The sequence below is a fragment of the Procambarus clarkii genome, chromosome 75, assembly GCF_040958095.1.
Source record: "Procambarus clarkii isolate CNS0578487 chromosome 75, FALCON_Pclarkii_2.0, whole genome shotgun sequence".
Lineage (NCBI taxonomy): Eukaryota > Metazoa > Arthropoda > Malacostraca > Decapoda > Cambaridae > Procambarus > Procambarus clarkii.
In genome coordinates, this window is record NC_091224.1 from 23,191,958 (window position 1) to 23,336,136 (window position 144,179).

General features: G+C 39.0%; 3 protein-coding genes and 2 long non-coding RNA genes across 20 annotated transcripts in view; 2 read left to right on the top strand and 3 right to left on the bottom strand.

The window, feature by feature from the left end:
• Positions 1–3,479: 3,479 nt before the first annotated feature.
• Set2 (SET domain containing 2) lies at positions 3,480–89,844 on the top strand. 7 transcript variants are annotated; one of them, XM_045764368.2, is made up of 16 exons: positions 3,480–3,609; positions 8,607–16,430; positions 42,396–42,524; positions 65,750–65,951; positions 67,301–67,398; positions 68,062–68,224; positions 68,372–68,614; positions 70,533–70,732; positions 71,284–71,787; positions 72,870–73,074; positions 81,679–81,856; positions 82,112–82,713; positions 82,901–83,044; positions 84,959–85,429; positions 87,800–87,979; positions 88,114–89,844. In XM_045764368.2, the coding sequence occupies exons 2-16, from the start codon at positions 8,671–8,673 to the stop codon at positions 88,276–88,278; spliced, it is 11,244 nt and encodes a 3,747-aa protein (XP_045620324.2). In that variant the 5' UTR covers positions 3,480–3,609; positions 8,607–8,670; the 3' UTR covers positions 88,279–89,844. The 7 variants fall into 7 exon arrangements, with proteins under 7 accessions (XP_045620324.2, XP_045620327.2, XP_045620328.2 ...); XM_045764371.2 differs by having other exon boundaries at positions 84,959–85,423; XM_045764372.2 differs by having other exon boundaries at positions 72,894–73,074.
• Positions 89,845–92,565: 2,721 nt separating this feature from the next.
• Positions 92,566–96,608, top strand: LOC138356897 (uncharacterized). 4 transcript variants are annotated; one of them, XR_011224696.1, is made up of 4 exons: positions 92,566–92,580; positions 93,562–93,725; positions 95,200–95,375; positions 96,176–96,608. It is a non-coding gene; the product is annotated as an uncharacterized lncRNA (long non-coding RNA). The 4 variants fall into 4 exon arrangements; XR_011224695.1 differs by having other exon boundaries at positions 93,567–93,725; XR_011224697.1 differs by lacking the exon at positions 92,566–92,580 and adding an exon at positions 94,414–94,488 and having other exon boundaries at positions 93,446–93,725.
• Positions 96,609–101,989: 5,381 nt separating this feature from the next.
• LOC123771701 (uncharacterized) lies at positions 101,990–107,282 on the bottom strand. The gene is made up of 3 exons (XR_006774551.2): positions 105,143–107,282; positions 104,293–104,442; positions 101,990–103,664 (listed from the first exon to the last, which is right to left on the bottom strand). It is a non-coding gene; the product is annotated as an uncharacterized lncRNA (long non-coding RNA).
• Positions 107,283–112,521: 5,239 nt separating this feature from the next.
• Positions 112,522–122,071, bottom strand: LOC123771700 (ras suppressor protein 1). Of its 2 annotated transcripts, XR_011224698.1 has the most exons (8): positions 121,852–122,071; positions 119,204–119,375; positions 118,181–118,302; positions 117,586–117,668; positions 115,029–115,143; positions 114,689–114,821; positions 113,354–114,052; positions 112,522–113,080 (listed from the first exon to the last, which is right to left on the bottom strand). XR_011224698.1 is itself a non-coding variant. In XM_045764367.2 (7 exons), exons 1-7 carry the CDS (start codon positions 121,958–121,960, stop codon positions 113,956–113,958), a joined length of 831 nt encoding a protein of 276 aa, XP_045620323.1. In that variant the 5' UTR covers positions 121,961–122,071; the 3' UTR covers positions 112,522–113,955. The 2 variants fall into 2 exon arrangements, 1 of the variants encoding a protein (XP_045620323.1); XM_045764367.2 differs by having other exon boundaries at positions 112,522–114,052.
• A 988-nt stretch (positions 122,072–123,059) lies between these two features.
• The window catches only part of LOC123771698 (platelet-activating factor acetylhydrolase), a 21,196-nt gene continuing 76 nt past the window's right edge, over positions 123,060–144,179 (bottom strand). Inside the window, exons 1-11 of one of the 6 annotated variants that reach the window (XM_045764366.2) lie at positions 144,087–144,179; positions 139,242–139,257; positions 136,018–136,152; positions 134,934–135,031; positions 134,648–134,765; positions 133,968–134,127; positions 132,591–132,702; positions 131,286–131,488; positions 130,808–130,981; positions 130,295–130,443; positions 123,060–129,167 (exon numbers count right to left, since the gene is read on the bottom strand). The exon at positions 144,087–144,179 is cut by the window's right edge and continues 45 nt beyond it. In XM_045764366.2, coding sequence (XP_045620322.1) covers positions 129,040–129,167; positions 130,295–130,443; positions 130,808–130,981; positions 131,286–131,488; positions 132,591–132,702; positions 133,968–134,127; positions 134,648–134,765; positions 134,934–135,031; positions 136,018–136,078 — 1,203 coding nt within the window. In that variant the 5' untranslated portion in view covers positions 136,079–136,152; positions 139,242–139,257; positions 144,087–144,179 and the 3' untranslated portion in view covers positions 123,060–129,039. Of the gene's footprint in view, positions 129,168–130,294; positions 130,444–130,807; positions 130,982–131,285; positions 131,489–132,590; positions 132,703–133,967; positions 134,128–134,647; positions 134,766–134,933; positions 135,032–136,017; positions 136,153–137,886; positions 138,145–139,220; positions 139,258–144,086 lie in introns of those variants that run through there. The other 5 variants (XM_045764365.2, XM_045764363.2, XM_045764362.2 and 2 more) reach the window with 5 other exon arrangements.

Consider the following 144,179-nt stretch of genomic DNA (forward strand, 5'->3'; position numbering starts at 1 on the left):
GATGTTTTCTTTGCACAAGCAGAACAATTTGACAAACATATCATTGAAAATAAACAGCATTGTGGAATGAATTTTGGTAACATATCAGTAACCAAAGCATAGTGTCACCTCAGCCATTCAAACATCTTGTAAGTGAATGGCGGATACAAAATACAAAAATGGCGGATACAGTAATACAAAATGGTATTCAGTAAAATTTGAATATACTGTACATGTATTCCAATAACTATACAGATGAACTGTAGTTCTAGCGTGCAAAACCTAAAATAAACAAGTGATATGCAAATAATAATAATTTTGAAATACTATACAATAATAATAGTGCTATTAAAATACTATACAATAATAATACAGTACTATTAAAGTACTATACAGGTACAATAATAATACTACTGTATTGAAATGCTATACAATAATAATACTATTGAAATATTATACAATAATAATATTGAAATACTATACAATAATAATACTATTGAAATACTATACAATAATAATAATACTGTTGAAATACTGTACATACTATACAATAATAATACTGTTGAAATACGTATCATACAATAATAATACTTTTGAAATACAGTACATACTATACAATAATAATACTACAGAAATACGTACTATACAATAATAATAATACTGAAATATGTACTGTATGATAATAAAACTATTGAAATACTATACAATGATAATACTACTTAAATACGTACTACACAATAATAATACTATTGGAATATGTACTATACAATAATAATACTATTGAAATACGTACTATACAATAATAATACTATTGAAATACTATACAATAATAATACTATTGAAATATGTACTAAGCAATAATAATAATACTGTTGAAATACTGTACGTACTATACAATAATAATACTGTTGAAATACGTACCATACAATAATAATACTTTTGAAATACAGTACTGTACATACTATACAATAATAATACTACTGAAGTATGTACAGTACTATACAATATTAATACTATTGAACTACTATACAATAACAAATACTGTATCAATTGTGATACTAGCTCTCCATATATGTCAGTTGCTTCATTTAGAAACTGTACATGTGGTCGATCTCGAACCCATTTATGATGTGAAGACATATATGGAATTTTGTAGCTAGCTCAAGATTGTAACTTGCTTAGATCAATGAATTTTGGGGGTTCAATCCCTGAGCCCATTATATGCCTCTGTAACCCTTTCATTTACTGCCCACAGGATGGGTATGGGGTGCATAATAAATGAACTGAACTAAACTAAACTAAACTAAACAATTATAATACTATTGAAATATAATACAATAATAATACTATCGAAATGCTATACAATATCAATACTATTGAAACACAGTATTATACAATAATAATTTTATTGAAATGCTATGCATTAATAATACTATTGAAATACTATACAATAATAATACTATTGAAATACAATAATACTGTAAGTATTTTTTTACAATAATATATATGCAATTAGCAAACAATAATGTATGCAATATATGATAGTCAGATTGATGTTCACATCACACAAAATATGCAAAATGCTAAAATACATTTTGGCAACAATGGTATTTAATCTAACATATGAGGTAAGATGAAAGGTACAATGTGGCAATGTTTTATATCAACAAATAACTACAATATAAATTGACATTGATGATTACATTGGTAAATATATATCTCTTAAGTACTAATATTGGGGAAGTGGAGTAGTACAAGATACAGTGGGAGTTTGAAGCACACGGTAGGAAACTATGAGGATGAAATTAGTTACTTTTTAATTTTACCTTTGAATAGGAGATGGGTTGAAATTTTGCTTAATTCATCAGGGAGTGAGTGCCAATGACTGTTCCCTTTTATTTGCATGGAGTGTTTGCACAGATTTAGCCTGTCTCTGGGGATATCAAAGAGATGTTTATTTCTGGTGTGGTGCTCATGAGTTCTATTACACCTATCAATGAAAAGTTTCAGATCAAGATTAGAATTTAGGAACAAGGCTTTGTACATGTAGATAGCACATGAGAATGTGTGGAGTGCTATCTCCGTGCGTGTATGTTTAGCATGTTAAGGGAATTTAACAGAGGGACTGTGTGTTGTCTGAAGACAGAGTTTCTTAAAGTTCTGATAGCAGATTTTTGCCGAGTGATGATGGGCTGGAGGTAATGTGCCGTGGTTGAACCCCATGCTAAGATACCATATGTAAAATAAAGATAGATTAGCATGTACTATAATGAGTGAGAAACAGAAAACAACTATAAACTAGTAGCTCTGCTGTCAATTACTAGTAGTTTTTTAAGATAATAATTACTCAACAATTAAATGACAGCATTCTTTGATCATCATAAGTTACTGTGTAGTTGACAGTATGGATCCAGGAAATGTAATTCTAAGGTTGAGCTTATTTAGTATAACAGACCTTTAGCTTTTAGACCTTTAGTTTTATTTAGAGCATCAGCAACTTTTCTTATGAGATCTTTGTTAAAAAAAAAGTCTTTATTAGCCTTTGTCTAGGCTTTGTTAAAAAAAAGAGGAGAGGTAGATGAGAAGAAAAAGAAAAGGAAAGTAAGAAAGAAAATGATTGAGAAAGAGAAAAAGAAAGGTGGAGAGATAGAAATTGAGGGAGAGAGAAAGATCGAAGGAAAGGTAGATAATAAATATGAAGAAAAAGCACTGTGTCAGTTGAGATACAATATGTGGACAGCATGAAGGAATTGTGTCTAATTATGCTTGGACTCTGCAAAGGAGAGAGAGAGTTACTTACATTCTAAGTAATAATGTAAGTAATAATCAAATAATAATCTCATGAAATAAATGAGTATCTAGGGGGCAGGCTTCACCTGAGCTGAGGAAGGTTAATAGCTCATGCTTGCAATTTCACTAAGTACCTCAACTGACAGCCCCAAATGAACCTTAGTCTTAGTTAAGAAAAAAACTGAGAAGGAGACAAAGAAAGAGACAGGTTCAGACTGACAGATACAGATAAACACAGACAATCGAGAAAGAGATATCGTGTGTTTGTGTTCTTTATGGTCTCGTGTTCACACTGGTGTTTGTCTGCACACACACACATGGTCCTCACCAGTTGCAACATTGACTAAATCAATAAAAACCTTTGGTAGTTTCAATTAACATCCTTAGTATCTACTAGGCCTTGGCAGAACGTATGCACAAAGTTATAAGAAATATCTGCTCTTCACCTGTGATCATGACATATTTTCCTTATTCAATCATTATATTTAAATTGAAAAAATTGCACTATATATATATATATATATATATATAGTGTCAAAAAAATCGTAAATCTCAATGTAAGTTTAACAAGGAAGGGAGCTCTCTTTAATGATGTTTAGCATTAAAGGAGGATGTTTGTAAGTGGTTTGTAAGTGAGTGAGTTTATTTGACATTATTGCATGAGTGGGCAGCGTGGGAACTAAAGGACATTTAAAGTTGGCGGGGTGTGGCGGCTGGTCACGTGACCAGCCGCCATATTGCATGTGTACAGATGAGCAAGAGCTGCGGAGCGACCTGCTGCGCGCCCTTCCTTCACCCATTTTCCTCCTGTCTTATGATGTAAAGGCCGCTAGCCTACAGGTAAGGCCGCCCTCGTGCTTGTCAGGACTTGCTGCTCTTGTGTAATAGGACGAGACGTCGGGAGGGAGAGGGAGAGTAAGGCGAGGAGGGCGGCAGGAGTCTGCAGGGGTTAGCTGCCTCTTGCGCCCTGGCTGCCTCAGCCATTGACAAGAATCGTTCGCGCGCCTCTCACAATTTCTCCTGGGGATTTACGGGTGCGGTGGAGGTGGGAGCGTGGCGGGGAGCAGCGTGGAGCCCCCGCCGTGGGTGGAGGTGAAGAGTGTGGGTGGTGGGAGAGGTGGGAGAGAAGGCCGGAGTGTGACCCGGGGGCGCTGCCACCCGCCGCCAACCCTCCCACCATTTGCTGTCTTGTCACCGCCACACGCCTCCACCCCACGCCCTCCACACTCCCCACACCCGCTCTCCACACTCCCCACACCTTCCACACCTGCTCTCCACACTCCCCACACCTTCCACACCTGCTCTCCACACTCCCCACACCTTCCACACCTGCTCTCCACACCCTCCACACCCGCTCTCGCCAGGGCTTCGTGGCCCGTGGGGGGCAGGTAGCCTCGGGTCCTAGCGTGTAATCCTGCAGTGTTGCAGCTCGCATGCTCCTACAACACACCAGGTACCGCCGGGGTGTGTGACTCCACCACTAGGTGTTGCGAGGAGGTGCAGTGTTGACAGTGTTGCTGATTGGTGTTAACCTGATGATCATTTCAGGGAATATTGCATGTGTTGCAGCAGTTACATTTGTGGCCACTTCAGCAGTTAAATGGGACACAGCTCAAGTTATTCCCAATTTGTGTTAAATCAGTTGAGTAAGAGTGTTAATTTTTGTCCTGTTGCAAGCAAATATTTTTTGACAGGTTGGGTGCTGAGGAATTCATATGGGTCAGGTGTTTTTTCTGGCTTTAGACAATGACAGTATCTTTACAGGTGTTGCTGGAACAGTGTCTTGGCACAAGATCATCCTGCAGGCCCACTTTTTTTGTTTTTATTTTAATTTCAATATTTTTTAGGGTTAGCAAGGCAATGAGCATTTATTTTTCAGGGTTCTTAAGGGAATGTGTCAGTTCAGAAACTTGAATAATTAATTGAACAATTGCTTGCCAATTAATGACACCTAATAGATTTATTATTTCAAGACTGAAATGTATTCCATTAAAAGATAGCTAATAGCAGCTATTAAATTTTTTTTTAAGGGAGTTGATCTGTACCCTATTTGATACTTTTTAATTTGTTCCTTTATCTTTACAGCCTCCTGTTTAAAAACAAATGGAACCCCTTAGATGATGTATATTGTACAGTTGTTGGCATATAGAACCTAGAGAGTTGTCCTCCAGAAGTGGGGTTATGGCTCGGTGCTTTCTTTTAATAGTTACTTGCTCTTCCTTTATCTTCAGACTGGTGCTACATAGCCTTCCCGGCTTGGTGCCTTCTTTGATAATTACTGACTTATCTTCAGACATTTCAGCTTCAGAATATTTCAAGCACTTGAAAATTCTGTCAAGGTTCTGTTTTAAAACCCTGAGGATTTAAGGGAAATCCACATTGATCATTTCCATGCACTGGTTTAGTCATTGGACACAAAGAATGTTTGGAAACAATGACACAAAGTGAGTCACGTAACTCGTACTTGCTGAGTAACTTACAATGACTGGTGGATCCAACTCCTAGACACTTTATTTTAATCAGCTTTCGGGTTGTGTTGTTATTGTGTGTTACAAGAGACTATATGTCCACCACATGAGTTTTTCCCTTAAGATCATATACTCTAGTTACAATGTGAAGAGCACCCATTGATAATGTATAAAATAATCCATATTTTAGAAAAGCAGTTTTCAATAGTCTTAACTTTGAAGATGCAATACAGGTATTGGGTTCACTGTATATCATTGTTTCTTATACTATTCTATCATTAACATCTGAATCACTTTTCACTCATTTGGCAAAACTGAAAAAATTGGTGTCTTTTTTTTTTTTTTTTTTTTTTTTTCCATTCTTAAATCTGCATGGGAATCTGTATATGTTCATAACCTAAGACTGTGATTGGGCAAAATTACCAAGTAGTAATAACCAATATGTTTTGCTTCCATGCATGCTTAGGTTAACCCTTTGGCATTCATAGAAGCATTACACGAGACAAAGAAATAAGACAGTAAATGCAAGCCAAGTGAATTTCAGATGGGGTCTTGATTATCTTGATTATCTTGAGATTATCTTGAGATTCTTGGGGTGTACATACCTACCTATCTTCCTACCTTGTACTCGCCTAGTTGTGGTTGCGGGGGTTGAGCTTTGGCTCTTTGGTCTTGTGTCTCAACTGTCAACTGGTGTACAGATTTTGGAGCCTATTGGCCTCGTATCAAATTACTGTGTATGGCATCTGCCTCTACCACATCACTGCCTAGGTAGTAGTGGGTAGGTAGTTAGGGGTCAGATCAAAGTAAACCAAGCTTGCAAAAAAAAAAAGTGTATGCTTAGTGATGTTGAATGTTAATATCCCCCCCCCCCACCTAGATAATTCTCTACATTCATTTAGGATTGCTCTGGGTAGATTTGTTAGTGATAAGTTTGTTTGTAGTCCTCATTTGTTTGTCAACAGTGCCTTGTCATTCACTGTCATGATGTCTTAATGACTAATTAAAGCAAGAAATTTAATGCTTGGTTTTTGAGAACACGATCACAGGATTTTGAACATAATTTTGGTGCCTGTGTAAGTTTGGCAGGCTTTGTCTCTGACATTGGCATACCATGACATATCTGGACCGATTACTACTCTACACGAATTATATGTCTTCATTTCTCTAAAACCTTTATTATTAAATTAGTAATATAGTATATAAAGACATGATAATCTGTAAGTAGAAAGTGGAGTGCAGTGAAATGTCTCTTTATAGGAGGGTTCTCAGTTGCTTCCTAGAGTTTATGCACACATGCTCCAGGGGTCTTACCACTTCAAAAGGCATGAAAGACGTGTGAGGATCATAACTCAACATGCAACTTAGGAAAACTATCTATAAATCCTAAAGGAAATCACATAAATTCCAAACCCTTATAGAGGAATGTGTTAGCAATCCACTACCAAGCTAAACTAAAAAAAAAAGCACCTTGCTGCCAGTTACCACAGACTACCACTAGGCGGCAGCAGCATGGGAATCACGTGACAAGAACTATATGGTGCACATATAGTCCTTTTCACGAGTCTTATGTTTGCAAGACATGAAGAAATTTACCCTATAGAGGAGCCCAAATATCTCTCAGAGAAGGTAACTTGCATTAATGGTCTTTTCTAATGGTTCTTGGGAAGATGCCTCTGAAACAGATTAGTCACACACACTAAAGGCAACTAATGCACATTTTCATGAATTGCATTCAAGGCATGGAATCCCCACACTAGACTGAAGTTGTGTGGACCGTTACTTACTTAAATTTGATATTTTCTAGTCAGCAGATTGGTCTTCTTGGTGAAGCACCAGGAGAGAGTGCCTTGCCAGACTCCTCCCTGGGTGGCCGACATTGCCAGACTCCTCCCTGGGTGGCCGACATTGCCAGACTCCTCCCTGGGTGGCCGACATTGCCAGACTCCTCCCTGGGTGGCCGACATTGCCAGACTCCTCCCTGGGTGGCCGACATTGCCAGACTCCTCCCTGGGTGGCTGTCATTGCCAGACTCCTCCCTGGGTGGCCGTCATTGCCAGACTCCTCCCTCGGTGGCCGTCATTGCCAGACTCCTCCCTGGGTGGCCGTCACTGCCAGACTCCTCCCTGGGTGGCCGTCATTGCCAGACTCCTCCCTGGGTGGCCGTCATTGCCAGACTCCTCCCTGGGTGGCCGTCATTGCCAGACTCCTCCCTGGGTGGCCGTCATTGCCAGACTCCTCCCTGGGTGGCTGTCATTGCCAGACTCCTCCCTGGGTGGCTGTCATTGCCAGACTCCTCCCTGGGTGGCTGTCATTGCCAGACTCCTCCCTGGGTGGCTGTCATTGCCAGACTCCTCCCTGGGTGGCCGTCATTGCCAGACTCCTCCCTGGGTGGCCGACATTGCCAGACTCCTCCCTGGGTGGCTGTCATTGCCAGACTCCTCCCTGGGTGGCCGACATTGCCAGACTCCTCCCTGGGTGGCTGTCATTGCCAGACTCCTCCCTGGGTGGCCGTCATTGCCAGACTCCTCCCTGGGTGGCCGTCATTGCCAGACTCCTCCCTGGGTGGCCGTCATTGCCAGACTCCTCCCTGGGTGGCCGTCATTGCCAGACTCCTCCCTGGGTGGCTGTCATTGCCAGATCCCCCGGGTTTATCTCATTGCCATCTAGTGACTTGGAGATTAGGAAGTATTTTGGTTGTTTTGATACTGGGTTGTTACCAAACATTTTCCCCAAGTTTTTTATAGTTTTTGGATTTTAGGGTGGTATTCTTGCTTTGTGAGTTGATCTCTGAGCCCCACATGCTTTCCTATCTCTCTCTGAGGGGCAAGATTCTAGTCGTTGCTCACTGTATGCCAAGGATGTGGTCACAGATGACTGGTTGGTCAGTATTGAGTAGAGTTGAACCAGAATGTATACCTGTTTAAAGAAATGGTGTTGCAGTTTACAGAACAGTAACTTATTTGCCGTTAAGCAGCAGTTAGGCATATCCTGTTTGCAGCCTTAGTTCAAAACAAATGGTGCAAATTACAGTATCTCCATGCAGCAGTAGTTCCCTGTTTATGAATTACAATAAATGTGTCATTCTCCAGCAGAAGTTTTAGTATTTCTGTTGCTATTTCAGCAGCATTGCAATATTTGTTCGTACGAGTTTAGCTTTATATTTGCAATTAAATTTGTGTTATTCTAACAGCAAATTGCAATTGTAACTAAAAATAACTGCAAATTTTTTCCTTATTAACAGAGTATTCTTTTACAGCATTGTTAATGGACAAGGGATAGCATGCCAATAATTTTGAATATAGATGAGACATTGATTGTTGTTTTTAATACAATTTTAAGCTAAATAATGTTTTTCCTCATTTGCAGGGATGACAAGTGGACCAACACAGTATAACTGTGTCATTTGAATGGCAGACTCTTTGCAAGCACGATGAATGGGGAGTCAGGGGAAGCAAATACCCCTGTACGACGATCGTCTCGGGCAAGAAAGCCAAACTCTCGATTTGCAGACGATGAGCTGGATGGCCGCTTTAAAAAGATAGTCACTGGTTTGGCTTCTCCCGAGAATCCCGCTCCCAGTCCTCTGGGCTCCCCCACTGGTCGGCCTAGAAAGGCCAGCCGGAGAAAGGACAGTCGTAGTAGTGAAGACGGAAGTGAAGTGAGGGCTGAAGACAATGATGGTGAAAAAATTGCCATAATCAAACTAGACACATTAGTGGACCAGTCACAAAGTGAGCAAAATGATGTGAAAATTTCTGAACCAGCAGCAGATGAAAATGAGCTGCAAGAAAAGTATGAAATTGGTGTGCCCTCTGCTGAACCTAGTGCTCAATTGGAAGTTCTAGTAAATGGCCTCGAGAGTGGAAGTGAGAATGAGAAAAGTGCTGATAGTGTTATTAAAGTGCAGTCTGATTGTGAAAAAACTGGTGAGATGGGAAGGAGAACAAGGAGCAGTGCTAAGAAGGATGAGGTGGAAGGGCCTCCAAAAGAAAGCAAGAAACGAGGTAGGAAAAAAGGGAAGGGTAAGAAGAGTGGAGAGGGAGAAGAAACCGGTGAATGTGGCATCATAAGCGAGGATGGAAGTTCAGGCTCTGTAATGGGAGATAAACTTGGTGATAGTGCAGAGCAAACCGGAAGCAGCGACACAAGTGAGCCCTGCGATGAAGGGAAACAAGATCTCGATCAGTGTGGCAAAAGTGTAGGGTCTAAAACTAGTTTTGAGAGTGACAGTAATAGTTGGGAACCTGTGAGAGAGAACAAAAATACAAGTGAGTCTGATCAAAGGGATAGTGAAACTGAAATTCATGTGAAGGACCAAATGAGTAGTGAAACTATTGCTTATGGCCAGAAGTGTAGTGATAATGATGTAATGGATAAAGTTGTTTGTGAAAGTGATATAGGTAATAAAATTGATAGTGAATCTGGCATTTATAACAAAAGTAGCAGCAACTCTGCTGAAAGTGTTCAAAGTGACCGTTTAAGTGGTGGTGAAATACTGGTAGGAAATAGTGGAGTGAGTGAATGCGTCCCTGAGAGAGAAATTTTTGACAAAGAAAAGTACATAAAGTCACCCCAGAAGGATAAGAGTGTTTGTAGAAGAGGCGAGATGGACTCTGATAAAGAACTTGGTGTGTTAGTTGAAGATAAAGAAGCAGGTCTTACAAACGGTGATATTTATCTTGAAGACAGTAGTTTACCTACCTCCCCCAAAAGTAGCTCAAGTGTCTATTCTGTGACTGTAGGTTATTGTGAAGGTAGAGCTCCAGAACCCTTGGTGATTGGCTGTCACAAGAAAGAAATGGGGTCCAAGGATGTGATCCACCTCAGCACATCTCAAACTGACTCTTTGGATGAAGAAAGTGGGGAGTCTGTTATTGCCAAACTGGAAAAAGTGAAAACTATTAAGAATTTAAAGTCACCCAGAGGAAAGAAAAGGCTGTTAAATGAAGACAGTACGGACTCCACAGACAGTGATGGTCCTGCTCCCTCCAGACGTAGGGGACGCAGCTCCTCATCTGTCTTGAGTAAGGGATTTGAGGAAGGAACTACAAATTACCATGAGCCTCTTAATAAATTGGAAGTCTTAGACCCTGCTGTTATAAAAGCATCTACCTTGAAAGATGAATATGTAGCACAAGAACCTAGTACTGCTACTAAAGTTGGTGATAAATTATGCAAAAGATCTAGTAAAAGATTTCCAGCTTGCCAGAGAGAATTGCAGAGCTCATCTGATGAATCTAGAATTAGATTTGATCAAGTTGTGGAAACGGAAAATAAACCCACAAAAGTAGAATCAACAACCATGGCCATGGAAGCAAAGCTGGTAAATAAAACTATAGAAACTGAATTTAAAAAGGGAACTGCAGAAACTGATTCAGGAAACAAAACTATGGAAATAGAATCAGAAACCAAAAATGTTAATGTAGAATCAGAAAAGAAAACTGTATTAACAGGTCTGAAAAAGAAAACAGCGGAAGTAAAATGTGGAAACAAGACTGTCGGTTCTGAATTGGGAAACAAATCTGTGGAGATGAAATTAGAAAGCAAATCTGTAGATCCTGAAGTAGGAACGATATCAATAGAATCAGAATTGGGAAAGAAAACACTGGGGAGAGAATCAGTTAAGAAGGCACTTGGAACCAAACCAGTAAAGAAGGCACTGGGAATAGAACCAGTGAAGAAGGCACTAGGAACAGAACCAGAAAAGAAGGCACTGGGAACAGAACCAGAAAATAAGTCGTTGGGAATAGAACCAGTAAAGAAGGCACCGGCAACAGAACCCGTAAAGACGGCACCGGCAACAGAAACCGTAAAGACGGCACCGGCAACAGAACCAGTAAAGATGGCACCAGCAACAGAGCCAGTAAAGAAGGCATCGGCAACAGAGCCAGTGAAAAAGGCATCGGCAACAGAGCCAGTAAAGAAGGCACCAGCAACAGAGCCAGTGAAAAAGGCACTGGCAACAGAGCCAGTAAAGAAGGCACCGGCAACAGAACCAGTAAAGAAGGCACCGGCAACAGAACCAGTGAAGAAGGCACCGGCAACAGAACCAGTAAAGAAGGCACCGGCAACAGAGCCAGTGAAAAAGGCACTGGCAACAGAGCCAGTAAAGAAGGCACCGGCAACAGAACCAGTAAAGAAGGCACCGGCAACAGAACCAGTGAAGAAGGCACCGGCAACAGAGCCAGTAAAGAAGGCACCAGCAACAGAGCCAGTGAAAAAGGCACTGGCAACAGAGCCAGTAAAGAAGGCATCGGCAACAGAACCAGTAGAGAAGGCACCGGCAACAGAGCCAGGGAAGAAGGCACCAGCAACAGAGCCAGTAAAGAAGGCACCGGCAACAGAACCAGTAAAGAAGGCAACGGAACCAGTAAAGAAGGCACTGGCAACAGAACCAGTAAAGAAGGCACTGGCAACAGAGCCAGTAGAGAAGGCACCAGCAACAGAGCCAGTAGAGAAGGTAACGGAACCAGTAAAGAAGGCAACAGCAACAGAGCCAGTAGAGAAGGTAACGGAACCAGTAAAGAAGGCACCAGCAACGGAACCAGTAAAGAAGGCACCGGCAACAAAGCCAATAAAGAAGACTCCGGCAACAAAGCCAGTAAAGAAGGCACCGGCAACAGAGCCAGTAGAGAAGGTAACGGAACCAGTAAAGAAGGCACCAGCAACGGAACCAGTAAAGAAGGCACCGGCAACAAAGCCAATAAAGAAGACTCTGGCAACAGAGCCAGTAAAGAAGGCACCGGCAACAGAGCCAATAGAGAAGGCACCGGCAACAGAGCCAATAGAGAAGGCACCGGCAACAGAGCCAGTAAAGAAGGCACCGGCAACAGAGCCAGTAAAGAAGGCACCGGCAACAGAGCCAATAGAGAAGGCACCGGCAACAGAGCCAATAGAGAAGGCACCGGCAACAGAGCCAGTAAAGAAGACACCGGCAACAGAGCCAGTAAAGAAGGCACCGGCAACAGAGCCAGTAAAGAAGGCACCGGCAACAGAGCCAGTAAAGAAGGCACCGGCAACAGAGCCAGTAAAGAAGGCACCGGCAACAGAGCCAGTAAAGAAGGCACCGGGAACAGAGCCAGTAGAGAAGGCACCGGCAACAGAGCCAGTAGAGAAGGCACCGACAACAGAGCCAGTAAAGAAGGCACCAGCAACAGAGCCAGTAAAGAAGGCACTGGTAACAGAGCCAGTAAAGAAGGCACCGGCAACTGAGCCAGTAAAGAAGGCACCGGCAACTGAGCCAGTAGAGAAGGCACCGGCAACAGAACCAATAAAGAAGGCACCGGCAACAGAACCAGTAAAGAAGGCACCGGCAACAGAACCAGTAAAGAAGGCACCGGCAACAGAACCAGTAAAGAAGGCACCGGCAACAGAGCCAGTAAAGAAGGTGCCAGCAACAGGACCAGTAAAGAAGGCACCAGCAGCAGGACCAGTAAAGAAGGCACCAGCAACAGGACCGGTAAAGAAGGCACCGGCAACAAAGCCAATAGAGAAGGCACCGGCAACAGAGCCAATAGAGAAGGCACCGGCAACAGAACCAGTAAAGAAGGCACCAGCAACAGAACCAGTAAAGAAGGCACCGGCAACAGAGCCAATAGAGAAGACACCGGCAACAGAGCCAATAGAGAAGGCACCGGCAACTGAGCCAGTAAAGAAGGCACCGGCAACAGAACCAGTAAAGAAGGCACCAGCAACAGAACCAGTAAAGAAGGCACCAGCAACAGAACCAGTAAAGAAGGCACCGGCAACAGAACCAGTAAAGAAGGCACCGCCAACAGAGCCAATAGAGAAGGCACCGGCAACAGAACCAGTAAAGAAGGCACCGGCAACAGAACCAGTAAAGAAGGCACCGGCAGCAGAGCCAATAGAGAAGGCACCGGCAACAGAACCAGTAAAGAAGGCACCGGCAACAGAACCAGTAAAGAAGGCACCGGCAACAGAACCAGTAGAGAAGGCACCGGCAACAGAACCAGTAAAGAAGGCACCGGCAATAGAGCCAATAGAGAAGGCACCGGCAACAGAACCAGTAAAGAAGGCACTGGGAACACCAGTAAAGAAGGCACTGGGAACACCAGTAAAGAAGGCACTGGGAACACCAGTGAAGAAGGCACTGGGAACACCAGTGAAGAAGGCACTGGGAACACCAGTAAAGAAAGTACTGGTAACGGAACCAGTAAAGATGACACAGGAAACAGATCCAGCAAAGAAGGCAGTAGAAACAGAACCAGTAAAGAAGGCACTAGGAACACCGGTAAAGAAGGCACTGGAAACAGAATCAGTAAAGAAGGCACAAGGAACACCAGTAAAGAAGTCACTGGGAACACCAGTAAAGAAGGCACTGGCAACATTACCAGTAAAGAAGGCACTGGAAACGGAGCCAGTAAAGAAGGCACTGGAAACGGAGCCAGTAAAGAAGGCACTGGAAACGGAGCCAGTAAAGAAGGCACTGGAAACGGAGCCAGTAAAGAAGGCACTGGAAACGGAGCCAGTAAAGAAGGCACTGGAAACGGAGCCAGTAAAGAAGGCACTGGAAACGGAGCCAGTAAAGAAGGCACTGGAAACGGAGCCAGTAAAGAAGGCACTGGAAACGGAGCCAGTAAAGAAGGCACTGGAAACGGAGCCAGTAAAGAAGGCACTGGAAACGGAGCCAGTAAAGAAGGCACTGGAAACGGAACCAGTACAGAAGGCACTGGAAACGGAACCAATGAAGAAGGCACTGGAAACGGAACCAGGAAAGAAGGCTCCAGCAAAAGAACCAGTAAAGAAGGCACCACCAAAAGAACCAGTAAAAAAGACTCCAGCAAAAGTACTAGTAAAGAAGACACTGGTGACTGAACCAGAAAAGAAGGCACTGGGAACAGAACCCGAAAAGAAGGCACTGGGAACAGACCCAGAAAAGAAGGCACTGGAAACAGAACTCGAAAAGAAGGCACTGGGAACAGACCCAGAAAAGAAGGCACTGGGAACAGAACCTGAAAAGAAGGCACTGGGAACAGACCCAGAAAAGAAGGCACTGGGAACACAGCCAGAAAAGAAGGCACTGGGAACAGAACCGGAAAAGAAGGCACTGGGAACAGAACCGGAAAAGAAGGCACTGGGAACAGAACCGGAAAAGAAGGCACTGGGAACAGAACCCGAAAAGAAGGCACTGGGAACAGAATCCGAAAAGAAAGCACTGGGAACAGACCCAGAAAAGAAGGCACTGGGAACAGAACCCGAAAAGAAGGCACTGGGAACACAGCCAGAAAAGAAGGCACTGGGAACAGAACCCGAAAAGAAGGCACTGGGAACTGAACCTGAAAAGGTGCTGGAAACAGAACCTGAAAAGGTGGTGGTGGAAACCAAACCAAAAAAGAAGGCACTGGGAGCAGAACTCGGGAAGATGGTGCTTGGAACAGAACCAGAAAAGAAAGCACTAGGAGCAGAACCAGGTACCCAAACTTTTGAAGCAGGATCAGGCAACAAATGTCTGCAAGCAGAGTCGGAAAATAAACCATTAGAAACAGAATCAGGAAGGAAGACACTAGAGTCTGTGTTTGGAAAGAAAGCCTTGGAAATAGAAACTGGGAGCAAAGCATTGGAAATAGATTTCAGAGACACAAAAGTGGAAGCAGTTTCAGGAAAGAAATCTGGGGAGGCAGTTTCAGAAAGTCAAACTATTAAGACAGAAATGGAAAACAAAACTAAAGGTAAGAGATTGCGAGAGAGTATCGAGACGCACAAGAGCGAAGACAATGTTGATATGTTGAGCTCATTGCCTGACTGTCTTCTATCTCCCAAGACAAAAAAGAGACGAGAGTGTGACTCAAAAACTGAATCAGATAACACAGTCTCTGATTCTGAAGATGGTCAGAAGAGAAAATGGCCCTTTGAAGTCAAATATGATGATGATGATTTAAGAAAAAGAAGAAAAACTGATGAATACCAAGGAGATAGAGGGAATGTGTTGAAAGAAGGCAAAAGTGTGTGTAATGTTTATAAAGGCTCACAGACTGTGGATTATATCCATACTTTAGATATACCTCTTCCCCCCGATGAATATCCCAAAAAGAAAGGAAAGTCATCTGTTCCCTCTAAAAAGGGGGCAAGTCTTGTACCAGAATGTCCCAAATCTGACACTGGGCCAAACACATCAAAAAGTGCTAATCTCATTTTATCTCCAAAGATTCATGAAAGTACTTTTATGGCTCCTGGGGATGAACAACATCTTCATTTTTCATCTCCAGAGAAGACGAAGGGCTTTTCAAAAGAAACTAGCGAGTCGAGTTTGCTTAAATATGATTTCAGTACCAAAGTCTCTTCTAAAGATGAATTCAGCGATAACAATTTTGATTCAAATATTGCAAACATTTTTATGCAGACCTCTTCAATGGATTCATCAACAATTCCATTGCTAGGTGATGGAACTGATCTTAATATTTCATCCTCAGAAATACCAGCTTTGACAGCAAGATCTGACCATATTGAAGGACTTATAAACTTTTCTGCAAATCTCAGCACAACGAGGTATGAGGAGATTCTCTGTGAGGACAGCCCAAGAACTTCATCAGGCAGGCTGGACTCTAACCTGCGAAGTGCCAAGTCAAAAATTTGTTATTCTGACATTGAAATGTCTGGCTTAGGTGAACCTGACAAAAGTCGAAGTGCTGATGGCAGTAGTTTAATGAAGGAGGAAGGAGTTGAAGATGTGACAACATATCTAGGTGTAAGCTTGGTGGCAGAAGCTCTTGACAATAAGGAGAATCTTGAACCAAAGCATGTAGCTGGTAGTAGTGGAAGCAAGGTTGAAGAAGTCCATCTTACAGGTGAAGAATCAAAAATGGAAGTTATTTCTCCTGAAAGCAAAGTTCAAGTCAGTATCACCAATGATAATCTTGACCTGAGAGAGAACATTATTGGAAGCAAGGTTGAAGAAATACATCCAACTAGTGAGGAAATGGTGGAACTTGCAAAGAAACAACAATTTGATCTTATCGAGAGAGAAATGAGGAACAAGCTAGTTGTAGAAGAGCGGATGAAAAGCTTCCAGCACCTCAGAGAGAATCTGTACATTGGAGAAAGGAGGAAGACTAAACGAAGCAAGGAGGTGCGCCGCATGGTTTGCGATTGCTCCCTTACCAAGGAGGAGCTTGAGCGGGGAGAAGTTGGCTGCGGAGAAGACTGCCTCAACAGGTTGCTCATGATTGAATGGTAAGGACATTTTTTATTTTTTGTTTTTGCATGTCACAAATTGTATGCATTTATGAATCTATAGTAACATGACACCTTGCCTTTCATATTTTATCATATTCCCATAGATGATTTTCTTTTTTCCTAACATTTTTGGGCACTATATGTTCTTGTCTCCTTATCATTTAGTTTACAAAAGTTTCTAGAGGTTCTGTTTAACTTTTGGGAAACAATTCACTTAATAATCAATTTTTTTTTTATCTAGGCCAAAAGTTTAATAATTTAACCTCAATAACGGCAGGGCCTCATTAACATACAGTGGTCACCCATCTTCTATAAACTTGGAATAGTTAAATAAAGATGATGTGGTTTAAGATGATGTGCTTCTTCTAGGTTAAAATATAACATGGAATTAGTCAACGTTGTCTTATGCCAGTGATAGTGATGGGTGTATATTGGATACAGAACTACACAATGAAATCATAATAGCATTGTGATCAATAGGTAAATTGATGACCTATGAAATTTTTTTTGGAATATGGTGTTTGAATTGAACTTACACTCTAGGTCACCCCAGATGCATGCATTAGCCATTGGCCTACAATGTGCTTAAAAGTAACATAACCTGAAGTTCACCTGAACTCATAAGAAAGTTTGTAGGCAAATTATGGACCAATGGGAAATGCGTATCTCTAGGGTGACCTAAGGCACTGGTTTGATTCAACCACCCTGCTCCAAAGATTTTCTCGCAAACACTGTGTTGGCTGAGCCAGGGAAATGGCTAGAAAAGGAAAGTTACTATGATGACTTAGGAAAATGGGAAGGGGGGTGCAGCCTAGTTTGTGTTTTTTAGACATTTAGAGAAGTTGATTCTCAGTGTGTTGTAAGGGTTTTACAAGCTGTTCCCATTAATACGGCTACAAACTGAGAGCAACACTGATTCTTAATTTGTATAATACAGACTGAAGACATAGGAAGGAAAGGTGCAGTGGAGGTTTCATTGGGGTGGTTAATAAGGAGGAAGGTGTCTAAAGTGTTTTAGTGTAGGAGAAAGTGAAGTACTGAGTGTTAGGAGTTTATGGGGAAATACTGTAGGGCCAGAAATCATCCGTTTTGAGATTTTGGAACGGTTCCTAATTAGTCTGAATGGCTTGGAATTTACCATGTAGTTTCTAATTTAAACTGGCCATTTTGGTATTGTTGGGACAGCTTCTTAATTTAGGCTGGGGCACTTGGAGCATACCTAGAGAGGGTTCCGTGAGTTCTACTCTCTGAGCCCAGCCAGGGTTTGACCAATAACCAGGGGCCAGTAATCGTTTATTTTTCCTGTGGTTTCTAATGTAGACTAGGTGTTTTAGGATTGTTCTGGGGTTTCTAATTTTAGAGGTGCCTTTTTGCAGGTGGGAGGTACCTTTTTGGCTGAGTGATATTTAATTTTAAATCAGGCTAGTGTGGGTGGTGGGTTCTCTGAAAACGGCCAGCTTGCCAATACTGGGACATTTGGGTGAGGCTGCTAACTACTGCATGACAATAATTAGATCAAGTGTGGCAGGTTTTATGGGTGTCCCTAGACCTCAAGGACGCATACTGGCACATCCGTATACATCCCAGGTTCAGGGACTGGTTTGGTTTTGTGGTGGGCATCAGGCTGACCACTTCAAGGTTCTCCCTTTTGGTTTGAATCTTGCTTCCTGTGTATTTACTACCAGATTGGCATGAGTGATTGCTGTCCAGCTGCACCTTCTAGGGGTTTGTGTTGGTCTACATCAATGATTAGCTGGTTTGTGTTCCTAGTCAGTCCATGTGTCAACTAACTAGGGGTCTGGTTCTTTCCCTGCTCACCAGGTTCAGGTTCCTGGTGAACTGGTTGAAGTCCCAGTTGGTTCCATGCCAGGTTTGGACATGGGCTAACTTAGCTGGGCCTCGTTTGAGGCTCTCAGTCGGCTTCTCTTTCTATGTCTCTGGCGGTTTAGTCCTGTCTGCAACTTCAACGCCGGCTGGTGTTGGATCAACCCCAGGTGGCTTGCTGGTTAGTCGATTGGTTGTTTGGGAGCCTCAACTTTACCTGCATTGTCCTTTTCTTGGGCAGGATTTAGCTCTGGGCATTTTCCAGTTTCTCCAGTTCTGTCCATTTCAATGCTCCCAGGACCAGAAAGTTTGGAACCTACCTGCCCTCTGTTGGCTCCTGTCTTGCCTGCTTCCTCTTCTGTGGTGGATATGTGGGCCTGCGGGGCTGCTCCAAGCAACAAACATCCTGGTGGACCAAGCACTCACAAGTCAAGCCTGGCCTTGCGCCAGGCTTGGGGAGTAGAGCAACTCCCTGAACTCCATCAAGCAGGTATCATCCTCCCGTCGCTTGATGTGCTCACGTATGCTTTGGCTCTGTAGGGGTTTCGTGACCAGTGCTCACCAGGCACCCAGGGTTAGTGGTCAGGCCTGTTCCTTCAGGTGTATAATACGGTACATGAATTTGCTGCTGTGTGGCATTCCCTTAGGAGGATTTGGGTCACTCAGGGCTCCAGGTACTGGTTCCATTCCGACTGCTTCCAAGGTGATTCATTGCTTGAATCGTGTGGAGTCGCCTCAGTCTATTGCCCTGTAAACTGAATACACAATAATTCAGCTTTTTGTTTCTCAGGATTTTTTTCTTTGCACAGTTCACTTGTAAGGTGTATTCAACATTCTCATGGATGGGTATTTCACTTCTGTCCCATTTCTACAAAGTAGACCATTGACGATGTGTCCTTCCTTTTGGATCTGCAACACATTCGGTTGCCTTGAGGTGGACCTCTTCATGTAAGTGTGGAACCAGCACCTTTTATCTTGTGTGGCTCCATTTCTCGATCACGGGGATCTTACAGTGGATGCTTTCGACTGAACTGGTTGAGGTGGAGATGCATTTACATTTTCTCCTGGTACAGTTGTTGCTCCAGGTTGTCCATTCGGGAGTTGTATTCAGGAAGGGTGATCCTTCTGGCTCCTTGGTGGCCAGCCCAGCCTTGATTTCTGGTGCTTCTAGCCCAATGTCTGATGTTAGTTTTTCTGCGTCTCGGCCTCTTTCAGTGTTTGGTCCAACGATGACCTCTACTGGTTTGACCTCTGCTCTACGCGTCTAGAGTTCTTGATGTGTGTTTTGCCATTTGTATGGCGAGCAGGTGGCTAGCTTGTTGGTGTTCCATCTGTGTCTTTCCTTATGTTGGCAGTATGAGATTGCCTGGCACTCATTTTCACACTATCTGTCTCTTCATCTTTCTTTGGTTTCGGTCAAAGTTGTCCTGATTGTTTCTAGAGTGGCATCTCATACCTAATACAGTACTGTCTCCTCTTATCCCTCGCTCCTGCTTGCATTTGGCATCGACACTGCTTGACACCTTTCTGTATGTTGCCTGAGGAAATGGAACAAAATGCTTACTCCAGAGGCAGGGATTTTTGTTTCTGTGGCCCGGTCCCCCGACCAGGAGACCTGGTAGGGGACTAGGCCGCTGGGACGTTGAGCCCCGAAATCATCGCAAGGTAACATGTTGGGCAGTTCATTAATTTGCAGCCTTCTTCCTCTTCTGGTGTGAATGAGTCAACTAGCTTTTGGAGTGATCCATTGATGATTGATACTTTGTTGATCTGGCCGTGGGTGCATCACTTCCATGTCTCAAAAAGTACATTAATAAATTAGAAAATGTGTGTACACATGCCTCTAAATGGCTTCTTAACCTAAACACATGATCTGTGTATAGGGGCTGGAGGTGGTAAACATGCCAACTTACCATTTGTCTACCTTTTAGTGGTTGTGGGAATTAATGTCCCCAACCTGGTCTCTTGACTTGGTCTCCTGGTTAGTGGTCTGGTCAATCAGGCTGTTAAATACTGCTGCTTGCAGTCTGATGCACGGATCACAGCCCGGTTGATCAGGTATCCTTTGTAGATGTTCATCAAGTTTTTTTTTACTTTGGGAGAGGTTAGCTAATTATGCCCTTTATGTTCAGAGGGAGATTGTTTAAAAGTTCTGGTTACTTAATATACACGATTGGCACTAGGTAATATACATAAGTGGCACTAGTGCCGAGCTTTGTGGTACCGTATATCGCTTGTGACGTTTTTCCAGTCCAATATATTTTCTTTAATTAACGCTGCTCTCATCTTACTATTGGTTAAACACTTTCAGCCATGTTATTAGTCTACCTGACTTCCCTCCTTATGTGCTATCTTCCACAACAGCCTCTTGTGTAAGACTCTGTCAATCAAAGGCTTCTTAAAACCAGGTAGATGCAGTCTGCTCACCCTTTGTGCTTCTATTATAATAGCAAAGTTGATTTGTTACACAGGTTCTTCTCATTTGAAAGCCGTATTGTCTGTCCAGTATTATGGCATTTCTTTCCAGGAGTTCTATGAATTTGGTTTTAATTTTTTCTAGTACTGTAATTTGAAAAACCACAGTTTTTAATGCTGGAGGTCTATAATTTAGAGGGTTTTCTCTACAGTATTACCATTATTATAGACTGAAACTATGACTGCCTTTTTTTCTGTCTGCCAGGTTCTGTGTTTATAAGGAGTTGAAAAATGTTTTAGAGAGGTGCTATGCTCAGGTGAACATTCCTTTAGAATGGTTCCCATGTCTCCATCTAGCTTTTTGAGCAGTTTTTCTACCTGGTCTCTTGTTAGATACAGTACTCTGTTGCTCTCAAAAGTTTGTCTTGTATCTGGTTCTCTGAAAACCTCATTTTTGCACAATCACACACACACACTGATTTTGAACCTGTGCATTTAGGTTTACACATTTCTGATTCACTCTTTGTGAATCTGTCTCCCATTTTTAATCTTAGGATTTTGTCTTCTACTTAGAATGTGTTGTTCATGAATTTATAGAATAGGCCTGGTTCTGTTTTGTATTTGTCCACTATCCCTTTCTCTGAGCTTCTTTCTACCTCTTGTCTCACTGCCGTGTAGTTGTTTTGTGCTTGTTTGTATTGCTGGTATGTTTGAGGGCCATTTTGTTTGGCCATTTCCTATATTGATCCCATTGTCTTGTTCTCTGGCTCTCTGTTTCTGTTGAACCATTTCTGCTTCCTATATTTGCATCTTTGATTTGGTGTGTTAAAAGTACATCAAACTTGAAACAAAAACCAGCCATAGAATTTTGTTTTAATTATTATTATGCTTAATGGCTTCTCATTGCACCAACTTATTTTCCAAAGACTGTACTCTTTACAAAAATAATTAAAAATTCACTTGGGGCAATGTAGTTTGCCTTTTCACTGGTACTGGTGCATCACCAACACACTTACTCTTCTTGTCAGATGTTATTGACAGTATTTTCCTTGATAAACATCTGAAATAGTTCACAGAATAGATACATGGCACCCTTCAGTTAATTTTGTCTCATCTCACTCAGCCACTTGGCCATGCAGATGCAAAAGTAGCACTGTTTGTGCTACTTTTGTATAGGAATGGCATAGCTAGTTTGTTTAGCATATCTAGATGCAAAAATTGGGACTTAACAAATTAAAACATAATACTGCAGTTTCATTTGTTGTTGCCAACATGCAGTACCTAAACACAGCCTCCCCAAAAAACAGATACTCTCATAAACAGCTTCTTCATAGAGGCAAATGCAATGTTTGGAGCCTTCACAGAAACCCATACTGAAGCTGATATGGTAATTGAGGTTGGATGCCAAAATTAAACATTATAAATGTGGTAAGAGTTGAAAGAATACATGAATAGGTTGAGCTTTATGATACGTGTACTCTCTTGCACAGAGTTCTTAAAGTCCTCAAGTGATGTGGCTGAGACTAAGAGAACAAATGCCTAGTAAATATCCTTGTATATAAACTCCCAGATACAGTAGCCAAACAATTTGCTGAGCAGATAAGAAATACAGGTTTCAAGAAAGTACAGTATAGTACTGTACTGAATATTATCCTTCCAAGAGGCTTCAACTTTCTAAATTTAAGTTAGAAGATGATAGATAATAATTTACTAGTAAAACAGTTGGGGAGTAGTCTTGATAATAAGCACACACCCAGACAGGTAACGAGCTTAGCAAGTTTGCAATAAACCAACATACGGTAGAAACAACTTGATGTTCGTGAATAAAGAAACTAATCGGGGGCTTCCCAAGCTTGAATACAACTTACTCGGATCACAGTCTCATTGAACTAAAAACAAATGCATGTGTCATAAAACATATTCAAAAACACGTGTACAACGTCATTGGCGTTTAATAAATTTAATTTTGACAAATATAGAAGCAAGTTCCTGACTCAGATTTCTACTGTCACTCATAATGCAATCCACAACTGTTGGAAATAGAGATGGTTAGCAGTGATGAGTTATAACTTACTGTATATACTGTACTGTCAAATGTGAATTATTCCTGAGGTTTTTCTCCTGCCACTTAAACAGAAAGTAAGAAATGTATCTAGCCAGGTTACCTACCTAGGAAAATAGTAGAGGGGCTGGTCCCAAACCTGCACACAGAAATAACACCACATGGGACCAGAAGGCATAGCAGGATGTGCAGAATACCCCCGTTGAGCAGAGGTGCAATAGGTACTCTGAGAGAAAACTCTTATCAACATCAGAGACCCGAGGCTGTTCAACACGCTTCCACTACACATAAGTGGCATAACTGGCCGACCCCTAAGTGTTCAAGAGAGAACTTGATAAGCACTTCCAAAGGATACCTGATCAAACAGGCTGTGATTCATACGTCAGGCTGCAAGCAGCAGTGTCCAACAGTCTAGTTGACCAGTCCAGCAACCAGGAGGCCTTGTCGAGGACTGGGCCACGAGGGCGCTAAACCCCAAAATATCTCAATGTAATCTCAAAGTAAGGTCGAGTTAACCTTCTGGCCACAAATTATTAACTGTGGAACAAAGGGCCTGCACCTTATTGACAGGACTGCATTGTTCTACTAATAGCTGTGCATCTTGTAGACTATGCAGAGTTTCCAGATCAGAAAATAGGCTTTCTCACTGCTCCATTGAGTCGTATGTCCTTCAATAATGTCCTCGGTGAGCCCGATTCCTTTGACATAGATCGCCTTATGTTTTCCTGCTATCGTATTGGCATCCTGCTGATATCTAGGTTCCTCTGAATATTCTGTGACACTCATTGTGCTGTTTAACTCTTCAGACTTCACACTTTTTGATAATTCAACAATTGGGGCATTGACTGGGGTCAAATAAACTGTGATTCATCAAGCATTTCCCAGGGAACTCTAACAAAAGGCATAATTTATTAAATGTTGAAACATTCAAAATTTGTATATAAATTTGTGTGGTTCTGTCTGTGAAAGATAAGAAAAAGTTAAAAAAAAAACACGTACAAAAATTATCTTCTTGTAATCAGTGATAAGACTGATAGAATAAATTAAGTGATGGGGGGTTGTTCATGTTAAAGCCATCAGAATCTTCAAAACATATAACAATAATTACTGTATAGGAAAAAGTAGACACCACTCTTTCCTTTGCAAATTTTTTTTTAATAACTAAGACACAGGTTTATTAGAAATGATGCTGATGTTCCTAATGAAACTGCAAGCTAAGAGCTATTATCTTACATCGGCTCATCTGAGGCCTGACCCTAGAAATGCATTTATTTTATGAGTATTATTATTTTCATATGGAATAAGCTTCATTTATTAGTAGGTTAGTTATGTTAGTTACTTTATGAAGCTGGAGCTAACTGCGGCAGAACCTTACCTAAATATGGTCGCTTGACTGGATTTCATGTCCATAAATGCGAGTCATCCTAGGAATGAATGCTCACTGATAGTGATGTTCTAGAGAAAGGCATATATATAAATACATATAGATACTATATAAATACATATAGTCCACCGCCAGCAGGAAGCTGTAGATGTCCAAGTCTCTGGTGTTGCACTTGCAAACTTCTGATTGTCCACAGTTTTGCTAGGGGAGGGGGGCAGGGGGAATCTTGAGAACATTTGTCATATATGTGACAGTAAAGTTATCAATATCTCTCTATGTATTAAGGTTTTGATGTATGTACTTGACAAGTCAAACCAAAATGAGTCAAGGCTGAAGTCGAGTCTTCACACTGTTCGGAATTTGTATTAAAGTCCTGCTGCCCAAAAGACTTGAAATGTGTCTTAAGGCAGTAAGTTTCTTGAATACCTTGTTTATTAGGTTCAACCTGTAGCTCCTCATGGTTTCTGTAGTGTATCTGTACTTGGTTCTGTGAGTTCGTCTCCTAATGCACAGCATGGGGCCAAGCTTGTCTTATCATACCAATCAAGCTTGTAACTTGATTGGTATGGCTGTTACTTGGAGTGGCCCACAGGCCTACATATTCATTACAACCTGTTTGGGCCATCAATTCCTGCAGAAAATTATACAATTGTCTCTTGAACACCTGGAGAGGGTTCTGAGAGCTGTTCTACTCCCTGAGCCAGACTTGGGCCAGGCTCAACTTGTGATAACTTGGTCCAACGGGCTGTTGCTTGGAGCGTTCCGCAGGCCCACATATTCGCTACAACCCTGTTGGTCTGGCACTTCTTGCAAAAACTTAACTAATTGTTTTTTGAAAAGTGCACTTTTTCTGGCAATATTTATATAGAATAGTTGTGGACCCCTGATGTTTGTGCAGTACTCTTCAATTGTGCTTATGACACCTCTACTCCTCACTGGTACTATTCTGCATTCCTTCCAAATCCTTTACTCCAGTATGTTGTTATGCAGGTTGACCTTCCTTAACCTCATCTCGTATGGGAGATCCTGAACAACCAGACATTGATTTGGTCATCATATACTGGATTTTCTTGACGGAATCGATGTCCACTCTAATCCAGGAACCAGAGATTGACAACATATTATAAATGGGGCCTCACCAGAACTAAATGTAATAGAGGGATGAGTGTCAGTTGCTGCTGCTTTTGGTTATTAACTCTAGCATGTTATTAACTTTGTAATAAGCAATTACTTTTTTCTAGAAAGTGATAGAAGTAGGCAAACCAGTAAAGTGGTACATAAAGGCAAACCAACAAAATCATTAGAGAGAGGGGGAGTGAAGAACAAGGAGAGGGGGAACAAGTTCCTGAAAATTGCATACACCAACATAGAGTGAGATCAATGATACTGGAATTAAGTGATGTAATACAGCTGCAGACACCAGACATTGTTGCACTCACGGAGACAAAACTTGAAAATTATATTTTAAATGAGGTCATATTTCCAAGGGGTTACTCAGTTTGGAGACAGGACAGAAAAATTAGGAAAGACGGTGGCGTTGCTGTGCTGGTGAAAGAACACCTAAAGGTAAACAAAAGAATGATTACCAATTCACGAGAAGTTGACATAATAGCACTAGATATCTGCAATCAAGATGATAAATTAACTATCATAAATACATATAGTCCACCGCCAAGCAACACGTGGACAAAGGAGGAGCTAGATAATAAACGAGAGGGTCTTATAACAATAATGAGAGAAATTATAGCGAGAGCCGATAGATCTTGACTGTTGGTAGTCGGCGACTTCAACTTGAAATCCATAGACTGGGAGTCATATGAAGCTAGTCCAGAGGATTTTTGGACTTGTAGATTTGTAAACCTCATCTTGGAAACATTCATGTTTCAACATGTTAAACAAGCTAGAAGGATGAGGGAAGGGGATGTTCCCTCCATGCTGGATTTGATATTTACCAGAAAAGAGGAAAAGACATTTGACATTCAGTACCTCCCTCTCTTGGGTAAAAGTGACCATGTCTTTTTGGGGAATAAAGAATGCAATGTGTTATAATCTGGAAGAAAATGAGGTTGAAGCAGTTGAAAAGCCTGATTTCAGGAGAGGTCATTATGGGGAACTCCGACATTTCTTTAAAGAATTTAACTGGAAAAACTTGCTGTTAGGTCATGAAGTAAGTGAGATGTATGTCAAGTTTTGTGAAATATATGATAAAGGCACTAAAAATTTATAAGAAAGCAGAGATGCAGAACTAGGAAACAGGATTGGTTCAACAGAAATTGCGAGAGGGCCAGAGCCTAAAAGACACAAAAATGAAATCAATATAGGAAGAGGCCAAACCCCCAAACATACCAGAGATACAAAGATGCGAGAAACAACTACACGGCAGTGAGGAGAGAGGCAGAAAGAAATTTGGAAAAGGGATTGCGGACAAATGTAAAACAGAACCAGGTCTATTCTATAAATTCATAAACAACAAATTGCAGGTAAAGGATAATATTCAGAGGTTGAAAATGGGGAGATAGATTCACGGAAAATGAAAATGAAATGTGTGAAACATTAAATGAAAAGTCCCAAAGTGTGTTTGTAAAAACATTCAATTCCATTTGTCAGGTGTTGCTCCATACACTTATTTTGTCCAGGGTCCGTTAGAAGGTTATGACAATCATCTAAGTTTCTTCATCTTCCCTAGTACATACGTCAAACGATTGACAGATGCAATTTAATGCTGATAAACATAAGGTTATGAAGCTAGGTAATGATGATAGTTACAAGATACGAGCTAGATTGTGTTGAGATTTGTGAAGTTGGATTGCGAAAGGGATCTGGGAGTTATGATTAGTAAGAATTTAAAACCAAAAAATCAGTGCATAATTGATCGTAATAAGGCAAATAGGATACTGGGATTTATTAATCGAAGCGTTACTAATAAGACACCAACACTGTGGTGTTGTTCAGCTATATCTTGCTTTGGTTAGGCTCCATTTAGATTATGCAGTTCAGTTTTGGTCGCCACACTATAGAATGGATATACTGGTACATAAATTCACTAGAATGCATCCAGTGTGGAATGACAAAGTTAATCCCTCAAATCAGAAACGTGTCATATGAAGAAAGATTGACAAAGCTTAAATTGCATTCTCTAGAAAGGCAAAGAATTTTGTGTGACATAATAGAGGTGTACAAGTGGATGAATGGGCATAACATAGGGGATATTAATAGAGTATTAAAAGTACCAACACAAGACTGAACATGAAACGATGGGTATGAATTGGATAAGTTTAGATTTAGGAAAGACCTGGTAAATACTGGTTCGATAACAGGGTTATTGATTTGTAGAACCAATTACAGTACCGGGTAATGTGGTGGAGGTGGGGTCCCTAGATTGTTTTAAACATGGTTGGACATGTATATGAGTGCGATTGGGTGGTTATAAATAGGTGCTGCCTCATATGGGCCAATAGGCCTTCTGCATTTACCTTTATTCTTAAATTATTATGTTCTTAAGTTCACATAATTGTGTTTCTTCTGGTTGATCGTTTATGTAGACAAAAGTACTCGCCTAATTGTGCTTGCGGGGGGGGGGGGGGGGTTTACTACCTTGCTCTGTCTTAATCCTCTTCATAATTTTTGCATCACCAGCAAAGAATGAGAGGAATGATTCAATACCCTCTAGGAGATTATTTACATATATCAGAAACAGTACAGGTTTAAGGGGGCCTAACGACGAAAAAATTTGGAAAAATTGTAAAATACAGTACCGAAATATTTGTAAAAATACTACGTAATTGTGGCAACATCGTGGTGCAAACCGATTATTTTTATGATGAAAACTTAAGTATTTATGGTAAATTTGCAGCCGCAATTGTACAGAATCCGGTGACCCACGGCTTGGGTGCCCAGGAGGGTATTGCGCCATACGTTCTAAACGTAATTTTGTTCGTAATAACGTTGGAATTTCTTATGCATAAATAATAGACTCGTTGTTAACCAAATCACACACTAGAAAGTGAAGGGATGACTAACAAATGTGACCTAATAAAGCTTACCCTTCCATTTATCTTTTTCTCTTTCCATCTTTCTTTCTCTTTTCCTGGTTTTCTCTTACGATCCCTTGCCTATTCTTATTACTATCTCCTTCTTATTCCTATGTGTACGGCGTAGTCAAGAAGGATACCATTGGAAGGATATCCCCCTTCGTATTGGGTGGATATAAATAGGAGCTGCCTCGTATGGGCCAATAGGCTTTCTGCAGTTACCTTTGTTCTTATGTTCTCTCAACTGTAAGTAATTGTAAGTAAGATACAGGATGCGAACTACGCTTGTGGTGTCCCGTCTTCCAAGCACCTTGTCATATATCGCTTTGAAATTACTGACGGTCTTGGCCTCCACCACCTTCTCACCTAACTTGTTCCAACCGTTTACCACTCTGTTTGAGAAAGTGAATTTTCTTATATTTCTTCTGCATCTTTGTTTAGTTAGTTTAAATCTATGACCTCTTGTTTTTGAAGTTCCAGATCTTTCAGAAATTCTTCCCCATCAATATTATCGATTCTTGTTACTATTATATACGTTGTGATCAAATTGCCTCTTTTTCTTCTATCTTTTAGTTTTTGCATATTTAATGCCTCTAATCTCTCCTTGTAGCTCTTGTTCTTCAGTTCTGGGAGCCATTTAGTGGCATGTCTTTGCACCTTTTCCAGTTTGTTGATGTGCTTCTTAAAATATGGCACCATTCAACTGCTGCATATTCCAGCTTTGGTCTAACAAAGGTCGTGAGCAGTTTCTTTATTACTGTATTTCACCATCCATGTATTTAAAAGCAATTCTGAAGTTAGAAAGTGTCGCATAGGCACCTTGCACAATGTTCTTTGTGTTATCCTCAGGTGATAGTTTTCTATCTAGAACCACCCCTAGATCTCTTTCTTTATCAGAATTCTTTAAAGATTTCTCACGTAAGTTATAAGTTGTGTGTGGAGTCTGTTCTCCAATTCCACAACATGGTATTTATTTACATTAAATTCCATTTGCCAGGTAGTGCTCCATATACTTATTTTGTCCAGGTCTTCTTGAAGGGCATGACAATCATCTAAGTTACTAATCTTCCCTATTATCTTAGCATCATTAACAAACATGTTCATATAATTCTGTATTCCATCTGGAAGATCGTTTATGTAGACAATGAACATTACCGGTGCAAGAATTGAACTCTTTGATACTCCACTTGTGACATTTCTCTAGTCTGATATACTTCCTCTGATTACTGCCCTCATTTTTCTGTCAGAAAATTTTTCATCCATGTTAGAAGCATACCTATCACCTCTCCAATATGTTCCAGTTTCTAGAACAACTTCTTATGTGGAACTCTGTTTAAAGACCTTTTTTTTATCTAGAACAATCTAGAATGATTGACTGCATCTATCTGACTATAGATCTGACTACTATATGGGTTGCCTGCACCTATAGATGAGGTCAACCCAACCATCTCTCCTGTAAAATCTCTGTGGCTTGATCTTAGAAACTGAGTAAATTTGTTACACAGGATCTTACAGATCGAAAACCATATTGTCTGTCTGATATTATATCGTTTTTCTCCAGGTGTTCTTCTCATTTAGTTTTAATTATTTTTTCCAATATTTTTACTATTACACTTGTCAATGATACAGGTCTATAATTGAGGGGAGTCTTCCTTGCTGCCACTTTTGTAGATTGGAACTATGTTAGCCTTTTTCCACACATCAGCTACAACTCCTGTACACAGGGATGCCTGAAAAATCAGTTGAAGTGGAATGCTGAGCTCATGTGCCCATTCTCTCAGAACCCATGGTGAAACTCCATCTGGACCAACTGCTTTGTTCTTACTTAGCTCCTTGAGCATTTTTTTCCACTTCGTCTCTAGACACCTCTATGTGCTCTGTTGTTCTCTGGAATTCTTGTTGTGTCTGGTTTGCTGAAGATTTCATTTTGTACAAATACACTTTGTAACTGTTAGTTTAATGTTTCACACATTTCCTGTTCATTTTCTGTAAATCTGTTTCCCATTTTCAACCTCTGAATGTTATCCTTCACCTGCAATTTGTTGTTTATTAATTTATAGAATAGCCCTGGTTCTCTTTTACATTTGTCCACTATACCATTTTCGAAATTTCTTTCTGCCTCTCTCCTCACTGCTGTGTAGTTGTTTCTCACAATGATGGGGGGCTGGTGCACTTATTACCTGGGGAAGACTAGATATGCTTAGTAGTATTCATAAGTCCTAAAGATTATGTGTGGATATCATTTGATACTTGAGACTTGTGGCAAGCATTTGCCACATTAAAATTCAATGCTGTGTGCCTTAGTTTCCTTCCTAGGCCTTAGCAAAATGATGGGCACCATGTCAGGTGCATCACCATCCATTTGCTGATGCCATTTTTAGTCAATATTAACACCAGGCAAAATTTCTTGGACATTTATGGACTTGGGAGATATGTGATGTGAAATCGATTGCAAAATGGATTTGGGGGTTATGTTGAAAGAGTTGTCTATTAGTGTGGTCATTGCACCTTTACTTTTCAGTAGTGTTTTGCACTTTCTGCCATGCTTCCTGGTCTCATAAGGGGTTTCTGTGTGCAGATTTGAAACCAGTACCTGTAGTATTTACCAAGTGTAAATTATTGCATATACAGGCATCTCTCATGCCTGCACTTTGAGTAAAATTTTAGAGATTTTATGCTATCCCAATAATTAAGATGTTTAAGTGAAGTAGTTTGGGGAGTAAAGGTTCTTAGTTTTGAGTTTTTAGTAAAAGTTCTCATTGTTCAAAGTTAAGAACGTCTCCAGCTTTGAATGGAGCTGTTTGTGTGCATCAAGATTCCATCCTAGAGAGTCTACCTACCTTGTGTAGCTTCTGGGGATCAGCAGCCCTGCGGCCCGGTCTCCGACTAGGCCTCCCGGTTGGCAGTCTGGTCAATCAGGCAGTTGGATGCGACAGATGTATGAATCGTAGTCTGGTTGATCAAGCATTCTTTGGAGGTGTTTGTCGAGTTCTTTCTTGAACACTTAGAGGCTGGCCATTTATGCTTCTTACTAGTGTCTGTACGTAGGGAGTAACTGTCACGAAATGGAGCAATACAAACATAGAGTGATTGCCTTACCTTGAGGTTTAATAATTGCATGCCACTAGGACCTGCTTGTGGTTCACTGCTTATTTTTCTCACTTAAAACCTTACCTTGAGGTTTAATAATTGCATGCCACTAGGACCTGCTTGTGTGGCTCACTGCATACTTTTCTCCCTTAAAACCTGTCTAGTGACACTTGTTTTTCCCTACATTGTAATACTTGCCTGAAGTGAGACATCACATTGTCATTAAAAAGGTTAACACAACGGCCTACTACAGCTTGCTCTGGGTGAATTAATAACAACTTTTCAACATCCTCAAGCGTTTGTGTTCTTTTTGTGATTGTTGATGCGCCTTTTGCCACTTTAGCACTCATAATGTCATTTTTCTTAATAATTACAGTGCATATCATTGACATAAATTTGTTGTTCTGCCTAGCTAGTTCAACAATCCGGTATCATTTTCATGTTTACAAATGATCTCTTGTTTTTCCTCTATGGTTATTCTCACAGTTGTTTCCTTGGCTTGAACCTTACCACTGGCTTTCTTGAGACCCATGGCGAGATATGCCTGTATAATTATAACTTTTATGTTCAAATACCCAAAAATTTGAAAAACACTGAAATTCTTTATAAAGAATTCAGGTGTGATTGTCACTAGGTGAGAGTCACTGGTAACTGAGGTGCAGTTGCCATACCACCACGCGCTATGTTGGCCATACGCATATCAACAAACTATATTTCCCGAGGCAACGTTCGTAACCCAATTCAGATTTTAAGAATAAATTGGGCTCGGAACCCAAAAATTTCGTAAAGAGGGGCATTCATAAATCGAGGCGTCACTGTACAGGTAATAATATCTTTGTGGCAAGTCCTGCCTGACAGCTCAGGCGGAGCTGACCGCCTCCTACGCTTGCTCTGTCAATGCCCACATTTTGCCAGACTTCCTCGCCCTATTGCGGCCAAAATATGTCGCCTACGATTTTTTTTGTTATTTTTCCCGTCGTCAGGGAACACAAATGAACATTTTTATAACATGAAAAAAATGTGAGTTTTGTTATTTCTTGAGCACAGCAGTGTTGAAGGCCATTAGGCCCATAGCAGCATATTGCAAATAAGTAAGCAAATGGAATCAAATACAGTATACCACTCTTGAATTGTTGTGATTATCTACTTTATTCCTTGAATATAATTGATTAATTAATCATAGAATACTTAAAATTACTTTTAGCATATTACATCTACATTAAAGGAAACACAACACACTTATTGTGGTATAATAATTTCATATGGTGATGGAGGATGCACTTACCAAAATAGAGGATTCATTCAGAGGCACATTATTTTCATTAAGATACCAAAATCAAGTGACAAACAGATTATGCCACTGAGAATATACTTAGCAAGAGGGAGAGGAGGCACTTGGGTAGAGAGAGATCTCTCGGCACATGTGAATAGAAATTATATTCAACTGCACTCCCGCCACAAGACATGATCAAAGTCCACAGGTGCTCACTGATTACCTATCAACGCTCACCTATCACTGACTACTGGGGAATGAGATTAGCTCTGTATGCCCTGTCTCCTAGCTGTTTATACCTTGCACACTAATTACCTCTCTCAACTTTTATGTTTTCATCATATTTGTTTAGTTGTGAATGTTATTAGCATCAATAACCTCTTCTTTCAATACATTCCACTTGCTGACCATCCATACAAGTAGCGAGAACTTCCTTCCTATGATTCAATTGCTTGTCTAGCTTCCAACAATGTGCCTGGCATGCCTCAGTTTACTTTAAATAAGTTCATTTGACTACATTTTGTATTTGCCGTTGGATCGTGTATGTAGTGATCATATAGTATCTATTCTCTCCACTAAGGTTGTGGGGATGAGCTACCTCAGGCTGTCCTTATAGCCGGCCTTCTCATTTCTGGTACTACAGTAATCTTGTTGCAAACCTCTGAACTTTCTTGAGTGTCTTGTTTGTCCTTCACAAGGTGTGGGTGTCATGTAGTGTGTATTGACTTAAAGGCCTCATTGTTTAGAGTTTTTTTTTATAATTTCCTGCATGCTGCTGATGTTATCAAGTTCACATGACCTGCTGGTGTTAGTGTTGGGTTTATAACTAATCCCAGGTCTTTTGCCGTTCTTGTTTCTTGTAATTGTCTTCCCCCCTTTTAGTGTAATTTCCTCTTTTTCATTATCAATAGTTGCTATTAACAGGGGTCAATGGTAACAGTGGCTTATTTTTAGGCTATATGTATTAGTCCTCCTCTACCTCTGTCAACAGGTGGTGTTGAATCACCAGAGAAACAAATAAGTGCCAGCAAACATTCTCCCTCCCCATATCATCAGTGTCCACTGCCATTAACCTTTCACAATCATCTATCCAACCATTGTTCACCTATTATCAGCAGTCTCCACTATCAACAACCCCTCACCACCAACTCTCCACCATTATCAGGCCCCCCCCCCTCCCCGACCATCATCATCATCATCTCACCATTATTTTCCCTGCACTGTCCTCAATCCCTCATCATTATCAGCCTCCACATTGCCATTTACCCTACTAACTTCCCCCCATCTTTATTAACTTCAACCATCAAATATTCTGCCATCATGCCTCATCAACAACAACCTTAACTGTCATGAACCCATCCAAAATCCTCTCATCAGCAATTCCAAGCACCCCCTCAACCATCAACAATCATCATGTGGGTATAAACTGTCACGTTATGTCCATATATACATATACTATATATATATAAATAGGTTATAAATAAGAGCTGCCTGGTATGGGCCAATAAGCCTTCTGCAGTTACCTTTGTTCTTATGTTCTTATCACCACCTTTGGGGAGAGGTTATGTTTATCCAGATATGAAGAGTGAAGGCAGTCATTTGAGTAATTGTGATGCGATTAGGGATCAAGGGGTAATAGCATGTAACAGTTCACACAGTTTCGCAAACAAAGTGGTAGACAGTTGGAACAAGTTAAGTGAGGTGGTGGTGTAGGCCAAAATTGTCGGTAATTTCAAAGTGTTATAGTGCAGCATAGTGCTGGGGAGACGGGACACCACGTGCGTAGCTCTCATCCTGTAACTGCACTTAGGTTATTACGGTTGAAGAAGCTAGCTCACAAGTGGGTTATCAGGCTGCCAGAAGTCAATATTAAGATCTGTTAGTACAGTATTAGTTGAGTTTTGTTAAATTTGTTGCTTAATATTAAATTTGAGGTTTGCATCGAATTCAGCAGCACCTGTACAGTATTTGGAATTCTGTATACCACTCCCAACATTAAGTTTGTGTTCAGACTTTTTTACTTTGAAGTGGGAAAATATGTACTTTACATAAAGTGTGTGTAGTTGATAATTTTTCATTTGCTTTCACTTGCATTTTTTCACCTCTGGCTTGCTCGTGCACCACCTGAGCCTTCTTGGTCCTTAGACCATGTTCTTTCTTTTCCTTCTTCTCACCTTGTTGTGGCCCCCTTCGGTTAGGGATTGCTTTTGGATGTCCTTGTTTTTGTTGGCTTGGCCTCTGGGGGCCGGGTTGGGGAACGTCATGCTCTCTTTCTCTCTGGGGGTTCTGTTCATTTGGTCCAGGTAGTCGTTTTGTTCGTTTGCAGCCTTCTCCGTCTTTTCTGACGAATGAGACGTCAAGCTTCCAGAAGGGTCCATTGTTTGTGGATGCTTGGTTGGTTAGGCCGGGGGTGCATCACGTGTTGTGTCCGGTAGCGGCTTTACACCACTACCTGTGGGCTACTGGTTCTGTGACAGTAGATGGTCTTTGGGTGGATCTGGTTTCCCTGGTTCTCTGTTCCAGGGCTTGTGTGTCTCAGATTGTCTACATTGTCATCAAGTCCATCCAGCCTGCGGTCTACCTTCATGTCCATGATGTTTGGAAGTACTGTATGCTGCTCTCAGAGTTGTTTTTGGTAACATGTTCTGGGTAGACATTTGGGCGCAGGGATTTGGATGTCGAACAGGGTCCTGGCTGCCAGGTATCTAGTGAATATTACAGTTCCTTCCCGGCCATGTATGGGTTTGGGGCACCTGTTACAGCCGTCTGTCTCTTCTTCATCTTGAGACTTGCGATGGTGCTGCCTCCCATGTTAGTCCCTCCTTTTACTTATCTTTGGGTAGTTAGCTTCAGGGAGCCAACTGGGCTCCCCACAGAAAACCAGCATTGAATGTAATGAAATGCCATTTTCTGGGCGAGTTCCGGAAGCTCCCTGACACCTTCCCTCTATCCGGTCTGCGGTTTTTCATTGTTCAAGAACTGCAGTGGTGGGTTGCCGGCTTCAGTGAACTGGCTGGGGTTTGAACTTTGATTAGGTTGTGATCTGAGTAACGTGCATTTGAAACCATTGTCCCTTCATCATTGTAAAAATAAGATCTAAGGTGTTTTCTTTTCTAGTTGGTTCTATTGTTTTCTGGTTTAAACTAAATGGAGCAGTGGCAGGGGTCATGTTGTTCAGGAAGTCCATATTGGGTGGAGTTTCTAGGCGAGATTAAGTGTTGGCATGGATAAGTGGGGTTTTTCTTGCGTGAATCAAAAGGCAGTTAATGGCTGTTCAGGTGTTGGACAGTGTGAGAGGAATGCATCGAGTTGATGATGATTAGAAATTTTGTAGGATGTACTAGAATATCTTCCTAAGTATGTGCCATCTCTAATAAAGCACTGGGTGATTGATTCATAGTTATTATAAGCTTGTCACAGTTTGTTGAAAATGCCTGCCTGTTTCTGGCTAGACATTGATTTATGTCAACACCTGCTCACCTAGCTATAACAGCTTGATAAGGTCTAACATTTTCAATTAGTTCTTCAATTACGTTTAAGTTGGCTTGATATTCGAGGACCTTGATTAGTTTGCTTAGACATTGATTATCCAGCCACCCCTTGGATTCTTGTGAGGGAGTAGTTGCATGCAGGCAGAAGTGAGGAGAGTTGGTTCTGCAGTTCTGGTTCAGGCATGGTGATTACCTAAGTGTAGTTCAGGATGAGAGCTACGCTCATGGTGTCCCGTCTTCCCAGCACTCTTTGTCATATAACGCTTTGAAATTACTGACGGTTTTGGCCTCCTCCACCTTCTCACCTAACTTGTTCCAACCATCTACCACTCTGTTTACAAAAGTGAATTTTTTTATATTTCTCTGGCAGCTGTTTCATTAGTTTAACTCTTGTGACTTCTTGAAGTTCTGGGTCTCAGGAATTTTTCCCTATTAATTTTATCGATTCCTGTTACATTTTGTACATAGTGATCATATCGCTTCTTTTTCTTCTATCTTCTAGTTTTTGCATATTTAATACCTCTATCCTCTCCTCATAGCTCTTGCCCTTCAGTTCTGGGAGCCACTTAGTGGCATGTCTTTGCACCTTTTCCAGTTTGTTGATGTGCTTCTTAAGATATGGGCTCCATACAACCGCTGCATATTCCAGCTTTTGTGTAACAAAAGTCGTGAACAATTTCTTTATTATTTATCCATCCATGTATTTAAAAACAATTCTGAAGTTACAAAGTGTAGCATAGGCTTCTCGCACAATATTCTAAATGTGGTCCTCAAGTGATAGAAAACTATCTGGAACCACCCCTAGATCTCTTTCTTTGTCAGAATTCTTTAAAGATTTCTCTCATAATTTATAGGGTGTGTGTGTGGTCTATGTTCTCCAATTCCACATTCCATAACATGGCATTTATTCACATCAAATTCCATTTGCCAAGTGGTGCTCCATACACTTACTTTGTCCAGGTCTTTTTGAAGGGTATAACAATCATCTAAGTTTCTTATCTTCTCTATTATCTTAGCATCAGCAGCAAACATGTTCATATAATTCTGTATTCCTTCTGGTAGATCGTTTATGTAGACAATGAACATTACCGGAACATTACCGGTGCAAGAACTGAACCCTGTGGTACTCCACTTGTGACATTCCTCCAATCCAATACATTGCCACTGATTACAGCCCTCATTTTTCTATCAGTTAGGAAATTTTTCATCCATAGGTCCAGATAGATGCAGTCAACCCAACTATCTCTTTCCTGTAAAATGTCTGAGGCTCAATGAAAGAAGCCGAGTAAATTCGTTACACAGGATCTTCCAGATCGAAAACCGTATTGTCTCTCTAATATTATATCGTTTTTCTCCAGGTGTTCTACCCATTTAGTTTTAATTATTTTTTCGAATATTTTGGCTATTACACTTGTCAATGATACAGGTATATAATTGAGGGGATCTTCCCTGCTGTCATTTTTGTAGATTGGAACTATGTTAGCCTTTTTCCACACATCAGCTACAACTCCTGTACACAGGGATGCCTGAAAAATCAGTTGAAGTGGAATGCTGAGCTCAGGTGCACATTCTCTCAGAACCCATGGTGTAACTCCATCTGGACCAACTGCTTTGTTCTTACTTAGCTCCTTGAGCATTTTTTTCCACTTCGTCTCTAAACACCTTTATGTGCTCTTATGTTGTTGTTTGGAATTCTGGAATTCTTATTCTGTCTGGTTCCCTGAAGATTTCATTTTGTACAAACACACTTTGGAACTTTTTGTTTAATGTTTCACACATTTCCTTTTCATTTTCCATGAATCTGTTTCCCATTTTCAACCTCTGAATGTTATCCTCTACCTGCCATTTGTTGTTTATGAATTCATAGAATAGGCCTGGTTCTATTTTACATTTGTCCGCAATCCCTTTTTCAAAATTTCTTTCTGCCTCTCTCCTCACTGCCGTGTAGTTGTTTCTCGCATCCTTGTATCTCTGGTATGTTTGGGGGTTTGGCCTCTTCCTATATTGATTCCATTTTTGTGTCTTTTGGTCTGGTCTCTCGCAATTTCTGTTGAACCAATCCTGTTTCCTAGTTTTGCATCTCTGCTTTGGTATAAATTTTCTTTTGCCTTTATCATATATTTCACAAAACTTGACATACATCTCATTTACTTCATGTCCTAACAGCAAGTCTTTCCCAGTCAAATTCCTTAAAGAAATGTCTGAGTTCCCCATAATGACCTCTCCTGAAATCAGTTTTTTAATTGCTTCAACCTCATTTTCTTCCAGTTTATAACGCATTGCATTCCCAAAAAGACATGGTTGCTTTTACCCAAGGAATGGAGGTACTGAATGTCAAATATCTCTTCCTCTTGTCTGGTAAATATCAAATCCAGCATGGAGGGACATTCCCTTCCCTTCCTTCATCCTCGTAGCTTGTTTAACACGTTGAAACATGAATGTTTCCAGGATGAGGTTTATGAGTCTACAAGTCCAAAAATCCTCTGTTCTAGCTTCATAAGGCTCCCAGTCTATGAATTTCAAGTTGAAGTTGCCGACTACCAATAGTCGTGATCTATCTTTATCAGCTCTCACTATAATCTCTCACTATAATCTCTCTTCTTATTGTTATAAGACCCTCACGTTTATTATCCAGCTCCTCCTTTGACCATGTGTTGCATGGCGGTGGACTATATGTATTTATGATCGTTAGTTTATCATCCTGATTGCAGATCTCTAGTTCCATTATGTCAACTTCTCGTGGATTGGCAATCATTATTTCGTTTACCTCTAGGGGTGCTTCTCTAGGGGTGCTTTCACCAGCACAGCAACGCCACCACCTTTCCTAATTTTTCTGTCCCGTCTCCAAACTGAGTAGCCCCTTGGGAATATGACCTCATTTAAAATATCATCTTCAAGTTTTGTTTGTGTGAGTGCAACAATGTCTGGTGTCTGTAGCTGTACTACATCACTTAACTCCCGTATCTTTGATCTTACTCCATCTATGTTGGTATGTGCAATTTTCAGGAACATGTTCTCCCTCTCCTTATTCTTCACTACCCCTTTCTCTAGTAATTTTGTTGGTTTGCCTTTTTGTACTATTTTACTGGTCTGCCTACCCCTATCACTTTGTAGAAAAAAATGAATTGATTTCTTCTTCATTCCTGCTCTGAATGGTGGTAATGTATTGCTGTGGCTTGCTGATGAGGGGGAACCCAGACCCCCCACAAGCCTTTCCCCCCTGTTGTTGACATTAAGCCTGCTTGCTGGTGTGTGTTATGCTGCTGCTATCTTCTTGAGGTTATCTTGAGATAATTTCGGGGCTTTTTAGTGTCCCCGCGGCCCGGTCCTCGACCAGGCCTCCACCCCCAGGAAGCAGCCCGTGACAGCTGACTAACACCCAGGTACCTATTTTTACTGCTAGGTAACAGGGGCATAGGGTGAAAGAAACTCTGCCCAATGTTTCTCGCCGGCGCCTGGGATCGAACCCAGGACCACAGGATCACAAGTCCAGCGTGCTGTCCGCTCGGCCGACCGGCTCCCTGCTGCTGTATAATATTGGTCAGTTTGCTGATGGTCATGACAGCTCTCTTCTCATTGCTGTCTAGTTGTTTCTTGTTTGTAGGTTTGGCCTTTTCCTATAATGATTCCACTTTCTTGGCTTGTTCTCTGGCCCACTTGCAGTTTCTATTAAACCAGTCTTGGTTTGTATATTTACTTCTCTGTTTTAGTATAAATGTTTGGTTCCTTTCTCATACACCAAAAACTGGCATACATATTGTTTATTTCCTTACCTAATAGTTAGCCATTTCAGGCAATCCTAGTAAAGAATTCTCTTAAAATCCCATATCGTCCTTTCTTACAGTCAGGTTTCTTTGTCTTACTGCATATTTTACATCTGAGATTACATTGTCACTTCCTTATTGGAGGCAGGTACTGTATATAAAAAATCTGCCCCATTCCTGGCAGATATTAGATCCAGCATTGATGTAATGTCTCTTTCCCTGTTTCTCGTTGGTGGTATAACATGGTGATACACGAATGTCTCCAGGAAGATATTCATGAATCTCTGTCCAAAAATCTTCGGTCCTTCCAGCCTATTGTTTTAATGTTCAACTCTTGAAGTACTGTACTATCAGTCATGCTTTTTTGTTTTTTAGTTACTACACTCAAATTCATTATAAGTCCTTCTCTTTTGTAATTACCTAAGTGTAGTTACAAGCTAAGAGCTCCACTTATAGTGTCCTGTATTACCAGTTCTCTTCGATACCATCAGCAGTTACACTTTGTAACTGCTGATGGTTTTGGCCTCCACCACCACCACCTCACTTAACTTGTTCCAACCATCTGCTACTCTTATTTACAAAAGTGATTTTTTTGTTTTTTTGCAGCTTTGCTTCCTAAGTTTCAACCTATGTGTTCCTGTTCTTGAAGTTGCAGTTTCAAAAAATTCTTCATTGTCAATTTTGTCAACTCCTGTTCCTATTTTCTATATAGTGATCATATCACCAGTTTTTTTTTCTTTTAGCTTTGGTATTCTTAACACTTCTTACTATCCATGTAGTTATTTTTTTGTTTCAGAAGTCATTTAGTTGTAGGTTTTTGCACCTTTTCCAGTTTATTTATGTGTATCTTGAGAAATGGGCACTATTCAATTGCTGCATATTCCAATCTTGATCTCAACGTCGTGAACAGTTTCTTTTAATATTTCACTGTCCATGTATTTAAAAGCGATTCTGAACTTGAAAAGTGAAGCATATGCTGCTTGCACAGTGTTCTTTTTGTAGTCCTCGGGTGATATTTTTCTATCCGGAACCTGGCCTCGGGCCGGGCTTGGGAAGTAGAACTCCCAAAACCCCATCAACCAGGTATCACCCCTAGATCTCTCTCTATCAGAAGTCTTTATTAATTAAAGACTGCACATAATTTGTAGGTTGTGAGTGGACTAATATCTCCTTTTCCACAATCCATAGTGTGGCACTTATTCCTTAAATTCCATTTGCCAAATGTTACTCCATATCCTTATTTTGTCCAGGTGGTCTTGTAGGGCATGACAATCTTCTGAGTTTCTTATCTTCCCTCTTAGCTTGGCATCATCAACAAACATGTTCATATACTGAATTCTGTATTCCTTCTGGCAGATTGTTTATATAGACAATGAACAATACTGGTGCTAGAACTGAACTCTGTGGTACTCCACTAATAACATTTCTCCAGTCTGATACATTGCCTCAGATTACTACCCTCATTTTTCTGTCAGATGAAATGTCAGAAGTCCCTTTCCTTTCATCCCTCCAGTGTATTCCAGTTTCCAGAACATGACCTCTGTTGAAGGAGTTTGTCAAATGCCCTTTTTAGGTACAAATAAATGCAGTCAACCCAAGCTTCTCTTCCCTGTAAAATCAGTGACGCCTATCATAGAAACTAAGTAGATTTGTTACACAGGCTCTTCCTGTTTGAAAACCTTACTATGTTATGTAATTTCTCTCCTGGTGTTTTGTCCATTTCATTTTAATTATTTTTTCTAATGCTTTGATCACAATGCTTGTCAGTGATACAGGTCTGTAATGACGAGTCTTCCCTGCTACAATTTTTAGACTGGAACTGTTAGCCTTTTTCCATATATCTGTCAAGATTGTTTAGAAAAAGATGATTGAAAAATCAATTGAAGTGGAGTGGTGTGTCCAGATGTGCATTCTCTCAGAACCTAAGGTGAAACTCTATCTGGACCAACTGCTTTGTTTCTACCTAGCGCCTTTGGCATTTTTCCACTTTGTCTTGAGACACATCTATGTACTGTACGAAACTCTCAGAAATTCATATTGTCTGGTTCTCTGAACACTTCAATTTGCATAAACATACTTTGGAACTGTTCATTTAGTGTTTCACACATTTACTTTTCTTATCCATAAATCTCCCATTTTCAATTTCTGGATTTTGTCCCTTCATTGAATTTATAGAATTGGCCTGGACCTAATATCATCATTTGCAATCCCTTTCTCAAAATTTATTTTTGCCTTTCTCCTCACTGCCATGTAGTTGTTTCTTGCTTGTTTGTATTGTTGGTACATTGAGGGTTTGGCATCCTCCTATATTGTTTCAATTTTTTGTTTGTTCTCTGACCCTCTCGCAATTTGTTGAAGCAATCCTCCTTTCTAAATCTGTACCTCTGTCTTGGTATAAATTTTTGTGCAGCTTCATTATATATCACAAAATTTGGCATGCATCACATTCATTTCTTTGCCCAACAAAATAATACCCGACAATAGTAACTAAAATCTACATACAACTACATCCAGGGAATCACTGTATGATAATCACACACTAAGGGTTAAATAGGTTATATTTTAGGAGTCCACTTCTTAGCAAATTATTACTGTTTAAAGAAATATTTTTTTCTATCTCTTTCACAGTGGTTCACGGTGTCCATTGAGAGACAGATGTACTAACAAAAGGTTCCAGAATTTCCAGTATGGAAATGTTGAGGTGTTCAACGCCGTCGAGAAAGGGTGTGGTGTCCGAGCGCGCACTCCCCTGGCACCGTAAGTTATAATTTTTCTTGTCTGTTTATTAAATTTTAACTTTATCTATATTCAGATTTTCGCCTGCATGTTTGCATTATTTAGATCGAGATTTGATACTGATTGGCCCACCAGTAATCTTGTGGTTTGAGTGGATGTATCAAGGGTGGCATACAACAGATTTGTTCTGCATGAAAATTAAGTATATTGTACTGTACTAGTAAGTAGAGGTAGGAATGTTTACTGGGACCAGTAATATTCACTTGATTTGTCAGCAGTACCCTCATCAACACTGCACCAGAACACACACACACACGCGCACACAACTAGAATTTTTCCATATTTCGCCAGTATGAAGATGGTGCAATAAAGATCCTTCATTGTGGTGGCAAGTTTTTTCAACAGGCTTCACATTTCCAAATTATCTTTTTTTCTAATAACTAGTCATTTTGTTTTTGTTGCCTTAGAGGGAATCACCATTTGGTAATCATCAGAATCATTGTTGTTTTGCTGTTGGGAATTTGACAGCAAATTTTTACTTTAAATGGGAAGGAGTCAGAAGGGGTAATAAAGATCTGATCTGTTTCATGTATGCTTTATTAGCTGTGTAGAGGCATCTAGAATTCTTTAATGCCAGTGTTTATTCTTTTTATCCATATGTATTATGACTATAAACAATTGGTATACTAGTTGAACTGAAAGGTACTACTGAATGTACAAATTTCCAGGAAATAATTCCTGTGCCTCAAAGGGGGTGTGACTTCAGCAAGATGTCAGTGCATGAGTCATAACCTCTATGACACTGAGTGCCAGCAAATATGAGATTGGAATCTTCACCACGAAAACTTGGCAAATCAATCTTCAGCTGCTATACAGGCATATAAGTCACACAGCAGCAGCTTAATAGAGCAGGTACCACTAGGTCCAGGTGTTGTAAGTGGTATGCCAACAATAACCAGGTGCTATTGTCATGTGTTATGTAAAGGAACCCCTTTATCTTTTATGGGCATAGTCATGAAGGGATTTTTGGTATCAGTACTTTACTGAAGCATTATTGCTCTTGCCTAGTTAATTGAGTGAATTGCCTCTAGTGTTGCCCGAATAATGTGATTAATCCCACATATTGTATTCTGTGAAGGAAACAATTTGTACATTATAAAAAGGCTTTATTTATTATTAAATTAAATAAACAAAGAAGATTTTTCAAGGTCAATTGTAGACAAATGTTTTTGGGGTAAATGTAATGAAGTGTGTTGTTGGTTAGTTAATCTATAAATTGAGGAAATAATTTTTGTCAATGACTATAAAATGCATGTATAAATGAAACCCCCCAGTGTTACTAAAGCATTTTTAGCTGTATGACTGCAAAACCTTTATGTGGTGGAAAAAGACAAATTTGAATATAGTGCATAGAGCATAGTTTGAGTGTAAAACTTGCCAGGTATTTCACACCTGGACATACCAGATGGGAAGGCCTTTTCATTTATTTATTTTATACCATTTATCCGTCCCATCATTTTATTATTTATCCCATCTTCCCAATCTCAAAATGAGAATGCAGTAAAAGATTGACTTCAGAACTGCTATACAGTACAGGTACTGTAATTAGGCATTATCTTAATACAATATTATCTTAAAAGTTTTTGGGTGGTCAGTCAAATGATTAGTTTTGGTCAACAGTGAAGAGGAAGGCATGGGAGGGGGGGGAGGGGGCAGTCTTGTACACACAATATCTTGGTAATGTTGAACATAAGACTTCAGGCATACATACCTGGGAGTAAGTCAGAGATATGCCAAGTAGTGTTTTAAGGTTTTTAGTATACTGTAGAAACAATTTAAAAATGTTTATTTTCTCTCTCTTCAATATTATCAAGAGCAGTGATAAGAAATTGGGTAAAACTATGCAGGAGGATATCCTTCCTTGATGGGAAGGAACCTTAGTGGAGGGTTTTGGGAGAAATAGTGAATGTATTGTATAATGCATGTCCGGATCCTCCTATCGTGTAGTAATTTGTCCTTGTGGCAGCCAGATTAGATGGACTATCATCTTTACCTGCCATTCTGTTTCCTGAATTAAGGAACTCATCCTCAATACACTACCCATGAAGTACTCTTACGTACTCAAAGAACACCTCTTCAATGAATCCCTCATCCTCAATATATTTAGGGAGCCGGTCGGCCGAGCGGACAGCACGCTGGACTTGTGATCCTGTGGTCCCGGGTTTGATCCCGGGTGCCGGCGAGAAACAATGGGCAGTGTTTCTTTCACCCTATGCCCCTGTTACCTAGCAGTAAAATAGATACCTGGGTGTTAGTCAGCTGTCACGGGCTGCTTCCTGGGGGTGGAGGCCTGGTCGAGGACCGGGCCGCGGGGACACTAAAAGCCCCGAAATCATCTCAAGATAACCTCAAGATATTCCTCCTCAGTGAATCAAAAGTTATCACAACTTGTGCTTGGTCCCAGGCTGGGCATGGGGAGTAGAACTCCCAGAACTCACTCCAGGTACAATCCTTCATACTCGAGATCCTTTACTTCTCCTTAACCCTTAGACTGTGCAATACGTACATACAGTATACGATTTGACATGAGTTTTTAAAACTTACACAAACACTTTCCAATTATTTTTTTTTTCATAATCAACTAGTCAAATGCTCCAACTTTGTCAAAAGGATTACAGCATAACTTGAAAAACAAGAGAATCAAAATTAATTTTAAAATTGAATATTGAAAACTTCAAATCTTTTGAGTTTCAATTCTGAATAAAAAATATGAACTATCACCAATTGTTCATTTAATGTTATTAGTGTCTCAGAATAGCATATGATTTTCATTTTCATCAAATTAGAATATAGGTTTTCAGTACTGTACAGTTTACTGTAAAAAAATTGTCAATAAGGCATTTGAAATATGCTGCAAATTTAGTCCAAAAAAATTAAAACTCCAAATGTATAAAGTTTATGAAAAATCCATTCTGAAGATTGTAGAACAGACAGCTGAACACACAATGTCAAAATAGTGAGAATCGGTTAAAAACTGGTATTTTAGAAGTCACTCAAAGTTGAAACTCTAGTTTCAGAGATAATTGAAGTTGAAGTCATCAACAATGAATAAAGGTAGTTTTAATTGTATGTTTTAATGTACATTGTTTGGCATTCATACTCAAATACTGTATGTGAAGGTTGTAGGTCAATATGTGTTGAAATGAAGTCAAGAAAAAAATACCCCCCAAAAAACACAAAATATAGGGAGAATTATAATAATTATAATGATTTAGGGGATATATTTTGGTATACTTTATATGAGTGAAAAAGCCCTAATATGGTTCCTAATCATCAAAACAACCTAAAGAGAGAAAGAAAATAGTTTGAAATCAGAGAAAAACTCGGCCACAAAAAATTAAAAGTCCCAAGTTTTGTGAGTTGTTGCTGATTTATTTGTTGACCAATTTCATTCTATCTTCACATAGTTAGGGAAGCATATGCACTCTCCAGGATGTAAAGCTTACAACAAAATTAGATAATAAAGAAGGGAGAAAAACACTAAAATCTAAAAAATATTTTTGGGACTGATGAAAGTAACATATACAGTATTAACATTGGATAATGTATTTATATGATATATAACAAAATAGAGCATAATCCTTCAGTTCCAGTTAATAGGAGCTGTTCTTATCAACAAAACCTTCTTATATTTTAAAAATTTGTCTAAAATCAATTTCTGACAATATTATGATGAAAGTTTCACGACACTGAAGCTAAAAAGTTGGAGATTTGTTTAACATTTTTTAGTTATTTTTACATAACTCAAATATTTTTCGCTTCTGGGCCCCCCAATATGCACGGTTTAAGGGTTAAAAAGAGTCCCTCATCTTCAAGATACCATAACTACTACTGTATTAACCTTTTTGCTACACAAGTCATTTAGGGATGATTTAGAGTAGCAGATAAGATTTAAAAGTCTCACACATACACGGGGCTCACCTGTGCTTCCCCAGGCTTCTGGTAACAATCTAGAAACAACAATCGTGAGACCCACCCTTTTCTTCTAGAGCCTTAGTAATAAAATGAGGACCATTCCATGCCATCAATTTCTCCAGCTTTGAATGGCACTGATAGTGAGCAATAATATTTCACCCTAGAGAGCAATAGTGTCTCAAAGTAGCATCAATGGTTTAGCATATCTTGTTTGAAATGTTCCTGTTATTTAGTCTGTCATTTTTCTTGCAGTTGTGACAGCGACTTTGTGTTCTTTAAAAGTAAGGTCTTCTGATATGATTATTCCCAAATCTTTACATCTGGTTTTCTATTTGAATTTTTTTTGCTTCTCTAGTGATGTAGCTGGAACGTGCCTTCATTGACCATTTTTTTCTGTGGTTCATTGGAGGATGCATCTTAAATACTATTATGTAATTTAGTTAATAGAGAATATACTCTATTAAACTTTTGTTTGATAAATGAAAGATTGCAAAAACAACTGAACGTATATTTATACAGTATTGAATTTTCAAATAAACCCAAAAATTGTCATATAACTCGGACGGTCATGGTTAGGACATGGCAAATCTTTCAGTGACAAAGTCTATCAGAAACATTTGCCAATTAAATTAACGTGTTTGTTTATACGTTATCTGGCACAGTGTTTTCCCTGGTTTTGTCTGCCATGGCAAGTAAACAAGTTGGAGTGACATTGCGGTAAAGCTTCATGCACTGCTGTACAAAAATGTTTACTGACCTTGGCAACCTAAACAGATAAAAGTGTACCAAAGGAAAAAGACAAAATAAGGGAGAAAAGTGTATTTATTAAAAGCATAATGTGCAGGTTTAGACAAAGCAGATTGTTACATTGCTATAAATTTCTGATTTGGTTTAGGCTAGTTGTGTTGTTCAGCACCGTATAACAATAACCCCTCTGGTTCCTCGTAAAGATGAAACTCAAATAACCGGTCAGATAAATGAGATGTATCCTTTCCTTTATCATTGAGTCTGTGCGAGACAATCTTGGAATGTGCTTTTGTTGCTTAAGTTTGTCATTCAAGCGCTGCTTGAATGTGATAAACTTATAATAGCATATGATCTTCATTTTCATAGCATTGAGAATATAGGTTTTCCGTATAGTTTACTGTAAAAAAAATCAATTTGGCATTTGAAATATGCACTAAATCTAGACAAAAAAATTTACAACTCCAAACGTTTAGGGTTTATGAAAAATCCATTCTATAGGATTGTAGAACAGACAGCTGTGCACACTTGTATGTAAAAATGGTGAGAATCTGTCAAAAACAGGATTTTTTGAAGCCGACTCAAATTTGAAAATCTAGTTGTACAGATAATTAAAGTTGAAGATATGACAGTGAATAAGGTAGTTGTAATTCATTAATTTTCTTGTATGTTTTAATAAGCATAGTTTGGCATTTGTACTCTAATGTGCGAAAGTTGTTGGTCAGTATGTGTTGAAATGATGTCAAGAAAAAAAATCCCCCCCCCCCCCCTCCAAAAAAAATAGGTATAATTATAATGATTTAGGGATATATATGTATACTTTATATAAGTGATAAAGCCCTAATCTGGTCCCTAATCATCAAAACAACGTAAAGAGACAAAGAAAATAGAGTTTGAAATCTGTGAAAAAATCGGCCAAAAAATTCAGTCTGCCAGTTGACTAATTTATTTGTTGACCAATTTAATTCTATCTTCACATAGTTAAGGACGGGTATGCACTGTCCGGGATGTAGAGGTTACAACAAAATCAATTGATAAACAAACAAGAAAAAAAAATTCTAAATAAAAAAGAATTCCCCTAAAAGAATATTTTTGGACATTGCTGAAAGTAACAGATATTAACATTGAGCAATGTATTTATATGATATATAACAAAATAGAGCATAATAACAGTTGCTCATTATTATTTGTGTTATTATGTATTACTCAGCATTGCTAAAAAGGCACCAGCTGCATATCCACTTTGTGGACACTTCTTACTGCTATTCCTCTTCTTTGGGCATCGGACAGGTGCTTGCATCTCTTTATTACTGCATTATCCCTCAGTTCCAGTTAATAGGAGCTGTTCTTATCAACAAAATGTTCTTCTTTTTAAAAAATTCGTCTAGAATCAATTTTTGAAAATACTTTGATGACACTTTCAAGACGCTGAAGCCAATAAGTTGGAGAATTGTTTAACATTTATAAGTAATTTTTACATACAGTACTTTGAATATTTTTTCCCTCCTGGCCCCTTATGTTGTAGCAGCATAAGGGTTAGTGTGTAAGTTCAGAAATTTTATAATCAAATGTGTTGAATATCACTATGCTCAATTATATTAGGCATGGAGGAACAAGTAGGCTTCAGTCAGGAAGTCTGGAAAGCTAACGACAGATCTGCAGTGAAAGATCCTGAAGGGGGTACAGATGGAGGGGGTCAAATGAAATAGAGAAGGGTTTTAGGACAGGAATCGATTGATAAAGATAGTGCAGTATTCACAAATGGCCTCAAAAGTGAAAATTGTAGCAAAGAAGAGCAAACTGCTGAATGTAAAGGAATACAGAAATGTATTCCTTCACAGGGACATGATGAGGGATGAGACATGGTAGCAGGCATAAGGAGAAAGGAACCAGGAAACTGCTACTCCCAACCCAATAGTCACAGAGGAGTGGGGAACCCTCCACTAGCAGTCCAGCAACCCCATTGAGAAGTACGACGACCCCATAAAGACCCTTTCCATAACCAAACCCTGCTCCCCCTCCCCATCCCATCCCATCCCATCCCATCCCATCCCATCCCATCCCATCCCATCCCTTCCCATGTTAGCTTAAGAATGACCTTAACCCCCCCCCCCTCACCCCAACCTCACCACTCTCCAAACCCTAGTTAATTATCTCACATTAACAACCCCACCCAAATAGCCCTGCCCTCAAAACAACTTTCTACGCCAGTGGAATGGACAAAAGAAAGTGAGCTTGAAAGTACAGCAAGTACTCAAACATAGATGGTATTATTTTGTTGACCAAACCACACACTAGAAGGTGAAGGGACGACAATGTTTTGATCCGTCCTAGACCATTTTCAAGTTGATTGTCAACATACATGTACTTCAGCCACGTTATTGTGACTCGTCGCCTGCATATTGATGGGATTATAAATATAGCAAGCAAACTTGGGGAAAGATTACACTGAGAAATACAGTTGTAATAGCTCTCACAGAAGCAAAATTGTCAGGCAACCTTGCAAATGCAGTGCTTTTATAGGACTATTATATAGTAAGGAAAGATGGAAGGAAGGAGAGGTGGAGTGGCCCTGCTGATAAGAAAGGACTTGAGTTTCAGAGAGATTGATATCCCAGGTTGTGATATATATATAAACTTGCATTATGACAATGGGAGGACCTAAGATAATAATAGTAGTAATATATAACTCTGGCATGGCAACCATTCATATAACAGCAACTTCTGTCACCTGCAGGAATGTATCCAGACCCTTAATCATTGGAAATTTCAACTGTGGAAAGATAGACTGGGAGAACAAAGAACTACTTTGAGGTGCGGATACATGGAAATGTAAGCTATTGGATGTGGCATTGAGAAACTTTGTCATCATGTCAGGGGACCCTCAAGAATGAGAGGAAATGATGAACTAGCTAGACTTGGCCTGATTTTAATTTAACCCTGAATGAGTCAGACATATGGGAAGTCAAATTAGGAGCCGCATGGGACTTGTACTGACAGTTGAGTATGTGGTTGAAGTAGGAATAACCTATTCAAGGAAGGGAGCATCAAGCAAAGGGCTTGCATACTGAAGAGGGAAATGTGTATATGAAAAAATTTCCAATGGGAATAAATACCTTGGGAAACAGAACTACAGAAAAGACTACAGTACAACATATAATGGGATTACACCACTCAAAAGTGTCAGGAGGCAGTAGGCAAATTTATCCCAGGCCAAAAAGAAGAAAATTAATAGACAGTGAGAGATGTTTGAAACCTGTATATTCCAGAAGAGGTCTACCTTATGTAGCTTCTGGGGATCAATGGCCCCACGGCCCGGTCTCCGACCACGACCAGGCCTCCTGGCTGGTCGTCTGGTCAACCAGGCTGTTGGACGCGGATGCTCGCAGCCTGACGTGTGAATGCAGCCTGGTTGATCAAATATTCTGTGAAGGTGTTTGTTGAGGTCTCTCCCAAACACTGTGAGAGGCCGGCCAGTTATGCTCCTTACGTGTAGTGGGAGAGAGTTGAAAAGTCTTGGGCCCTTGATGTTGATAAAGTTCTTCCTCAGCATACCTGTTGTACTTCTGCTTTTCAATGGGGATATTTTGCACAGCCTACCATGATTACTGATCTCATGTGATGTTATTTCTGTAGTCAGATTTGGAACCAGTCCCTCTTAATATCTTCCATGTGTAGGTTATGTATCTCTCTCTCTCCTCCCATCTTGAGGTGGTCATAGATTCCAGCTAAAGAAATGAAGGTGCTGAAAATATATAAGAGTTTTCTTGTAAACTTCTTCCAACCATCTGTAACTGTGTTATGTGAGTAGGCAGTGGATGCCAAAACCGTCGATAGTTTCAAAGCAACATGTGACAGCAAGTGTCCGTTGCATTCAATATCTCCCATATTTTGCAGTGGACCAAAAAGCTTCTGGTTCAACCGGTATTTTGGTAAATAAATTACATTCCAGTGGGAGTACACGTTACACACTGTTGTTAGCCACATTATGGTTCAAATATGAATGTATATCCGTCAGGTAAGTAAAAAAATGCATATTTGTCATTTTTTATACAAGGGGATATATACACACCGGGGTGCATAAAGGTTACCTTAGTCCTGAGCTACATTCAAGACTAAAGTATACTTGATGGGTGGTCAGTAAACTATTGTGGTACCCTTAATAGCCAAGTCAGACTAATATATATATTATTATTTCATTTCAAAATCATTGTTTATATATTATTTGTGTTGTTAAATATGCTCAGGAGATGCATTCTATTTGCTATAACAAAACTCGGGAACTAATTACCGGTAGTTTGGATTTTTGGGGATTACAGTTTAATGCAAGTTAAAATAAATATTTTGCATATTACCTTTTGACTTTTAAAGGGAGCAAGATGATCATATGCAGGTTTAAAGTGTTGCTGTGTTCTTAATGGCTTAATTTGCTAGAGGAAACAATGGTCTCAAGAGGTTAGTTGATAGACATACAGCATTAAATTCCTGTGTTTTCAAGATTTTTAAAGTCCAAATATAATGTGATTGATTAACAAGGAATAATATCTAGTAATTTCTGATTATTAAACTATGAATACCATTTTTTTCTTGCCCATTTGTTTCTAGAATTTTTTTTTTTTTTTTATCATGCGTATATATAATCAGTATGGATTACATTAATGTGTATCGTTAATGTCAGCCTTGCATATTTAAGGTTTTTCAATTAATGTTGGCATTGGCACTTGCTCAGGATGCCAATAAGGGTCCTATCCTGTTTGTCACAGCTCTTCTGCCTACATAAGAATGTCGGAATTAAAAAAAAATGGGGGGGGGGTCTTGGTGGTTCGCGTCAGAGTACACTGTCTAGGACATCCTAGAAGTATTTTTCTTCAAGCTAAATGACAGATGCCTGTAGTGAACTATATATCTTGAACTGCAGCTTTCAGAATATCATCCGAGACTGGGCAATATTGGACGTTGTCTCGGGGATAATCATTATTTGTTACTACTGGAAATGTTCAGTCTTCCCCATTGGGGTATTGTTGATTCTTTGCATAGTGAATGATACAAAAAGTTGATGTGACACTTTGTTAATATTATTTCCCCAGTTTGACTCATTGCACAAAGGTTGTAGTTTATTCAGTATTGGCTGGGAAGTAGGTAGGAGGCAAGAGGGACATCGCAAGGTGCTTGTAGCTGACCACCGTGGTTGTGGTGCAAGCAGATACATTTATCATTTTTGTCAGTTTTACGTACCATCCACTCTCATCATTGTGATTTCTACAGGAGTGTTCTACTGAAGGGATGAGTGACAATGTTGGAGTAGTGAAAACTTGAACCCCTACACACCACTACACTCCACTTTTATGTAGCGACTTGAGGCATGCATCATATGCGACCAGGTATATCCTAGCGAGCTGGTATCACTCGGCAAGTTTAACTTTGGTTACTATCTTTTCACGGGTGGGAGTTGCATTGTTTTGTAGAAAGGGATGTATAAACAGGTTTCCAGTGTTCATTCTAAGAGCCAAAATGGTCATATGAAGAGGTGCATATTATGATCTGGATATGTTATCCATTGCCCTGACAATTTTGTTTTCTTCCATTGTAAACTTATATGCATGCATGGTTTCCATTGGCTATTATTATGCATCTGGTTAATGATTAGGGTGAGATCGTGCAGTAGTCCTTCATCCCTATCTCGGCATCATTGACCTTTACTATAATCACTGCACTAATATGATGAAACTAGGATGTTCCAAAAGGAATTATTTTTTTGTAGGTTATTGTGGTGACGATATATAAATATAATTATTATTTCTCCATGATCATTGAACTGGACAATGCATCAATAAGCATACATCGTGATTTCTTTGTTTCTATGGCAACCAATAGTTTAACTTAATATGTTTAAAGAACTCAATAGTAGTGATACACTATCAGTATATTCGGTTTATTTCAAAAACCTCTAAAGGTACATACTTTTTTTTTTTTTTTTACAATTGCTGCATTAACCCTTAAAGATCATAATTATCTTGGTTTTGGGTCAACAATAAGAAATTCTAAAAATATATATGTTTTTGTTAAGTTTCTTGATTGCAAATGAGTTGAAAATATTAAAAAAATACTTAAAGAAATCCATAAACACGCACTTCATTTTAACACACAGGATTTAAAATTAATTAAATGCTGATTTTTATATTAGTTCCTGAAATTTTGATAAAATGTTAACATTTAATTTTCATTTAATTGTAGGAGTCAGGGGAAAATATAAAATAATAAGCTTTTAAACATAGATGAATGAAAAAAATTAAAAAATGGTCTTGCCCAATATTTTTTATAAATATTTTTTCGCCTGATGATGCCACACGTTCCAAATTTTTTTAAATTCAACATTTTCATGTATAACACCAAGGTTTATCATTTTATTAGGTTATAATTTTGTATTTAAAGAGATTTATAAACAAACATTTCCTTAAATTTTGAGCGAAAAGTCACACGGCTTAAGGGGATTCATCCTGGGTAAACTAGAATACAGGAGAGTACGTCATATGATGTGGGCTGTCATCTTAGGGTTAATGCTATTGATTGTTGATTATTAGGTGCTATTGGGTATTTGAGCTGACAACTATAAGTATAATAAATGGTAGAGCTTTGGAGGTAAAACTAATAGTTAAAAAGACTCTTCAATCCAGTTAACATTTTCTCGTTCTTGGGGCACGCGCCCGAGCCCACCCCAAGGTGGGTTCGGCGATTCGTAGCCGGCCCCACGATTCCTGGGACGTGTATACTCTTTCCAGTGTTCTGGCCTCAGTTTCTGAGCTTCGTTGTTCATTTTGGTATCAAATTGTTTGCAATCTATAGGCGTGCATTTTAAAACTAGTCCCACAATAATCGAACGAGAAATGGAATTTTAACATATTTAAATTTTTGGACCCTCATCATCACACAAGTATTTATAATGTTTCCAGTGTTCTGACCTCAATTGTCATGCTATATCGTTCATTTTGGTATCAAATTGTTCACAATCTAAAGGCGCGCGTGTTAGAACTAGTCCCATAATAATCGAACAATAAATGGAATTTTAACATTTTAATTTTTAAATTTTTGATGCTCATCACCACAAAAGTATTCATAATTTTCCAGTGTTCTGACCTCAATTGTTGTGCTACATCGTTCATTATGATATCAAATTGTTCAAAATCTAAAGGCGCTCATTTTAAAACCAGTCCCAGAATGATCGATCAAAAATAGAATTTTAACAAATAGTAGTAGTACGTATTTGGGATGTCACCTGCGTTCCCGGCATACATCCATGAGAAAAATTTTGGATGCAGACTGCGTCGCCGGAGTGCAAAAGTGTTAAATTAGCGGCTGTACTATTGTATGGTATATAAATTATTCTACTAACCCTCTTGGGGCTGTTTTCAGTTTAATTTGTACTTCAAATCAGATTTTGATTTAGGTATAGATCTGTGGTTGCCAGTCAGGACTTTAGTTTCGCAAGGCATGTGTTATGGAGGCAAGTTGTGTTTTGGTTGTCTGACTTTGTACTGTTAGATTTTTCTGAAAAAAAAATTGTGTTAAACCATATCCTTAATTAGTCCCCCAGAGCCTTTACCCCCCTTGGGCTATGAAAGGTTGCAGCACTCTCCCCACGTAAAAGTCCTTCACTACTACTAGCAGTATTACAAAAAAATCCTCAAGACAATAGGTTTTATAATGTGAAACATTAGTCCAGGCATCTTGAATTCAGAACAGGAATTTGGGGGTTGACTATGGACTAAAATTATAGACATATATACAATGCAACACACACACACACCAACCCCCCCCCCCCCAACCCCCCGTCCTCCCATCCCCTTTCATCCCAGAGTAAATGGGCCCCAGGCAGACACCCACCCAACCTAGTGTGTGTGTGTGTGTGTGTGTGTGTGTATCAACATGTTAAACTGGCTACAAGAATGAGGGGAGGGGGGGGGGATGTTCTATTTATTCTGGATTTGGAAATTCAGAATAGGAAAGACGAGATATGTATTTGACATTCAGTTCCTTCCTTCATTGGGTAAGAGTGACCATGTCCTGTTGGAAATGATTTATACAATGCATTGTAATCTAGAAGAGAAGACAAGGGGGAATATGAAAACTTGATTTCAAATGAGGAGAACTTAGGACATTTTTCATGAATTTGTCTAGAAAGATCTGTTGGGTCAGGAAGTAAATGAGGCTTACACTAAATTTTGTGAGATATGTGATGACAGTACAGCAAATTTTTACCAAAACAGATATGCAAAACTAGAAAATGAGATAATTCCATAAAAATTGTGAAAGGGCAAGAGAGAAAAAAAAATCAATGTAGGAAGAGACCTACTGTATCTCTCAAAGATATCAGCAATGCAAGCAAGTAAGAAACAACTACAAGATGATGATAAGAGGCAGTAAGAAACTTTAACAAAGGGGTTACGGACATATTAATATATGCGGACATATTATGAAATGGAAAACAGATTCACAGAGAGAGAAAAAGGAAATGTGTGAAACACTAAATTAATAGTTCCAAAGTGTGTTTGTGCAAAATAAGGTTTTCAGAGAACACCATAGAATACATAGAGGTCTCAAAAGCAAATAGAAAAATTATTAGAGGAGCTAGAAAGAAACAGAAGTAGTTGACCTAGATAGTTTCACCTTAGGTGCTGAGAGAATGTGCACCTGAACTGAGCATTCCACTTCAAATGATTATGGCATAATTATGTACAGGAATCTTAGCAGACATATGGAAAGCCAAACATAGTCCAATCTACAAAAATGGTAGCAGAGAAGACACTAAATTATAGACCCATATCAGAGAACACAATAGGCACAATCAAAGAACACTGTATAAACATCAGAGGTCCACGGTTGTTCAACATCCTCCCAGCGAGCATAAGAAATATTGTGGGAACAACCGTGGACATCTTCAAGAGAAAACTAGATTGTTTTCTAAAAGAAGTGCTTGACCAACCGGGCTGCGGTAGGTACGTGGGCCTGCGGGCCGCTCCAAGCAACAGCCTGGTGGACCAAGCTCTCTCAACCTGGCCTTGGGGAGTTGAAGAATTCCCAGAACCCCTTCAAGCAGACATCATTAATAAGTGTGGTAGTCAAAACACTATGATAATGATAATGTTTATTTGAGGAAAAGTACATACATACAAAATGAGTTGAAAGTAGAATGTTAAATTTCTAGATAGAGCATGTATATACTGTGCCTAAAGCCACTGATACGCGCAGCGTTACGGGCATTTGGACTAGAAAAAATAGTTAAAATCAAATGAGTAGAACACTTGGAGAGTAGTGATATTATAACAGCATGGTTTTTGAACAGGAAGATCCTGTGTAGCAAATCTACTCGGCTTTTATGATAGAGCTAAAGAGAGACTACAGGAAAGAGATGGCTGAGTTGACAATGTCTTATCTAGATCTAAAAAAAAAAAAAAAAAAAAAAAAAATTGAGTCCCACACAAAAGGCTGTTTTGAAAACTGGAACATGTTGGAGGGGTGACAGGGAGACCGCTAACATGGAGGAAAAGTTTTTTTTAACTGACAGACAGATAAGGGCAATAATTAGAGGAAATGTGTCTGAAGAGTGTTACTAGCGGAGTACTGCAGGGTTCAGTTCTTGCACCATTAATGTTCATCGTCTATATAAACGATCTACCAGAAGGAATACAGAACTGTATGAACGTGTTTGCTAATGATGCTAAGATACTGGGGGGAAGATAATAGACCTAGACGAGTGCCATACCCTTTAAATTGACCTAGATAAAATAAGTGCTTGGAGCACCATGTCTCAAATGAAATTCAGTAGAATAAATGCAGTGTTATAGAATGTGGAATAGGAGGAAATAGACTCCACACAACCTACAAATTATGTGGAAAGAAATTAAGCAACTCTTAACAAAGAAATAGATCGAGGTGGTTCTGGATAGTAGAATGTCACCAGAGGAACGCATAAATGATATTGTATGAGGAGCATATGCTACGCTTTCCAACTAAAGAATCACTTTGAATTACATGGATGGTAAAATACTAAAAAAACTGTTCATGACTTTTGTGAGGCCAAAATTTGAATATGCTGCAGTTGTATGGTGCCCATATCTCAAGAAGCACATCAATAAACTGGAAAAGTTGCAAAGGCACGCCACAAAATGGCTTCCGGAACTGAAAAACAAGAGTTATGAAGAGAGGTTAGAGACGTTAAATATGCCAAAAGTAGAAGATAGACGAAAAAGAGGTGATATGATCACCACTTACAAAATAATAGGAATTTACCAAATTGACAAAGAGGAGTTCCTGAAACCAGCACCTTCAAGAACAAGAGGTCACAGATTCAAGCCAAGGACAAAAATGTGCCCAAAAAAATATTGGAAAGTTTTCTCTTGCAAACAAAAATGGTAGACAGTTGGAACAAGCTAACTACATGAGAAGGTGGCGGAGGCCAAAACCATCAGTAGTGTCAAAGAGTACTGGGATGACAGGACACTGCGAGCATAGCTCTTATCCTGTAACTACATTTAGGTAATTACTAGAGGGGTTACCCAGTGTTTTCTTGAGTCAGTCTGAGTCTCCCATTCATTTATCTATCCATCTATTCGTCCACATATCTATAAATTACCTATCTATCCATCCACCTACTCGTCTTTCTATCCATATATCTATTCATCCACCTATTTCCATCCATCCATCTATCTTTCTACTGTCTCTGCCTCTGTTATGGTCTCTATCTACCTGTCTCTCTTATAAAAATATATAATTGTCTAATGTGTAGGTGATTGCCCAACCTGTTCTCTTAAAAAGAACATCGCTTTTGGCCGTTTGCCCGTATGGCCGAATTTGGACGTAATTTGAAAATGAAAAAAAAAAATGAAAATAAATTTGGGATTTTTTTTTTTCAACAACCGTAAGTTTAAGGGTCCTCTGATAGGTTAGGTGGGCAGGAAATTCTCATAAAGTTTCAAAATGTTATGAGAAACGTTAGTTTAAAGTGTCCTCTTATAACCTCTATGCGTAAGCTGGACGACTCAAATAGAAAATGGAACAGAACGTCACTTTTGTGAGTCGATTTCATTTCAAATTACGTCCAAATTTGGCCATAGCACGCATACGAGCAAAGAGTGACGTTATTTTTAAGAGGACGGGTTGGATTGCCAGTGAGAGGACTGAAGTGTTGTGAGATTACTAAAAAAATATAAGTAATAGTGACACCTTACTTTTATAATGGGCCGAAGCTTGGGAAACTTCTGAATGTGGAAGAATCGTCTGTTTTATTTGAGTACAGGCAAATTATTGACAGCAGGAAATTTGCAAATTTGTCAAAGCTCACTGAATAATGGTGCATATTACTGTAAGAATTTTTTTTTTTTTGACAAGTATATTTTGAAACTTTAGTTGTGTATCTGGCGGGCAGTGTCGTTTTGCGGGGGTCTGAATATTACCCATGCACGTTATTTGCTTTTGAATTCTGGCAACCCTGACCAGCCTATGTTTATAGGCTGGTCAGGGTCAAGGTCGTAAGCTGTAAAATATATGTATATATGTACATGGCTTGTTCGCATTCCAGTCTTGCTCTTACTCTCATAGTGGGGAGAGGGAATAATTTTGTTATTTGAGTGTTTATGGAGGGTCATTCTTTTCTGTGTGGGGCTTCAAGAATTTGTAATCCCACTCTCAAGAACGAACTGTGATGTAAGGTACAAATGTAACAGTTGTGTGTGTGTGTTGCTTGTGTGACAGCTGTGTGTGTGTGGCTTGTGTGACAGCTCTGTGTGTAATTACCTAAGTGTAGTTACAGGATGAGAGCTACGCTCGTGGTGTCCCGTCTTCCCAGCACTCTTTGTCATATAATGCTTTGAAACTACTGACGGTCTTGGCCTCCACCACCTTCTCACCTAACTTGTTCCAACCATCTACCACTCTGTTTGCGAAAGTGAATTTTCTTATATTTCTTCAGTATCTGTGTTTAGCAAGTTTAAATCTATGACCTCTTGTTCTTGAAGTTCCAGGTCTCAGGAAATCTTCTCTATCGATTTTATCAATTCCAGTTACTATTTTGTACGTAGTGATCATATCACCTCTTTTTCTTCTGTCTTTTAGTTTTGGCATATTTAAAGCCTCTAACCTCTCCTCTTAGCTCTTGCCCTTCAGTTCTGGGAGCCACTTAGTAGCATGTCTTTGCACCTTTTCCAGTTTGTTGATGTGCTTCTTAAGATATGGGCACCACACAACCGCTGCATATTCTAGCTTTGGCCTGACAAAAGTCGTGAACAATTTCTTTAGTATATTACCATCCATGTATTTAAAAGCAATTCTGAAGTTAGAAAGTGTGGCATAGGCTCCTTGCACAATGTTCTTTATGTGGTCCTCAGGTGATAGTTTTCTATCTAGAACCACCCCTAGATCTCTTTCTTTATCAGAATTCTTTATAGATTTCTCACAATATATAAGTTGAGTGGGGTCTATGGTCTCCTATTCCACATTCCATAACATGGCATTTATTAACATTAAATTCCATTTGCCAAGTGGTGCTCCATATACTGTACTTATTTTGTCCAGGTCATCTTGAAGGGCATAACAATCATCTAAGTTTCTTATCCTTCCTATTATCTTAGCATCATCAGCAAACATGTTCATATAATTTTGTATACCAACTGGTAGATCATTTATGTAGACAATAAACATCACTGGTGCAAGAACTGAACCCTGTGACACCCCACTTGTGACATTTCTCCAGTCCGATACATTGCCTCTGATTACTGCCCTCATTTTTCTATCAGTCAGGAAATTTTTCATCCATGTTAGAAGCTTACCTGTCACCCTTCCAATATTTTCCAGTTTCCAGAACAACCTCTTATGTGGAACTCTGTCGAAAGCCTTTTTTTAGGTCCAAATTGATGCAGTCAACCCAACCATCTCTTTCCTGTAAAATCTCTGTGGCTCGATCATAGAAACTGAGTAAATTCGATACACAGGATCTTCCAGATCGAAAACCATACTGTCTGTCTGATATAATATCATTTCTCTTCAGGTGTTCTACCCATTTAGTTTTGATTTGTTTTTCCAATACTTTCACTATTACACTAGTCAATGATACAGGTCTATAATTGAGGGGGTCTTCCCTGCTGCCACTTTTGTAGATTGGAACTATGTTAGCCTGTTTCCACACATCTGCTACGACTCCTGTACACAGGGATGCCTGAAAGATCAGGTGAAGTGGAATGCTGAGCTCAGATGCACATTCTCTCAGAACCCATGGTGAAACTCCATCTGGACCAACTGCTTTATTCTTACTGAGCTCTTTTAGCATATTTTCCACTTCATCTCTAGACACCTCTATACGCTTTGTTGTTCTGTGTAATTCTTATTGTGTCTGGTTCTCTGAAGATCTCATTTTGTACAAACACACTTTAGAACTTTTCATTTAATGTTTCACACATTTCCTTTTCATTTTCCGTGTATCTGTTCCCTATTTTTAACCTCTGAATATTATCCTTTACCTGCAGCTTACTTTTAATAAATTTATAGAAAAGGCCTGGATCTGATTTACATTTGTCTGCTATACTGTCCTAATGTCCCTCTCTGCCTCTCTCCATACTGACGTGTAGTTGTTTCTTGCATCTTTGTATCGCTGGTATGTTTGGGGGTTTGGCCTCTTTCTATAATGATTCCATGCTTTTGTCTTTTGATGTCTGGCCCTCTCGCAATTTCTGTTGAACCCACCCTGTTTCCCAGGTCTGCATGTCTGTTTTGGTATGAATGTTTGTGTGCCTTCATCATATATTGTGCAAAATTTGGCAAACATCTCATTTACTTCCTTGCCTAGCAACAAGTCTGTCCAAATATACCCAAGAAAAAAATCTCTTAAGTTCCCCATAGCATCCTCTCTTGAAATTGAGTTTAACAACTGTTTCACTGTCCCCATTCTCTACTAGATTATATCGCATAGCGTATTTAATGTCCAAGAGGACGTGATCACTCTTTCCCAAGGGAGGAAGGTACTGGATGTCAAATACCTCCTCTTCTTTCCTGGTGAATACTAGATCCAGTACTGACGGAACATTCCCTTCCCTCATTCTTGTGGCCTGCTTGACGTGTTGATACATGAATGTCTCCAAGATGAGGTTTACAAATCTGCCTGTCCAAATGTCCTCTGTTCTTTCCTCGTAGGCCTCTCAGTCCTTAAAGTTAAAGTCCCCCAGTACCAACAATCAGGATTTATCTTTGTCAGCTCTTACCATAATCTCTCTCATGATCATTATGAGGCCCTCTCGTTTGTCATCCAGTTCTTCCTTTGTCCATGTGTTGCTTGCTGGTGGGCTGTAGGCATTTAAAATTATCAGCTTATCATCTTGATTACAGAGCTGCAATGCCATTATGTCAATACAGTATCTCTAGGGTTTTCAAACATTAATTCTCTTACCTTCAGGTGTTCTTTCACCAGCACAGCCACTCCTCCCCCCTTTCTTAGTTTTCCTGTCACGTCTCCAAACTGAGTAGCCCCTTGGGAACATGACCTCATTTAAAATATTTTCTTCAAGTTTAGTCTCTGTTGATGCGACAATATCTGGGACTTTGAGCTTGATTATATCTTTCAACTCCAATACTTTCGATCTCACTCCATCTATATTGGTATATACTATTTTTAGGAACATGTTCCCCTTCCCTTTTTTCTTTACACCTCTTTCCTTTAATGATTTTGTTGCTTTGTCTTTATGTACCATTTCACAAGCTTTCCAGTCCCTGACACTTTGTAGAAAAAAGAATTTCTCTCCTTCATTTCTATCCCCATTTAGACGTTTGGCTTCAGTGAGGTTCATTTTCAGCTTTTCTCTGTCCTCTTTTGAGAGGTCTTGTCTTATTGACCAAATTTTGCCCTCCTCATCACATTGCAGTTTTCTGGTATTCCGAAGCACTTCACTCCATTAAACGTCACCCTTAAGGGGCGGTTCATGTCTTTCTCATATTTTCCTATCCTCCTAAAATCACTGACATGCTCCTTTGAGTTTAGGCCTTCTCCTATTCCTACTATTTTTTCTATGATTTTCATCTCTTCTGCTGCTCGGTCCACCCTAGATGGAATTTCCTTCTCTACACATCCAAAGACTATTATGGACTTACTTCTATCTACAGTGTTTTGTACTAGTTTACTGTTGGTTACCAGCTCTTTCCTAATTGCTTGCCCAAGATCCGTTTCTTGTTTGTCATTTCTTGTGTGTGTTGCTTGTGTGACAGCTGTGTGTGTGTGTACACTTATCAATGACTACAAGGGAATGAGATCTAGCTCTTTATGCCCTGCCTCCCAGCCATTTATACCTGGCACACTAATTACTTCACTCAACATTAATGTTTTTCAGCATATTTCTTATATACTCCAGGTCTTTTTCTTTTATTTTATCTTGTGATTGCCTTTCCCATAAGGTATAATTAAATACAGGTCTCCTGTAATCTTGACCCATTGTCATTACCTTTGCGCTTCCTTGCATTGAATTCCATCTATGCACTCGTGAAGTTTGTCAAGGTCTTTTTGCAGCACCCTGCAGTCCTCTTTTGTTCTAACTCTCTTCATTAACTTTGCATCATTTTCAATCGTCGATATGTACGAGCTCATTCCCTCTGTGAGGTCATTTGCACAAATTAGAAAAGAGCAATGGTCCTAGGACAGAGCCCTGTGGAACACCACTCTCCACTTCCCTCCAGCCTGATACATCCTTTCTTGATTTAGACCTTTTGTTTCCTGTCCATCAAGTACAATACTCCCGTACCCAGTCCAGTGCCTTTCCTGTTGTCCCCACGTGTCTCTTAATCTTTTGTATTGGTCTCTTTTGTGGAACTGTGTGAAAAGCTTTTTGGAAGTCTAGAAAGATGCAGTCTACCCATTGTCCCTTCTCTTGTCTTACTTTGGTGACCTGTCATAGAATTCGGGCAGGTTTGTTAAGCATGATTTTCCATCTCTAAAGCCATGTTGTACATCTTTTATCTCAAATTTACTCTCCCCAAATATTTTACAATTCTTTTTCTCATGCATTTTTCTACAATTTTGCATGGAATGCATGTTAATGAACTAGTCTGTTGTCTAGTGCTTCATGTCTGTTCCCTTTCTTGAATATCGGAGTTACATTTGCCTTTTTCCAGATTTCTGGTAGTTCTCCTATCTCAAGTGTAATGTTAAACACTATTGTTAATGGGTAAGACAAAGTCTGTGCAGCTTCCTTCAGTAACCATGGTGATACCTGGTCTGGTCCCTTTGGTACTTTTGTTACATCCAGTTCCTCCAGGTATGTTTTTACTTCTACTCTTGTCTTCAATTCTGTCTTAGTGTTTCTGGTCATCTGCTGTCTTCGCTACTTGGACACCAATCTGGTTTAAAGACCTCCTGGAACCTTTTGTCGAGTTCTTCGCATACTTCTTTGTCACCGTAAGAATAATTCTCCCTGTCCCTGCTGGCTAATCACATGGTCTTTTACTGTTGTTTTCCTTCTATATATATATATATATATGGCTGCACAACAGCTTTGGTTGGTCTTGGCTTTTGCTGCAGTGTCATTCTCAAACTGGTGCTCTGCTGCCCTCCCAATTCTGGTGTATTTATTCCACACCCTCTTTAGTACCTTCCTTTTTGCCTCTGTACCAATTACCCTATGCTTTTTCATGTCTATTTTTGACTTCTCCATTTCTTTGTTACTTGAACCATGGGTTTGGCACTTCTCTCCATAGAGGGATGAACTGCTTCTTTGCATTTCTGTGTTATGAGTTCCATCATCTCATTTGCTGAGTTTTCTTCCATTTCAATCTCCCACTGAGCATTGTGCAGATAGTTTATAACCCTCCTGTAGTTCCCTCCTCTTTATCCTCTCGTGCTTTTTTTCCTGTTACCAACTCTATCTCGGTTCTATCTCTTTGGTTGTTCAATGCCTTAAAGTGAAACCAATGTTACATACATGAATGCAGATGGCTTTTCATATTATGGGGGGTAGCGTTCTTGGAAAGTGTGGCAGAAAAACATCGTCATCGCCACAATAGCAGAGACTGAACTGACGAGTGGCAGAGAAAGCACTCTGAGGGTTCCGGGTTCAACATATAGGAAGTACCTGTATATGAATGAATGGGGTTGGGGACAAGTTTTACTGCTATAGCTATGTTGGAGCTTCAAGAAAATAAAAGTATCACATATAACCATCCAATACAGTTGTATATTAGGTTTGACAACAGTGGAGGCCATGAAGATAATTATTTTACTACCATATCCTGAGTTAAGATGGTAGCTTACCTCTCTGTTACCCTCATTTCAAACATGTTATTTATTTGTTCTATATCTAGATAATGCCTCATTATACTGACTTGAAGTCTTAAGCATTGTGTATGATAATAAGATTTTGCTTCTTTTTGCTATTTTATTATTTGGATTTTGAATTATTATTACAATAGGTTTCACATTCGATAATACCTCCACGCTATGTTCCAACCCTGTCATAACCATGCAGTTTGAACTCCCAACACTGCCCCCCCCCCCCCAACCTGATTTCCCAACCTTCAACACCAATACTCCACTCACCTTGTGCACTCGACCCACTCACCCCAAATACTGCCAACCACTTCCCATCCCACACCCACCCATCCCCACTTGCCTGCATTGTCACATGCCAACCCAGTCAACACTTCTCATATAAATTATTTGTTAATTATATATTAGATAAATTGTCAGATTAATTAGGGATCCCTGGCAGGGATACCTTTGTTGTTTATTTGCCTTTTGTTCATTCATTTATTTGCTTTTTGTTCATTCTATCCACACATCACAAGGATAGGCTTGTGATGTGTGGATAACACCTTCACTTAGCTCTTATAAGTGAAGTTGCAATAAGTTACACTTGTAAGTTGCAATACTTACACGTGATGGTGTTAGAAAGGTCCCATGTTATCACTGGATCATTGTAATCCTTGGTAGCAGATTTAAGAAATAAACATAGTTCACCATTGATGGGGAAGGTAAAAAAGAACAAATCAAGTGTGTATAACTGCACCATAATATACGTGTATATAACATGTAATTTGATGCCAGAAGTAGAAGTAGCCTGGTAGTCTCGCTTATAATTAATATATAGTTTTACGCATATTTTATATAAAATGAAGTCTATAGGATGTAAATGTTCATTATGGTACTCCTAATACTGTAGGTACACTTTTTCTCTAATAAAAGAATTCATAATTCATAATTCTTTCTCATGTGTGTTAGAGACATTTAGCACCTGTACTATATATTAAAGTTTGTGATGAGGAGCAAAGTAGCATTACATAAGTTTTTTTTTTATTGGCTGCCTACAGTATTTGTGGTTAGAGGAGCAGAGCTATTCTTGTGATGTCCTTTCTTCATTTGATTTATAAATGCAGGTGCAGTATTTTCAATGAAGATGGAATAACATGAGTATAACTGTATTCCTGTGTAAAGGTCCAAGTAGATTTAAGAGGGTTGGATCAGATACAAGGTATTTTAACTTGCTTTCTCTTCTCTTATTCAGGGGGAGCTTCATAATGGAATATGTCGGAGAGGTATTCGACACCAAGGAGTTCAAAAAACGAAGGAAGGAATATGCTCGTGAACTCAATGCACATTTCTACTTTATGGCTCTCAAGTCAGATCAGCTCATCGACGCAACGCGCAAGGGAAACATTTCACGGTTTATCAATCATTCCTGTGATCCTAATGCAGAGACACAAAAGGTATGTAAACTATTTTGCAGTTTATGAAATGGTGAGATTGTAATTGTGCACTGTGATAAAATACTCCAAAGGAATAAAATCTTCAGCTAGGGCCAGTTTTCTGAACAAAATTAATACCCTATGGATTTTGTTACTGAACAGCGCAACCCAATGCCACCTCCCTAGAAATCCATACTTGACTTACTTGGATAGTGAAATTTGGAGTGCAAATAGTAAATAGGAGGTCTGAAGGAGTAGGTCTGTATGTTAAAAGAATCACAAGAGTCTTTGATCCTGAAATTATGTGGTTGAACCATAGGATTTAAAGTGGAAAGTTAAACCTTGTAAATTAACCCCTAGTTACAGCAGTTTCAAAATTCGCTGAGCAGATAGGAAATAATAAGAACTGACTATTAAACCCAGTATCAAATATTATCCTCCCAGGAGACTTCAACCTTCCAAATTCGAGGCAGAATATAATAGAATTGTACATATACAGTAAAAAATTTCAAGAATTACCCTAGACCAACAAGCTCACAGTTGACAGTTGAGAGGCAGGCCAAAAGAACAGAGCTCAACCCCTGCAAACACAACTAGGTGAATACACACCAGAGAGCTAATGAAACATTGCAATAAAAGTGGATTGCAATGAAAACAAAAATCATGGCTGCCACCTCAACACAACTTTAAAACCAAATAGTGCACAAATTGAGTAGAATGTCAGGAAATTTAGTTTTTATAATTTTGTTTGCTGTCACTTTCTCCCTAATGTGATAAGCACTCACTCCACCTGCTACCCTACCACTGGAGTCTCTTCCCACTCCACCCACCACCGTTCACTTTCTCTCCTTCATTATGTACATAAACATATACTGTATATAGATTGGGGGGCAGGTGAGTGGTAATTTTGAATTTTAAGAATATTCAAAATACTGTACTGTAGGCAATCAATCAATCGTACTCAATCGACTTGGGAATGGTCCAGGACGGACTGAAACGTCATCGTCCCTTCACCTTCTAGTGTGTGGTCTGGTCAACACTGTAGTGTAGTGTGTGTTTTTGGAATGCCAGGCATGGTGACTTAGGATTCCTCCCGTGATTACAACATGCCTAATATTTATGTTGTATATGAACTATAGTGTTCCAACACAAATGTTTAAGGGTGCCAAATCCAGTCTCCCTTTCAATATATTTTCAGATTTATATTTCTTTGATATTAAGCCTTCAGAACATAAGTATTTTAATAAAATTGAGTTGTAAAAAGTTGTAAATTTATTAAAAGTGAATTATCAAAATGTAGCTAAACAACTAGGTTTTAAGTAGTATAATTTTTCATATTGTCTAATAATTTGTTGTGTTGTTTTCTATAGTGGACTGTAAATGGAGAACTGAGAATTGGTTTCTTCACCAAAAAGTTCATAGATGCTGGTGAAGAGATCAATTTTGACTATCGACTTGAGCGATATGGGTAAGTCCGTAGTGTCGTGTGTCAACATGTTCACTTGATCCAGTCTTTAGTTATACCCCTTTAGTTATTACTGGAGTACTTAAGGCAGCTTCAAACATGTACACAGTTGGTGCTAATGTATATAGTTGCTCATATACACAGTTGGTGCTAATGTATATAGTTGCTCATATACACAGTTGGTGCTAATGTATATAGTTGCTCATATACACAGTTGGTGCTAATGTATATAGTTGCACATATACACAGTTGGTGCTAATGTATATAGTTGCACATATACACAGTTGGTGCTAATGTATATAGTTGCTCATATACACAGTTGGTGCTAATGTATATAGTTGTACATATACACAGTTGGTGCTAATGTATATAGTTGCACATATACACAGTTGGTGCTAATGTATATAGTTGCACATATACACAGTTGGTGCTAATGTATATAGTTGCACATATACACAGTTGGTGCTAATGTATATAGTTGCTCATATACACAGTTGGTGCTAATGTATATAGTTGCTCATATACACAGTTGGGATCTATTTTGTTCAGATATCTTACATTAATATTGTTATATGAATTGCTCTTCTTTTAATGAGCCCGTGGAATCTTTTTACTCATTCTTCCCATACATTGACTCCCATTAAATGTGCTTGCATCATATTCTAGGCGAGAGCCACAGAGGTGTTTTTGTGGCACTCCTTTGTGTCGAGGATGGCTGGGGGAATCTCCAGATGAGAAAACCAAGGAAGAGAAAGATGAGGAAAGGAGGAAAGAGGAAAGAGATAGGAGGAAGAGGGAAGAAAAACGGTCCTACTTTGAGGATATTGATGTAAGTCAATGGAAGTATTAAGGTGGTGATTCAATTTGTTTCCTTATACTGTGTAGTACGGGATATGAAATGTTTATAAGAGACCGGATGTGAACAACATGTCTTGTATTTTGTGCTTCGGAGTTTTAAATTTTGTCTTTATTTCAGCTGGGAGACGAGATAGAAAAGCTGAACACTCACAGATTGAGAAATCGGCAAGACACGCTGAACCTGTCACGATTGATGGTCCGTGTTGAAGACTTCGGCTCTCGAGTCATGCTATTACAGTTGCTTCAGACTGGGGAGCCAGCGTGCAGGAGACTGTTCCTTGACTATCATGGGTTAAAGGTTCTTTGGTCTTGGATGGCAGACCTAGGAAACACTCAAGAACATATAGCACTAAAAATTGAGGTGAGTACTCTGTTTGTGTACCTCATAGTGAGACTGTACAGTACACTGTTGTAAGAATTTTGTGCTGTAATTAATTGCAAAATTGTTTTCTAATGTGTTTTAATGTGTTGATTTGAAGTACTTCATGAAAGTAAATATATGAGCATTTCATGTCTAATCAGCATGGAAATATCATTGTATTGAATGATATAAATATCTATACTACATTATTGTATAGAATGGAATATGAATGTATAGTACAACATTATGATTCACATATTTTAATGACTGTATTAAACTTTCATTAATAAATTCTGTTTATGCAAACACTCCTTAGAGGGAAGTTGATTTAGGTTGTAAACATTTTCTTCCTGTCTTTGAAAATGCAACATATTTATATTTATTTGACTAACAAATCTTTCTATGCATAAATATATTTTAAATTATATTTTTCATAAGTACAATGTGTATTTATAGGGATATTTATAAAATTTAGCGTAATGAATTACGTTTATGGTAGCTTGTTTCTAGTTGATAAAGTGGTTAAAGTATTGCAGTGGGTATTTGGTTAGAGTATTTCAGGTTTTTTAATGGGCTCTATGTTGTTATTTGGAATTCTTATTGTGTCTGGTTCTCTGAAGATTTAATTTTGCACAAATACACTATGGGGCAGTTCGTTTAATGTTTGACACATTTCCTTTTCATTTTTGGTCAGTATGTTTCCCATTTTTAACCTCTGAATATCCTTTACCTGCAATTTGCTTTTGATGAATTTATAGAATAGGCCTGGTTTTGTTTTACATTTGTCTGCTATCCTTTTTTCAACAAGTTTTCTGCCTCTCTCTCTTCACCGACATGTAGTTGTTTCGCACTTCTTTGTATCGCTGGTATGTTTGGGGGTTTATCTTCTTCCTATATTGATTCCATTTTTGTGTCTTTTGGTCTCTGGCCCTCTTGCAATTTCTGTTGACTCAAGATTGTTTCTTAACTCTGCATAGACTCTGTTTTGGTATGAATTTTTTTCTGCCTTTATCATGTATTTCACAAAACTTGACATGCATCTCATTTACTTCCATGCCTAACATCATGTTTCCAGTCAAATTCCTTAAAGAAATTTATAAGTTTCCCATAATGTCCTCTCCTGAAATCATGTTTTTCAACTGCTTCAACTTCCTCATTCTCTTCCAGATTATAACGCATTGCATACTTTATTCCTAAAAATACATGGTCACTTTTGCCTAAGGAAGGAAGGTACTGAATGTCAAATATCTCTTTTTTTTCCTGGTGAATATCAATTCCAGCATGGAGGGAACATCCAACATTCCCCTCATCCTTGTAGCTTGTTTAACGTGTTGATATATAAATGTCTCCAAGATGAGGTTTATGAATCTACAGGTCTAGAAGTCCTCTGTTCTGGCTTCATATGGCTCCCAGTCTATGGATTTCAAGTTGAAGTCGCCGACCACCAACAGTCATGATCTATCCTTATCTGCTCCTGCTATAATCTCTCTCATTATTGTTATGAGGCCCTCTCGTTTATTATCCAGATCCTCCTTCGTAAATGTGTTGCATGGCGGTGGAATGTGTCCACTTATGATTATTAGTTATTAGTCAGATATTATTATCTGACTCCATCAATGTTCGTGTATACAATTTTCAAGAATATAAGTGCATAAACTTTGGAGTGCTAGAGAGAGAGGCATTTCATTTCATTCATCATTCAATATTTCTGCTTGATTGATTATATTCTGACACACTCCAATTTTCTTTTTGGATTTTCCCATTCACCATCCCATTATTATTTTGAATCATTTCATTCATAACACTATAAGGTGATGAAAGATTCCTCCAGGTATTACCCTCTGCTTGTGTGTCATGTACTTTATAATGTATCTTCTCCCAAGTTCATTGTTTATTTAATCACTGTGCTCATTTATAGATTCTAAAGACGTTGGAATGCTTACCCATCACCAACAAGACCCAGCTCACAGACAGCAGAGTGTTGGCACTTGTAGAGCGGTGGAGCATCCAGGTGTTCGACACTTCCTCCACACAGTCCCCACCACCACCCCCTCCACCCAAGTCTGACCTGAGTACCACCTCTCTATCCTCAGACTCAGAGTCCAACAAGAAAGCAAGGTTAGAAATTTATGTGCTAATTCTGCCAGTACTTAATGTGATTTGTTGTTTTGTATTTATTGCTTTAAACCATTAGGAAAACTTAATGCTTTCAAGATAATAGAGTAATACAATTTTGTTTGGACTTGTATAAAATTTGTTTTAATATAAATACATTGTAGATGTGAGTTGTCATTGAATGTATGAATGCACTTTGCTTATGGTGTGGGGAAGCACTAGCATGAATGAAAATAGGTGAGCAATGTAGGAAAGAAGGTTAAAGGTAGTAAAAAAGAAAGTAGAGTACTAAGATAAAACACACATCTGTTCATATCCACACTGATCCACTTCTTGTAGACTCAACACCTACTACACTTCGGATTAACTTTCATATTACTAGCAAGTAATTTTCTTACTTTAGATGGAAGTGCTACAGCAAAAGGGTTATTATATCCCAGATGTTTATTAACTGCCATATTTCTGACAAAGCTGATGCTCAATACTGTAAATGTTACTCTACAAAATATTTAATTGTATGATAAATATTTTTAAAATGTGCTTATCATTTGCAGTGACACCAGTGAAGAGTCTGACAGTGAGATGGAAACCAAAGCTATTCCAAACTGTATTGAGGGATCAAGTGCAGATGACAGTAGTCTTGACTCAGAAGTGGAACAACCATCATTAAATGCCAATAAAATGGTGGAAGGTACCATGGCTGAAGAGGAGAGCAGCGACTCCAGTCAGAGTGATGGGAAAGAGAACCCTACACTTCGCAGGAAAGAGAATGGGAAGAGATCGGCAGTGGAACCAGGAGAGGACGACAAAGCGGTGGTAGACCAGAAGTTGCTAAATAAAGAAAAGGAGGCCCAAGAAACATTGGAATTACATAGGACTATGGTTGCATTGGCACTGAAGCTATTAGACTTGTGGAAAAACCTGAAAGAGTTCTTCCGCATTCCCAAGAAGGAACGCATCGAGCTGATGAAAGAGCACGAGCGTGAGGTTGACAGAGGCTACAAGGAATACCTTGACAGAGAACAAGATGATGATCTTGATAGACGGGATAAAGATAGGTAAGATGCTTATTAATTTTGTATTTCGTCTTATGGATTCAGACCTATCTCTTATGTTCGTCAAAGTTGTAAATATGAGGGGGGCTTAGAGACTGCTGCTGTAGTGCCCAGTAATAATTATAAAACTCACGATATTGGACATAGTGGTAGATACATCTCTCAATAATGGGCATACACAATGGTAGATTCATCTCTCAATAATGGGCATACCCAATGGTAGATACATCTATCAATAATGGGCATACACAATGGTAGATTCATCTCTCAATAATGGGCATACACAATGGTAGATTCATCTCTCAATAATGGGCATACACAATGGTAGATTCATCTCTCAATATTGAACATACACATTGCTAGATACACCCCCCAATATTGGACATAGTGGTAGATACATCTCTCAATAATGGGCATACACAATGGTAGATACATCTCTCAATATTGAACATACACATTGGTAGATACATCCCCCAATATTGGACATAGTGGTAGATACACTTTACAGTATTGGACATACAAAGGGGTAGATGGACCTTACAATATTGGACATGCACAGTGGTATATACAGCTCACAATATTAGCCCTACACAATGGTAGATACAGTTCACAATGTAGATTAGATATGATTATGTAGATGATTATGCTTCTCTGCACATTAGAAATATGTATAAACAATATCATGGGGTGGGGGAGGGGGGGGGGGCAGAATTTTAGCGTAGTAACTATTATTTTCATTAACGGCTTCTTGCTTAATGGGGTTATATTGTTACTTACTTTTTACTTCAGACTTTTTTTGCTGCTTTAAATAATCTTTTAAAAAAAGATGTTTAAACTTGGTAGCATGTTGCCGGGCTGTGGGTGCTAAGGTTATAGTGGGAGCTGGTACTGTATGCCTACCATGCTGCCTTGTGTAGGTGGGCCTCAGGTGTCACTGACAAGTCTGCATTCATTTTGAGCAGCTTCTTTTATCTTCTACTTGCCAAGCTTTGTTTTCTTTTTTAGTCTTATTTGAGCTGCATTGAAATACAAATGTGTTAAATCATAAGTACTTTTGAATTTCTACCTTATTAACATTTATATAGATTTGGTATTCTCTTTTCGCAAAGGTACAACAGGCGGGATACCTATTATGATCGACGCAGACGCTCCCCCGATCGGGACCGAGACCGAGACAGGGACCGACACCGGCGAGGTGGGAACAGGAGTGACCGGGAAGTAAGAGAAGACAGACTGTCAGATTCTCCAAAGATGTCCAAAGAACAAAGAAGACAGCTATTTGCACTGAAGGTGAGGATTAGCCGAGCTGTCTTATGTTTGGTGTTGTCGGGTGTGTAGTTGTCTTATGTTTGGTGTTGACAGGTGTGTAGCTGTCTTATGTTTGGTGTTGACAGATGTGTGATCCAACTCCATTACTTTGTGCTGCTTGGTATCGTTTTCAGTATTACTTAATCAACCATTTAGTTTTTACCTTGTACTGTACATTAATTGCTCAAGCATTGCTCAAACTGCACATTAATGCTATAGCATTGCTCGAACTGCACATTAATGCTATAGCATTGCACAAACTGCACATTAATGCTATAGCATTTCTCAAATAGCACATAAATGCTATAGCATTGCTCAAACTGCACATTAATGATATAGCATTGCTCGAACTGCACATTAATACTGTAGTGATGCTCGAACTGCACATTAATGCTATAGCTTACTCAAAATGTCTTTTTTCATTTCACTTTAAAGTACCACTTTGACACAGCTTGGGCTGGAAAATGCAGATATGCAAAATTTACAGTCAAGGCGTCATGGATGAAACATGGAATAGAAATCGAGAGAAACGAACTAATCAGAAAAAATATTAGTACACAAGAGTCTGGAGCATTGTAGAAAAGCAGTTTGAGAATAATACAGCAGACCCCCCTAAGAGCAACACCTCAAGCTCATGTCAGTTACATCAGTAAAATAACAGTTAAAGACGATGTGATCAATTTAACACATTTCGATAATGCTAATAAGCGTTGTCCACTATGTTTGCTTTGCATTCTGTTGGCATTAATTAGCTTCTTGCAATTTTAAATGTGGCAAAAATTGGCTCCTGAACCATACTTTTTGCATCATTTTGATGCATTTTGGCAGTCTCCGTGGTGTAGTGGCAAGACACTCGCCTGGCGTTCCGCGAGCGCTAAGTCATGGGTTCGTATCCTGGCCGGGGAGGATTTACTGGGCGCAATTCCTTAACTGTAGCCTCTGTTTAACGCAACAGTAAAATGTGTACTTGGATGAAAAAACGATTCTTCGCGGCAGGGGATCGTATTCCAGGGACCATAGGATTAAGGACTTGCCCGAAACGCTACGCGTAATAGTGGCTGTACAAGAATGTAACAACTCTTGTATATATCTCAAAAAAAAAAAAAAAAAAAAAAAAAAAAAAAAAAAAAAATGCTAAAAATAAAACCTTGCAAATCAAATGCAGACGAGGAGTCACAATAATCTCGTCTTGATAAAGAGGCGTCTTGCAAACCAAAAATTTGAATGAACTTTTACATATTGCTTAAGTGTGCAGTCAATGGCTCTGTGGCCAGTTTATAATTCTCTTTCAAAATTTATTAAATATACATTATTGAAGTAGTATTTTTGTTCTACGGTAACAAAAATACTTGTTTGCACACATCTAGACAAAAAACAAAATGTGTTTATGACCATAACTGTGGCATGAAGAAATATTATAACCTTTTTATAAACTTGTGAGACCCTCAGACAACTGACATTATTTAACAGATTTAGTTTGTAGCTATTCTGAATAACATTAATTCCAGGTTGTTTTGATTAGAAATTCAATATTTTACACCTGCCAATAGGAGTGGTTCACTTTGAACTGAGAATGGGCAACACCTCAGGAAAATGTGAGCTAAGAAGAGAGGGAAAAGTACTAACACACACAAAAAAGAATGGGAGGAACTAAGTAGGGGGTTCCAGTAAGCTTATAAAATAGTTCCAGATTGGAGACTGAAGATGGGAATAATTGGACGACCAGCCACATTAGATAGTGCAAAGAAATTTCCCTTATCTGAATTAATGTGTCCTAGTGATCATTTGGTGGAAGCTAATTTTTGTCACTATTTTACACGAGGTAAGGCAGCCCACTGAGAAAGCTACCTCAGTCTTTACCCTCTGACAGAATGTAACAGTCGAACAGTGCTATACAATGATTTGAGTCTTAAAATTATGAATGACAATTATTTCCTGCCAAACATAAACCCATTTCTTATAAGTACTTTGCCAGCCTTTTGAAATCAGTGAAAAAGGAGGGCCTTTGGCCAACTACAGTACTAAGAACATAAGAACAAAGGTAACTGCAGTAGGCCTATTGGCCCATACGAGGCAGCTCCTATCTAAAACCACCCAATCCCACTCATATACTTGTCCAACCCGCGCTTCAAACAATCAAGGGACCCCACCTCCACCACATTACGCGGCAATTGGTTCCACAAATCAACAACCCTGTTACTGAACCAGTATTTACCCAAGTCTTTCCTAAATCTAAACTTATCCAATTTATACCCATTGTTTCGTGTTCTGTCTTGTGTTGATATTTTTAATACCTATTAATATCCCCCCTGTTATGTCCATTCATCCACTTGTAAACCTCTATCATGTCACCCCTAACTCTTCGCCTTTCCAGTGAATGCAACTTAAGCTTTGTTAATCTTTCTTCATATGAAAGATTTCTAATTCGGGGAATTAACTTAGTCATCCTACGCTGGACACGTTCAAGTGAATTTATATCCATTCTATAATATGGCGACCAAAACTGAACTGCATAATCTAAATAGGGCCTAACTAGAGCAAGATATAGCTTGAGAACCACACCAGGTGTCTTGTTTCTAACGCTGCGATTAATAAATCCGAGTGTCCAATTTGCCTTATTACGAACATTTATGCATTGATCCTTTTGTTTTAAATTCTTACTAATCATAACTCCCAGATCCCTTTCGCAATCCGACTTCGCAATCTCAACACCATCTAGCTCGTATCTTGTAACTCTATCATCATTACCTAACCTCAGAACTTTACATTTATCAGCATTAAACTGCATCTGCCAATCCTTTGATCATTTCAAAACCCTATCTAGATCAATTTGCAAATGTTGCTACTCAAACCTGAATCTAAATCATTTATATATATTATAAACAACAGAGGTCCCAGGACAGAGCCTTGAGGCACTCCACTTACAACATTTTCCCACTCTGACTTGACTCCATTTATACTAACTCTGTTTCCTTTGGTATAGCCATGCCCTAATCCAGCTTAATATAGCACCCCCAATACCATGAGCCTCTATCTTTTTAATGTCTCATGTGGCATTAGTTAGGCCCCATTTAGATTATGCAGTTCAGTTTTGGTCGCCATATTATAGAATGGATATAAATTCACTTGAACGTGTCCAGCGTAGGATGACTAAGTTAATTCCCCAAATTAGAAATCTTTCATATGAAGAAAGATTAACAAAGCTTAAGTTGCATTCACTGGAAAGGCGAAGAGTTAGGGGTGACATGATAGAGGTTTACAAGTGGATGAATGGACATAACCGGGGGGATATTAATAGGGTATTAAAAGTATCAACACAGGACAGAACACGAAACAATGGATATAAATTGGATAAGTTTAGATTTAGGAAAGACTTGGGTAAATACTGGTTCAGTAACAGGGTTGTTGATTTGTGGAACCAATTGCCGCGTAACATTGTGGAGGTGGGGTCCCTCGATTGTTTCAAGCACGGGTTGGACAAGTATATGAGTGGGATTGGGTGGTTATAGAATAGGAGCTGCCTCGTATGGGCCAATAGGCCTTCTGCAGTTGCCTTTGTTCTTATGTTCTTATGTTCTTATGGCACTGTATCAAAAGCTTTGCTAAAGTCAAGGTACACAACATCACAATCCTTTTAGGCCATTAGGCCCCATTTAGATTGTGCAGTTCTGTTTTGGTCGCCGTATTATAGAATGGATATAAATTCACTTGAACGTGTCCAACGTAGGATGACTAAGTTAATTCCCCGAATTAGAAATCTTTCATATGAAGAAAGATTAACAAAGCTTAAGTTGCATTCACTGGAAAGGCGAAGAGTTAGGGGTGACATGATAGAGGTTTACAAGTGGATGAATGGACATAACAGGGGGGATATTAATAGGGTATTAAAAATATCAACACAAGACAGAACACGAAACAATGGGTATAAATTGGATAAGTTTAGATTTAGGAAAGACTTGGGTAAATACTGGTTCAGTAACAGGGTTGTTGATTTGTGGAACCAATTGCTGCGTAACGTGGTGGAGGTGGGGTCCCTCAATTGTTTCAAGCGCGGGTTGGACAAGTATATGAGTGGGATTGGGTGGTTATAGATAGGAGCTGCCTCGTATGGGCCAATAGGCCTTCTGCAGTTACCTTGTTCTTATGTTCTTATATTAATAGGGTATTAAAAGCATCAACGCAAGACAGAACACGAAACAATGGGTATAAATTGGATAACTTTAGATTTAGGAAAGACTTGGGTAAATACTGGTTCAGTAACAGGGTTGTTGATTTGTGGAACCAATTGCTGCGTAACGTGGTGGTGGTGGGGTCCCTCAATTGTTTCAAGTGTGGGTTGGACATGTTTATGATTGGGATTGGGTGGTTATAGATAGGAGCAGCCTCGTATGGGCCAATAGGCCTTCTGCAGTTACCTTGTTCTTATGTTCTTACCACTATCAACTGCCTCAACTATGCTAGAATAAAAAGATAACAAATTTGTTAAACATGAACGCCCATTTATAAAACCATGTTGCGACTCAATTGTTAATTTATGTTTTTCAAGATGAAGACGAATTTTATTTGCTATTATAGATTCGAGTTACTTTCCCACAATAGACGTTAGGCTAATTGGTCGATAGTTAGATGCAAGTGATCTATCTCCTTTCTTAAAAACTGGTATCACATTAGCAACTTTCCAAAACTCTGGCACTCTGCCTGACTCTATTGATTTATTAAATATGGTTGACAGTGGGTCACAAAGCTCCTCTTTGCATTCTTTACTTGGTCACTGCCAGATATAGATTATCAATTCAGTACAGTATTTGGTCTGTAAACAACATGTACTACTACAGTAATTCTCATGTTATTTATGTGTTCTTGAATTGATATGTTTGAATAGTAAGATAGTAAGTAATATGCAGGTGGTGAGTCACAATAACGTGGCTGAAGTATGTTGACCAGACCACACACTAGAAGTTGAAGGGACGACGACGTTTCGGTCCGTCCTGGACCATTCTCAAGTCGATTGTGAAGACGAGGTAGAGACAAGCAATAAATAGGCAAGCGAGAGCTGAGGAGGAAAGTAAGGTGTAGGGGATAGTAGTAATAATGAGAACTGCAGAGGGCCTACTGGCCCATACGAGGCAACTCCTTGTATGGTTTTATTAGGAGCTGCCTCGTATGGGCCAATAGGCCCGCTGCAGTTCTCATTATTACTACTATCCCCTACACCTTACTTTCCTCCTCACCTCTCTCTTGCCTATTTATTGCCTGTCTCTACCTCCTCTTCACAATGGACTTGAGAGTGGTCCAGGACGGACCGAAACGTCGTCGTCCCTTCAACTTTTAGTGTGTGGTCTGGTCAACATAGTAAGTAATATTTGTTGATGATTTATCATTGAATTCTCATGTATTCCACTTAAAGATTGGTGCTATATTAGTGATTCTCCAAGCAATATGGAAAACCTGTAGTCATAATTGATATACTAAATGTACTTAATTTAAATTAATAGAGGACTACCGAGTTGCTTTTTACATTCTTTTAAACCTCTGCCAAATATGTCATCAGGTTTAGATGACATGTTTAGTTAAAAAAGATTATATTTGTATAAAAATATTTTTTTTACTACCTGTATCTTGTGTAACATTTTCTAAATTATGCAAAATATTTCTCCATTGGCCAAGTTATTTTTCAAGATATCTGCTGAAGAGTGAAAATGATCATTGTTGTTTCGGCATTTTGTAATAAAGTTCTGGGAATGATACTGGATATTTGAGGTTTAGGAAGAAATCAGTCATGTGATGGCTCCCGTCTTGAAAATACTTATGTTACAAATTCCTTGTGAAACGGTTAAGTTACCGTCTCGTTTCGTGGTGAGAGGAGAAGAAGAAGAAGTAGGCTGGTTTTCCAAAATTTTAGTCTCTCTCTTTTGTCTTTAATTATTAGTGTCTAGGAAAAAAAGTATGTGATCATTTCTATTTTTGATGTAGACTGTATTCAGTAACAGTTATCTTTCACTGATTAACAATAGTTTGCGAGCGTGTCAAAAAAAGATAAACTAGCCAAAGTTGTTGCTTACTTGCATGACTAAAAATAATCATGTGACGAGTTGAAGAAGAAAAGAAAATGTTCTCGGGAATTATGAAGTCTGAAGAATTTAATAAGGTTGCAGGTGTATAAAACAGCCAGACTTGAGTGCAAGATGAAAGCTACTGAGAAAAAACTAAACAGACACCTAACTGAATTAAATGTAACAGAAGGTAGTAGAGATTCTTATCTTGCCCGACAAGATTCACCATGAATGTGAAAGAAGGCTACAGGGGTTACTTTAAAATCTGTTAACTAGTACAGTATCCACATTAAAACACAAGAGACTGGAGATCTACTATAAATCTTCAAGAAGACGAAGTCCCTATTTTCAAGAAGACAGCTGGGAAGCACTGAACTCTACTGACAAGTGCCACTATCTGTTGATGATTCCATGGATTAATGTCCCCATGGCCCAGTCTCTGACTAGGCCTCCTGGTTGCTGGTCTGATCAACCAGGTTGTTTGATGCAGCTGTTTGGAGTCTGATATACGAGTCACAACCTGGTTGATCAGGTATCCTCTGAAGGTGCTTGGCGAGTTCACTTTTGAACACTGCGAAAGGTTGGCCACTTATGCCCCATATGTGTAGGGGAAGACTAACATGCATTCCCTTCATAGTATGATGCTCGTGTGCATTCCCTGCATAGTACTAGAGAAAATAATTAGAAAGGGAATGGGTGAGCACATAGTGGGCTATCTAGGAAGGACAAAAATAATTCCTGCAGCTAAGAGACCTTCTTAAAAACAAGGCTGGCATTGGCAGATGCAACCACTGCCTAGTTTCATGAGAAGTGCTCAACCCTAATAACCCTTAATAAATTTAAAAAATGATGTCCTCAATCATCAGTGCTACATCCAGAGTTGTTCCTGATCTGTGTGTGTGACCTCCTTGATATCTGTAGACAACTACAGAAGTATACAGTGGACAAGCACAGCTTTTTAAACTAAATAAAATAAGACAAGGGCATAGGTCTAATTTGGAAATGGAGGAAAGTCGAAGATATGTAAGTACTCCCAGCAAGAGGAAGAAATATTACTGGAACAAATGTGGACTTTTTCAAGAGGAAACTGGATAGTTTTCTTCAAGAAGTGCCGGACCAACTGGGCTGTGGTGGATATGTAGGCCAGCAGGCCCCTCCAAGCAACAGACAGTTGGGCTAAGCTCTAACAAGTCGAGCCTGGCCCCGGGCCAGGCTTAGGGGGAAGATGATTTCCCAGAATTCCATCCAGGTACAACCTACACTTTGTACAGATAGTTAATAATTGGAATACACTGTAAATACTTTACACTGTAATTTTATGTTTACTTAACAATAATATTTATTTAGAAAATATACAAAATCTGGTACAATAGTTGACTAGTTACATAAATAGCCACAATTTTAATAGAGCCTCTATTCTCTGTATTTTATCTTTTATATTCAGTTTGTTAATTAAATTAAATTGGATGAAACTCATTTTAATGACGGGATGTGATTTTTTTAAGTAGTTACAGGATGAGAGCTACGCTTGTGGTATCCTGTCTTCCCAGCACTCTGTCATATAACGCTTTGAACCTTCTGACAGTTATGGCGTCCATCACTTTCTCACTTTACATGTTCCAACTGTCTACCGCTGTTTGCAAAAGAAAACTTTTTAATATATTTTTGGCACCTTTGTTACCGTAGCTTGAATGTATGACTTTTTATTCTTGAGGTTACCAGTTTCAGGAGTTCCTCTTTGTCAATTTGTTATTATTTTGTAAGTGATGATTATATCACCTTTTTCTTCTATCTTCTAGCTTTGGCATATCTATTCTCTCTTCATACTGCTTGTTTTTCAGTTCTGGAAGCCATTTTGTATCATGTCTGCACCTTTTCCAGTTTGCCGATGTACGTCTGGAGATATGGGCACCACACAACTGCTGCATATTCCAATTTTGGTCTCAAAAAAATGAACAGTTTCTTTAGTATTTCACCTTCCATGTAATTAAAAGCGATTCTGAAGTTGGAAAGCGAAGTACATGCTCCTCGCATAATGTCCTTTATGTGCTCCTCTGGTGACACTCTACTACCCCAACACACCCCTAGATATTTTTCTTTGAAGAAATTAAAATTCAAGATTTGGTCTTGTCTGCCGTCGATCATTGAAATTTTTCGTTAGTTTCTCGTCCCAACTACTCTTCGCTTTCACTTCTTATCCATATGTTCATAGTCTTCCACTTTTTCCTGGTCATTACTACCTGAAATGGCTTAGTTGTGTTGTATGTCATCCTCACTCTCAGACAGTAGACATAGCAGAAGTTCTCTAAATTTCCTTGATAAGTAAGAGTACTGGTTCACTATAGCAGTTAACACACTGGTTCAGCACCTCCAGGAGTGCTCCCGACGCATGTCTGTTCCAGCAGCTGGAATAAAACTTATCCAACTGTTTCATTCTTATTGTTTTTTTTTTATTACATATTAATAGATTAAAAAGTAAAATAATTCCTTATGTATAATTATTTGAGTAAAATATGTACTGACTGTTGAATAGGTTCAACAAGAGGAGGAGGAAGCTAAACAGCGAAAGATGCAGGAAGAGATGTGGGCGATGCATGTAGACCGATGTCGTCTCCTGGGTCATGACCCTTACTTGACACCTATTTTTGACCCAACATACCAATACTATTGGGACCCCGTTGCTGCAACATGGCAGCCCTACAATGGCTCTGGTAAGTCACTTCAAGAATTTCACATGTAAGTTTGTCAGAACATTGTGGCAACTTGGTTTCTCACTACAAACCTAAAATATTTAATGTAATATTTTTTGTTTGTTTTATTTGTATTCTTTTTAGAGCTAGGATCACTTTGGTTTAAGGATAATGAGATATGTTTTTATAACATTCAGTAACATTGAAAGTCAGAGGAGAACAATGCAATAATTAGATATAGTTAGAGATAATAAGTGTTTATTCTTTGACTTCCAGATCCCAACATCCCTGTGCCAGCAGCATATGGTCAGCATAAGGGTGATAGTGATGGTGGGTCACCATTATTGATGATGTCAGGACAGTCTCAGCCCCTACCTGGCCATCTTGCTCCAGATGGTGAACCTGCTACCCCAGGCCATGGCGGACCAGATGATCCACTCAATCCTGCAAACATTCCATTGCCTGGTGAAATTTCTTGTTTGTCCCAAGCATCACCATCCCAACCCCTGCCTGGACAAGCTGTACCATGTGAAGGCACACCTCCACAAGGCGCCAAAGTTCTTTCCATCCCTCTTCCTGGAGAAGCTCCCTCAAGTATGGCCTTGGACCCAAGCACAACGCCTTTGTCAGGAATTGAGAGGGAAGAAGGCACTCCTCCCCCTCCACCACCAGGACCCATCACTATCCAGTTACCACCGCGTTGGAAGATAGCTCGAGACTCGGAGGGACACGTGTATTTCTACCACATAAAGACAAGGACTAGCCAGTGGGAGCCACCTACCCTTGAACAGCACCAGCAGTTGGAGGCAGAACTTGGGTCAGACTCAGACTCTGATTCTTCGTCCTCTGATGATTCGGACTCGACAAGTACCAGTGATGTAAGTCGCACATTAGCTAGAGTTTGGAATAGCAAGTCATTTATATATTTTAATTTCAGTGCTTATGTAGAAAAATTGTTTACTGTTTTTTATTAATTGTTATGCTGATTTGCATGAATGTCATATTGTGGAAGAGTTTCCTTGGCTAGTTCTTTTGTGTAATGAGGCTCCTGTGTCACCTGCTCAGAGCGAAGACTTCTCAAGTGATGAGGAGGAGGAGGAGGTAGTGGTGACGGTGGAGAGAAGTGGGGTGTCAGATGAGAAGATGATCAGACGCGTGCGAGGCAAGAGGCGTCGGTCAGATGCACTGGTGCAGGAACGTGTTATAAGCGTAAGTGATCTCATTGTTCCCTGCTGAGGAGACTCACCACTGTGACACAACCATGGGTGCTCCTGCAGGGCTTTTAGTGTCATTTCTAACCTACTCTAGTATTGTCCCACATCATAAATACAGTCCCTATTAGCCCATGGTTGAACACCCCTTAGTGTTTGCCAGTGTGCAGTACATGTATGTGACAAGCATGGAAGTCAAGTGTCATGAACATCAGAGGAATATGCCGTCTGCATGAAGTATCAGCAAATGCTGTTTTTCTTATTTTATCTTAGCTTGTCTGCTTTATTTATTTGTTTATTGTTTGCTTTTTATTATTCATGTTATGGTTAAGCAAAAATATACTTTATTCACTGAAGATGAAACCTGCTCCTGTGTTTATGTTCAGAGAAAATGTGTGGACATATTTCTTTTTCTGCTTAGAAAAGTACAGTAATAATAAAAATGTGTAGTATGTCAGTAACAATTATAGATTGCCAAACATAAAATACAGACCTTGCCAATTAATACATTATATTCATACATTTAAGCCATGTCTTGGAATTGTGTAATGCCTTGGGAAGGGTTCTGAGGGGGTAGGGGGTGTAATATGTATAGCTTTACCCTAAAAAGTGATGGCTTGATCACACGAGAAACTTGACTTGCAATTCACTGTAGGTGTCGTGTCCTGTGCATTATAAGGGTCATCTGTTTTTGCCACCTGTTGATCATCTTTGGCCATGTATTATTACATGCCACCTTGATGTGCTTATCCTCTGCTCAATAATGTGTTGGAGGAAACTAGATGCTTATAATGTTAACCCTTTGGCTGTGGCACCAATTTTTTGGCTTTGTTCTCAGAGGGTCAAAAAGCAGGCATAAAAGAATTTTTTTAATTCAAATCTTTTATTAAGTAAGAAAAACTTATGCTCTTTCCACCTGTGTGATTAAATAATTTTAATTATATATTTTAATTGTTTTTTGTTATCATAGACATAATACATAACCTAAAGCTATATTTAACCTATTTATGTATTTATATTTATACATTTTCCAAGTTGGATAAAATTTATAAAATTCTAGGGACTCTGCCAATTGATTTTGTAGGGGTTGACATGGGAGTTGACTCCCAGTTTAATGAGAGGAATGGGGCCAACCCTTTTCCCCACGCACGTTTGTCACCAACCCGTTGGCAGTCTCGGTACAAAGTTGGGCGAGACTAGCCCCAAGCATTTGGCCTCCAACCTTGGACACGTGCACACACATTCCATTTTATATATAATCATAATCTGAGAATTTTTTAGGGATATTTTCTTTTTAAGCTTTCTCTCTTATCAAATTTTTAATAACTCTGTTTGAAGACACCATCTTAAAAACATTTAAATACTAAAAAGTTTACATTTTTGGAGAAATTGTCATTATACAATAGAACAAATGTCTCCAAATAACTCGATAGCAGGTCGTGTGTGTTCCAAATGTAAAGAATATTTCTAAATGCAACAAATAGCATACTGTACTTATCAAAGTTTTATGTAACGGGGAAAATATTGACATCGGGGGGTGTGTGGATTTGAAGGAAGCATCTTGCAGATTTTTACATTTTCATATGACCGTGGTCGATTGTATTTTTCTAGTCACATGGACTCGGGACATTTATGTACTAGGGCATGTTTAAATGAATTGGCCACTTTTTGCTTAATGTAGCCAAAGGGTTAAGGACATAAAGTATGGTTTTCAATTTTAATTTGGAAAAGGTATATCAAATGTTTGTATGTAATATATTATCCAAGTGATAGAAGTTAAAATGTGATTCATTAAAGTTTAAATTAGATATAAACATCAGTGAGTGTCAAGTCTCTCTATTCATCATAAAATTTATATTTTGACAACTGAATACTATATCTTCTTTTTTTCTTTCACCACCATCTTGTATAGCCAATTCTGGAAATTGACCGTGAACAAGCCAGACGAGAACGTCGGGAGGCCAAGGAGCGTGCCAGGGAAGAGGCTCGTCAAGAGAGACAAGAGGAACGGCAAGGGCGTAACCAGAAGGACTGCTCAGAATTTGTGGAGATCTCAGACCCACTGGAGAGCATTGACAGATTGGAACATCCAGCAACTAGCGAGAATGCTGATAAAATTGAGCAATCGGATAGAATAGAGCGCCCGGAGAGAATAGAGCGTTCAGAGAGAGCAGATCGTTCAGATAGAGACGAGCTTCCAGAGAAAGCGGAGCGTCCAGAAAGATTTGAGCTTCCAGAGAGAAGTGCACGTCTAGATAGAACCGAGCGTCCAGAGAGAATTGAACGTCCAGAGAGATTTGAGCTTCCAGAGAGAAGTGCACGAAGTGAACGCCTCCAGAGAAGTGAACGTCACGAGGCAAGAATCAAGAGAGAGAAGGTAAAGGTGGGTTATCTTCAGGAGGGAAATTGGCCTATCCTTGGTTTGTTTTGTTTCTCTTTTGTTTTGTTTATTATTACATTAAGTTTCAAGTATTTTATGGCTTGAATCGAGCAATTTCTTAGTTTGTCACCATTATTCTATTATTTTGCATTTTCTCATTTACATCATGAAGGCGGGTGAAGGAATGGTGGCTAGTGAAATAAAAGTTTTAATATTATTTGTAAATTTTATAAAGGTATCAGGACGATGTGCTGAGATAGGACTCCTTGAAGGTTTTCATGTCATGGCCCACTGGGGGTGTGATCATGGACCACTGGAGTGTGAGATGTGTATAGTATAGGAAGAAACATTATTATTTTCATTATGTTTGTTTACATTATTTTTGTTACAAAGGCCACATGGGAAGAGAGGAAGTTTAGTAGTGCATGTTTTATGGAGAAATAGTTAGTCATTAATGTGTAGCATAAAGCAAATAAGTAATTTAGTATTGATGTTAGAAAAATCATTTTTGCTGATGGCAATTCACTTAACTATTTATCAGACAGCCTAGAGGCTTGCATTAGAAGAATGTTGAGGAAAGATGCTGTTGAAATTTGCCATTAGGGCAATGTTCCCTATATCTGGCCACTTTAAACTGTTGCAGTTCCTAGTGAAATAACAAATGAATATTATGTTATTGGAAGAAAGCTAGCTATGCTTTGAAACACATGTTTATTCATTGATACCTACGTAGAACCCAACATACGTCAATGACCAGAATTGTCGCATGCCAATATTCAAGTTCAATATTTATATCGCGTGCATTTTAAAAGTTTCTCCTCGGTATACATATATAGTTTATAATAGTATAACAAATATTGTGAGCATCGTCTGGCATTTAGTAAAATATTATTTAAGAAACTTAGTAAATTGCTGTAGTGCTTGAATGAAGGTGAAATTTTCACCTTCAAAATATCATTATCTAGTCATAGTCATGTACACTAATGTGTTGTCACATTAGTGTATGTTATCTGTATTTGTCATCTCCTCTGGCCAACAAGAAATGTGGTTAAATGATGAATCATATTACAAATTATTATTATATTACAGGCTGTACAGTAATGAAAATTCTTAGCACTTGTATTTAAATTCACGAATTGGTCAAGTGATTGTATGAGCAGATGGTCAAGGAGGGAGGTGGGCAGTTTAGGCGCATATGCAGGTGAATGTGTGGGTGGGCCGGGGTGTTGCTGTGTGTGAAGGGCTAGTGGATGGGTGTGTATGGGTTGGTAGACATGCAGGCATGGGTGTGTAACCCATTTTTGGCACCAAGTGTGTAAGGAAGATTTGCCTTTTTTCTTCATATAATCAGCTCTACAAATGATCTTGTTCCCAACTCATACTCAAACTTTTGTGTGTGAATAAAAGACATTGATGTGGTTTGAATGTGAAATGATAAATAGAGGAATAGAAATTGACAAGCTGAAAAGCATATTTGCTGTTACAAGAATAGAGCAATGAATGAAAATGTCAGAGGGATTTGGGGTGAAACAGTTGGAGAGCAAGAAAGTTATGAATAAGTACTATGCAAGATATGTGGTAAGGGACAGAGCTGAGTTGAAGTTTGTAAGAAAGGAGTGAATATTTGTATATATTGTGACAATTCATTAGAAGTAATGTACTCCTTGGTGGTTTTAGTGGGGCTGTAGATGACTGCTGGAGTTTGGTGGTGCTTGTACAGTACATAATGCTTTCTACTTTGAATTGATATCGTTCGCCTTATGCGTTTTTGTTCTCGTATTGGCATCCTTGGTGATATTTAGCGCCCTCTGATTATTTTGCGTGTTTGATGGTGCTACATAGCCTTCCCGGTTTGGTGCCTTCTTTTGATAATTACTTACTTACTTTCTACTTTGAATGATACATGAATGGTTGAACCATACTTTTATTTTGTTAATATACACTGTACAATGTTTTTTGCTATTCTTCACCTGTTTTTCCTGAACTATTTCTTTTTCATCTTATGAAAATGGGAAATGAGGCAAAAAATGAATTGCACACATTAGTGTACAATTCATAAACACTTAATTTTTAATAATTGTAACACAATTACTGTATATGAAAAGCTAATTACTGTAGATTTTTAGTTTTTTAATATTTTTCTCATATATATTTTTCCATTCTGAATATCAAAAATATTTCAGATTTTTAAAAGACCTTTGGATTATTTTGAAAATTATCATAATCCTGATACCCAAAAATGACCTTTGGATAATTGGAGCGGCATTTTGTGTACATTTATTACTAATATTGACATGTGTAAAGATATTTTTAATATAGGATGGTGAACATTCATATGACAGTTGCTTCATAAAAGTGCAACCATTGTTTCAGAGTAAGGAGCGAGCTGCTACAGCAATTGCGGATAATAGTGACAATGGTAGAAGAATTAAGGATACCTTCAGATCCAAAATGGCCACCTTCATCGTCAACGTGTTAAACCCCTACAGGCGCGGAGACTGCAAAGAGGGCAAAATTACATGTACAGAAGATTTTAAGTACCTGGCACGAAAGGTAGGAACTCATCCAAGAGTAGTATTGGTAGAGGGACTGACCATTTTAGTTGCACTTTATATTAATCAGTCGAAAGTTATTGCTTTCATAAGAAGGAATATAATATAATTCTAATTTCTTTCTTTCTCTTGCAGCTCACTCATTTTGTAATGGTGAAGGAATTGAAGCAGCTTCACAGCATAGATGCCCTGGAATGTAGTGATAGCGTTAAGCATAAAACTAGGGACTTTGTTCGTAAATACATGAGTAAATATGGATCAATCTTTAGAAGGGATCCCAACGACACTAAGGAGTACTAGCTTCTTTGGTAATGTGTCAAACATGTCCCATTGTTAGCTTTCACTCTCGCTCTGAGATAACAAAAAAAAAAAATTTGGTTAGGTAGTGTGATTTACAAAACACGAGAGATCCATTTTAAATATTTTTCCTATGGTTGAAGCCGACGTGACTTTAATTTATACTTTACATTTCACAGTGTTTACAACCAATTGTGGTTCATTTTAAACACCAGTATGTAGAATATATTGTAAAAGTGAAATCAATCTTATTGTTACAGTGAACAATGTACAACTTGAGCCACATATATTGAGGACAGTGAACTGTGTATAAATGTGGCTGTAAGGTGGAAAGTAAAGACAGATACTGTACCGTTACATGGAAGACTGTTCTTTGATCCAAAATGGTGACTGTGCTTAGGTGATTTAAGCCAGTTTTTGCGAGTGACACGTTAAGAGCAGTGCTACATTTCAAAATAATATAAATGGAATCTGAAAAATATTTTGTTCAAAAAGTTTACCAAATTTCATCATACATATGTCAACATTTTTTAAATGACTCATTAAAAACACTTTATTAGTGAGCTACATATGTTCATTTTATTGGATATAAGAAATATTTGCAAATAAGAAGTGTTAAAAGGCTTTTAATATAAATTTAATGCAAGTTGACTGAAATTTAAAACAATGTTGCTGTGTAAAAGTTGATGGCAAGTGTGTTATTGGCTGTTGTTATTGATCAGAAAATCAAAGAAAAATTGTTTTAACAGAATGGGAAGTGACGTGAGACTGAAACATTTGAACAGAATTGGTAACATGAAGCACATCAATAATTGAACAGAATTAGAAGTGAAATGGTGGGAACCAGAAGCACATGGTGTAGAGTAAATGCTGACTTATCATGGTTATATATATACAAAAAATGTCCATCAAATGGCTTGTGTTTTTTTTTTTCTTGTAAAATGAACTGATTTTATGAAAGAAAGATTAAAAGTGTCACTGCCGCAGACGTGTGTAATTATCCCACCAGTGAGATTGGCCAGATTTCTGCTTCATCGCTCACCTCACATCCTTGACTCATTGTGTTTCTTTAAAAATCATTGACAAAAGCTGTAACTAACGGTTAGGAATTGTAAATGCTATTCTTAGAACCCATCATCCTGTTTTTATATTTTTTAGTTCCATATGCAGGGTAAAGGCTTTGATTAGAGCCTAAGGTGTATGTTTTATCCAGCATTTTGTATATTAACAAACCATCCCACAAACTACATAATTTAAATAATATATAAAACTTGTGTATATACACCCTTGTACAGGTTCATTAATATTGTAATTGAAACAGCTGTATTTTGAAACATCTATGTTTTAATTTTTTACTCCCTTATATTTGATGTTGAAATTTTGTACCTTTAGTATAGAGGTTATTGTTGTGTTTCTCAACTAATGATTTAGTTTTGTTTGTGTGTGTAATGTATTCTTAGGAATACATTTGCCCTTGTGATGATATTAGTGTGTAGGTAAATAGGCAGATATAGGACTGAATGTACAAAAATCCAGGCACTGGAATGGATAAAATTATGCTGTATAATATATATTAGTTTTCTTTAGCCCTAAATTGTTCTGATTAAAAAAAAAAAAAATTTGGCCATCCTTAAAGTTTCATCCAAAGCAAACTTTTCTTAATCAAATAAGGTTCATTCTAATTTTAGTTATACAGTTGAGATTTGGAGCATGCAAATATCTATATGTCGTAAGAACACTACACTGTAATGATTTGCTGTTTATGAATTAATAAGTGTATACTGTACGGTACAAAGGGCTCAGTTTCACATCTGTGGGGTAAGCCAAACTAAAACAAAGGCATTTAATGGAAGGAGAACCACTTACATCTGAAGACTGTATGAAGGACCTAAATAGAAGAACTAGAACAAACATTTTTTGGCCGTGGACACACCCTCTTTGGCCGTGGACACCCCCTCTTTGGCCGTGGACACCCCGTCTTTGGCCGTGGACACCCCGTCTTTGGCCGTGGACACCCCCTATTGCTGTGGACACCCCCTCTTTGGCCGTGGACACTCCCCTGTGGCCGTGGACACTCCTCTATGGCCATGGACACTCCTCTATGGTCATGGACACCCCCCCTGTGGCCGTGGACACCCCCCTATGGCCGTGGACACCCCCTCTTTGGCCGTGGACACTCCACTGTGGCCGTGGACACCCCCTCTTTGGCCGTGGACACCCCCTGTTGCTGTGGACACCCCCTCTTTGGCCGTGGACACCCCTGTGGCCGTGGACACTCCCTTGAAGCCGTAGACACTCTTCTATGGCTATGGCCACCCCCCTGTGGCCGTGGAGACTCCCCTGTGGCCGTGGACACTCCCCTGTGGCCGTGGACACCCCTGTGGCCGTGGACACTCCCCTGTGGCCGTGGACACTCGTATGTGGCCATGGACAATCCCTTGTGGCCGTGGACACCCCCCTGTGGCCGTGGACACCCCCCTGTGGCCGTGGACACCCCCCTGTGGCCGTGGACACCCCCTGTGGCCGTGGACACCCCCCTGTGGCCGTGGACACCCCCCTGTGGCCGTGGACACTCGTCTGTGGCCGTGGACAATCCCTTGTGGCCGTGGACACGCCCTCTTTGGCCGTGGACACTCGTCTGTGGCCGTAGACACTCCCCTGTGGCCGTGGACACCCCCCTGTGGCCGTGGACATCTCCCTGTGGCCGTGGACATCTCCCTGTGGCCGTGGACACCCCCCTGTGGCCGTGGACACCCCCCTGTGGCCGTGGACACACCCCTGTGGCCGTGGACACACCCCTGTGGCTGTGGACACCCCCTATGGTCGTGGACACCCCGCTGTTGCTGTGGACACCCCCCTGTGGCCGTGGACACCCCCCCTATGGCCGTGGACACTCCACTGTGGCCGTGGACACTCCACTGTGGCCGTGGACACTCCACTGTGGCCGTGGACACTCCACTGTGGCCGTGGACACTCCCCTGTGGCCGTGGACACCCCCCTATGGCCGTGGACACACCCCTGTGGCCGTGGACACCCCCCTATGGCCGTGGACACCCCCTCTTTGGCCGTGGACACTCCACTGTGGCCGTGGACACCCCGCTGTTGCTGTGGACACCCCCCTGTGGCCGTGGACACCCCCCCTATGGCCGTGGACACTCCACTGTGGCCGTGGACACTCCACTGTGGCCGTGGACACTCCACTGTGGCCGTAGACACTCCCCTGTGGCCGTGGACACTCCCCTGTGGCCGTGGACACTCCACTGTGGCCGTGGACACCCCCCTGTGGCCGTGGACACTCCACTGTGGCCGTGGACACCCCCCTGTGGCCGTGGACACTCCACTGTGGCCGTGGACACCCCCCTATGGCCGTGGACACCCCCTCTTTGGCCGTGGACACCCCGCTGTTGCTGTGGACACCCCCCTGTGGCCGTGGACACCCCCCTGTGGCCGTGGACACCCCCCTGTGGCCGTGGACACCCCCCCCCCCCTATGGCCGTGGACACTCCACTGTGGCCGTGGACACTCCACTGTGGCCGTGGACACCCCTCTTTGGCCGTGGACACTCCACTGTGGCCGTGGACACCCCCTCTGGCCGTGGACACCCCGCTGTTGCTGTGGACACCCCCCTGTGGCCGTGGACACCCCCCCTATGGCCGTGGACACTCCACTGTGGCCGTGGACACCCCCCTATGGCCGTGGACACCCCCTCTTTGGCCGTGGACACCCCCCCTATGGCCGTGGACACTCCACTGTGGCCGTGGACACTCCACTGTGGCCGTAGACACTCCACTGTGGCCGTGGACACTCCACTGTGGCCGTGGACACCCCTCTTTGGCCGTGGACACTCCACTGTGGCCGTGGACACCCCCTCTGGCCGTGGACACCCCGCTGTTGCTGTGGACACCCCCCTGTGGCCGTGGACACCCCCCCTATGGCCGTGGACACTCCACTGTGGCCGTGGACACCCCCCTATGGCCGTGGACACTCCACTGTGGCCGTGGACACTCCCCTGTGGCCGTGGACACCCCCCTGTGGCCGTGGACACCCCCCTGTGGCTGTCAATTGTCAATTCAGTCAATTGGTTGTAGACCCAGGAAAGGATGCATTTGTTAATTTAGGGGCGACGACGATTGTGGGACTAGGAAGGGGTAGAGCTTGAGGGCAAGGTGCCTTTAGGGTTGGAGTCTAGACTTCACCTTTAAGGATGTAAGAGCCAAAGATTTTAGAGTGTCAACTGGGAGTGCAAAGAGGGGGCGAGTGATCTAACACAAAGCGACAACATCGGCTGAGGAGAGCAGTGGAAAGGTAATGTCTGCGAGATTCACAGCACAACGGGTAGTCCATCAGTAATTATAAGGTGTTTTCCAGATTCCTTTATAAATTGTTAGCAAAGATTTATAGGTCAATAACAAATATATATTGTAGATTATGATTTAAAATTTATCACACTAATTTGTGAAAGGCAGAATAAGAGAATATTACAAATGACCAAAATAACGTAAATTTCAAGATATTTATGATTATAAAACACTGTACATAGGTTTGGACATAATGTATATACATGTTTTTATGTATTATCTGTTTTACAGTTTTTCCCAGTAAACATCTGCACCTTATGACAGCCTCTGACAATGTTGAAATTATGGCTTGCATTGTTACTGTATTCAAAGTATATTAGCCTTGATTAGGACTGACGAAGAGCACTTAAGACTTTATTTAGTTTTTAAACCAAATTTCAGCATATCATTTTAAAAGAATTAAAACTGCAAGTCTCTCTAAATTGTTAAGGAATATTCTTCTCTAAGGAAATCTTAACACACAGTGCCAATCAAAAATACTGGCATCTTTTCTTGTGTTACTATTGAAAATAATCAGTCTGACATTGCTAATATAGTATTAAAATGGCGAAAATTACTATAGGCTGTATGTAGACCACGGGACGAGTTCCTGAATCCATTATTTATGAATCTCGAAAGCTTTTATCCCTTGTTTTGATTTATAATATACTAATTAAAGTAAATCAATATATTACTTATTACTTATTATATTAAATTATAATATTACTGATTAAAAGTAACTAACGGAATGTAAAACATTGGAGCGCAAACTAGCACAGCACGAGAAATTGAAATAAGTTTATTGAGGTAAAATACACACAAAGGGATGAGGTAGCTCAAGCTATTCTCACCCCGTTCAGTACATCGTGTTACTACATACATAGACACACATCACAAGCAATAAACGTATTACCGAACATTCTGAGAGATAAACATATACATTAACTAGCACAGCACGAGGATATGGTCGTTAAGCACTGTGACGTCACCAATGACGTTGGGCAAGGTCAGGAGCGGCCGGCGCCGCCTCAGTGTCGGGCTGACAGCCAGTAGACGTAGTTCCTTAGGCGGTGTCCCGCTTCTTACATCATTTGCAGCTACACCGGTCATCAGGTAAGGTTACAGTGGACTTTATTGCTCAATGTATTAACTCATATAAGGTGTCGATATTTAATTATGGTGTGACCTGGTTGTTGGCGTAGCGTAATGTGGGCTCTGTTATCTGTGATGCCTTCAGAGGAACGGTGATATTTGGGTGGCGTATGATAGAATTGGTAAAGTTATTTACATGGAAACCTAGTTGATGTATCCTAACAATAGTATTAATAATTAGCTTCGTGTAAGATTTAGCCGTACAGCATTAAGTGGCTGGTCCACAATTTTTTGTTAAATCTGCATTAGAGCGGGCAAAAAGTCTAAATATCTGGGCAGTACGTAAGGTATTTAAGTACGTGGCCCGTTTAAAATGCAATAGAGTAATGAGTAAAGGATGAGGGTGTAAAGGATAAAAATTACAGAATTTTGGGATTTGTAGCTCAAAACTTTAGAGCCAGCTGTCGTAATATTTAAATTTTTTAAATGGCTAGTAGGTACTGTAAGGCACTAAATGTACAGCTTATTCCTGTGGCGTAGCGTTGGTAGTAGTTGGTGGCAGTTTATGGGTGTCTACTGTGGCTTAATGGTCTGAGGGTGCTTTCACAGCCCCCCACCCCCCTCCAGGCTCGCAGAACTAGGCTGTTTCGATGACTCTTTATGCTTTTAAAACTTAATGGTATTAAACCCAATTTTTTTTTTTTAACAGGTGGGTGTGGATTTCTGTAATGTAATTCACGGAATCAATTTCATCTGAATTACTTTGGTTAAAACCGGGTATTTGGTAAGTTATGCAAGTTTGAATTTCTTCAGTCTTGATATCTGTAGTGTCCATTGCAGCGGGTAAACAAATTTTCAGGTACAGTAGTTCTAATAGTTTGTGGTAAAAATAGAAATTTTAAATTATACTTTGGTATTGTATTAAATCTCGGCCCTTCCCCCCCCCAACCCCCACCCCTACTACTTGGGCGATTTTCCTAGTTCATGTGGTTTCTTCAGTAGTGCGAAAAATTTATTTTAAAGCTTTCAGTAAAGTTAATGTATTCAGTGGGGCCGTAATTAGTAAACGTAGAAATCTGCGTGTCTAGGATCACATTGTTTTCCCAGACAGTCAATTTTGTAAGTAATTAAGTGTTGGCATGTCGGTAATTTACGGGCTACTAGTGGACATGCCACGTCTTGGGTCGTAATGTTAATCAGTCATGGTATCTGTAGTCACTAGAATGCGTGGTAATATTGTTTGGAATGGCAACTTAAAAGCTATTAGGATGAATGTATTAAACAAAATTTAAATTTATTGAATAAGGTTTAGTACTAAAGTTTGTACCCTGGTGTTGCCCTATATATCAAAGATTACAAACAAGAGGTATAAAATGTTATACAGAGAAATTATAATTTGTTGAACAAAAATAACCTTAAGACATTTTCATAAATTTATTTGATACTTTATAAAACATTGTAATGGTATAAATAACTTAATGTTTTGTTTTTCTAGGGTCTGGCTCGACAATGGCCACGAGTCTCGAGAAACTTCAAGTGAACGGAGGACTAGTCAGGCACACAAGGCACGGAATTAGTTCTGGCGTGACGTAGCTGCAAGTATCGATAGAGGTGGTTGGACGGTGTTGAACACGGCGCCTGACAACGTTGCAGGAATATCTGAAAGAAAAGGCAAGTTGTTAAAACGTTCAGTTAATATTTATCATTAGCAGGAAACTGTTGGAAAGAATATTCTGCAGAATTATAGAAAGAGCGTCTGTGGGACATTAGAAACAGTTGGTATTAACTAGTTGTCCTGGTTATGAGACTTTGGTTTATGAGGCAGTAAAAATGCCAGTTAAAATATAGAAATTAATGGAATAGGCTACCATAATTAGTAGGGAAATATCGATAGATGAGCTTTGAAGCGGCATGATTCAAAGATAGTGTAAAGGATGAATGGTAGTGTTCATGACGTTGTAATTGGGAGGACCTAATAGTGATCGGTGAAAATAGTTTAGGGCATTATGAATAGTTAGCAGGGGGGGAGGGGAGTGACGAACTGTGGAAGGCGTTGCTTCTGCACCACTAGAATTTGCAACTAGCAATATTGAACGTTGAGTTTGCAAAAAATACTGCAGTTTCATACTGATTAGTGTAAATGTTTGGAAGAATGAAGGAATGTACATAGTCTTCAGTTGACTATAACGGTAAGTGTTTAGCAGTTTTAATGTCAAATGGGATAAATTGGTATTCGATGAAGTATGGTTGACGGGCCATTTTGTTAGTGAAAACGTGTAAAAGTAATATAAAGGGAGGAAACGTGACTACTAACGATAACTTTTACAACATCGTAGATTTGTGGTAGAATGGTGGTTAGAGAATAGTTTGTAGTAGGAAATAGTTTGGTGTGTAGTTACTCTAGCTAGAGTGTTGGAAGGACAAGTAGAGAAACGAATATTGAAATTAATGGAAACACTTTAACTTTACAGACGCAGCACAGAAAATGGATGAAGACGGGTGGCTGTAGCAGTAAGAAGGCCGGTGAAGCATAGACTGCAAAATTGGGAAGCAAGATGCAAAATAAAGGAAAGTTGTAAATCTGTGTATTGTGTACTTTGAAACTGTTCTTAGAACTATGGAATCTGTTCCCTCTTATGTTTAATATCTGGTGTATGGTGTTATGACTATTGTTCGGCTGGTTTTCTGTATTAACGATGTGGTTCCGATAAATGTTCGTATTGGAATAAATATCCCTTAATTATAGACGTTAATGTTTACAGCTGTTTCTGTATTCTTTAACGGCTGGCTATGCACAGTTTATATATCTACAATGCCATGTCTATTGTTGTAACATTGTCTAGGCCCAGTGTATGTGACAGTGGCTAGAATTTGAAGGTTTGTTAATAAAGTGTTCTTATTGGATATGAAGTGTGAACTAAATGTCCCAAATGGCTTTAGTACTCTTGATGTAAGTTTGACACAGTAACACTTCGTGGTTAATGTTGTTAGAAGGGTTGTTCCTGAGGGTTTTAAGTTGATCACCTTGTTAAGAGCATTTTGGCCCGGTTTGGTGCCTTCTTTTGATAATTACCTTACCTTAAGAGCATTTTGGTGAAACAGGCTGTACTGAATGAAGGCAATTGGTTTATAGGGAATATTTTTGTCAATTGTAATCCTCACCTAGGTGGTGTTAAATACTTATCAATAGATGCAACCTTGTGGAATACGATAAATATGAACAACATGAACCTTAGTGTTTTGTTTTAACGACGCGTTTTTCTAACGTAGTTACATTTTTCTTAGGTCAGTTGTATAAGTTCCCTAACCATATATATTGCTGTTTACTTGGTTAAAAATTCATCGTATTCGTCTGTTTCTTGTCAAGTGTTGGTGCTTTTAATGTCGGTGTGTCTCTTTACTCGAGTGTCCCTTGGTGAGTAGGGGTTTGATAATGGTAGTGGCATCAGTGAAATGTTTAATTTACTACGTATGTGCATCTTGAAAAGAATAAAACAAAATTGGGGGAGGTGTACAGGACAAATGTGTATAGAACGTTGAAGGGGTTGAATGGATGGCACATTGTCGTGAAGTCAGCCCGAGTGTGTCCTCAATGTAAATAAAGGTTTTCATAGTAGCAGCAAGTGAAAAGTAATACGAAGACCTTTCACTCCATGCGACAAAGATAACGCGCAATTTACAAGAATTTTGCGTCGCAACACAATTGGTGGCAAAATAAAACTTAACACAACAGACGACGACATTTAACTACATACGAAGATAACACAGTTCACAAGAAATGGTGGCAATAAACACAAGCGACATTTCACTACATATGACGAAGATGGCATAAAATTCACAAATATGCCTCAAACCGCAAAAAATAATGGAAAAAATAAAACGACAGAACACGATATACGCCGACACGACATTTCACTACATACGACGAAGATGGCACAAAATTCACAAGAAATTCGCCTCATCACAAGAAATTTTGGAAAAAATGAAACGACACGACAGACGACGATACAACACGACAAACGACGACATTTCACTACATACGACGAAGATAGCACGAAATTCGCCTCAAATCACAAGAAATTTTGGAAAAAATAAAACGACACATCACGACGACACAGCACGACGACACGACACAACACGACAAACGACGACATTTCACTACATACGACGAAGGTAGCACAAAATTCACAAGAAATTCGCCTCAAGTCACAAATTTTGGAAAAATAAAACGACGCAACACGACAAACGACACAACACGACAAACGACGACATTTCACTACATACTGCGAAGATAGCTCGAAATTCGCCTCAAATCAAGAAATTTTGGAAAAAAATAAAACGACACGACAGACGACGACACAACACGACAAACTACGACATTTCACTACATACGACGAAGATGGCACGAAATTCGCCTCAAATCACAAGAAATTTTGGAAAAAATAAAACGACACAACACGACAGACGACGACACAACACGACAAACGACGACACAACACGACAAACGACGACATTTCACTACATACGACGAAGATAGCACAAAATTCACAAGAAATTCGCCTCAAATCACAAGAAATTTTGGAAAAAATAAAACGACACAACACGACAGACGACGACACAACACGACAAACGACGACATTTCACTACATACGACGAAGATAGCACAAAATTCACAAGAAATTCGCCTCAAATCACAAGAAATTTTGGAAAAATAAAACGACAACACGACAGACGACGACACAACACGACAAACGACGACACAACACGACAAACGACGACATTTCACTACATACGACGAAGATAGCACAAAATTCACAAGAAATTCGCCTCAAATCAAGAAATTTTGGAAAAAATAAAACGACACAACACGACAGACGACGACACAACACGACAAACGACGACACAACACGACAAACGACGACATTTCACTTTATACGACGAAGATAGCACGAAATTCGCCTCAAATCACAAGAAATTTTGGAAAAAATAAAACGACACAACACGACAGACGACGACACAACACGACAAACGACGACACAACACGACAAACGACGACATTTCACTTTATACGACGAAGATAGCACGAAATTCGCCTCAAACCACAAGAAATTTTGGAAAAAATAAAACGACACAACACGACAGACGACGACACAACACGACAAACGACGACACGACACGACAAACGACGACATTTCACTACATACGACGAAGATAGCACAAAATTCACAAGAAATTCGCCTCAAATCACAAGAAATTTTGGAAAAATAAAACGACACAACACGACAGACGACGACACAACACGACAAACGACGACACAACACGACAAACGACGACATTTCACTTTATACGACGAAGATAGCACGAAATTCGCCTCAAATCACAAGAAATTTTGGAAAAAATAAAACGACACAACACGACAGACGACGACACAACACGACAAACGACGACACAACACGACAAACGACGACATTTCACTACATACGACGAAGATAGCACAAAATTCACAAGAAATTCGCCTCAAATCACAAGAAATTTTGGAAAAATAAAACGACACAACACGACAGACGACGACACAACACGACAAACGACGACACAACACGACAAACGACGACATTTCACTACATACGACGAAGATAGCACAAAATTCACAAGAAATTCGCCTCAAATCAAGAAATTTTGGAAAAAATAAAACGACACAACACGACAGACGACGACACAACACGACAAACGACGACACAACACGACAAACGACGACATTTCACTTTATACGACGAAGATAGCACGAAATTCGCCTCAAATCACAAGAAATTTTGGAAAAAATAAAACGACACAACACGACAGACGACGACACAACACGACAAACGACGACACAACACGACAAACGACGACATTTCACTTTATACGACGAAGATAGCACGAAATTCGCCTCAAACCACAAGAAATTTTGGAAAAAATAAAACGACACAACACGACAGACGACGACACAACACGACAAACGACGACACAACACGACAAACGACGACATTTCACTACATACGACGAAGATAGCACGAAATTCGCGCTCAAATCAAGAAATTTTGGAAAAAATAAAACGACACAACGACAGACGACGACAAACTACGACATTTCACTACATACGACGAAGATAGCACGAAATTCGCGCTCAAATCACAAGAAATTTTGGAAAAAATAGAACGACACAACACGACAGACGACGACACAACACAAACGACGACATTTCACGACATTTCACTACATACGACGAAATTCGCCTCAAATCACAAGAAATTTTGGAAAAAATAAAACGACACAACGACAGACGACGACACAACACGACAAACGACGACACAACACGACAAACGACGACATTTCACTACATACGAAGAAGATGGCACGAAATTCGCCTCAAATCACAAGAAATTTTGGAAAAAATAAAACGACACAACACGACAGACGACGACACAACACGACAAACGACGACATTTCACTACATACGACGAAGATAGCACGAAATTCGCCTCAAATCACAAGAGATTTTGGAAAAAATAAAACGACACAACACGACAGACGACGACACAACACGACAAACGACGACATTTCACTACATACGACGAAATTCTCCTCAAATCACAAGAAATTTTGGAAAAAATAAAACGACACAACACGACAGACGACGACATAACACGACAAACGACGACACAACACGACAAACGACGACACAACACGACAAACGACGACACAACACGACAAACGACGACATTTCACTACATACGACGAAGATAGCACGAAATTCGCCTCAAATCACAAGAAATTTTGGAAAAAATAAAACGACACAACACGACAGACGACGACACAACACGACAAACAACGACATTTCACTACATACGACGAAATTCTCAAATCACAAGAAATTTTGGAAAAAATAAAACGACAACACGACAGACGACGACATAACACGACAAACGACGACACAACACGACAAACTACGACATTTCACTACATACGACGAAGATAGCACGAAATTCGCCTCAAATCACAAGAAATTTTGGAAAAAATAAAACGACAACACGACAGACGACGACACAACACGATGAACGACGACATTCCACTACATACGACGAAGATAGCACGAAATTTGCCTCAAACCACAAGAAATTTTGGAAAAAATAAAACGACACAACACGACAGACGACGACACAACACGACAAACGACGACATTTCACTACATACGACGAAATTCGCCTCAAATCTGAAGAAATTTTTGAAATAAAACGACAACACGACAGACGACGACACAACACGACAAACTACGACATTTCACTACATACGACGAAGATAGCACAAAATTCACAAGAAATTCGCCTCAAATCACAAGAAATTTTGGAAAAAATAAAACTACAACACGACAGACGACACAGCACGACAAACGACGACATTTCACTACATACGAAGATAGCACGAAATTCGCCTCAAATCAAGAAATTTTGGAAAAAATAAAACGACACAACACGACAGACGACGACACAACACGACAGACGACGACATTTCACTACATACGACGAAGATAGCACAATTCGCCTCAAATCACAAATTTTGGAAAAATAAAGACACAGGACTCTCCCCATACTCCCCACTCTCCCGCATACTCCCCCATACTCCCCAACTCTCCCTCACTCCTGCATTATCCCCCATACTCCCCCCCAGTATCCCCCTACTCTCCCCCACTATCCCCATACTCGACCCACTCCTGCAGTATCCCCCATATTCCCCTACTCCCCCAGTCTTGTAACTCTTTTACTTCTGCGACGCAGAATTCTTGTAAATTTTGAGTCATCTTCGTCGCATGGAGTGAAAGGTCTTCATATTACTCTTCACTTACTGCTACTGTGAAAACCTTAATTTACGTTAATGACACTATCAGGCCGACTTCACGACAATGTGCCATGTATTTAACCCCTTCAACGTTCTTTACACATCTGTGCTGTTCACTCCCCCCTCCTCCCCCAATTTTGTTTCACTTTTCAAGATGCACATACGTAGTTAGATAACGTTTCACTGATGCTACCATCATTATCACTCCTATACCACACCAAGGGACACAGACATTAAAAGCACCAACATTTGACAAGAAAGACTAATACGATGAATTTGAAACCAAGTAAACAGCAATAAATATGGTTATAAAACTTATGTACAACTGACCTAAGAAAAATGTAACGGTTAGAAAAACGCGTCACTTTTCTTTACATTGACAACATAAGTACTGTCAAAGTAAAACACCAAGGTTCATGTTGCTCATATTTATTATATTCCACAAGATTGCATCTATTAATACCAAGTATTTAACACCACCTAGGTGAGGATTACGGTTGACAAAAATATTCCCTATAAACCAACTTGCGTCATTCAGTGTACAGCCTGTTTCACCAAAATGCTCTTTAGGAACAAGGTGATCAGTCAACACCACTTTAAACCCTTAGGAACAACCATTTTAACATTGACACTAACACTTCGTGGTTAAACTTTTACATCAAGAGGACTAAAGCCATTTGGGACATTTTCATACACTTCTTATCCAATATGAACACTATTAAACATTTTAAATTCTAGCCACTGTCACATACACTGGGCCTAGACAATGTTACAACAATAAACATGGCACTGTAGATAAACTGTGCATAGCCAGCCGTTAAAGAATACACAAACAGCTGTAAACATTAACTTCTATAATTAAGGGATATTTATTCCAATACGAACATCATTCATCTGACCCACATTGTTAATGTAGAAAACCAGCCGAACAATAGTCATAACGCCATACACCAGATATTAAACATAACAGGGAACAAATTCTATAGTTCTAAGAACAGTTTCAAAGTACACAATACACAGATTTACAACTTATTTATTTTGCATCTTGCTTCCCAATTTCGCAGTCTGCTTCACCGGCCTTCTTACTGCTACAGCCACCCGTCTTCATCCATTTTCTTAAAGTTAAAATGTTTGCATTAGTTTCAATATTCACTTTTCTACTTCTTGCCCTTCCAACAAGCTAGAGTAACTACACGCCAAACTATTTCCTACTACAAACTATTCTCTAACCACCATTCTACCACAAATCTACGATGTTCTGAAAGTTATCGTTAGTAGTCACGTTTCCTCCCTTTATATTACTTTTACACGTTTTCACTAACAAAATGGCCCGTCAACCATACTTAATCGAATACCAATTTATACCATTTGACATTAAGACTGCTAAACACTTACCGTTATAGTCAACTGAAGAATATGTATATTCCTTCATTCTTCCAAACATTTACACTAACCAGTATGAAACTGCAGTATTCTTGCAAACTCAACGTTCAATATTTCTAGTGGCAAATTCTAGTGGTGCAGAAGCAACGCCTTCCACAGTTAGTCATCCCCCCCCCCTGCTAACTATTCATAATGCCCTAAACTATTTTCACCGAACACTATTAGGTCCTCCCAATTACAACGTCATGAACACTACCATTCATCCTTTACACTATCTTTGAATCATGCCGCTTCAAAGCTCATCTATCGATATTTCCCTACTAATTATGGTAGCCTATTCCATTAATTTCTATATTTTAACTGGCATTTTTACTGCCTCCTAAACCCAAGTCTCATAACTAGGACAACTAGTTAATACCAACTGTTTCTAATGTCCCACAGACGCTCTTTCTATAATTCTGCAGAATATTCTTTTCAACAGTTTCCTGCTAATGATAAATATTAACAACGTTTTAACAACTTTCCTTTTCTTTCAGATATTCCTGCAACGTTGTCAGGCGCCGTGTTCAACACCGTCCAACCACCTCTATCGAGACTTTCAGCTACGTCACGCCAGAACTAGTTCCGTGCCTTGTGACCGACTTGTCCTCCGTTCACTTTAAAGTTATTTCTCAAGAAGACTCGTGGCCAATGTCGAGCCAGACCCTACAAAAAAAAACAAACATTAAAGTTATTTATACCATTACAATGATTTATAAAGTATCAAATAAATTTATGAAAAAGTCTTAAGGTTAGTTTTGTTCAACAAATTATAATTTCTCTTGTATAACATTTTATACCCTCGTGTCTTTGTAATCTTTGATATATAGGGCAACACCAGGGTACAAACTTTAGTACTAAACCTTTTGCAATGAATTTAAATTCTTAAATCGATACATTCATCCTAATAGCTTTTAAGTTGCCATTCCAAACAATATTACCACGCATTCTAGCGACTACCGATACCATGACTGATTAACATTACGCCCCCATAAGACGTGGCATGTCTACTAGTAGCCCGTAAATTAGCGACATGCCAACACTTAATTACTTACAGAATTGACTGTCTGGGAAAACAATGTGATCCCAGACACGCAGATTTCTACGTTTACCAATTACGGCCCCACTGAATACATTAACTTTACTGAAAGCTTTACAATACAACTTTCGCACTACTGAAGAAACCACATGAACTACGAAAATTGCCCAAGTAGTGGGGGAGGGGTGGAAGGAAGATTTAATACAATACTAAAATAAAATTTTTCAATTTCTACCTAACCACAAACTACTGTACCTGAAAATTTGTTTATCTGCTGCAATGGACACTACAGATATCAAGACTGAAGAAATTCAAATCTGCATAACTTGCCAAATACCCGGTTTTAACCAAAGTAATTCGGATGAAATTGGTTACGCGAATTACATAACAGGCGAGTGTGGACTTCTGTAAAGTAAAAAAAGTGGGTTTAATACCATTAAGTTTTAAAAGCATCAAGATTCATCGAAGCAGCCTAGTTCTGCGAGCCCGGGGGGGGGGGGGGGTGCTGTGGAAACACCCCCAGACCATTAAGCCACAGAAGATACCCATAAACTGCCACCAACTACTATCAACGCTACGCCAAAGGAATAAGCTGTACATTTAGTGCCTTGCAATATCTAGAAGCCATTTACAAATTTAAGTAATGTGACAGCTGGCTAAAATTTAGCAACAAATCCCCAAAATTCTGCAGCAAGTTTTATCTTACTCATTACTCTAATAATTATTGCATTTTAAACGGGCCATGTACTTTAATACCTTACGTACTGCCCAGATATTTAGACATGCCCGTTCTAATGCAGATTTAAAAAAAAAAAAAAAAAAAAAAAAAAAAATTGTGGACCAGCCACTTAATGCTGTACGGCTAAATCTTAAACGAAGCTAATTATTAATACTATTGTTAGGATACATCAACTAGGTTTCCATGTAAATAACTTTACCAATTCTATCATACGCCACCCAAATATCACCGTTCCTCTGAAGGCATCACAGATAACAGAGCCCACATTACGCTACGCCAACAACCAGGTCACACCATAATTAAATATCGACACCTGCACCTTATATGAGTTAATACATTGAGCAATAAAGTCCACGGTAACCTTACCTCATGACCGGTGTAGCTGCAAATGAAGTAAAAAGCGGGACACCGCCTAAGGAACTACGTCTGTTGGCTGTCAGCCCGACACTGAGGCGACGCCGTCCGCTCCTGACCTTCTTGCCTAACACAGCGTCATTGGTGACGTCACAGTGCTTAACGACCATATCCTCGTGCTGTGCTAGTTAATGTATATGTTTATCTCTCAGAATGTTCGGTAATACGTTTATTGCTTGTGATGTGTGTCTATGTATGTAGTAACACGATGTACTGAACGGGGTGAGAATAGCTTGAGCTACCTCATCCCTTTGTGTGTATTTTACCTCAATAAACTTATTTCAATTTCAATTTCTCGTGCTGTGCTAGTTTGCGCTCCAATGTTTTACATCCCGTTAGTTACTTTTAATCAGTAATATTATAATTTAATGTAATATGTAATATACTGATTTACTTTAATCAGTATATTATAAATCAAAATAGCGGTTAAAAGCTTTCGAGATTCATAAATAATGGATTCAGGAACTCGTCCCGTGGTCTACATACAGCCTATAGTAATTTTCGCCATTTTAATACTATATTAGCAATGTCAGACTGATTATTTTTAATAGAAACACAAGAAAAGATGCCAGTATTTTTGATTGGCACTGTGTGTTAAGATTTCCTTAGATAATATTCCTTAACAATTTAGAGAGACTTGCAGTTTTAATTCTTTATAAAATGATATGCTGAAATTTCGTTTAGAAACTAATTAATGTCTTAAGTGCTCTTCGTCAGTCCTAATCAAGGCTAATATACTTTGAATACAGTAACAATGCAAGCCATAATTTCAACAATGTCAGAGGCTGTCATAAGGTGCAGATGTTTACTGGGAAAAACTGTAAAACAGATAATACATAAAAACATGTATATACATTATGTCCAAACCTATGTACAGTGTTTTATAATCATAAATATCTTGAAATTTATGTTATTTTGGTCATTTGTAATATTCTCTTATTCTGCCTTTCACAAATTAGTGTGATAAATTTGAAATCATAATCTACAATATGTATTTGTTATTGACCTATAAATCTTTGCTAACAATTTATAAAGGAATCTGGAAAACACCTTATAATTACTGATGGACTACCCGTTGTGCTGTGAATCTCGCAGACATTACCTTTCCACTGCTCTCCTCAGCCGATGTTGTCGCTTTGTGTTAGATCACTCGCCCCCTCTTTGCACTCCCAGTTGACACTCTAAAATCTTTGGCTCTTGCATCCTTGAAGGTGAAGTCTAGACTCCAACCCTAAAGGCACCTTGCCCTCAAGCTCTACCCCTTCCTAGTCCCACAATCGTCGTCGCCCCTAAATTAACAAATGCATCCTTTCCTGGGTCTACAACCAATTGACTGAACATAATGGGCTGTGTTGCACCACACAACTTCCCCCATGCTCGAGTGGGGGAGTTGTGTATATTGACATAGCTCGAGTGCATGGGGGGAGTTGTGTAAAACCCTGGTTTGTGTCTCGGAGAGGCTGCAGGATCCAAGTAAGTTCAGTAGAACTTCTGGTTTCAACTTTTTTTTTTTTTTTTTTACCATGTCATAGCTCAGTCGATTAAGGCAGCGTCTGGGATGCTCTCGGACGTAGGTTCGAATCCTCGTCACGGCCCTTGTGGATTTGTTCATCAATATATAAAAAAGGTTAAGTTCCCAAAGTTACTGGTGCTAGTTGAATAATCTACAGAGTTAATTAGCCTAAGTTTTAAAAGTAACTGGGAGGAGTGGTGGCTGCATTTGTTAAACAAGTAACCTTATTAACTATCCAGATTGTAATTGACTGCAGAGATATCTTTAACACCTTGGTCATCTCTCCCACTTTCCCGTGAAAGTGGGTTGATCACAAATGCTCAACTGGGTTGAGCATTTGTGAGGGCGAACTCTTTCCAGTTTTTATGGGGTTAAAAATACAATTATTACAGTCTTAGGGTTACAAATAGCAACCGTTACAATGGTAGAATCAGTTGTTACATGACCATCCTCTATCAAGTTAATAAGAAGTATTAACTGATTAGTTGTACATTTGGGAAATGTGATTGGTTTATTAATCTTACATAACCTATATCATTATCTACACAAGCTAATGAGAGTGCGAGGCAAGTATATTATATAGTAAATATACTTGCTACATATCCAAGCATGGAGACATCATCTTCAGAAAGATATAGCCATTTTGGAGAATGTTCTGGAATGACTTTTATTGCCTGGAGTTGAACTAAGTCAACTTTCAAACCAGGAATGGTTGAGGGCCACACGGTCAACAATACTGCAAACCAGACATTAGGCACATCTCGGCAAATTAGTTATTTTTTGTTAATATTGAAAAATTTGGTGGATCCAGACAATTTTTTAAAAAAGGTCAGATGTAACACAAACAAGGAGCAATGGTTTTAAGCTCAACAAGCCACAATGTGGGACTGAAAACAGAAGCAGCTGCAGGTTTTTCACCCACAGGGTTGTAAAACAGGTGGTGTGGGAGGGGAATGTTCCAAAGTAGGATCAATAGTCTACTCAAAAAGACTATTGAGTAGTCTAAATCATAGACTACTCAATAGTCTATGATTTATCATATGAAATCATATCCACCATGACCACATTTGCTTCAAGTGCAGTTATCTAAATCACTCCTATGTGGTAGCTAAACACCGAAATGCTAGAATACAGTGTGATTGTAACTTGCGTAGCTTATTGTGGGGTTCAGTCCCCGAGCCCATTACGTGCTTCTGTAACCCTTTCCAATACCGCCCACAAGATGGGTATGGGGTGCATAATAAATGAACTAAATAAAAAACTGATGATCCTTTTGAAACTTCAAGTTCCCTTTTAGCGGCCCAGATGTGAAACCACTCTGCCGAATACACAGCCCTTTTCTGAACCATCTAATCTCCATCAGTCATAAAGGTAGTCGCCTAGCTATATTAAACTTTGTGATTGTTATAGATTCAGCTACTCAGAACAAGTTCCAAGTAGCACGGGCTATGGTGAGCCTGTAGTAGACTTACCTGGCACAGGAGCGGTGTTATCTAAACTTTTTGTGGCTTAGCTTCACAATTTATATCTTTGTACCGCCTGGCAGGCGTACGACCGACATGGTTCTTTAGTACAAATACTTTGAAAAGAGTCAAGATTCCCAAAGATTCACCGTGCCATTCTTTACAGACTTGTGACATTTTTTCTCAGTCTTTATTCCAACACCTCAAATATTACAACAACGGCATACTCCAAGGCCGCTCCAAGCAACATCCTAGTGGACCAAACTCTCACAAGTCAAGCCTGGCCTCGGGCCGGGCTTGGGGAGTAGAAGAACTCCCAGAACCCCCATCAACCAGGTATCAACCAACCAGGCATAAACTGTCTGCAGGAGAAACCGACCACAATGTTTTCACAACACCAAATTACCGTTGTATGGACCCATCCACACCTGATCAACCCCATCAACTTGTTGGCCGCAAACAACCGCTCCTTCAAGATTTTTATCAAACATTTCATGAACTACTCGAAGACATTAGGGGGCTATTCATGCCAAAGACTGTACCTCTCTCAACCAGTTTAAGATAAAAACTAAAAACTACCTAATGAACTCCATGTAACCTACCTTACCCCCTAAATGTCAACCCATGTCTTATTATTGTAATCAATGCTGTTTGATTACAATGACTTGTATAATTGCTTGTATAATTATACAAGACCAACTTGTATAATTGCTATTCTCTGCCTTGTCCCCCCCCCCTTTTTTATTTTTAATATTTTTTCAACGCAATTTATACTTTAAGCTCAATTACTATTAAGTTTTAATCTAAGTGTTCTCCCCCCCCTCACCTTGCCCGAAACGCTATGCGTACTAGTGACTTTAGGTATTGTATGTAGTATCTCTGTCTTTAAATCTATCATTATGTATGCACCTTCATCTGAATAAAGAATCTGATTATATATATTATATGTTAAATATGGCCGAAAAGGTAAGATTAATAATTCTAACGAATTTTCTCAATATATCTTATGTTTCTTTTCACTGTCGATGGTAATTGAAAAATCAAGTCTCCAAAATTCATTTTTATTTCTAGTCTGACGCGATGCCTGAACGCGTTTCGTAATAACCGATTACATTTTCAAAGACTTTAGTTTACACACACAACTAACTTGTAAACACGCAAATTCGTCCAAACTTATACTTGCATTATACTCGTGGGTGAGGTGATATGGTACAACATGGTAGAATATACCTCTTTGCCTTCCCTGCCAAACACTGAACAGCAATTGGAACTTTTGGCTAGGCTTGTCCAACTAGCGGTTCACCACCGAGACTCGTTTATCAATTTTATTAACGTACTGCGATTTCAAAATTTGTATTTTATCATATATAAGTTAATATTATTACATACTAGAATATACCGAGTAGTTAGGCTTGGTGGTTATAGGTTCTGTCGGCAATTATTCGTATTCAACCCGTTCTCAGGCCAGGCTGGCTGGAGTGACAACTCCCCCAAAAACACGCATTATTCAGTTTTATTTCTGGATCTACCCATGTTAAAAAAAAACTTCAACACTTAAAAGCACAGTACAAGTTCAAGTATGTTTATTGAGACAAGAAAGATATACATTTCAAAGGGATAGAGTAGCTTAGGCTATTTCTACCCCCCTTAAAACGGATAAGGATAAGCACAATTATCATACATGTAGCTCATGAACATAATGTAATTCATGCTCATGAATATTTTTATTTTTACATGCAAGCATGCTTATAGTACAATAAAAGTAAACAAATACAACATAGAACAGAACAAAATGACAAAGTACAAACGTGCATTTTGAACAAACACTTGAACAAACAAACAAACATAGTTTTGGAACTACAGTTCAAACACATTTTGAACTGTAGTTTCACTGTACTGGAATATGTTGTAATTATAATTGTTTACATTACCTTTATTATCTTACAGGCAGAAGGTTGTGAGAGGTGGAAGCTGGTTACACAATTGCAGGAAGTATTGGGAGGCATTTGAATGACCAGCTGGAGGCAAATACTCAGAAAAGTGATCAAATTAGCACTGGCGTGTTCAACATGGACATTAAAGGACGAGAGTTAGCGGGAGGACTGGTGTGTGTTGGCCTCCAGTCAGAAGACTCGCGGGAACAACTCTCCAGGAGGAAATAATGACATGGTGTACAGGAGACCAGGTATTTGCAACACGAGGTCTACACCAGGCTTGTACAGTACCTAGATCAATCTGATTTCTGGAGCATGCAGGTCTGTTAGGTTTGTGCAACATCCAGGTCTATATTGGGCTTGTACAAAATGCAGGTCTATATCAAGTTTGTACTTGATATACTGGAGCAAGTCCCTGGGGGGGACAGCTTTTTACAGTGACTGATCAGGATTTTACTTTGTTGACACACACTGGGTTTCGTTTGATTAAAGAGCCTTCTTCCTACTTTGCCAACACAGTAATTCCTTTTGTGCATATTTTGTATGCAATAACACCATGGTCACACTTACCAAAGGCTTTCATGATGTGTGTATGTTACATCCACATTTTTGCTTTTCTTCCATGGTAGTTATGACCATGTCCTAGTGGTCTAGCAATTGTAAGACAGTAGCACCCTATTTTGAACCCATGTGGTCTAGGTTAATGAGGAGATTAATTCCATGTGTTTTGTGATCTTACTTCTTGGCACACTTTGATTTTTACAATGTTGGTACTATTTTGGCTGGTACTATTTTCTTGGTACTATTTTGGCTGGTACTTTTTCTAATAGTTGGTACTATTAGTTCAGAATATTTTGCCGCTGCTTTATTTCCTCCTCTGCGTAGTGGCACATCTCCACATTTTTTAATATGTTGGGGATAACACCAGTAACTAAGATACTTCTCCAAATAATTTCAAGGGCATGTGATTGTGGTTTTTTGCAATTCTTGATGAATATGGAATTCCAGGACTTAGTGCCTGGTACAGTGCATGGGCATATTGCCTATATCTATGTCAAGTCTTGTGTGGTTAGCCATCACCATCATACCTGATTATGATTTGATGGTTGGTAGTACATTTATGAAGAATTTGTTTGGATTATTGATCTTCAGTGTGTTCAAGGGTTCACTGACAACAGTCGTACTCTATCCTCAATATTTCACTCATTTCTTGATTGCCATTGTAAAAGTTCATCTCTTTTTGTACAGGGGCCCAAAGCTAGCTGTAGTTTTTGTACTAGATTTTGCATTCCTCTCTATTTCACTGATGGCATTTTGCACTCTGCTTCTCCTAGATTTTATGATTCTTGCAACTTTAGCTCAGTCATTTCTATTTTGCGACATCACTTTTCTTATTGGTCTTATGGAAGGGGTATTCAAGTTCTGCAATTTGTTTTCTTCACCTATATTGGGAATGGCATTCTTCTTTCAATTTGCATCTTTTTTCTCTTATCTTAGTGGTGTAGTTTGGTCATCAGACATCAGATGAAGAAACGATGATGTTTTGGTCCGTCCTGGACCATTATTCATCTTCTGATATGTGGTTTGGTCATCATATCTTCAGCCACATCAGTTCGTGTCTACGAAGTGATGTGGACTTTGATTCCTGAACATAATTGTGACTCATTGTCTGCTTAGTGGTACCTGCTTGATGGGGTTCTGGGAGTTCTTCTACTCCCCAAGCCTGGCCCGCAGCCAAGCTTGACTTGTGAGAGTTTGGTCCACCAGGCTGTTGCTTGGAGCGGCCCGCAGGCCCACATACCCCACCACAGCCCGGTTGGTCCTGGTATGTGGCTTGAGCATATTTATAGGGCTACTCTGCATATTTTCTCAAGGCACTGATTTAGATTAGCATTTTCTAGCTGTTCTGTTTTATTTCTGTAAGATCTTAGTTTATTATAGCTAATCTGTTCAAATGAACAAATCCACTAGGGCCGTGACGAGGATTCGAACCTACGTCCGAGATCATCCCAGAAGCTGCCTTAATCGGCTGAGCTATGACATGGTCCAAAGAGTTGAAACCAGAAGTTGTACCTAACTTACTTGGATTCTGTAAGATAAAGGTAGCATCTGGGATGATCTCGGACGTAGGTTCGAATCCTCATCCCCTTGTGGCTTTGTTCATTTGATGCATCATGCTATTGTGATTTGTGTGTGTAATCTGTTCAAGATTTAATTTGCTGAGTTATCCTCTTTGATGTTTATCTGAACTTAGATTTGATGAACTCTTTGATCTGACAAATATGGTATTTGTAAGACAAGGCTAAGAGGACTGGTAGTGGTGGAGGATGGTCTTTCCTCATGGGTCCTGTGTGCATTTTGGAGGTTTTGTATATTTGTATTAGTGTACTTGTTCACAAATGAAATAAATAAAATACCAAAAAAAGTATAGTAATTTTATATGAACAAAAATGGTTATATAAGTTACATAACATTGAAATGCACAAATAATTTGTTAATAAAACAAATGCACTGCTTGTACGAATTCAGTGGTTCCCAAAATCTTTACTGTCATTACCCCTTTTTCATATAACGTCCTTATTAATGGCCCCCTACACTCTTTAAACAAAGGCCCCTCCAGTACCCTCTATCATAACCTGTACACTTGACTCAACTTATGGCCCACTATATATTGTAAAAAGACTCCCCCCCCCCCTCAAGGGGGCCATGGTCCCCAGTTTGGGAACCAGTGGCCTACATATAAAAGTTTATAACGTTCCATTGTCAGGCATTCCTAATGCATGATATGTTGGTCCATTTGTTATGCAAACAACATTGTCAACATGGGTTTTCTATATGCATGCCCAAAGAAGTGTATAAACTGATCAAAAGTATGCTCTGCCCTGCTCGAGGCAGCACATACTTGTTGTGTAAAATGAATGACTGAAATATTTAAGTCATCAGTGTGAGCTGCATACATGTCAGGGTGTTCACTAGCTTCCTGCAGCCACACAGCTGAGAGGTTCAGTTGCCTGTGGGCATTTATAGTGGCAAGTATCTCTCTCTATATATCTCTCTCTCTATATATCTCTCTATATCTATCTCTCTCTATATATCTCTCTCTCTCTCTCTCTCTCTCGAACACAACTTGCCACTATAAATGCCCACAGGCAACTGAACCTCTCAGCTGTGTGGCTGCAGGAAGCTAGTGAACACCCTGACATGTATGCAGCTCACACTGATGACTCAAATATTTCACAGTCATTCATTTTACACAACAAGTATGTGCTGCCTCGAGCAGGGCAGAGCATACTTTTGATCAGTTTATACACTTCTTTGGGCATGCATATAGAAAACCCATGTTGACAATGTTGTTTGCATAACAAATGGACCAACATATCATGTACTGTACTGTATTAGGAATACCTGACAGACCAATGGAACATTAACAATTGGGTTATTACAAGCCAAATATGATTTGCGCTAAATCTCGGTTGAAACGTTTTTAAGCACATTCATCAATCTTACAGAAGCCAACATACAAGTCATAAATACTCATCCACTACCCAAGTAACACAGAAATAATTAACACTTAGTGGGCCAACCAGAGGCTTTGGGCCTGCTATAGGATATTCCTGCATTAAAAAGCAATAAAGTTTGTTTTTCAGAACTAACTTTATTGTGGATAATTTGATATTCCTATCATCCCCGTTCATCCATTGGGTATATATGAATATCTGCATTTTATCTGTAGGCTTCAAAAAGATTATACAGTATTGTAAATTGCTTACCTACTTTGCATAGTATCATTAATATAAAATTAATATACAAAAGTCACTCTGCACGCTGGAGTAGTTAATGCTAGCGTGGTTTATCTTAAGCACTTTCACGTTTACGTGAAATCTTCCTGTTCTTGGCTTCAAAGTTCTTTGGAGGCGGTTGGCTTCCACCACCCATGTGTTTCTGGTAAAGACTAGAAATAAAAAATGTATTAATGCATAATAAAGTAAATTTGAAACGTTTTTGATATGCAAGATAAAAGGGAGATTCTTACTTGCTGAAACTAGCTTAACACAGAACAGTATTAAAAAAAAATTAGCTATAAATATGGCTGGATCACCACCAAAACAGAACGTGCCTATTGGATACCGAGAAAGGTATCCCCAGAACAGCCCATGGACAGCTAGAGTAATGAATACAAGGGTTGCAATCATTACATTCCAGTAATGCTGGGAGAAGAGGGTGTGTGTAGGAGATAACATATTATAATGGGTATGTGCTTACCTAATGTTGTAAGAATGCCATGCTCTTATGCCATGCCTTATAACAATACCTGGTCCATATATTTATATACAGTATATACTCCAATTCTCTGGTCTATTCTATACTCTTAAAGCTGTGAATGGAGGTGGATTCCCCATCTGTTTCTAATTCATACCACTTGTATTTCAGTATAAGGAGAAAGAGATGCAAAAAAATGTAAAGGAACACTGCTATAGAGGCCCTCTGAAGTGCCATTTGAAAACGGCATTTTGACAAAAGCAAAGAACCTACCTTTAAAAAAAAAAAAAAAGATATAATTCATAAAATACTTAAAAATATTACTCACAACTTGTAAGACTCATTCCGCAGTAGGTCCATGACATGTGACTGGCCAAGGAGAAGCTGGTCGGCTATCATGGGCAACCAAGGGTTACTCTCCAAACGAAGGCAGCACCGATTTCCCAGCAAATCCAACTGACCTATGAGCATTAACATTAATGAACATAAAGGAAATGTTGTCAGTAAAACAACTGTTCCACATTAATTTTACTATGCTGCTTTTAATAGCTTCTATTCTGTACAGTATTTCAAAATGTTAATCTCTAGTTTATATTTGTTTTGAAGCTTTTTATCATCTGTTAACAATGCAAACAATGAGTTTACACAATAAGCAATGGAAAACTTACCAATTTCAGGTGGAAGGACCTGCAATCTGTTGCCCTGTACATGCAATTCCCGTAAGCGTGTCAGCTCCCCAATTTCACGAGGCAAAGCAATCAAATCATTATCTCGTAGACTCAACTGAAAATATTAGCTAATTATAATCTTTATAAATTAAAGTCAAGGACAATAGTAATATTTTCTGTTTACACAAAATAAGATACCATATCAAATTTAATTTTTCAATGAAATATACATTTATAATAACTGCTCTGTTATTAATACAGCAAACACTAGAACTATACCAGGATCAGTAGGCAGGCCTTATCCCTCTCTAAAAACCATACTTTGTCTCTGTAACAAAGCCCACTCCAGATATTCCACTATTTTGTATATGATTGTCCTCTCCAGCAATTACCATAGAATCAGTGAGTTTGCATGTGGTATAAGTAATTATCAAAAGAAGGTACCAAGCTGGGGAGACTATGTAGCAGTTTTGCTGGATACTCAAAAGGCGCTACAAATCAATGAGGATGCTAATACAAGAACAAAATGCACACAGCCAGCGATATCCAAGGTATTAGATTGACTAAGGATTCTATCATGGAACAAATGACCATGAGGGACATTTGAGATGCAAGTAATTATCAAAGCTTGGTGGCAAGCCAGGGGGGGGGGGACTATGTAGCACCATCAAATGTGCAGGATATTCAAAAGGCATTAAATATCACTAAGGATGCCAATACTAGAACAAAAAAAATCAACCCCAAAAGTTTAGCAGAATCTTAATATGGAAGGGGACTACTATTGAGTGACAATGGGGGGATCAAAAACTCTTTTCCTCATAGTAAAAGTCAGCATAAGTCTTAGTCGTGGAGAACTTGAAGTCATGAATGGTGGCCCAGGATGACAGCATCAATTGCACATTGAAGCTAGCATGGGAGGAATGGGGTCATCCCCGCAACAGCAGAATGAGATCATCAGCATAAAGGGCAGAGAAAATGTAAGAGGGAAGTAGGGAAATAAGATTATGGGCAACAAACAAGAGTAGTGCTCAGAACACTACCCTGGGAAATGCCTTCAAATTGGTAAAAAGTGGCACCAAGTCTCACTTTAAAGGAAGAATAAGGGGAAACTATGAAGAAAGAGGGGGGGAAGATTGCCAAGAAGGCCAAAAGAACGAAGTTGGGACAAAATATTGTACCTCCAGGTGGTGTCATAAGCCTTGTCCATGTCCAAAAAAAAAAAAAAAAAGCAAAGGCAGAACGAATGTAGACCTCTAGGTCAACTAAAGCATCAGTCATGCAAGGACACTTGTAAAATCTAAATTGAGAGGGAAAGAGTTAGTGAGTGTTCTAAGAACCACACAAGATGTACACTGACTATACATTTGAGAAACTTGCAGATGCAACCCGTCAGGGCAAGGAGACAAAAATCCTTAGGAGAGGTCTCTTGGTTTCCAATTAGGAAGAACAACTGCTTCAAGCCAGTCTTCGGGGACTGATGTCTTCCAAATAAGATTATATATACACCAGTATTCAGTAAATAGCCAGGAAGTACAGGACAAGGCGTCATCTACCTCAGGCACTTTGAGAGAGATGGTGAAGCACCTCTTAATGAATGCCATCCAAGCCCATCACCATAAAACCATTAAGCCGAGGCTAGCAAACGCAAAACGACGCATCCATCCATAAGCCACTTGCCTGAACAGCCAAGCCTCCTGCAGGACATAACTGCAAGCGATCATGAAGACCCCATTCATCCACAGATTTACAGTATTAGCTATTGGTACTAGCTCCAAACAGCCTCCACTTACGGGATATTCATGTCCATGCCACCTCTTGGGTGGCTTGATCTCAATCACCATAAAATCACAGAGTGACAGGGCAGATTGTAATTTCAATATGTACTGACAAGCAATTGTTATAGGAGAGTATAAAACATCAAGAATAAGGCTTATGAATAAGGAAATTAGGAAGGAAGGTGAGCACTGGAGGTAACAGCTAAAAAGTGTGAACTCAGTTCATTCGTGACCAACTCGAGATCTGTCACACCAGAACGATGGACACACATTTATTCACATCACTCAAAAAGCTATTTTCTTTCTATTTTATTTCACATACTCACCTAACTGTGCTTGCGGGGGTTGAGCTTTGGCTCTTTGGTCCCGCCTCTCAACTGATGTACAGATTCCTTAGCCTACTGGGCTCTGTCATATCTACATTTGAAACTGTGTATGGAGTCAGCCTCCACCATATCACTTCCTAGTGCATTCCATTTACTAACTACTCTGACACTGAAAAAGTTCTTTCTAATGTCTCTGTGGCTCATTTGGGTACTTAGCTTCCAATACTCAATACTGAATACATATCTATGTACAGTAAGCAAACACAGTATTATATTTGAATATTTATATATATTCAGACTTGGAGCATTACCCAGGTCTGTCTATCTCCCTTCTCTCTCTATCTCCTGTCTCTACCTATCTTTCTAGCTATCTCTTCATCCTCTCCCATTTTCCCCCCTCCTACATATATCTGATACTGTACCCCATACACTAAGCTTTCTCTTACAGCAACTTACAATTTGCAGATTCTTCATATTTTTTATCTCTGGCGATAGAACTTCAAAGTCATTGTCACCCATGTAGAGAGCTCTCAGAGATTCTGAAATACAGTAAACAAGAAAATTTATTGAAATTTTCAACTTACATTTTCCAAGTTTCAACATTTATTGAAACATTCTAGGGCCAGGATCTACCTAGGACACTGCTCGTACGCGAAGTTCTCGTTGACTTTCAGCCCCACCATGACAAGGCACTTGGGAATTAGTGCTGCCACATAATAAAGGAGCAGCAAAACAGTGGGGTAAAAAGTTGATTAAAGCCTGGCATGTGAGCAATGTCCTAGGTGAGCTATGTGGGCCTGGCTTGGGAAGCCACTGAAGCCCTTCTCAGAAACCTCTCATTTCTTTACAGCAAAGTTTTGTAGAAAAATAGTTTCCTTATGAAGTAAGAGTGTAAGACAAATTTAACTCAAGCTTTTGTCCTGTATTAGGCATTAGGTACCAGCATTAGGCATTGGGTACCAGCTCAATACTATACAGTATATGAAAATTAAATTATTTGATTACTTAAAGCTTATCTTTAGCCCTACTAATTCAACAGTAATAATCTTACCAAGCATAAAAAAGTTCCCAGGAAGTGCCTCTCCTTCAGCAATGTTGTTGTATGTGATATCTAAGACCTCTAGCACGGGAAAGGAACCAAAACCTCGAGGAAGTGCATCCAAGCGGTTCATTCTTAAAAGTATTATTATAAGTACAGTATAGTAACTCTATAGTTGTGTGTATTCAATCTTATACAGCATTTTAAATAATTCTACACAGCTATACTTTTTTTAAAGCTATATTTTGCTCTGTGCTACAGAAAAAGTAGATAAAACGATTTAGGAAGAATTACAAAAGGTAGAATTGTGACTTATGGATATAAAGAAAACTTCATATTACAACATGGAATTAATCAAATAAGTCTAAAATCCAGGCAGTTGAAATGATCTAAGACAGTTATGTGGTTCAAGTAGGTGGAGAGGAATGTATGATGGGTTACAGCTGAATGTGACTGGTCAGAGAAGTCAGATGTGTCATAGAAGGATGGGGGCAAGAAGAATACTATGATGGTGTGGGCATCAGGAGAAAATAACTGATGTAAAGTCTGGATGGAAGGGAAGGGAACAATCAGGGAAAAAGCACCAAGCCATTATGACTATATAGCCCTAGGAAGGGATCAGGATAAGGATTTGGGATGGGACGGGGGGAAGGAATGGTGCCCAACTACTTGGACGGTCGGGAATTGAACGCAGACCTGCACGAAGCGAGACTGTCGCTCTACCGTCCAGCCCAAGTGGTTGTACAAGTCTGGATGGAAGATATACAAAAGTTAAGTACATGGAGTAGTAAATCTAACTTGCATTAAAGAAAAGTGGAGGGTTATGATGACACCGGGTAGAGAACAAGAGCAGACGATCATGGTTTACATTGGAGCTGCCTAAAGATTATTCTGATAACCACCACAAAGGAGGGAAGTTCCCAGGTGAAAATACACAGAATAAATTTTAAATGAAGTGCGTAAATAATTTGCATTTATTTAGATTTGTATTTACAAAATTTAAAAGCCAACAGTTAGGTAATGTTCTTGACATACCCAACATTGAGAATGCGGAGTTTGTTGAGAGAAGAGATTGAGGTCGGTAGCTCCTCAATGACATTGTTGAAAAGGTTCAGGATTTCTAAATTGATGAGATTAGCAATAGCAGGAGGCACCCTTGTAAGGCGGTTGTGTGGCAGAGAGAGGCGGGTGATGTTCTCCAAGGTTACTGCAACAAAGTGACATGAAATCAGCCAACCAAATAGTAAAGGGAATCAACCAAATAGTGAAGGAAAAACTAGGCATAATAAAACTATTCTTAGTCTAAATGAAGATAACCTCTCCTATTACAAGCTTATTGTGTTGTCAAAATATTTTGATACAGTATCTAATTCGTACATTTTCACCTCTAACCATTACTGTATGAGCTTGAACTTACTGACCTAAATTACCAATATGAAATGCTCATATAGTTTGAGAAAGCACACATTTTCAGAGCTTTTATTTACATTAAACAAACTCAATTTGTGCTTGTATCCATAGCATGCACATACATGTACTAAGTGTGAGAATAGACTGCATACACTAACAAAGCTAAGCTATCTTAGCATAAAATTAAAATAATAAATTCTTATATACCGAATTAAATTAAAGAGTTATCTTCTCCTAGCCTAAACTAGTAGTTAATCTCTCCCAGCATATATCAATTGAGTTAATTCTTGACTTAATTCTTGAGGAGAGGATTAACTTTTCCTATCATACATTAATAAGGTCAACCTTTGTCTAAACATAAAACCTAGCTAAAGCTTGAATACTGTATATGGCAAATACTAAGCACAGAGTAACCAAATTTGCTCAAGACCAACCCAGTTGACAGTTTGGTACTGTACAATAAAGTCTAATAATACATTATAAAGCCTAAAATACAAACAATAAAAATATACTTTTAAAGTCCAATGTAGGGGAAACCTAGCAAGAAATCTCTTGACATACAAATGTGCACAGTGTACTCTTGAACCACAATACAACATGAACAACTGTACTTTTGAATACAGTAGTACTGTATATATCTATACACACATTACACATCAGTATAAGGAGTTCATAATTATTGTTTAACCCTTAAACTGTGCAACACATCATATGACGTGTTGAGTAACTCACGCAAAATTGCGCATCACATCATATGATGTGTTGGAATACTATGCAAGATTTAAACGGCCCGCGGATACACGGGGTTCACCTCACCTTCATCAGGTGTCTTGCAAACAGACGCCTTTTTTTTTTTTTTTAAATCGTGGGCCACATTCCCGGGTGTGAGGGCCTCAGTACAGTACTGAGTGAGCCACCAAGGCTGGCGCACACAGCATGAGCTCACAGCACTGCTGTTCAGCTTGTGACCACAGCATCGCCTAAAAATGCCATAATATATATGTACATGCTATTATTTTGCGATAATAGTACTGTATTACAGAAGACCCCTGACTGTGATAAAAATGACCAGGATTTTTATAATAGCAGGATTGTTGTGATAATTAGCGCTGTAGTGGGAGGAGTAATCTTGGTGGGGAGGGGGGTAATGTTGTCTGCTGACTCTGTGTGACCACCTTTTATTGTCTGGACTCACTATACCACCTTAGTTGTTCGCTATGGTGAATGAAACATGCAGATACTTACATATAACGTCTGTATATAGTGAATAAAACCAAAAACAGTATGGTGGGAGGAGAATGTTGGCGAGTCAGGTGAGGTGAGGCAGGGAGGGAGGGAGTGACAGCCAGTGGCAGCATGGCTGCCACTGCCACTCAGCATACCAACTTAGTGGTTCGTTATGGTGAACACAAATGTAGATACTTATATATAACGTGTACATATAGTGTAATAACAGCAAAAGGAGTGTTGGGAGAAGCCATTTTGGTGAGGGAAGTAGCAACATGTGACAAAGGCCAATTAGCCTGTGGGTGGCAAAGGCCAATTAGCCCTTAGCAACACAAGCGTTAAAGGACCAAGAGGGTACCGCCACATGGTTGGAATATACTGCTTAGTTTTCTGCTGCTATTTACATCATCCTGAACAAGGGCACTGTACATTCTGTGGAAACCAGTTTTTTAGATAAAGGCTTTAAATTGATGCCAGAGGTGGAGTGTTGCCGATATACATCAATACTATTATTACTTCTGATAAGCAGAACAACTACAGCATTCTATATACAGTACTATATATATTATATATATATATATAACCTACACACCTACGTGTGTGTAGGTTGCCTACACACACGACACCGAGCTGTCCACATACTGATTTAATTACATACCGAGTTGCCTACATACTGAGCTACCTAGATAGTGAGCCGCCTATGTACAGTATCAAAATGCCTACATACCGAGTTTCCTGCGTGTTCATTTCTCTACACATGTATCAGTGCCTTGATATAGCCTACTGTTTTATTCCCAACACATTAATTGTGTGGAGTGGGGTGCCACACACACAACAAAGGTGTGTGGGGCAGTGTCCCTCACACACACAATACAGGTGTGTGGGGCAGGGTGCCACACACACAATACAGGTGTGTGGGGCGGGGTGCCACACACAACACAGGTGTGTGGGGACAGTGTGCGACACACACAACACAGGTGTGTGGGGCAGGGTGCCACACACAATACAGGTGTGTGGGGGCGGGGTGCCACTCCTAGACTACTCACACAAGCCAGGGATCTCCTCTAAGGACGTGATCTGCTTATCCTGAAGGTCCAGCTCGGGGTTCCCCGTCTCCCGGGCCTCTTCTAGCACCTTCCTCACCGACTTGGACATCTTAAGGCACTTGCTCCTCCCTGAGGCACTCCCACAACAACTTGGAGACACTTCCTGGGGCGCGACTCAAGTGCCTCGCCTACGGAAATGGCCCAACATGGCTGCCAACCCTCCCACGTAAATAAACATTAGATCACCCCTTGTTTTGTTGAATTAATATTTACAAAAACCACGATATATAGCTCTATACGTTATATATAATTTAGTGTTATAATTTGGTAATATATTTCGGGAAGAAAATTTGCAATATGTGAGCGAGGTTGCGGAAATCATAGTGACCAACCGCTCGTTATAACATTTGTAATAGTTTAATTGTCTTCTCGCTAACAAGACTTATGATGTATTGTATGACGGCATTTATCATGGATATATTAGCAGCGTTTATAAGGATTAGTTATTTTGAAGCCATAAATACGTAGGCGACAGTTTTCTCAGCAGATGTTAGAGTATAGAACTGCCCCTGACCCAAGTTTGGAATCTGACCCATGTTAGAACTTGGCCTATGTTGAAATCTGGCCCATGTTCGAACCAGGTCAATATACTCACCTAGTTGTGCTTGCAGGGGTTGGGCTTCGGCTCCTTGGTCTCGCCTCTCAATCAACTGGCGTGCAGAATTCTGAGCCTACTGGGCTCTAACATATCTGCATTTGAAACTATGTATGGAGTTCACTGAAAAAGTTCTTTCTAATATTTCTATGGCTCATCTGGGTACTCAGTTTCCACCTGTGTTAAATAAATTGTCTTTACCCTATCAATTCCTTTGAGATTCTTGTATGTGGTGATTATGTCTCCCCCTAACTCTTCTTTCTTCCAGCAATGTGTGGTTTAGTTCCCGTAGTCTTTCCTCGTAGGTCATACTCCTGAGCTTGCGTACTAGTCTGATGGCATACTTCTGAACCTTCTCCAACTTTTTCCTGTGTTTGACAAGATACGGACTCCATGCTTGAGCTACATACTCCAGGATTGGTCTGACATATGTAGTATACAAGGGCTGAATGATTCCTGTTGGAATGTGAGCAGTGAGCTACTATAGGTAATTCACAAAATAGCAAAATTAGCCAAAATATCAAGCATGTGCTGGATAAGAAAATCACAGATGTTTAATTATTTATATATTTAATATAAAACACAGCATACAGTATTGCTACAATTTTAAAGCTAGTGTACAGAGTAAACATGATCTTGACTAGAAAATGTCTAAATAGACATTTAATAATGCCAACTAAAAATTACAATAATTTAACAAGAATAATCAATATAATGAAGTATAAGATTAATTAACATTTAGGTATACTGTACTGTAATTCATTGTGTCGGGGGACAGGCAGTCGGTGTATATACACACGTTATGCATATACTGGTACAGTATCAAGGTTCCCCGCACCCCAAGGTTGAACTATTGGCCCTGCCCAGGATGTAAACAACCCCCACAAGCCGACTAACTCCTGGGTACCTATTTACTGCTAGGTAAACAGGAGCATTTGGTGATAGGAAAAGCACAGAATCATTTCTGTGCTGCCCAAGATCCTGTAACATATGTTTACATATATGAGTTTGGGTGATAATATTAAAGAGTTTAGTGATTTTTATATTTATTTAATACAGTCGTGGTTACATCAGTTGGTTGTTGGCAATGTAATGGCATAGTGTGATAGGTGAGGTCTGGAGCAGGGAGCACAGAGCTCGAGTGAGGCCGGGGGTAGAGGGCTCGGATGCGGGGTGACAGCGCAAAGCATGGAGCCCAAATGCAGGCAGGGTCAGAGAGCTGGAATGCAGGACGAGAACTAGAAGGTTGTACGGCCAAAATCTGGCTGTTTGCTCTGCGACGAGGCTGTAGCGTCTTGAGAGAGGAGGAACTAGACTCTGAGTGCTGGTGAATAGCTGCTGGTGAATGTTACTTGGTAATGGAGATCTGCAGTATCTCTCTAGCATCTGTACTGAACCAGTTAGGCTGACGATGCTTCTGTTTTTGTGGCTTATATTACAAGCCTCACTTTGGCAAACTGACCAACATGTATTAGGCTATCTCTCAGCATCCTTGGCAATGGATGCTGAGAGAACTTGGGAAGATATGTCAATTATAACTGGTGGACCTAGGAATAATGTAGAACTTCTTGGAAAGTGGAATTCTTAAAGAAAGATTATATGGAATTAACAGGCATAGCTAATTAACTTATGAAATTAATGAGAATTAGAGCAAATTTATTATACCGAAATTCTCAGTATAATATCTGATGTTCTGAACTGAAAATTCGGAATAGAAAATTCTGAACCCAGAATTCTCTACTGTGGGTAAAGAACAAACGTAACTGTTCTACTGGAACTGACAATGATGCAGAGAAACAACACATGGAATTTCTTCAATCCCTACCCATTACTGTCCTGCCTGGGATTTATGATTGCAAGTTGAGAACAATCCTGCCTGTACTACCAGCACTTTATATGTTTATTCTTTATATAATTACTAAAGAAGCTGTGCCTCAGTTAGGTCTGTAAAGTGGCTGTGCCTCAGATGGCCAAGTAAAGATGCTGCACCTTGGCTGGCAGCTTTTCTATGATCATAGGATTTTTCTTTTAAAGCTAGCAAGAGCAAGATGGTGATTTTGAACAAAATGAGGAAGAATAAGAGGCAAGAAAGGTGCCCTATGAACTAGGGTCTATGCCAGAGTAATAACAAATTAATATTTAGCAATAAATGATTAAAACAAACACATCCAATCATGGTTTGTTTCCTACAATTATATTAGCAAAATTGCAAGTATTTTTTGTGCTTGGCTCTTGCAATGGCAAGAGAATATTAATCAAAATAAATGAATAGTATATAATGCACACTGCTTTGTTAAAATATCACATGGAACACATACAGTAGAAGAGGCAACAGCTTCAAACTCGAGTCAATGTAGGACAGAAAACAGATATACTTTTTCATCCAGAGCGTTAGAAACCAATGGAACTGTCTACCCACCAAAGCCATTAATGCCAAGACATTCTTTCAGTTTAAAATTGATCTGAAAAAAGTCCACTGGAAAAATGCTGGGGGAGGGGGGAGGGGGGTAACGCCTTTGACAAGTCATCTGCTTTCTCTCCCAGCGTGGCCACTGAATACATGTTTACCCTTGGATAAATTCAGGTAAAGAAATCATGAACATCCTCACTTCACAATGGCTCTAGTTCTAACCATTTACCATCCCCAATATTAGTCTTCTCTCCTCATGCCCATATATGCTGTCATGAACACTACCCTTTACACCCATTCTTCCCACACATCTCCCATACAACAACATTTAACATTATTTGTCAACTCTTTAAAAACCCTTTAAAATTACAACTGGCCAAACCCACTATATAACTGGAACATACAAACATTTGTTGTATCATGAAATTGTTTTATTTCACTATAATATAATGCCATTGTATGGAATAGTTAACAGTTAACTTAAAAGTAATAAAATATAAAAAAATTTAACAGGACATGTATGGAGATTATCATTATGAATTATCTACCCTGACTAAACAATATTGCTTGTAAATCAAATCATCATTATAAATGCTGAACATAGAAGAAAATCACAAAATCAGTCAAAGACCATTATCGACTTTATATGATAAAGCTACCAACACTATTTATATCACCTCCAGCTAAACTGGAGTCAACTTTTCTGCCAATCCTGGCAAGCTAAAACTAACTGGACTTTTTAAAATTAGAAACAAATTCAAAATTATTTTATGTATCAAGTGGCAGGTCATACAGAATAATCAATCAATCAATAATAATAATAATTGTATTATGACATTACTTTTGCCTTTGGTCAAGTGCTGGAACCAGACGCTACTTACCACTACCATATAATCAGTGGGAACTTTCTTCATGGGCTAAACCATGTAGCCATGTACCCGGCATGACACAGGCCGGGCACGGGTACATGGGCTAAAATGTGGATATATTGTAACACAACATAATATACCAACCCAGTAGTATTACATTATAATGTATTATCAAGCCATTACACAGTGGTGTATCTTTATAATGTTTCAATCAGAAACAGATGGATCCAAGCGAAAGAATTCATTTGTTTATGTACTTGTACCTTGGTAGTACAGTATATCTACTTTCTCTACCACTCTTTACACTATTTTATAATGATCCAGGACGGACTGAAACATTGTCATTCACTTTACTTTCAGATATGTGGATTGAGCATCTATTATATATATATATTCCATATAAACAATATATTACTAGCATTATATTTTAACAATATACTGTATATAATTCTGTATATAATATATAAACTATATAATCCTATCTAAAATACAAAATATTCAACACCAGTGTTTCCCAAAGATAAAAATAGCATTTCTTTCTTTCGTACATCATGCTTCATAACAAACACAGTAGCACCGAATTAGATCAAATCTAAATACTGTACAATATTCTGGCCACTGATCATTCAAATGTCTAAGTGCCAATGACTTGACAGAACTGCTGCAAGGAAATGACAGACAGTATAAGGGATGCCACAAGGAGTCTTGCATAAGCCTGATCCTGCCTTCACAAATTTACTACAAAATAATAATTTATATTTACAATTATGAGAGATTTTCCAAAGTGGTTTCGAGGAAAACAGCACCCGAGCTGAAGTCCTTCCTGATGAACCCTTCACATACTATAAAGTGTGTGTATATCACGAAAATCAACACGTGATTAAAAATGTGACAGTGTCAGACCACGGAGGAAAATTGAAACGGGAATTTCCTCAAGTACTTTCGTATATTAATACATCTTCAGAAGGAGTGGTCTGACACTGTCATACTATAAAGTGTACAGGTGACCCTTCTTCTATACATTTTGGAGGATGCATATTAGTAGTATATGTAGGTACACTGTATGCACTTTGATCAAGTTTCTAAATGTGAAAGTTGTGTGTGATAATGTAAAATTGCGCAACCGATCATTTGAGTTTTGCTTCCGACATGTGTTTTGAACTTTTTGGATTCTATTAATTGCTGCACATTTTGTGCACTGGCATTCATTGTGCTATATATGTGACTAATGTGGTAGAAGTCTTAAATATTAATGAACTTTATTGAATAAAGAGAGTGCAAGTCTTTGGTACCTAACCCCATACTTCCCAATGTAACCTCCATAAAATAATACAAAATAGTGGACTGTGGTGCACCAAAAGACCACTTTTGGACTACGGGGTTTAGAGGGCTTTTAGAAGGATGATGCAAATCTAACCTAAACTCTCATTGGCTTAATACATGTGTACAATATTATTCCTACGATTGCATATAATATGTTTAGGATTACAGATATTAGGCCTAGGAGTGGTTAGGTTATTGCATTTTTTCTTTAGCCTTAAGTTTAGGAAGGCTTTTACAGGAACAAAACTCCTGTAAAAATTGAGGGTTATCTGTGTATATATAATTTATGTAGATCACTGGATATGAATGTTAAGCTGATCAGCCAGGTTAAGCACTGATGGGCATCGACCCACTGAACAGGTCACTGCAGGGTTGTGACCTCTGCCTTGACTAGAAATAAATTTATTTGGTAAAATTTGGATGAGGCCTTATTCAATAGTAAAGTGATAAAAGTGCTGACCATTAGATTATTATTTCCAAGAAATGTTTTCCATTACATCACTTAATATAAATAGTTTTAAAAACTGATGTAAAAACCTTTTCAAACATTCACCTGATCAACATAATGCCCAAAAATTTGAATTATAAAGTTCATACCCAAGGTATTAAACAACTTTCAATAATGCAATAAATACAGTACTAACTAACAGTGACAGACAATAAGGGCAACAGACAACTGACATGGGTTGCTATATTTGTCTTAGTGCAGAATCACACTGTACACAGCAATTTGAATTATGTCTAAACTTATAAAAACTGAACACTGCTGCATTTTCTCCCCATAGCATGCACGTATTTCATGTCATTGGAGTGCAGTGATATCTCTGAATTACATGATATCTATCAATGCTCAAAAATACATCTAAATCAAACTGGTAAACCAAAGAAAATACTGAGCTTGGCAACTTTCACAGACATTTCTCTTGAGCGTCAACTTTTACAAATCTGAACTTGCTAAAGGTCTAATGTTTACAGTACCCTTTAATTCAATATTATCCAGTACAGGCTTCCCTTGCTAAATGCCTTGTTAGCAGTTGTCGGCAGCTTGCCCATCATCTCGTGAATGAAACATCTTGGCAAAAATACTGACAAAAATTATGACTAAACCATACATCAGAAAATCAAGAAACTACGACATTTGGGTCTGTCGTGACCCATTATCACGTCGTTGTTTCTTCATTTTCTGATGTGAAATTTAGTCATTATATCTTCACCGACGATATTGTGACTCATTGACTGAACTAAAAAAAATCATAAACTCTAGTAGAAAATGCAAAACCATCCAATTCCTGATTAACATGGAAACTGAACTGCCATGAATAAATTAATTAAAATAAATTCTAATGCTTAGGTGAGTCAGACGAGAACCTTCCAATAGTTTAAAATGAAATTATTCTTCACGTGACAACACTAAACCTGAACATGCATTTAGCTATTTTATAAATTAAACTTTATGGTTCTTAGCACTCAAAATTATAAACAAGGATTTATATGAGTACAGTACTATAAACTTTAACTAAGCAACTGTTAATAACCAATTGATTACAAAGTTACTTTCCTTGTGTTATAGTCGCCTGCCGACTCATGCAGTTAGAGTTTCGAAATGAGAACAGGCTTCCTGATGCAGTACAGGCCATATTCAAGGAAGTTCTGCCAGGTTTCCAAAGACAGTTCACATTTACTTTGAAGTTCTTGTTTACCTCCTGTGAAGGAATTGAACCTGAGTGGAAGGTACATTGTGCAAACTGCAAATAATAAAAAGCTCATTCTCCTTCATTTACCCTGAACCATCTGTTAATTTTATGTTGACAGCCATTCTGAAGCTCTATGAAAAGCATTAAAAAGAAGCCAAGGCAGATGCATATTTATTTAATACGACCTATGCAATTGTCAAGGCCCGTGTTGGTTTGTTAAGAGAAAGGGGGCGAGAGTCAGACAGAATGATAGTCAGTATCCCACCCAACCATAGCTTTCCCTTTACCATGCAGTCCATGCACCATTTTGTCTTGCTGGATCTCTAGGTAAGGTACATATTTGTTGACCACCTCACCCTCTTTACCTGTGAAGGAAGAAGTACTCTTAGCCTAAATACTTGTAATATGACAATGTCCAGCAAACCAATCTATAGTTAACATAATTTTTTTGCACTTAAATTTCCCCCAAAAAGGCCATACTGCAAAGATGATACAATAGTGCAAAATACATAGTTTTCACAAGTGCATTGCTTCTACAAGTGAATAGTTTTATGAATGTACATAGTTCGCTCCAAAAGTGTATAATTTTCATAATTTAACAGCTATTATTTTGTAAGCATGTGAAGAACTTTTAAAATTTTCCCTTACACTAGACAGAGTTATACCAGAGGCATCCAGATGGTTATTCAGCATATGAGCATCCAGGCGGTTATTCAGCATATAAGCATCCAGGCGGTTATTCAGCATATAAGCATCATGGCGGTTATTCAGCATATAAGCATCATGGCGGTTATACAGCATATAAGCAATAATGTAAATAGCTTTCATAGCAATTTAGCATTTCATCATGATCTAAAGTTAAATAGAATTAAAAGACCTTCTCTAAAATTTTCCAAAATTCATACAATTCAACAAAGAGCATGTCAAAGTCAAAACAAACAATAGATAAAAGGCATTATTAAGTACATTATCTTCACATATGAAGAATCAATGTTTCTCTTGCATTTCAAATTTCACAGCCAACCAGATTCACAGCACGAGAGATTCAATTAAAATCAGAAACCAATATACTGTACTGTACATTAGTGCAATATCACATCTAATTTGAATGTTTTATGTTCAGTTATGTATATCTATCCAAGAAGCTGTGAGAGATATGTACAAAACACTACTAATATGTATGCAGAGTCGGAGAATCAGAAACATTGAATTTAAACCGAGAGTGCACAGTGAACTTTAATATTAACTAAGACGAGGCAAGTCATGCATTTTCCTGATTTTCCTGAAAATTCAAAACATTACAAGCATAGGGATTTTCCCAACAAATCTGGGTACAAAAATGTACCTCTGATTTAAGATCCCGCATAATAATGCACCGCTCTGGTAACAAGTTACAGGTAAACAATCTTTGACTAAAATATTTATGTAATAAGTACTGCAAGCAATAGTCAAATATGCATCATTATATTACTTGACAATATAATATACTTACCAATGTTTTTTGCAATGAAATTTAACATCAATCTGTTGTTAATATCCATTGCCGTCTGGGGATCGAGAGGGGAGGAGGCACCGGCAAATACTCGTCCAATGTGTCCAACCAGAAATGGCGTGTCGCACTGGTTTTGATGTACAGTTCCTCTGAGTGAAAATTAGCAAGTACTTTACTCTAAAAGCTTTTAACATTTCAAAGCTGTGCATGATTGGAATACTTCTATCTGCTGCAGTTTAGTTTTAAAAATCATGAGTAGCAGTCAAGTACTGTACTCGTTTTAAAAATCAAGTAGTCATGCATTATTTTTAACTTATAAAACATGACATTCAATTGTATTTTACCCAACCTACCTGGCTACAAAGATTAATCACAGGAGTGAACATAATAGCTAATACAGATAATTAAGAGTGAACCAAAGAGTGCTGGGCAGAAAGCTAACTCTCAAAAGATGGGTAAGCACACATTATGGATGATAGAGTCAACATATTGTTATATGACAACATAACTTACTTGATTGTGACAAATGCAGTGGTAGCTGGATTTAATTTACCCATAGCCTGAAGATTTGAACTAGATTGAAATGCCTCTGTCGATATACATAATAGAGGCTGAGTGACTTTTGGGCAAATCTCATCCACATCTTCCTTGATCGGGAACAGCCATGGGTCAAGTGCCACACCAACTCTGAAAAAAAAAAACAAATAATGAGCATGAGCTATTAAAAATCAAACCAGACCACATACTACACATAAAGTATTCGCAACAAATTACAATAAATTTTGAAAACAACTGCTGGGAACTTCAGGCATTTTAAGCAGATTTGGGGTTCTGATTAGTGACATGAGCTGTACATGTTGCAAGCAGCTAAGGAACACTACCAAAATATTCACATAAATATAACAGCCATGATTTGCAAATAAAAGCTTAATTAAACTGAACAAAAATATATTTTTTGACAAGATTTATACAACAATCACCTTCTGCTTACTTGAATCTCTTGTCTTGGGCCAGAGTAGATATGGCAGTTACTCCTCCAAATGAATGCCCAGTCATAACTGGATGGGACAGGTCAAGATGATCCTGTAGTTGCTGTAGGTTGAAGTTTGAAGCCAGTTCATTTTTCACAGTACCGTTGTTGAGCTTCTCCAGAACATCTAAAGCCCGAATACTTTCTGCAACCCGAATTTTGATCTAAAACAAGAAAAATTAATAACAGTACATCACTTAAAGTGTTTAAAAGTGATCTACAAGGACAGGGAAGATGATGAAAGTTTATAAAAGTTTAGAAAACAAGGAAGAAAATTGGGTTGTGATAAGTATGAAGTTTAATGATAGGGAATGAAAAATTAATTGGAATAATAATCAAATGGAATAGCACATGCTAATTAAGGAGCCCAAATCAATTTAGTTATTATTTTCTTATTTTAAAGCCAAGATTTGTAGCTACCATCTGAGCTTTATTTGAAACAAATTTGTCAACTAAGTATTTTATTGATTTTGTTTGTGGCAAGAAAATCTTTCAACAATGGTCAGTAGACCAGTACTATATTGTTTCATATATTTTTTGTTTTTGCTTAGTAAATTCTTTCCAATGCCTTGCATTTAGTTAAAAGTCATATATGTAGTGTAATTCAAATAGACTGTCGAGGATTTGTGATGCTGCACTTTTTGGCAGAAAATTCAAATCTCAAAACACTTACTTTTATGTTTTTTCTATTTAAATTTGTTGGCATTCACCCAATTTTGATGAAATTTTCACAATACACCTTGTTTGTTGTTGTTTAGATTCAGCTACTCGGAACAAAAGTTCCAAGTAGCACGGACTATGATGAGCCCGTAGTGGACAACATTGGTGCATTTCTTATACAGTACAGTATTTGAATTTTTTGCTTAACCCCTGCACTGCACACCTGTTTTAGGCAAAAACTTCAGAGTGCAATTGTTAAGGACATATTTTTGTTGTTTTTATAAATGTTCAAGGAAAATTAATGTCAAAATGTTTTCAAACTCAACTATTTTCATTTCAAATCACAAAGAGTGATGAAAACATTAAAACAAACTTTAAAATATAGCCTAATTAAAAAAAAATTGGACAACTCTCAAAACAGCATTTGTCGTTCGATGCAGTGCAGTGGTTGAACTTGGCTTTTAGTAACCATGGAAAGCAAAGATATGTAAATCTGAAAACACCATTCTAGAATAAAGTGCATTTGAACATGCACTGCAAGACAGGAAGAAATGTTCTTCCTTATGATCAATGAATCACTTAAATTCATCAAAAAATGAACTGTACCTGCTGATTACGAAGTTGATATTCTTTAACATCAAGTGAAGTGGATTTGAAGAGCAAATATTCTTTTTCGCCAGAATCAGTCAATGTGAAGCTCGCACTTGCTGATCTGTCCCTGAAATGATTGAAAAAAATTGATTACAATCCAATCTCTGTCCTTGAAATGACAACAGAACATACCAGTATGATGATAATACATTATACTGTATAGGGCTTTACATATCAGTCATAAACATTGTTTGGTAAATCATTATTCTAATGAATAGAAAAGAATAAAGTTATTACTAGTTTTTATTAAACTAGTAGCTTTTTGTCTACTCAAGACTCAACAGTAACAAAGTTACTGTTGTTACTGTACAAAGTAAGTTATGTTAGGTCACATTTGTTAGATAGTTTAGAACATTTGAGTATATACTGAGAAAGGGAAGAGTCAACAGCAACAAAGCCAGAACTTAGGTTCATGTTGGGTAGGTTGTGTATCAGCCTACACTTGAAACAATCATTTTAAGTGTAGGCTAGACTTTCCTACAAGGCCGAGAAACCCTGATACACAACCTACCCAACATGAACCTGAGTTCTGGCTTTGTTGCTGTTGAGTCTTCCCTTTCTCAGTATATACTCAAATGTTCTAAACTATCTAACAAATGTGACCTAACATAACCCTACCTTTCCTTTCAGCTTTCTTTTGTTTTCTCTTACGATCCCTTTCTTATTCTTATTATTACTCCCTTTGTTACACCTTACCTTCCGTACGTTTTGCCACGGTGTTACCTTCCTCTAAGATTTCCATCTCCCCACCTCTCTCTTGCCTACTTAATGCCCTTGCCTCCCTTGTCTCATCACAATTGACTTGATAATGGTCCAGGACGGACCAAAACGTCGTTGTCTCTTCAATTTCTAGAATGTGGTTTGGTCAACATTTTTCAGTCACATTGTGACTCATCATCTGCATCCCAGTTTTCCTATGGGTTACTCATGCCCATGTCACCTCCTAGGTGGCTCAACCTTCTTCATCCCTGTTTATAATTTTCTAGCTACTTTCTAATCTAGTCCAGTATCTTCCCAGTTACCAGCCTGCTTTTCCAACTTTTGTAACAGCCTTCTGGCGAGATGTGTTAAAGGCATTTTACAATTGCATTTAATTATCATGAACATAGTTCCATGTCAACAAGTAAAGGGTTCCATGGTACTGATTTCATGTATACCTCCTTTTATTTCACCAAGGTGTTGCTGCAGAGTGTGACCAAAGAATGGTACAGAACCTTCTGAAATTCCTTTTATGTTTTTATTTTGCACCAAGGCCAACTAGTGCAAGACCTGGACAAGAGTGATTATTTTTTACTTCATTTACAAAATAAAAAAAGCATTCTGTATATTTACCTGTGTTCAATTGCTGCCACAATAAATCCATGAGAGGCAAGCTCAGAGCAAATAGTGCTGTATATAGAACGATTTGCACTCAGTCCATGGGAAAATATGATTACCCCAAACTTTCTGTCAGCCACAGGTGCTTCCCATACTGCCGGGGTCGCTACACCACCTGTAAATGAAAACAATATGTTCACCAAGTAACAGTTAATCAGACAAATTGTGAGAAAATTATTACAGCATGCTAATAATTCAATAAACTTACCAAGTAAGGCAAAGATTCAAATAAACACCAGATTATTTGAACAGGTTGACCCAATTTCCTAGTCATTTCCATGAACTGGGAAATTAAACCTGGGATCTGAGGCCCAAATCTGAGACCCGAGAAAACAAAGGAAAGCTATTAGACTGTATGAGATGCTAGAGGCAATAAACTTAAAATATCCAATTGTCAAAACTATGGATTTTAAGAGCTGCTATTGCCACACTTCTTTTCTTGTATGTTTAAAATTAGTCATTCATAAAACTATCTGAACGTACCATTTGAATGCAGTATGTATACTAATTAACAATTTATCAGTTTGTTAAACACCAATGCACAAAGATTAACGTGATCATCAATTAAGTGCCAAAGTGCACATAGTAGCAATTATCCTAGAGAAACTGTTCAGAACTCAAAATAACATACTTACGCATTTGCCAGTTAAACAGCATTCCAAAGAGTGATGGTATAGAAGGTGCGATGAAGGTGGCCAAGCCTCGCGTGTACTCTTCTCCCAGGTACCACGGCGTCCACTCTTCAGAATGGCTCTGCACATATTGGATTTTATTAGTACAGGTAATTTAAATTTTATTGAGAAATTTATTAGAATTAAAAACTACATTTGAAATACCTGTACAGTATTGTAAATATAATTTGAAATTATATTTATAATTTTGATTGTAATTATTGTAAAACTAAATTTTTTTTTATATTACCATGAGGTCTGTGAGTTTTGATGGGTAGTAGACTCTCATAAGCGTTCCTTCTTTTGTTCGGCCAATCATGACATCGGTGCAGCCAACGACAAATGGCCCTAAAAATAATAGAAGAACTGTAAATGGGTCTTAAAATAGAGCTTCCTCTAAGAAATTTACACACTGTATGGTAAACTCTTCATTATTGAGGTTGGTGTTGACTTTAATGACACTTTGCATCCAGGAATGCAAGTGCATATAGGCAGGCATCCAGGAATGCAAGTACATATAGTCAGGCATCCAGGAATGCAAGTACATATAGTCAGGTATTCAGGAATGCAAGTAAATATAGTCAGGCATCCAGGAATGCAAGTACATATAGTCAGGTATTCAGGAATGCAAGTACATATAGTCAGGTATTCAGGAATGCAAGTACATATAGACAGGCATCCAGGAATGCAAGTGCATATAGGCAGGCATCCAGGAATGCAAGTACATATAAACAGACATCCAGGAATGCAAATACATATAGTCAGGCATCCAGGAATGCAATTAAATATAGTCAGGCATCCAGGAATGCAATTAAATATAGTCAGGCATCCAGGAATGCAAGTACATATAGTCAGGTATTCAGGAATGCAAGTACATATAGACAGGCATCCAGGAATGCAAGTACATATAGTCAGGCATCCAGGAATGCAAGTACATATAGACAGGCATCCAGGAATGCAAGTACATATAGTCAGGTATTCAGGAATGCAAGTACATATAGTCAGGCATCCAGGAATGCAAGTACATATAGTCAGGTATCCAGGAATGCAAGTGCATATAGACAGGCATCCAGGAATGCAAATGCATGTAGAATGGCATCCAGGAATGCAAGTGCATATAGACAGGCATCCAGGAATGCAAGTACATATAAACAGACATTCAGGAATGCAAGTACATATAGTCAGGCATCCAGGAATGCAGTACATCCTTAAAATTTACTGATACAGTACCCCCTATTTTACTACAACTTTTACCATTCACATTTTTATGCTAATCCCATTTTAGCCACCTTCATATTGATATGTAAATAAATTTATTTCCATCTTAACATTACCTTGTGGAAGAGGTGTGTGGTTTGTAAATTTTGAACCCGTTTTCCCTGCCATTGTATCCATGGAGTGCTGTGGATTGAAAACTAACGAGACCGGGAATCGTGACGTCCCGATCCAAAAGCAGTGTGTGTGTAGACCTGCGGAAGTCAAAAGATATGTCAAGTACTCTACTATACAAATTAATTAGTAATATGCCAAGCTGAAAATATGATAAAAAAATAAAATAAAAATCCATTATCTTGGCAAGCTCCCTGTTTTGTTTACTTGGAGGTATGTTCAGCTGAAGTTGTGGACATGTTATCACTGTTATCAGCCACCAATGACCTATGGTACTTTCACCCTGCCAAAGGTCGCAAACTGATAAGAAGGTATCTACTGTGCCATGAACAATGACATGTTTTTCCTCAAAGCTAATATTACACACAATACTTAATATAAACATGTATACAGGTAGACAACAAAAATAATGAGAGAGAAGAATGGGTAATATATATATATTATGTTAGTTTCAGATACTGTACTGTACGTATATAGTTATAGTCAATAGTTTGTGTTATATGATAAAGAGTGCTGGGAAGATGGGACACCACAAGCATAGCTCTCATTCTGTAACAACACTTAGGTAATTACTTAGGTAATTACAGCCTTCTGGGATGAAATATACTCTGACAATCTGTATAAGAGTTCTGAAACTGTCAGAACCTTAACAAAGGCTACCTACTGATGAAGTTTAGATATATGAGGTATATAGAGAAGTACTTTTTTGTGGGGTTGTGGATAAGTGGAGTGGGTAGTATTAGAGAGCTTATCAGGTTTCAAGAATAGATTGGATTGGTACAGTGACAGGATGGATTAAGATGGAACCTGCCTTGTACCCTATAAATAAAAATAATTAAATATAATTATTATTTTTTTTTTATTCATTATAACCTGCTTAGTTTTATTTTATTTATTTTTTTATTTATAGATACAAGAGTTCTTACATTCTTGTACAGCCACTAGTATGCCTAGCATTTCGGGCAAGTCCTTAGTCCTATGTTCCCTGGAATACGACCCCCATATATGTATGGGGGTCAACCCCATATATACGTGGGCCATACATATATGGGGTACAAGCATATTTTTGAGTACTGTATATACATATGCAGCATATTTTTGAGTACTGTATATACATATGCAGCAAACATATATACAAGAAAATATGCATACAAGAGAAACACCTGGGTGTATTCATGCATGGGAAACATGTATATGAACATGTTTGTAGGTAACCATGTATACCTGTGAGTATGTGCACATGTGGGCAATATATGGATACACACACATGGGTAATATGCCTATGCCTATGGATTTTGGTGTGTGAATGTGAGGGCAACAAACATACATACATAATATATATATACATACATACATACATGTTAGGCTTACAGTATATCAAGGTCCCCCTTCCCTTCCCCTCACCCCCCGAGTCACATTAATGACCCTCCCCAGGCTGCAACCCTACAACAAGCTGACCAACTCCTGGGTCAAGGGATTGACCCAGGAGTTGGGTCAATCCAACTCCTGGGATTACTCCTGGGTAATGAGTGAACAGACTCATTAGGTGATAGGAAAGCCACCCAATCATTTTTGTCCCGCCCGGGATTCAAACCCAGAATTCCCGATTGGGAGTCAAGAACGAACGCAACTGACACTACCAGACACTACATACAGTTGCCCACAAGACATTGAGGGCAATACCCGCAAGACACTGAGGGCAATACCCGCAAGACACTGAGGGCAATACCCGCAAGACACTGAGGGCAATACCCACAAGATGAACAAAAAACCTATTTCAAATGAGATGGAAACTGAGAGGCAAGGAAGAATACCTTTGTGGCAAGTTGAATGACCTGAGGGTAGAGGCACTAATAGGCCAACTCCAATCACAGTATAAAAGTAACTTTTATATTAAACAAAATGAATTGCTTTCCCATTCATTTACACAAAAGCATTTTCAACTGGTTTCTAAACTGCCTAATTACAAAGTTCACAATGAGGTGTGTGCACACGATGACCGCCACTGCCAACTGCCGGCTGAATGAGACTGACTGGGTACACGTCTGATACGTTGCCAACTAGGTGTAATACTAATCACGCTGGCCACTCAGGGTAAGATAAACATGGAAGATAAGCTAAATTATGACATATTAGAGGTGTATAATTTAACAAATATACAAGAGAACCTGCTTGCAGATACTGTACTTCTAATACAAAAAAAATAAAAAAAAGAGCACCCTTAAGAAAGCAAAAACTTAATATAGTGACTTGACATACACTGATTACTTGCCAATACATCAAAATGGAGCTATCGTAAAGTCCAGGGCCATCTGTCGAACAATGGCCGGGACATGATAAGTCACGAAAGCAGATAACAATGATACGCCCCTCACAATAACATGTATAACAAGGACACTAAGTGATGTGACAAAGATAAGACTGATAATGAAGGTAAATAAATATATCTGGAGACTGATATACTTACAAAATGAAATTGTATAACACTTATCTCTAGAAGGAAAGAACCACAGAGAGCAAATGAAAATACAAAGTACTGCATAATACTGTACATGACAACATTACAAAATTTAAAACATAAACAAAAATAAAATAAAAAATCACATGAACATTGTTTTTTTCTGCTTCATTTACTTCATTTCTCAGAGCAACAACTAATAACATCCCTAACTGCACAGAACAGTTGCTAGAACAAGAACACTTGATGACTGAACAATAGTTATGAGTGGCATCAGTGAAATGGTATTTCATGAGTAAATCAAAATGAGGTTGGTGAACCACAAGGATATTAGTTAACCAGTTATACCTTAGAAAATTAGTGCAGCAAGACATCAGTCAACCAATCAATGTGATATCTGTAAACTGCATTGTCATTAGTCGAGCTACAGTTGTGCATGCTACGGCAAAAACAAAACAGAATAGCTGACAATAAGTGCTGGGTTATGAATGCTAGCCATATCAATGAATAAAAGATAACACAGTAAAACATATATCATAAAGCACAGATCTGGAGTGCATCACATAAAACTTCTAGCAAGCTTGCTAGTCACAAACACAAAATCGGTGCATCCAAGGACAGGCAATACGGCAAAGCAAAGGACAAAGAGCATTACAGATAAGGTAACTTCAGTGAGGTATCTGTACCCACCACCTGTATGGTCACACCTGCCTTCAGTTAATAGAGCCTGAAAATATAAAGTGAGTATTATAAAAGTGAAGAGCAGGAGTAAGCTTGAGGAATGGTCTAATCAAAGGGCAATACTAGCTGAGTTTATTTCCACATCAACTTGTATGGTTATGTTGATGACAGTATGAAAACCATACTGTCAGTATGGTTTTATTGCTAGTTAAATAAGTTACAACTGTAAAATAGTAAATGTTGTTTTGTACTAAATTATGTAAATCTGCCTTCCATAATGTACTTAGAAAATTGGTGATGATAGCTAATAATGGCACATTAGTTTCCATCAGGCAAACTACCATATAATTCCAGCAAGATGTAACAGATACACCAGAGTTTCAGATTTTATGTGAGACTAATTTCCAAATCATCAATGGTTATAATTATAAGGACAAACATTTGCCAAAAACACTGCTCTTTATAATACTATATAGATGCAATTCTGCAATGACATCTATACAATATACAGTTTATTTTGTTAGCAGTCTTTCTTGTCGACATATGTTGTTGAATATGACCGAAAGGGTAAGATTAATGATTCTACCACAAATCTTCTCAATATTTCTTATGTTTTCTTCACTGTCGAGGGTAGTTGAAAAATTAACCCTCCGAAGTTCAGTTTCACACTTTCTTTATAGTCTGACACCTAGAAGCATTTCGCAAGACACTTCTTAAATTTTCAAAGACAATTTTACATACTCTGCCAATGCTTATATTCGCTTGGGGTGAGGTGATACATGACATGATTGAGATGAACAAGTGAATCAATGGGTACACCATTACATGTTTTATCTTCTTGCTTCTGTGTTGGTTTGGGGTCTTGAAGTGGGTTGAATGTAATTATGTATTAATTGGCTGTTGATTGTTGGTTTTGACTTTTTGATGTGTAGGGCCTCGCTGATGTTGATTTTCCTGTTGTCGTTGTATCTGTCGATAATTTCTGTGTTGCTTCTTATGATTTCTCTGGTGATGGTCTGGTTGTATGAGGAGATTATATGCTCCTTGATGGAGCCCTGTTGCTTATGCATTGTTAATTGCCTAGAGAGAGAAGTTGTTGTCTTGCCCATATACTGAGATCTTTGGGGCTGACAGTCCCCAAGTTGGCATGTGAAGTCATAGACGACGTTGGTTTCTTTCAAGGTGTTCTGTTTGGTGTCTGGAGAGTTCTTCATGAGTAGTTGGCCAACCTACTCATGAAGAACCCAATTAACATATAATTACATTCTACCCACTTCAAGACCCCGAATCAACTCAGAAGCAAGAAGATAAAACATGCACTGGTGTACCCAGTGCATGTGTACCCAGATTCACTTCTTCATCTCAATCATGTCCTGTATCACATCACTTCAAGTGAATATAAGCACTGGCAGATTATGTAAAATTCATGGGAGACATCTCCCGCCACGCAGGGTGCAGTCACACCTCGACAGATCTCCAGCATCAGCTCTTGATACTGGTAATGGCTCAAAAGGGCCACCACTTACGGGCGTTTCATGCCTGTGCCACCTTTTGGGTGGCTTAATCTTCATCAACCAATCATGTAAAATTGTCTTTGAAAATGAAAAAAAGTATCTTGCAAAACGCTTCTAAGCATCAGACCATAAATAAAGTGTGAAAATGAATACTGGATTGTTAATTTTTCAACTACCCTCTTAAATGAAGAAAAACATAAGAAATATTGAGAAGATTCATAGTAGAATCATTAATCTTACCCTTTCACTCATATTCAACAACACAATATACAGTATATGTATATATAGCAATATTTTCCATGTGCCAAATATATATACAGTATTATAGAAATTACTAGATGGATGGGATACCTGATATGCACCCAGGTCTCTCTCTCCCCCCAGTCCTCCTCCTCTGTCCCCTCCATGCTTCCCCCTCTCTCTTATCAATCTTCCCCCTCCACAACTCCCTCTCTCTTTCCCTCTCCACACCCCACTCTCTCATCACTTTTCTCCCTCCTCTCTTTCCTCCTCCACACCTCTTTTTCATGTCTTTTACCCTCCCATCTCATTTCTTTCACCCTCTCTCTTCTCTTCCCTTATGCCCCACTTCTTACAATCTCCTCCCAACACACATATCATTCCAATCCCCCCCCACACTCAAACCCACATTCTCCCCCATCCCCCCACCCACACATTTCAAGCTGCATAAGAGTCACTGTTTGTCACAATAGGAGCAAATCCTACTTAGAAATAGGCAGGGGGGTGGGGGCTTGATCCCTAGCACCAACTCCTAAGGGGTTGGTCCCTAGATCTCTATGGGATTGATCCCTAGTGTGTCACCAATGACACTCCAAACAATCACAATTTACCATGGAAAGGTGTGTGTGAGGGTAAAAGCACAAGTTTGGCCTCAAACCTTGGACAGAAATAGTCACTCTTACATATACATATGCAAGAGTGAAACATATGTATGTAAGAGTGATACATATGTATGTTAGAGATACATACATATACAGCCATGATTATGAATATCTCTTTGTATATGCAGTGTTCAGAGCTTCATATAATTCCCTACTAACAATGTATCCACTGAGAGATACCAGTTAGCCACTAACAACATATCCACTAAAAAAAATGACATTTGGCCACTAACAATCCATGTATCCACTAACGGATATCTTGTCCCTTAGACATGGGACCTCGGTCCATGGAAAACATCCTTTCATGCAAATAAGACTCCTTGTTAACCCTTACATTGCAGTGGTTAACAAGATAATCAAAGGCTACTTCTGCCAGCAACCTGGACTTAAAAGTTCATTGATAAGAGTTCCCCACAAGATATGGTTCCAGAAACTAGAACACACAGCACGACGGGTACACACAGGGTACATGTAGTACCCACAAGCAGGGTGGGTACTACATTCCATTTTCCACAAATGTAACTACATTGTTATATAAGATTCCATTGTATTTTCATTGTCATATTGAATTTCTTAAGTTCAAAAAGATAAAGTTAAAACAGAACCATTAAAGCCAGAATTGAATGTTGCCTGTTGTACGTGTTGCCTGATACCAATCTAACCCACAAAGTCTCCATGGTGCCAAAAAAGATCTTGTCTCTGTTAGCCCCAATATGCATGACCAAACATACAAATCAGATAAGGCATATCAATACTGACAAATATGTCCCCAGTAAATTACATGGTCCCAAATAAATACCCATGTGTACATCTATCTAAAAATAAATGCACAGATGAACTTTTCTAAAACAAATTATATATTTTATATCTAAATTGTCTGTACTGCACTCTTGATACCTTAAACCCAAGCTTTACCATTTCAATGCAATTTACTATATTCATTAAAATAACTAAACCAATTTTGTTTGTATTATAATAACTAAAATATGGACATTTCTGCATAAGAATAAATGAAATTATAGATGGTCTTTTGCTGATGTGAGGCAGCTCCAGTCTTTATCCAACCAAACTCATTCATAAGCTAAAACATTTATATTTACTTTGTGATACTATACTATCTATTTTGTGTTACTACATTTAACAGCTAGTTAATATTCCCCTTCATTCACTTGTATTCTTTAATCATGTCACTTCTTACTCTCTGCCATTGTAGAGACCATTAATTAAGTTTAATTTCTAGGGTAGTACAGTTGATTCTTTACCCACAGCTGGGAATTCCGGGTTCAAATCCCTTGCCAGTGGGGAAGGAGGAGACAAATGGTTGAGCACATTTCCTATCACCTAATGCCTCTGCTCACATATCAATCAGCCCTGTGAGACTACTTACAACAGTTACTCAACTCATACTTAAAAAGAGTGTGATTATCATTTACAAGCCCAGTTTTCTCTAATAGTTTATCATGAGACTCCATACCCTCCCTACTGGTGAGTGGCAGAAAAGTTGCAGTGCCACATACTGCAGTCAAGGAATGAACCCCAAAGCAATTAATGCATTCTGAAAGGAAGAGCATAACATTTATATCACAATAGTCCACATGTTAGTGAATGACAACAAATAATCTGTGCATCATTAGATAAATAGATGAAAACACTGTATGGGATCCATTTGGCTATATGGTCCATAGGGATCATGCTAAATTATTTGAATGCAGGTTCATGTGGAGTTGTATTATTTGTATGTAGGCTCATGGAATCCAAATTGTGTAAGCAACTTATAATTAACCATAGTATGCTAAACTGAAGTAACACAACACCTTTGGACATAAAACCAAAGAGACAAGCAACCCATGGATCTGTGTCCAATGTATCAACATGAACAATGTATCAACATCTACGGTCCCAAGGGAAATGGTTAATTATCTAACACTAAACAATCCCCCTAGGAAATGTATATGTTTATCTCTCAGAATGTTTGGTAATATGTTTATTGTTTGTGATGTATGTATTAACACGATATACTGAACGGGGTGAGAATAGCTTGAGCTACCTCATAACTTTGTGTGTGTATTTTACCTCAATAAACTTATTTCAATTTCAATCCCCCTAGTCAATAATTATCTAAAGTCAAACAATCATAACTTTGCACCACCTCAATTGCATAAAAAATTATTGTGTCAATAGCATGCAACATTGCAATTCCTATTAAGCAAAAGATAGAAATGAACTCATCACATGGACTGACAATGATGAAGAGAAACACATCATAGCATCTTTATCACCCTACCCATCCATTTTGAGCCAGAAAAGATGTAGAGCCTTAACCAAGCACCTCCTGACGGGAAATATTCTATGAGGCTACGAACACCTAATTACAGAAACACATTCCTGTAGGTGCAGGATTGCACGCCCCCAACATTACACTACATACGAAATAACACAATTATCTCTCGTTCAGCTACCTCTCATCTTGATGTGGGTATTGAGGACAACGTGCGATAAAAGCTTCATTGTAGATGGTGTATTTGTCAGTAATTATCCAAAATAAGGCGGCA

Bases quoted from the DNA above. Each gene is read 5' to 3' on its own strand.
- Set2 (XM_045764368.2), top strand. From the start codon at position 8,671: ATGAATGGGGAGTCAGGGGAAGCAAATACCCCTGTACGACGATCGTCT. The intron at 68,225-68,371 runs GTAAGTCAATGG...TCTTTATTTCAG, and splicing joins CCTACTTTGAGGATATTGAT to CTGGGAGACGAGATAGAAAA. The intron at 87,980-88,113 runs GTAGGAACTCAT...TTTCTCTTGCAG, and splicing joins TTAAGTACCTGGCACGAAAG to CTCACTCATTTTGTAATGGT.
- LOC123771700 (XM_045764367.2), bottom strand. From the start codon at position 121,960: ATGTCCAAGTCGGTGAGGAAGGTGCTAGAAGAGGCCCGGGAGACGGGG. The intron at 117,669-118,180 runs GTAAGATTATTA...ACTGTATTTCAG, and splicing joins TGGGAACTTTTTTATGCTTG to AATCTCTGAGAGCTCTCTAC. The intron at 114,822-115,028 runs GTAAGTTTTCCA...TAATGCTCATAG, and splicing joins GGTCCTTCCACCTGAAATTG to GTCAGTTGGATTTGCTGGGA.